This window comes from Spodoptera frugiperda, chromosome 11, assembly GCF_023101765.2.
Source record: "Spodoptera frugiperda isolate SF20-4 chromosome 11, AGI-APGP_CSIRO_Sfru_2.0, whole genome shotgun sequence".
NCBI classification, from domain to species: Eukaryota; Metazoa; Arthropoda; class Insecta; order Lepidoptera; family Noctuidae; genus Spodoptera; species Spodoptera frugiperda.
Genome location: NC_064222.1, coordinates 7,210,028 through 7,353,518, shown reverse-complemented (window position 1 = coordinate 7,353,518; position 143,491 = coordinate 7,210,028). Strand labels below are relative to the sequence as shown.

At 36.2% G+C, this 143,491-nt stretch overlaps 4 protein-coding genes across 5 annotated transcripts in view; 1 reads left to right on the top strand and 3 right to left on the bottom strand.

Annotated features, from left to right (window-relative positions):
• Positions 1 to 9,160: 9,160 nt before the first annotated feature.
• LOC118274842 (uncharacterized) lies at positions 9,161 to 26,999 on the bottom strand. Its single transcript, XM_050696982.1, has 6 exons — positions 26,924 to 26,999; positions 14,106 to 14,348; positions 12,611 to 12,748; positions 11,116 to 11,239; positions 10,461 to 10,689; positions 9,161 to 10,126 (listed from the first exon to the last, which is right to left on the bottom strand). Exons 2-6 carry the CDS (start codon positions 14,339 to 14,341, stop codon positions 9,864 to 9,866), a joined length of 990 nt encoding a protein of 329 aa, XP_050552939.1. The 5' UTR covers positions 14,342 to 14,348; positions 26,924 to 26,999; the 3' UTR covers positions 9,161 to 9,863.
• Positions 27,000 to 33,845: 6,846 nt separating this feature from the next.
• Positions 33,846 to 105,934, top strand: LOC118275105 (ras-like protein family member 10B). 2 transcript variants are annotated; one of them, XM_050696990.1, is made up of 4 exons: positions 33,846 to 34,187; positions 37,109 to 37,186; positions 95,673 to 95,821; positions 102,200 to 105,934. In XM_050696990.1, exons 2-4 carry the CDS (start codon positions 37,117 to 37,119, stop codon positions 102,818 to 102,820), a joined length of 840 nt encoding a protein of 279 aa, XP_050552947.1. In that variant the 5' UTR covers positions 33,846 to 34,187; positions 37,109 to 37,116; the 3' UTR covers positions 102,821 to 105,934. The 2 variants fall into 2 exon arrangements, with proteins under 2 accessions (XP_050552947.1, XP_035448434.1); XM_035592541.2 differs by lacking the exons at positions 33,846 to 34,187; positions 37,109 to 37,186 and adding an exon at positions 81,832 to 82,324.
• LOC118274818 (trypsin 5G1-like) lies at positions 60,121 to 68,654 on the bottom strand. Its single transcript, XM_050696991.1, has 5 exons — positions 68,558 to 68,654; positions 66,563 to 66,728; positions 63,067 to 63,313; positions 60,909 to 61,052; positions 60,121 to 60,378 (listed from the first exon to the last, which is right to left on the bottom strand). The coding sequence occupies exons 1-5, from the start codon at positions 68,622 to 68,624 to the stop codon at positions 60,169 to 60,171; spliced, it is 834 nt and encodes a 277-aa protein (XP_050552948.1). The 5' UTR covers positions 68,625 to 68,654; the 3' UTR covers positions 60,121 to 60,168.
• Positions 105,935 to 143,075: 37,141 nt separating the features above from the next.
• The window catches only part of LOC118275101 (odorant receptor coreceptor), a 19,923-nt gene continuing 19,507 nt past the window's right edge, over positions 143,076 to 143,491 (bottom strand). The window contains exon 11 of the mRNA XM_050696971.1: positions 143,076 to 143,491. This exon is cut by the window's right edge and continues 180 nt beyond it. The gene's annotated coding sequence lies outside the window, so the exon portion shown is untranslated.

Genomic DNA, 143,491 nt, shown 5'->3' with positions numbered 1-143,491 from the left:
ATAATTATTATCATACCAGCCCAGCGGCTTCGTGGGAAAGCCAGCAGCTTACTTTGTGACATAAATCTTACTAATATACTAATGCAAAAATTTTGGAGTGCCTGTGTATGTTTTTTACTCAATCAAATTAAAACAGCTTAAAGGTATCGAGATGAAATTTGTAACATGAAGCAACACAAAGGGTTCTTATTGTAGGTAAGAATGAGAGCTGACACTGAGAGAAGACAGTGATTTGAAAAGTATATTTTAAGCTGTGCCTTTAAAACGCAAAATATTAAAACCTATCCTATAAGTAAACAAAAATTGCAAGTAAAAGTGAATAGTTTATTATTAAAAATGATTATCACAACAGCGTGACGCATTAAAACATTAAAATGGAGAAAGCGCATTTTATTTTTAAATTACCGTCCATGCACATATTGCATAAATATATGAACGTACATATCTACGTTTTTATGTAATAAGTCTGAAATAATCCCAGTTTTGAGATTATTTAATACAGCTCTGTAAAGTCACATAATGGAGTATTGTGAAAACTAAGAATGCCATAATTCCATTGGAGTCATTTTCAGACAATGCGTTTTTCAAACAGCCATCAGACCACCACAGATGAGCCCAGTAGGGTTGATGTCCGACCCGGGCCCGTAGCGACGGACTACCTAGCGGGTTACTGGGGCTCTGGTTTAAAGAGCAGGAGTAGGAACGGGGTGGTTTTTAGTCAGTAACAGCCTGACACTCCCTCTCGGCTCACCCCAGGCGGGAGAAGCTATTGGATGATTTTGCTTCCTCAAAAAAGACTGCGTTAGTTGGTCAGTCTTTATAAGATACTGAACGGATAGTTCGTAGTTGATCAGTGTATATAAGATGCCGTTCTATAAGAAGTCCTGTACTAAGGAGTTGCAATTGTATTTGACTTTTCATCAGTTACGTTAGACAAAGGCTAGTTAAGATTTAATGTTCTTGTTCATTGTTGTCATCGAGAAACTGAGAATCTCTTGATAAATCCTTTTCAAAGTTACACACCGGACAGAAAACAATTTTTGACTAGAATTCGAAACAAGCTGCTTGTACCACTATAATACATACATACAGACAGACATAACCTCACGCATGTCTCCCATAAGGTTAGGCAGAGACAATAGAACGCCAATTGCTACAAATCTTCTTACTTCTTTCGCTTCATCAACAGTCATCAGTCTTTTCATGCATGCTCGTCGATTAAGGGTACTTTTAATTTGGCCCTTCTTTAATATATTGCCAATCTGGTCTCTATATGTCCGTCTGGGACAATACATTAATGTAGAAACTAAATCAAACTGAATAGAAAAGCCATAAACATTGTCCATAGCCTTGGAAACCATCACCACATTCTCGACCACACAGTAATTCATTTTTATCTTAGCGATCAAAAGCCTATATTGTCCGTCATAAAAATGTGTTATATTAAAAAGTATAAGTCATTTTCATTTCGTCATGTTCACAATAAAACGAGTGGCGCATTCCGTAACCGTAATGCGCTGAAAGTGTCTAATCGAGGTGAGTCATAGTGGTGTGATGTACCTCCCCCCCTCCCGCTAGTTGGGAGGGACTGGTTACATTGATACACGAGATCTTTAATATGATGTTGTTGTGTTTGATTATATACAAGCTATTTTTATTTACGGGAAAGGGATATGTTGATTCTAGCAATGCCTCATCTTGTTCTTGTTACAAATAGATTTTTATTTTTTTCTGAAAAAACGTCTTTGCCCCACACCTATAATATATTTTATCTTATTTTTTTTAAAGTTAAAATCGTTGCCCCACTCACACCCCACGGTGTGTTTACAAACGTACAAGTTCACATCCACTTGACACCCAGACCCGAAACAACAATTTGTGGATTACACAAACAGTTGCTCTGTGCGAGAATCGAACACGCTACACTCTGCGTGGCAGCAGGTTGCCCAGCCACCGGGTCAACTGCTAGCCTATTGGTTTACTATTTCCACAAGATACTCTACCCGCAACTAATGACGTAACATTTCTGTGCTCTCCCAAATTAGACATTATTTCAGATCCTTTATCGTCTTTGTAAAAAATCTTAATGATGTTTTGCCGAATTCAAATATCTAACCTGATACTCATAGTAATCATCCGTTAATTTAGTTTATACTCACTTGTACGCAAAACGTATCGGAACAAGTTTTTGAAAAACTGACACTGTGTTTGCCGAAACACAGTATAAGTTCTCAGAGTAGTCCGTTAAGAACCTTATCTAAGAGATTTCATATCATTTTAGAGATTAACGTTTAAAAGTGTTACTTATCTTGTAACCTATCAATTATCATTGGTATTATAATCTTTATAATTATTGTTTCATTTTTTGTATTCTTTTTAATAATAGTGTACAATAAAGATTAATCTATCTATATAAAGAACCTTACTAACGCATTAGGTTATATAATTTACCTGTAATATTAGTTGTAAGAGTTGAAATAAATAAACAAATAAATCATTTACAGCAAAATCTATCTAACGTGTCGTACATCGCAATGCAATGGAAACACTCCACACAAATGATTATATTCATGTCGAAATATCGTTCGCCACTAATGCTGGATTCGCGTTGCGTATGGCTGCCCTGACCGCAGCCGTAGTTTTAGTGTGGGCCACTGTAATTTCCCCAAATTGTCTTTAGTAAGGGATACTATGGGGTCTAAGGGATAGAATGGGGTCTTAGGGATGATAATGGAGTAATGATAGTTATAAAGGGTTGGGATGAGGATGTCTTTGAAAAGCATTTTGGTGAATGGTTAGAACTTGTCGTTTTGGCTGGGTATTTATTGTCTTTGATGGTTTCTATAGGTTCAGGAAAATTGGTTAAATGAGAGTTGGACTTGATGGTCGGTCGAACGCTCATGAAAGATGCAAAACCGTGAAAATGACGTTTTGCCTAAGATAAACTCCCTCAAAGTCAACATTATGATGAATGATCATGTATAGAACTACTGAATGGATTTGAATGAAATGACTGATAGTATACAGACAGGCTATGAGCTGACTTGGGTGATAGAATACTTTTTATCCCACGGGAACGCCGTCGAAGCCGTTGCTACTACTGAAATTTTTCGAAAAACCGAAAAAAGCCCAGCAATAACTTGCCCAACCAGGGTAATCAAACCCGAGATCCCTTGTCAGGCAGTCGCACTTGCGACTCGGCCAAAATGGCAGTATCCAAAAAACCTTTCTTAATAATTACAGTTTTTGCAATAACGCTTTCCAAATTTCGCTACAATCCAAAAATTAATTTAATTTACAACGGCAACGGTACAAAATTACGCTTTACTAATTACTCGGAAGATAATGGTTTATTATTAATTAAGTACTAGGAGTGCAGCAATTAGCAGAAGTATAACATACTTGCTCATTCGCGATTTATAACTTTTGTTTTCAGTTCGTAATTGTTTCCTTATTTTTTTAATTAACTGTTTTTTAAACGATGTAACGTTACGTTTTTTTTTTTTTTTTTTTTAGCCAATTCTTGACAAAAAAAGACAAGTAAAGACGAAGGAGGAAATAAACAAGTGAGACAGTCAAGCAAGAAGAGGTCGAGCAGTGGATTTTAGGCCCGATTGTTAGTTTTGAAAAAAAATTGATGTGTGCTATGGATGGCTTCCCTACTTGCATACTCGATCTACGCATCTTCCTCGCTAGCTAGCTACATAGCTTATTAGTGGAACCGGCCACAAAGTTTCACAGCTTAGCTATTACATCTTCGTAGCAGACGTGCTCCATCGTAGGACGCATCATCACTTACGATCAGGCGAGATAGCGGCGAAACGTCGACCCATCAAATGGTAAAAAAAAAACGACCGATACTTGAATACTTGAAACGATAAAACTAAATGTTTACAAAACGTCTGATTACCAAATTTATTGTTGTAAACAAAAGTTCATATTGCGATTTCTAATGCGTCGGTTTATGAGTACGTGTGTACAAGACGGATGCGCGTGACGTAATCGTTGCTAAATTTGGTGGCGGCGCAATAAACTACAAACTACAGTTTTTCTTTGCGGTGACTGTGAATTTGGTGCAAGTGGGATTTTCCTGACCTGGTTTTTGGAACCACAGGAATCGAAATATCTATAATCGTAATTTTCCTGTGTAATATCATTTTTTGTTAAGTGACGTAACGAATTTAATCTAAGATATCTAACTGCCGTACTTAGAGACATTTAATGATTACTTAAACTATTCCTTAGTATCAATTTTGAATCCAAAAACAAACGCTAAAGGACTGGGTTAAGTAATCATTAAATGACTCTGAGTACGGGGCTAAGTGTGTATTGGTGCATACAGTGTCGTTATCTTTTGAAGCATTAGAGAGCAAATTATATAAAAAACTGCCAAAGAACCAACGTGAACACATTTCTTTAAAGTTTATTATTAGACGCCATACAATGAAAGAAAGTATTGTGAGGAAACCAGGACAGGACAGAAACCAGGACCAGGAATTTGAGTAAACTTAATTTTATTTATCCTCATCATCATCTTACTAGATGTGAGAAAATTCCTTTTCCCAGAATTGGGGCAATATGTTGATAACTCTATAGAGTTGATATTAATTGTAAAACCAAACTGATTCTTTCTAACACCTTGCATATAATTATGTTTTATCATATATTCCTCACATTCCTTTCTTGTGACACTGCATGGTCACCCTACTTCTCTTTATTAGTGCGTGAAGCGTTGCGTGTGCAACATATAGCGATTGGCTACTTGTTTATACTTCTGTTCCTCTACTTACCCTCAAAACTTACCAACCATTGCAATCTCAACCTTACCACCTTACAACAAAGACTATCAAACCCATCACTTTTAATGAACACAACGGAAAATTGCCAAGGGACTTTGTACCTTATGCAATTGGAGTAAGGATGGTAGATTTGGGGTTTGGATGTCATAAATACTAATTTAGTGATTGAATTAGATAATGTTATCTATACGTTTATTATTGAGTAATGATATAGTCACTGAGTAGTAGTTTGGTTAATTAATTTCGTGTGTGAAAATGGAAATTCATTATTTTCATGTTCTGTTGCTAAAACGAATATAAGTTTATTTTTATTAAACCCCAGTTGTGTTAGAGTAGGTACAAATATATGGACGTGGAGTAAGTAAAATAACTGAGAATGTAAATATTTTAATAATTATTGCTATGTGTATTTGCCTTTCACAGTTTTTCGGCGGCAGTTAAGGGGTTAAATATGCTTCCTAAAGTTCTTCCAAGCTTAGTAATTGCGCCAATTGTCCTATAATTGCCTAAAACCTCAAATTTTCAGTCTCCAAGTTATCAAATCAAAGAGGTGTGGGTGTGTGGACGGCGAGCAAGTGTAGCTCGCCGCTCCACCAGAACCAGACCCGTGCGTACGGCGCTTCGCATTCTGTGGGCGCCTCAAAGATACCAAAGATACTCAAGACCACCACACATGGGACCTAGTAGGGCTGATACCCAATCTTGAGTTGGAAACAACGTAACATTTTACTGGGGCTCCGGCTCGAAAAGCAGGAATAGGTACGGAGTGGTTTTTAGTCAGTAAGAGTCTGACACTCCCTTTCGCCTCGCCCAAGGCGGGAGAAGCAACTGGATGATTTTCCTTCTCGAAAAAAAAAAACACGCTACTATCTTGCACATCAAATGCTATTTTAGCAGCATCGCTATTTCTGTTAGAATGATGAAGAATCTCGCCAAATAGCCGTGGTGAATGTTCTAACGAGCCGATGCATCGGCTTATTTATCAGAGAGCGTTGCTACCAGGTCTCTGAAAAATCTGTAAGCCGGCTCGTACGACAACCGCTATAACAATACCCTATACGTTACATCGAAAATGTTCTATTCAACCACCTACTCTGCTACACAGCTTCACAAAATGCAACGAAACACAAAATTACCATTTATCATAACAATCAGTCCCATAAAACAAAAGATAGAAATGAATCCTAAAAAGTCACGATTTTTTTTCCATTTACCTAATTGAGATTCATGTTTCACAACATGACAGCGTATTAAAAATAATTAGCAATAATATTTGCATTAAAATCGCTGTTGGTGGCTGTACTCTTAGTTTAGAAAGTGCGCATGCGCGCTTGGCTCGCGGATCAACGCTCATTACCCCAACAGCTTGGTTTTTCTAAACTATGAATTTGTGGTTGGTGGCATTTATACCATACGACTTTTTTACTAGTAGAGCCTCTTTAGTTAAGTTTTACTGCTCTGGGTACGATTTTTGGATCGTAACGAATGGAGTTTCTTGCTCGTTCTTCTCCATTCGAAGCTACACTTTGGAACAAGCACCTAGCTTCACTGACAGACAGACTCACAAACTATTATTTATTTCTCGATTTGTTGACGTTTCAATTGAAATAAATCATTTGGCTTTGACTGAATGAAAAAAAGTTAATGTGATATTGGACTCGTTTAACAGCAGATGATAATAAAATGTCAGATTTACTGTGTTTTGTCGACTCTTTCAGTATTAAATGGTCTATCCGCTTCGACAAAAAGCAGTTAATGTCTTCTTTTTATAACATTACATACATAACACTTTTATACGTCAACCTCTAAAATAACGAGATGAGGCCGACATTTCCTATAGGACTACTCTGAGAAGAAATGCCGAAACAAACTCAGAGGTCGTTGTCTCTTCAGTCCAAAGTCCAAATCAACCTGAAATCGTGACGTAGTCGTATCGAATCCGCTCCATATAAACATAATCCTCAAACATTTGCAGCACTCACAGCGCTCGCTGCTCGTCCAGTCTCCTTTCACTAAATATAATGAGATGCACTCGTAAAAATTGCAGGCATTTTGCTTTATTTTATACGAGGCGGCTACCATTAGGAAATACTCGTATTTTTATGCAGAAAAAATGGTTCTCTTATGCTATAATAGCTAGGTTTTTGTAGAAATGTTGCTTAGGCTAGCGTTCGGTTCAAAGTGCTGACGGAAAACTGCGAATGCTACTCTTTTTTTATAGAATAGGAGGCAAATGAGCAGACGACGGATCACCTGATGGTAAGCAACCTACGCCGTCTATAGATCCCACCAATGTCTACATACGTGTGTGTAGTATTTCGTTGTGTGAGTGACGTTACTGGAGGTCCAATTAACCCCCTTCCCGATCTTCCCAATCCCCGATTCCCCAATAATCCCTTAAATTTCGTCCTGATTCTCATACTACCGTAAAAAATTGAGGCAGTAAAGAAAATTTTAGGCGATTCCCTTTTTCTATATAAAAAATACATTATGATATACTGTTTTGTTTGTCTAACTGTTACAATATGGTTGAATGAGCGTGAAAAGTCAGTTTAATAGATTTTTAATGGCAAAAATAAGAACAAAAATTCAGTTTACAACAAAATCAACTAACTAACGAGGTAAGCTGAACGAGACAAAATAAAACAAGATGGATGCCATTTTAACTGGAACATGGATTACAGATAGAAGGATGGGTTTATTTCAATAATCTTGGGTAAGTGAACAGACTGAGTGAACTGTGGGGAAAATAATAAACTGAGCCACAAATGTTTTGTTACTCACGCGATTAAAGCTCTAATTCGAGAAGCACACCTATGACCTTTAATCTATCAGGGTTGCTATATACCGGAGCAGGAGCTAGAAAAGAGTGATTGTTTGGAAATAAGTGTGTCCACTCAGGATTCACCATTCATATGATCTTAACGTGGTCTTAACTATACTGCTTTATTTTTGAGGGGAGAAAATCATCCAATCATACGCTACGATCAATGTTTTGCAAGAACAGAAAACACAATTTGACAGAACTGTAGATAATAGGTACTGAAACAGAAAAGCGGTTGGCCAAACGGACGGCTGTAAATTCCGCATATTAGTAATGAGTGGAATGCAATTGTTTGGTTGCACTATAAATTGTTACGTCGTGCGGTTTCTGACCACAATTATACCGACAAACGTTTCTAAAATGTGGTTTTCTGGTCAAATTGAATTTTAAGAGAAGAAATTCAATAGTTCCATAAGAGGTAGTAATGTTGTACGATCGAGTCGGGCAAAGTATTACTGGGCTTTTTTCGGTTTTTTATTTCACAACAAATTCACAACAACAAGCACAACTCCAGTTGTGCACAGTATATGGCAATAGGCTCATCCTCTATTACATGGGACTTATAACACAAATGGTGAAAAGTGGGTGTACATTGTATTATGGAACGTGTCCTAATGTACACCTCTGCCTCTGCTAGGTAATGTTGTACCTATCGTAATCTTACTTTACCAGTAAAAATGCCCATAACACCATTTACAACTCAAACATCAAACTACAAAACCCCCTTTTCGACAACCACCTTACAACCTAACTATCAACGCAGTCCACTCCAGACAAAATGCTCCCAAAACGTGGTTAGAAAATTAAACACTCCTTCATTCCGATTCAAATGGATGCCGGCGAGGAAATGAATTCTAAATTGCTTGTGGCTCTCAGTCGCATGCAGTTTGTGGAGCTAACAACTTCAGCGACGCTTTGAATTGCATTCCCAATTATGATTGTTCTACTTTCAGGTTCGGAGCTAATATTTTTTTTGTAGAATTTTTATGTTATTTCTGAAGAAGGTATGATATATGAATACTTATGTATTTTTTTAACGTTGATAAGTCTGCGTTTGGCCAGCAACCCGCATGAGATATGAGTTTGCTGTCTCATTCTTTACACATTCGGTAAACTTGACTAAAATAAGAAAGAAAAGCCTTTACGTAATAGTGTAGATATAGAAGATAGAAAGAAAATAATAATGTAACATTAAGACGCCTTGAAAGGGCAAACACTTATGAAGGATTGAGGGGGATGAGGACTTATTAATTAGCCATCATTTGCGGTGTAAAATAATCCAGGTATAACTAGAGTTAGTTTTTAAGGTAAAGGTTTTTTTTGGTATAAGCCGGTAAAAGAGCAGACGGATCACCTGCCGGTAATTAAGCAATGGCCACCGCCTATGGACATCCGATACACCAGAGGCATTAGAAGTCTTTGCCTGCCTTTTGCGAGTTAGGAATTTAAAAGTCGTTGGGGAATAGGGAATTTGGAAGATTGGGAAGGGGGGATAATTGGGCCTCAGATAACCTCACTCACACAACGAAACACAACGCAAGGTTTGATAAAAGCTATAATATTAAAGAGAATTAATAGAAATGTTGTAAAAAAATAATGTAGACAAGGTATAAATTAGAATTGCATGACAAGGTACAAAAGTATGGTTTTATTATTAACATTAAGAAATCTCAGTATCTAGGTATATCAGAAATATGTTTTCAAACATAAAATGTAAACAATAAAATAATCTCGTATTATACCAAAAACATAATATACAAGGCAGTAGGCGAATAGAAAAGGTATGTACATGAAGCTTTTGCTTTTGTTTGTCAGAAGTCAAATTTATGAGAATAGGTGTGCTTTTCCACCAGATATGTGATATTCTACGTTGCTGTGGATGCGTTTGACTTCCACCAATGATATTTATTCATTAGTAGCATTGGTGGAAACAGACTCAGCTAAGTTATGTTTTTTATATGGAAATATGCGTGCTATAGATGGTTTTGCGGTTCGTTATCGATACATCGCATACTCGAGCATCGTATCTTCCTCGCTCTGCTACATAGCTTAGCAGCATCAGTGGAAACGGTCACATAGTTTCACAGCTCAGTTATTACATCTTCGTAGCATAGCTACATAGTATATCTCTGTTGGAAAAACACCATAATAGTTGTTACAAGACAATTATAGTATTTAGCACAATAAACACTTAAAAACCTATCACATCACACCAGGATCTCAGGATCTTCAAACAAAAATCACACAACCCTATCACTAGTAACTTTCAATGTCCTATAGGCACCATGGGTCCCCTCATCAAGGTCGTCATGTCGGTGCAAAGATCTGCACGAGTGTGTGCGCGTGACCATGTCATAGGATCCATTGCTCCCGCGCAGCGTTCGCACTGCGCTTCGATGTCGGGTGCGCGCGCGCCCCTCAGGCTTGAGATCTGTGTCGTAGAATTTGCGTTCTTCTTTCTGCAGCCATTTTGAATTTGATAGTAGTTTCTTTGTCCATTCGTCTGTGGAGGGGAGATGGGTTTTGTTGAGTTATGTGAGTGAAATTGCCATTGAAAATTATATTTCTAAATCATATTTTAAATGTATTTAAATAACGTTCATATTACGATATCCGAATGTCAGAGCAAATACACGTTGGATAAATAAACCCCTGCTACTTTGGAACATAATTAAGTCGCAATTTGTCTCAGCTTAATTTATATACCTCATCAAGTAGTCTGTTTAGCATCTTGGACCAGTATCCATAAGCTATATTCAGAAAAGTCATAATAATATTCCAAATGCCAGGATAATAATATTCCACTAAATATAAAGGATACTGCAATAAACACATACCATTCAAATCCTTCATAAGTCCAGCCCTCCCACCATATTCATACGGTAGAGATTCAACCGCCAACCGGTCTGAACCCAAGGCGTCCTCAATGCTATCCGAACTACCATGGAGCTGCACCACTTTACGTCTCCAAGGGTATAACCCTATGTGAAGTAAGAGAAGAGACATGGTCTTCAAACGCTGAGTATTGATGACGTGGACCTCTGCGATGCGGAGCGGGTAAGCAGTCTGGAAAATGAAAATTGGAATTCAAAGTAGGTGGAATGTTTGTTGAGAACAGCGCCATCTATGTTTTAGTGATGGAACTTAAACCTACTATCCAATACTCTACTATAATAGGTACTTAATGAAAGTGTTTTTCTATATTTACTTAGTTCTTCATGCACATAAGTGTGTATATAAGGCAGGCTATATTTATATGTTGTGTAGGTAAGATTCTTCTGTGTTATATTTCCTGGCCTCTGTCTAGTATATGCTATACCTTATAGGGTTGAACACAATGCACTTATTATTTTGCAAAAAGTACTATGTCGCAGTTAAAGGTAAGTTATTGGAATTCGCCAACACATTTTGAACTCTGCTCACTACATATTACGATAGAATTTATTTCGTTAAAGTATTTGTTGTCATTACTATTATTGTGATGTAATTTACCTTCATACACCATACGAAGTCTTTCCAGTATGTGCCTCTGAAGTGGCTCTTGATGTGTGCCGGCTGGAGATCAGCTACGTCGATGAAGATCACCTCCTCGCCAGGAGTTGGATCTTCACGGAGTCTGAAACAGAAATTGAAATTATGTTATAATCAGTAAATAAATAAAAGCAAGCGACAATAATGGTTGATGTTAATTCTAGAAACCGTGTGATTTAAAAAAAAAAAATACTCCTAGGAACTTAGACCATAACAATTTGATGGTTATAATGAGTATTCTTCTTCGTATTTTAAATCAAATTTTCTATTCTCTTTGTACATATATTCTTTCTTTTCATCAGATGTCATCATACAACACTTATTTCTTTCATACCAATCCTCTCATAGTTTTATAGTGATCCCATGCTAAAGAAAAAAATACCGACTTTCCCTGTTTAGGGAATCATCCAATGACTTCTCCCACCTTGAGCGAAATGATAGGGAGCGTCAGACTCTTACTGACTAAAAAACACCCTGTTCCTAGTTCTGCTTTTCGAGCCCCGATAACTAGGCAGGCTACAAATCGACCGATTACCCCTAGATTTTATATCTGTACATACAGCCACGCCAACGTTCCATTGGACACCAAACATAATTATAAAGAAACCACAAACATAACAAAATTTGCTAACAAAGAATAACTTCAGAAGATATACTTGAGCATCAATGTTGTTGATGACGAGTAGTAACGATATGCAAACAGTTTGGCCCCACAATACACCCTTGTGGCACTCCTTGTTTGTTCATACTGACACTGGTTCTTTGTTTCCACAATCAGGCTGTCGAGTCTGTTTGCTTAGTTGAGTTAGCGATAATGTAAAGCAAGGCTGTCTTGTATATGTATAAATGGTTCTTTTGTTTTGAAGATTTTCAAGAGGCGTTTGTTGGTTGGTAGTTTTGTGAATATATTAGTTTCTGTATATCGACACGCCTTTTATCCCCGAAGGGGTAGGCAGAGGTTCACATTATAGCACTGTATAATGTACACCCACTATTCACAATTTATGTTGTAAGTCCCATGTAATAGAGGGTGAGCCTATTGCCATATATTATATTGGTTTCTGTTTTATAATTTTTAAAATAAAATATGATGGAACACAGTGGTTAGTATCTATAAGTAGTATAAGTTATATCTGTGTACTATGTCCTTGAATGGACGCAATGGTGCGTGAATTGTTTTAAAGCATGGACTAGAGTCACATTATTAGTATTGTTGAATGGCTCTTTAGGTACTTATTTACTTATATTTATAGCACTAAACAAGTAAGATTCAGCGATTTTCCCAAATATGAATTATGAATAACTCAATAACTTTTTTAAAAAGACATCAAGCTACAATAACTTAAAATCACTTTGAGGTTTACTCACGCACATTAGTGAAGAAAAGCTCTTCTAGTCAAACTACATTTTTTCAATAAATGTCATTATAAGAAAATAATCATGAAATAAGGACTACCTGATATCCAATATCATGAGCCATCTGGACAGCAACGCCTTGGCTGAGATCGGTCTGTCCAAAGCTGTGTGTGCTGGCAATCTGACCAGGGTGACTCGTCTTCCTCCCAGGCTACGAGATCGCAGTGGAACTATGTATCTGAAACAGTGAAAGAAGTTATTATAGACTTTGTAAGGGAATAATCATGGTGTGATATACTTTGTGAATTAGTAAATATAATGATTAGTATTATGTAATTCTGCTGAGTAAGGTGTTCTGGATTTGATTTCTGAGTCGGGTGAGATATTATAGGATATTTAAAAAAGGAAAGTTATTAAAGTTTTATATTTAGTTTCGTTTTAAAATAAATCGTTGTCCCACACATGACACCCAGACCCAAAACAACAATTTGTGAATCACGCAGAGTTGCCCCGTGCGGGAATCGGACCCGCTACACATTGCCCGGCAGCCGAATGCCTAGCCACCGCACCAACCGAGCAGTCAAAATAACGTAGAGTCTGGGATGGTAGCCGGAGTATGTGTCTATGAGTTTCCGATATTTTGGCAATGTTGCAAGCGCCATGATTACGGATGAACTCATAGACATAAATAAACGTGGTAAATATTCCCTCTTACGTTCTAATGTTAGTGTTAGTGACCATGTCAGGTGTATATAACCCCTTATTTTTTATATTTAATTGATGATTGAAGACAATCATCCACCATTTAACATCTGTCTACTCAATCAAATAATTAAAAGTATACATTTTATTCTAGTTGAACGTGACCTTAAGATAATTAGACAATTACTACTACACAAAGACAATTTAGTATCTAAGTAGCAATAAATCAATCTATAAAGATTTTCCTGTACATCAACGTCATGTGGTATGTCTCCTAAAGAATACAAATTAGAGGCGGAAGCTATATTTGTTAATGTTAGCCTGCTTGTCATAACATTCTTATACGTTCATGATTTCCTGGTATCAGGATGAAAATTTTAAACAGAACTAGCAAACCCGGCGAACTCCGTTTCGCCACCAATGACTCTCCCTGTTTTCCTGCTTTTCTCTTGATATTTTTGTTGAATTTTCTTAGCTATAAACCTCATGGGGCTAAAAATCGACATATTTCTGAGTACTAGAAATAAGAAAGATTTTTTTTTTATTGGTAATCTAGAAGACAGATCACCTGATGGTAAGCAATCGCCGTCAGATGCCAAGCCAAGTTGTAGTAACGCCAGAGGCGTTACAAATGCGTTGCCAACCTTTTGGGGATTAGGAATTTAGGGGTTGTTGGGGAAACGGGGATTTGGACGGGGGTAATCGGGCGTCCGATAACCTCACTCATACAACGAAACACAACGCAAGCGTTGTTTTACGTCGGTTTTCACAGAAAACCTCCGGTCGAACCGGCCCATTCGTGCCGAAGTATGGCTCTCCCAGAGTTAAATTTATAAGTACTATTATATCTACCCGTATGCTCGTATGTTTGATACCAAATCCTTTTTACTCACACATCTTGACAGCTAGACAGAATCTCTTCATCATCAGGGTGCCTCTTGTGCCACAACTCTGTCAGTCCTCCAGGTCCTCTAGCAGTGTAGTACCTCCTCGCCCTCTTCGCAGCTTCAGCCTCATTTCCCTCACAGGTAATGGGGAAGAGGCCCAGGACTACCAGCTCTTCCGGAGACGCCTCTCTGGTCAGGTTGTCACGAGCCCATCGTTGAGCGAACGACGCTGCTGGTGACATCCTTGAACTGGAATGAGGAGTTAAAGGTCATTAACACATTGAACGCCGTGGTGTTCACCGGTGACCGACGACGTTAGCGGAGGATTTGCCTTCAACAGTTTTCTATTGGCAGTCAAAGACTTAAGCATCTTGTATATGTGGTTTGTATGTTAGACAGGTGAAATGATAGAAGATTTATGAAAAAGTTTTAATGGGAGTCTTGAAATACAGATCGTTATTTTTATTCAGCTCCATTAGTTTCAAGTCTTCGAGTCGAATCCTACTTTGTGACCGATCTCGAGGACATTAGAGATAGTTAAGGATAGGTTAATAATAAATCTAAAAGTTTGTTTGTTTGCATGATTCGATGTTGGTCCGTCAATCACGCTGATATCATTGAACGGATTCTGTTGAAACTTGGTATACAGGCAAGTATAAGCTGACCTGGGTGATACTCGTAGAATACTTTTTATCCCACGCGATTAGGGCGAAGCCACTGGCAGAAGGTAGTAGGTTTAATATATTTTAGTTTTAGGGTACTTTTTATCATTAACCTTTCTATATTTACGCGCAATCAATCTCCTAATATATGTTTTTGGGTGAACTAAGGCGTCATCACATGACTACTTTTTTAAAAAAACTTCACAAATCATATACAATAAGATCACTCGACCAAAATAATTAACAGTGTTAAGTAACGTACAGTATTAAATTACTTTTTTTACTAAAATTATCTCATTATAATGAAAAATGGTGACAAAATTTATGTCACACTATTGCCCACGGTTTTGTCCTCGCATTGTTGTGAATAAAACAATATGCGACCACCAGAAGTCTTGGCCAAGGGCAGGCTTTTAACCTTAGTAAATGGTATCACAAAAAACATGGTTGGCTCACTCGGTACGCATTAGATTGCATGCTCCGGTGATTTAAAGGTAAACCGTTTTAATTTTGTGTGAATTAGAGGGTTTTTACAGTGACTCAGTGTTGGTTTCGGTGTAAGGAAAGGTCTTATATTAATAATAGTAAACATGATGTGTAAAATGGACAGTCCCTGGCGATATTGTTAGACGCACCCAAATTTTGGAATGGTTGAAGGTTTAGATTGGGCGTAGCGTTATGTTTTATATGTAACTGATTCGCCCATATTGTTAGACGCATCTAAAATTTTGGAATGGTTGAAGGTTTAGATTGGGCGTAGCGTACTATTTTATATGTTACTATAGCGACCCGCCTTAGCTTCGCAGGGGTGCAATGGTGATATTTTATGAATGTATTATACATATAAACGTTCTTATGATCGAGAAACGTACTATCTATTAAAAAAACCGCATCATCAACCATTGCGTAGTTTTAAAGATTTAAGCATACAAAGGGTCATAGGGACAAAGAAAATGACTTTGTTTTATACTAGGTATGTATGTATGTAGTGTAGATAGTAAACACGGTGTGAATGTACAGTCCCTAGCCATATTGTTAGATGCACCCAGATTTTTGTAGATAATTATTTAGATGTTTAGAGATTTCTTTATTTAATGTTTTATAGATAAAAGGTTATGAGATCATAACCTTCCTTTACATTGGACTAACCTCCTCAATTCTTTTTTCCATCTAGCGGTCCCATACTGCAAACATGATGCCAATTATTGTCCACATTTTAATGTCTCTGAGCGGTTATAACCCACAGTGTCACAGTGCACAATCACATTATGGCATCTTCTCTTTGTACTTGCTTTATGGTAATAATATATACTTCTAGTACGGACAATCTATTTACCGTTCTATGTATACATAATTAGGTATATTTTGTAGGCACGTTGACCTTTCTGACTCAGATGGGCTGAGAAAATTATTTTGTTCTACAAGACAATAGTGACATTTTGAGAACACGTCCATCGCGGGCTTTGTTCAAAACTTGACAAATTTTTGCCTATAAATTATTCAATGTATTGTAAAGTTTACTGTTTTGTATTAAGATAACGGAAGACTGTCCTTTTTGCTATTTTTGTTTCTGTGATTTCGACTGATGTGTGTTTTGTTGCGTAAAATATGTAAGTATACGATTTATCGGGTCAGAGCCCATTCGTCCCCTAAGATTCGCACCCTGTGCCCACTGGTCCCCTGCAACTTTTGAGGGGCCCATTCGTCCCCTGAAATTTTTTTTTTGGAGAGTAAGTACTTACCAATTTTAAACACCTTATCTATTCGTAACCCGTTATTTTAACAAGCCATTGGTAGTGAGACAATTTTACATCGTAAGCCTATCGACAGGTTATATATTATTATCATGACGGATTATCATAGCTCTTTTTTGAATAATCTGTTATGATTTATTAAATTAATTCCGTTAATAAACTGTTCACAAGTGTACTATGTTAACCGTTTCTTATGTAAAATATAGCTAATTTTATCTCAGGGTACCAATAGGCACCTGAATAGGAGCCGAATCTTTAACTTATATTGTATATATATTAGAGGGGACGAATGGGTACCTTAAAAATAATATTTTTTATTAAAATATTAATTGGTCCCCTACCAGGAGACCAATGGGCACCTATATAGGGGCCGAATCTACAACTTTTATGCTGGGGGACGAATTTTAGGGGACGAATGGGCTCTGACCCGATTTATCAAGCTCAAATCCTAGTTAAACTTTTGTTTAAAAATATTTTTGACATAATACGTAACATTTTTTTTTGAGAGCGGTTCATTATTCAATGTCTTGTCCCGCTTTGGGCGAGGCAAGAGGGATCAGACTGTGCATTATGTTGTGGGTTCGATTCCCGCGCCAGCCAAAAATGTGATAATGGGTATTTACTAAGTAAAATTTAATGACAGCAACAACTGAGGCATAAGTAGGTTCGTTTCCTCACACGCCCTGTCTCCTTCTTAGCTAACATAAAAATATGCTTAGTATGGTCTTTGGTATGTTAATAGTATATAAGTAGGAACACTACCTAGTAGGTAAGCATTATTACGATATGGTTGCAACACATAGGAAACTATGACCTTTTTAAGCGGATACTGCGCTATGTACGAATTATGTTATTCACCTTATTACATATATGTATACGTTATCTAAAGTATGTATCGTGATTACCATGATTTGCATAACAATATAGCTGTTACATTATAACACTTTATATATATTTGGTATCTTATCAATAGTTGATGTTGGCTGCTGGCCGAGTGGTTGCAAGTTCGATTGCTGAGCAAGGAGTGTTGGGTTCGATTCCAGGGTCGATCTTATATATTTTATACGTTGCCCTACACGTGAATTTCCTCCTGTATCGTGGTTGCGTCTACAAACGTACAATTCCACAAGGATTAATGTAATTTAGTTATTGAATGGAGTTATGAATTTTGAGCTTAGTATACTTATACTATCCCCATAATATACTTATGGGAATAGTATTATAATTTCTATAAGTAATTCTATATTGTGGGACTTTGAATATTTGATACCTCTGCCTTAAAGAATTAAAATGTGTTATTTTCTTTTATCCATTAACACTTAGTCCATTTCGTGTCTAAACCAAACTATCCACAAACTTTTACCAAGCAATAAACGACCGTGAACGTAATCGAATAACAATCAAATTCCAATAAAAGTCAGCACGAGAATTTCAAAATCTGTGCAGTATATGTAACATTTGCAGACAAAACTATTGTACTGGTAAATGCCTTGCGGTATCCTATCACGGAGTTTCCTTGACATTACACGAGGAACTCTGCCCGTCTCCCTAATGTCAAATTGGTACGACATTGTTTCTATGACATTTGTGAATTTTTGAATAAGAATTATTTTTTATAATAAATGGTTTTTATCAATAGCTACAAAGGAATGAAAAAAATACATTAGAATTTATTACAGTGCCCCATCTAGACATACGATATTTATTTGATAAATCAATAGAAAAATGTATCTATTTATTGATTGGTTTTGACACTGAAATTCAACAAATGTGAAGAAATATGTAAAAACTTTTATTCCTAGTATGAATTTGAGTTCAAATACCATTTTGTTTTAAATGAATTATATTTCAATTTCGTCAATCATAAGCTGAGAAAACAATGTTTTTTTTTTTAATATTACTGACACTAATGTATATTTACTGAATCTTCAAGAACAGCTAGGTACTGTCTCTCTATATTCGTACAAACATACCTACTTAGATACACGTAAACAGCACGTTAACCCATTTATAAACGCGTGTCAAATTTTATTCTCGTTACAATAAGTACGTGTGAATGACTCTTCGACAATTCATTCACTCGTTCGAAGAGTAATGAGCAGTAATCGCTCAATTGTAAATTACTGTGAAGTAATTTCGTGGAAATGAATAAACCCGTTTTATAGGAAACCAACGAACGGATGGAAATGTTTTTTTTTAAGCGGGGAAAATCATCCAATGACCTCTCTCGTCTTGGGTCTTGGGTCCTGGGCGAGACGAGATCCCTCTCGGTCACAGTCAGTAAGAGTCTGACACTACTCCTGCCCTTCGAGCCGGTGCCCCGGTAAACCCGTAGTGGTTTTAGAGAGCTTGTTCACCAGAGTTGTGCTATGTAACTATGCTACGTGGCCGTTTCCATTGATACTAAACTATATAGTTGTGGGAGGAAGATGCGTAGTTCGAGTATGCAATGTATCGATAGTAGGGAAGCCATTCATAGCACGCGTCCATAGCACGCATCTTTCCCTATAAAAACTTCGTTTAGCTCCGTTTGCATCAGTGTTAAGCTGTGTTTAGCAATGAATATGATTGCTGGAAGCATCCACAGCAATAAGTTGCTCTGGATTCGTTTGGCTTCCACCTATGTTACGGCATAGCACCTCTCTTGTGGAATAGTAGCCATATTCGGAGTTCAATCTTAACACTCAATGTCAGTAGAAAACTTCAGCACAACAAAGGTTTCAAATTGAACGTACAGATTGCAAAAGCGAATGGTCTTGTATTGTAAGATCAAATGTTTTAAAGCACTTTACTGCTATTTGAAGTTAGGCAATATATAATTTATTTTGTCACGTATAAGTCACATTTTCCCACAGAACATAATGTGCTGCTTTAACGATGTTGATGCAATCTGTTGCAGTAGTAGCGAGGTGTAACTGTTGATGACTGACAACAAAGGCCCTTGTTAAGTATATTAAATGTCAAATATCAATGACAATTTTTGTGTGGTAGAGCCATGCTTCGTCATCTTCCTCGCACAGCTACATAGCTCAGTATCGGTGAAAATACGGCCACAGAGTTTCACAGCTTAGCTATTCCATCTTTGTAGCGTAACTACATAGCTATGCTACAAAGATGCACATCTCTGGTGGAAAATCACCCTTAAGGATTTTTATCAACATCGACTGCCCATATCCTAGCAGGCAAGGGCAGTCGATGTTGATAAAAAGAGATAGGTAGATCGAGATCATAGATAGGTACTAGTTGTAACAAAACATATTATGTATGTTTATCCTTGTATAAAATATAAGCCTTAAAGCTTCGTGTTAAGAGGTTTAATAATTAAGTAGCTAGGTAAAGAGGTTTATGCATAAAATGTGAGATAATAAATACATTATCTGCCGAAGGCTTCTCACGCCGACGCCCACGGTGGTACTTGGCGGTATTAAAATAATTAGGGTGCGGACTTAGTAACGTTCAAATAGCGATTTATTAATATTTGGTTACCGTACAAATTGTATTGGTATTGCTTAATAGCGACTAGAGACTAACTATAGTTCTATGTAATAAGTTTTCTGTGATTTTAAATGATTCATATTTTAGTGATTTGCCTTTTAAGTCCTAATAGTATCTAGATTTATTTACGAATATGTGAAAGTGTAACAGTTTTTGTACCGAATCTTTTTTTGTTGTTGGTATCTGGACAATGCAGCTTTCCCCGGGAATAAATAGCACTTGACTAATATTTTAAGTGAGTACATACTTAGTATAAAATATTTTTTTTATGAGACACATTTGGAAGTTCAGTCCGCTGTGATTCATTACATAATCGCTCGCTTATGTAATGAATCCAAACCTTTAATTTAAGTCACGGAACTTCCCGTACCGCTGATAAAAGGTCATAGTAAAACGATGCAAATCTATTTATATGTATGTATGGACTCTTCAACAATATCTATGAGATATTGTTATTTAGTTAATTCCAAAAATAGTTATTAATTCGAAAATGTAAGGCGGAATTCCAGATAGAAAAAAAATTGAAACACCAATTTTCCTTAAAGCTATAAATAGAAATGCCTCAATAAATGTAAGTTAATAAAGTTTAAATAATTAATTTTACCGCCGCGCCTTTTATCCCCAAAGGGATGGGCAGAGGTGCACATTATGGCACGTAATGCCACTGTACAAAGTACACCTACTTTTCACAGTTTGTGTTATAAGTCCCATATAGTAGCGGGTGACTCTATTGCCATATACCGGGCACAGTTTCAGACTCAGTGCTACAACTGAGAAGCTTTCAAGATACCGAAAACCGCCCAGCAATACTTAGCCCGACCCAGGAATAGAACCCGAGACCCCTTGCCTGGCGGTCGCACTTGCAACCACTCGTTGGCTAAATGGTTGTAAGTGCAATAATTAATTTAACTATATCAAATTTTTTATTAATTGGTTCATTATGATTAAATAATTACACATGTTTTTAAAATAACAATGTAAAACGTATGTAACTGATGCAACATAACAATGTCTAAACAGAAATGTGTAACATACAAGTGTAAAAGATTTTACAAGCTGTGAAGCAATGGAGTAATTATTTTAATTTCTCTTGGTAATGTTAGACGAATGGCTTGTTAACATATAATTGCTAATTAAAAAGATTTTATGTATCTCTTATCCTAGGTAGTAGACGTTTCGTAATTTTTTTGTGAATTTGGGGGCTAAAGAGTAAATCTATTATATACTTAGAAAACGATAAGCGCCACCAATGGACATCCTCAACATGATTATGGGTACCTTTTTTTAAGGAGGGATAATCATCCAATGTAGTTTTTCCCGCCTTGGACAAAGCGAGAGGAAGTATCAGACTTTTGCTGATTAAAAACCACCCCGTTCCTACTCCTGCTTTTCCGCAATCCAATCAATCCGCCTGATGCCTGCTCTGCGGATGCTACGCAACTGCGGATCAGGCATCAGCCTTACTGGGCCCCATTTGTGGTGATCTGGTGGTTCTTTGAAAAGCGCATAGAACGCGACGCGCCGTACGCTCGGGTCTGGTCCGCAGACCCGCACTCCCTGGAGTAGCTGGATATTACTCAAGCAACCTTGTGTTACAGTAACATGAGTAGGCCGTGTAATGTTATTAATCTCTCATGCGAGATATAATACAAAAATAAAATGTCTGTTTAATTTGTTAAGCTCGGTAACTTTATTTTATTTATTAACTAGCTTTTGCCCGCGACTTCGTTCGCGTGGAATAGTGACTTCCGGCAAATTTTTGGTTTTAACCACATAGTGCCCGATCTCGCGGGATCTCTTCAAAAATGAGATGTGGAAGATATTCCAGGGAACTCTTCAAAAATCAACATAATGAGCTCTGCGTTTGAATTTAATAGATGTATACTCACTTAGGGCATTGAAAAAATAGTTTAAAAACGGACTTAAACTAACTTAAAACTAAAGAAAGCTACGAATTACGAATTTATAACAATTAAAAAAGAAACTATATTACAACCTATCCTCTATGCTATAATAACCAAGCTTAAACTAAATAATTTAAAAGAAACGACTTAAATCTAATCTAATTAATTTATAAATTAGACTTACAATTTTATTAAAAAAACTAACTACAGTAACTACTAATAATCGATATCAAACTAAACCTACGTTAAATAGTTTAACCAAAAAACCAGGAAAACCCAACAAATAAACTTATTAATTGACAAATACAATGAAACCAATTTAGAATATACGAAAGAGCAGGACCACTACAGACAAATAATCATACGACTGATAATACACTTTTTCTACGATAGTACCGAAGCGCTCGGCCGATACCCAACCAAATGAATGTAACGAAACCATAGCGCGATCTATTTCGATCCCAACGCCATCTATCGAGGATAAAGACAACTTGGATTATTTATTTATACTCCGTTCGGGCATTTACTTTGTACTAAAAGTTTAATTATATTGATATTTTTTTTTCATACCTTTTTACCATTTATTTACTTTTTTTCGATGAATTAAAACAATAACATGAACCGAAGTCGTGTAACGATCGACATAGAATTATCTATACTCCGTTAGAGCATTTTCTTAGTACTAAATGTTTTATTATATTGATATTATTTTTTTCATACCTTTTTACTATTTATTTACTTTTTTTCGATGAATTAAAACAATAACATGAACCGAAGTCGTGTAACGATCGACATAGAATTATTTATAAATAATTTATTTCTTATTTTTATTTTTTGATTTTTGAATTAAAAATATATCTATGTCCTTTCTAAGGTTCTAAACTATATCTGTACCAAATTTCAACCAAATCCGTCAAATAGTTGCGGTCTGCGGAGATTAATGGTATAAGCATAGAATGTTCGACGTGATTCTTTAATTTGACATAACTTTTTTATTTATAAACCGATTGACATGAAACAAACACTAAATGTAAATTTAAGCATCCCACAATATATTCGTGAAAACCGCATCCAACTCGGATCAGCCGTTTCTGAGATTAGCGCGCACAGACGAACAGACAAACAGACAAACAGACAAACAGACAAACAGACAAACAGACAAACAGACAAACAGACAAACAGACAAACAGACAAACAGACAAAAAAAAAGTTAATTACATTTTTGGGTTCGACATCGACATTACAATAACCCCTGCTATTTTTTTTATTTTTATTTTCAATGTACAGACAGCACTTTTCTACGATTTTATTATATGTATAGATAGATTAATGTAATCTTCAATGTACACTACACACAATGAACTTAATGCCATGTGGCATTATTAGTCAACTTTGGGTCATTAAGCCGTGGTTTCCTTGATAGAAAATCTATTTTTAATGCACGTAATCTTTTTGGATATAAGATGATGACTAATATCTAACATGGATGATGTGTAGGATTATAATATTAGCTGATCTAAATCTTTTTGATCAGCTAATCTTTATTAATATGGTTTTATGCTTTTAGATTACCTATTAAATATGATGTTAGGTCATCTTACTATAATTAATATTATAAATGCAAATGTTTGTGTATTGATGTTTTTGTATTTGTATTTAAGAATTTGGATATTTTTCGACGCTAGAAGAAGATATCAAAGATATCGCCTGTTGTGGGTTAGGAATTTAAGGGTTGTTGGGGAATCGGGGATTGGGAAGATTGGGAAGGGGGGAATTGCCTATAATTTAAATTTTTACCTTGTAAATATTTTTGTCATAGTTATTATTATTATTTAGTTAAATAAATCTTAAAGTTTAAATAGTTTTAGTATATTTTTTATACTTCAGTACAGCATCATGCAACATGTAATAAATCAAAGTTAACTCTTATGACCTTATAAATCTATATATCATACACATAGCTATACATATGTATATAAAAACGTCATCAACTCCTGCGCAGAACAAGTCTCACCAATTCGTAAGTCATTTTGTTGAGGAAGTCAGTTACGAGGTAACTTCCCGTTGTTAGTGCGGGGAAAATATTATATCGATATTATCAAATGTGTATGTTGAATTATATCGATCGTTTGAATCACTAACTGATAAGTGATAAGAATTTTGGAGTAAAGGGATTGTACGTATTGCATCACTAAGCTGCGATATTACTGCTTTTCTATATGATGAGACATATATGGTGTAATAGATCAGAATAAGCAGGTTACACTGATTGATTTGTTAATATGACAGGACCTGTCATACGTCAATATCATTGGTGATCTGTGGCCCGGAAGCAGAGATTAAGACATTGTACCAGTAATAATAAAAGATTTTATTTACTAAAATACTTAATCGGAGTTTATTTTAAACATCTCAATATTACATATGGGGTATGTCTTAATGTTATAACTGAGTTCAAGCAATACATTTTTAAAATGATCAAGCGTATCTGTCCTCCACAGTACATACGTACGCAATGATAACGTGACTTTCTTTAGCAGTTGGGTAGTTAGAAACATTTATATTATTTACCAATTATATACAGTCAATAAAACTATTTTTATTAGGCATATCCAATTATTACGTCACAGTGCATTGTTACCGTTCTCTCCAACAATAAATAGCCTTGATATTTTTGGTTTTCAAATTGATATACCAACTATCGAATAAGACATTTGTAGACGCACGAAATTGACATTTGTGTACAATTGAATTAAGTTCAGTTTAGATTTGTGTATGGATTGGAATGTGTCGAAAATTGAGCATAGATTTCTAATTTTATTGTTTTGTTATTCAGTGGTTTTCTAAAATAAAAGGATACGGCAACAAAGTCTAAAACAACCGAATGCTACGTAACGTGTAGCGGGTTCGATACCCGCACGGAGCAACTCTTTGTGTAAACTACAAATTGTCGTTTCGGGTCTGGGTGTCATGTGTATGTGAACTTGTATGTTTGTAAATGCACCTACGACACAGGAGAAAATTCAAGTGTGGGGTAACGTTTTGGGTAGTTACAGGTAGATTACATTTGTTACTACCCCTCTTCGTCTTGGGGTGTCATAGGCCAACTAGGAGATTACACACTTGACAGAGATCAAACAGCAACGCTCTCTGATCTGCGGACTACCTTTTTTAGGGTTCCGTAGCCAAATGGCAAAAAACGGAACCCTTATAGATTCGTCATGTCTGTCTGTCCGTCCGTCCGTCCGTCCGTCCGTCCGTCCGTATGTCACAGCCGTTTATTTCCGAAACTGTTGGGCCTACATAGTTGAAACTTTGTAGGATAGTGTATTTCGATAACCGCTATTCGAATTTTAAATAAAAATTAATAAATTTAAAAATTAAAGGGGGGCACTCCATACATGGAACTGATTAAAAAAAAATTTTTTTCAGCTAACATATCCGTGATGGGTGTCTATGGATAGGTCTTTAAAAAAGACATTAAGGTTCCTAAAACCATTTTTCGTCAAAATCAACCGTTTGAAAGTTAGACGCTTCCAAAGTGGAAAAATGAGTGTCCCCCCCCCTCTAACTTTTAAAATAAGAGAGTGAGAAAACTAAAAAAAATATATACTGTAGATTTCAATAGAAACTAACAACGAAAATTGGTTTGAACGAGATATCATTATTAGTTTTTAAGAAATAAAACATTTTCAAAAACCGCAAATATAACTTTGTCGTTCATACAAACACTATGTAAAACCAAGTTATTTTATAACTTTGATATTATGTCATCTACTTATGGAACCCTTCATGGGCGAGTCAGACTCGCACTTGGCCGGTTTTAACGTGTAGAAATCGTCATGGATTCTTTTTGTCTTACGATGTATGTCAGAAAGCAGATTATGTCGATGACTCTTACCGATTAAAACCACACACACACACACTCCTTCTCTGAAAACAAGAGGGAAAATAATCTGCGGGCTACCTAACGGGTTACCGGGGCTCTGGCTCGAAAAGCAGGAGTAAGAATGGGGTGGTTTTTAGTCAGTAAGAGTCTGATATTCCCTCTCGCCTCGCTCAAGGCGGGAAAAGTCATTGGATGATTATCCCCTCAAAAAAAAATCGCTATGTAATAAACCTGGACCTTTTAAACCATGATCAGTTGAAGCTCTCAGAACTCAGAGATTATGACAAATTGTCTTAAGTAGAGTAGTAATCGAAGGGTGAACTATCATGAACTGATAAATGCTTATGTTTTAAATGTATGTATGAAATGATACACTCAAAAGTATCAGACACGTAACATTTGGCGAATTTTCCATCAATATAACTTGCTAAATTCGGCATCAATTAGCAAAACAATCATTTTCTAATTACATTAGTATCGATTACACGGAAAACTCGTGATTGCGTTGTGTAACAACACTATTTTGACACATATTATAACGTAACATAGTCTTATTTCTCGAAGGGGTAGACAGAGGAGAGACATGTATATTCATTGAACTGGTGCTCTGGTTATTATTATGGTCTCTATTCTGGAATATAATGATAACTTTGTTTAAGTAACTTAAAAATATATCTTTAAAATTTATGACCGACACTATGATTGTGTATATGAAATTGTATGTTTTTAAACGAAACTACGACACAGGAAAAATACCTAGTAATGGGCAAGGTTTAAAAATAGTTCCTGAACAAATTTTAACTAAATTGTACTACACTTGTAAAAAAAAATTAATTAAACCTATCATTACCAAATCTGCCTAAACCAAAAACAAAAACCTAATAAAACAAACCACATTTCGCAAAAACAAACAACCCAATCAAATCTAGTCAATTTAAACAAAATCAAAACAATAGACGGCAAACACTAAATAAAAAGTCTTTAACAATTTGACTCACAACAAACAAACAATCACTTGTAACAAAAAAAAAGAACAGCTGTCATTCACCGACTCAAAAAAAAAAAACAAGCAAGGTTGACAGTTGTCGTAAAAAATAATTAAAATTAAAAAATAACGTACCCAGTGTCAGTCAGCAATGGCCGTTGGCACTATACTGACTGAGTCAGACGCGGTCTTCCTTGCAGATACCTTGACCTCACGATTGAATGTAAAGGTGTATCAGTAGACAGGTAAATCAGAAGGTTCACTGTTTGTATTGGTAGTTGAATTGTAGTAAGACACAGTAAAGATGATTAGCAATAGTTTAAGTTACATTCTATTTGTCTAAAATAAATAACAGAAATAAAAAATATTACTTTTGCGTCAAGTAGTGTATTTTTATAAATTGACTAGAAACATACGAAAAAAAGTTTATATTTAATGAAATTAATTTTATTAATCAAAATCTATATTTTTTTGGTATAAGCCGGTAAACGAGCAGACGGATCACCCGATGGCAAGCAACCGCCACCGCCCGCGGACACCCGAAACACCAGAGGCGTTACATGTATGTTGCCGGCCTTATGGGCATTTAAGAGTTGTTGGGGAATCGGGGATTAGAAAGGGGTTGTAATTGGGTCTAGGAACAAGTATTTTTTTAATTGCTAATGTACAAATACATTAATTTTACTTTAAAATGATCATACTTAAGAGTCGAATATAAAAATGATTTATGTTTAATTTATTTATGCATTGTCTGGTTTTTATTACGACAATTTATTTTGTATGAATACAGGCCTAATTAGGCAACTCTATTGTATAAGACTATCATGTGTTGTATATTTAATTAATCTATAATTTATTATTTTAATACGTGTATTGAATATCTTCTAGGCTATTGTTAGTGTGGAAAACTGTGTTATGTAATGTGGAAAGCAAGAATGTGATCATAGCTAAGCAAGTCAATGAACTATTTTAGTACGGTAGATGATATTTATTTTAATGCCCATCTTGTAGATTATTTCAAAATATTAGACACGTGTTTTTCATTTTCTTTGAAATATCCCGTGTCGTCACTTCTAGGTACAATTTATACGTAGAAATGTATTTGCTCACACTCCTAAACTTTGATTTGTTTTATCTAAGTTTTTGTTGTTTATGTTACAAAACAAAAAAATATGTGTCGAATATTTTTCACGGTTAAATTATTTAAAAATAAAACCAAAAATAAAACTTAATCAAACTTTATCGGAGTATTATTAGAACTTATGCAACTGGCACTGTTGCAAGCGCCATGATCACGGATTAACTGAAATATCGGAAACTCACCAAAGTGAATAAACATGGTAAATATCCCGTCATAAGTTCTAATAATAGTGTTAGTGACCATGTCAGTTTAAAAACTTGATCGGAGTAAGTATCATTAATTTTGTAAACTCAAATAAATTCATAAATAGAGAAATTATATGTTTGCCCGAGTCAAATAAAATCGTTTTGTGCAATGTAGGTACATTAACCAATATGGTTAAGAGTTGACCTTCTGTCATTATTTTCCTATTGTTGTTAAATCAGCTGGTATCATTGAGGTATTATGTTTTTGTGAAAAATTGTTTATAATCATTGTCATTATTATTTTTAACAATATGTTATTATTAGAAAATAATGTTCTATTTTGTCCTAATTTAAATAATTGTATGAGTTGCAGAAAAATCTAATAATGTTAGATTTTTTCTACATAGTATGCAGGTGAATACCAGATTCAATTTCAGAACAGTTTCGAATTTAATTTGATATACTTTTTTATTTTATTTAGTTTAATACTTATGATCACTGACAACGATGGCGGGTTTTGAAATCAATATAAAAACAAAGACATTGACCGTGTTTAGCAATTAGACTGCTTGGAATATTCCTTATTTAACTGCCGATAATTATATTAAAGTTTAGCGCCAGGTACAACTAAATAGTTCGTCCCGTATGACACCAAAATCAAAACTTTAAATATGAGATTTATTTCAATATTAAATAACTGTAGGGCTACTCCGGTTCTCGAATGCGAAGTTTCGTTTAATCTTCGGCCGTAGGTTTTATTGATTTACTAATAAAATTACTTAAAATAACGTTTTATTTTTAATTTCAAATCAAAACCTATTTATTTATCTTCATTTTTGTTCATGAAAGTTCGCAAGAAATGGAATTATAGTACGAAATCTGCGAAGTTTCGGACGAAACTTTGTTATTCGTTGAAATACAGTAGCCCTCCTGAAAATAAAAATAGGTGTTAGTGGAGACTGTCTCGTTGGCGGAGTGGTTGCAAGTGCGACTGCCGGGCAAGGGGTCTCGGGTTCGATTCCCAGGTCGGGACTATTACTAAGCATTTTCGGTTTTTCGAAAAATTTTCAGTAGTAGCACAGAGTCAGGAAATGTACTTGGTATATGGCAATAGGCTCACCACCTATTAACATGGGACTTACAACATAAATTGTGAAAAGTGGGTGTACATTGTACAGTGGCATTACGTGCCATAATGTGTACCTCTGCCAACCCCTACGGGGATTAAAGGCGTGACGATATGCATGTATGTATGTATGTGTTAGTGGAGAATATCAAACCTTCTCCGTTTGAGACCTCTTCTCACTTTGTCTGCAGTTCCTTCTTATATTATGTTGATGTATTATGTGTATGATATGTGGGGAATATCATACATTCTACCTGTTTGGGATATGAATGACATATCATTACGGGGTGTAAAGGGAAAGCTCCCGAAAAACACATTTTTTTTTTAATAAAGCTCGTTTTTCACCATTACCTGTTTGTGGCATTTGCGAGGGTTCCGTTTATTTTTTATTTATTTTTTTAACACACATTAGGATTTTCTCCCGTGTCGTGGGTGCGTTTACAAACATACAATTTCACATACACAAGACACCTAGACCCGAAACAACAATTTGTGGATCACACAAAGAGTTGCTCTGTGCGGGAATTGAACCCGCTACACGTTGCACGGCAGCCAGTTGCCCAGCCACCGCGCCAACCGTACAGTCATACGTTTTTTTTTTTTTGAGGGTGGAAAAACATCCAATGACTTCTCCCGCCTTGGGCGAGGCGAGAGGGAGTGTCAGACTCTTACTGACTAAAAACCATCCCGTTCCTACTCCTGCCCGTCGAGCCGGAGCCCCGGTAAACCCGCTAGGTAGTCCGCAGCTCCGGATTAGGCATCAGCCCTACTGGGCCCCATCTGTGGTGGTCTGATGGCTCTTTGAGGTGCGCGCAGAACGCGACGCGCCGCACGCACGGGTCTGGTTCTGGTCGGGCGGCGAGCTACCCTTGCTCGCCGTCCGCAGACCCGCACTTACGGTGGCCGGAGATCGTCGCGCGACAGTCATACGTTTACACTCTGTATGTTGTATAAAATTTTATCTTTGTTGTGAAAAACCCCAAACAAGGCCCTCCTATGTTTACAAAGTCATTCAATGAAAGAAACTCTTTGTTCTCTAACTCGGCGACTAGAGGTCATTGTGTCGTTGACTGCTGTGTCAATCGAGACGGTTTAATTATCATTGTATTGATTACATTCAGTAAATACATCTGTATTATCTGGGGGCACGGTAGTGCCCCGCCAAGACGAGCCAAGCGAAGCGCAAGCCCAAGGGCACTACCTACCTTTTCTCGAAGCGCTTCGTCGTATTTTTGAACCTTCATAACTTGAGTTTGGGTTATACCAGATAAACAAAATATTCAGGATATAATGTCAGTGGTAGACTTAATAAACCTCTAAAGTTTCAATTGCATAGCTCTTATACTTTAGATTTTATTGATATCTAAAATACCCCGATTTCGTCACTCACTCACTCACTCACTGATGATCAACAAAATTCTTAAGGTACTTCCTGAAGTCCTAGAAAACTGAAATTTGGTATGTAAGCTAGTATTAGTACCCAAACAACAATATCATACTGCTACGCGCTACGAACTACGCAGTACGAGCTATGGCTGTAGAATTTCCCCGTAACTTGAGTGTGAAATTAGGGCTTATCGATTTAGGTCTGGGCATGTAGGGTTAGAAACTTGGCTCTACACGGGATCTGATTACTTTTTGACAGTGCGAGCTATATGGTCTCGTCTTGGCAACATTTATCATGAAATGTTTTTGTGGGATGTTTGTTTTTAAAGTATAAGCCGGTACGAGCAGACGGATCACCTGTTGGTAAGCAATCGCCGCCGCCCATGGATACCTGAAACAGAATCGTTGGATGATAGATAGATGCGTTGCTGGTCTTTTGGGGGTTAGGAATTTAAGGGTTGTTGGGGAATCAGGAATTGAGAAGATTGGGAAGCGGGGTAATTGGGCCTCCGGCAAACTCACTCACACATACTCTAACGTAACGCAAGCGTTGTTTCGCGGTTCTCGGTGAGGCCGTGGTCTCTCTCCGGCCGAGCCGGCCCATTCGTGCCAAAGCATAGCTCTCCCGCACTTAAATTGAGCAGTTACAAAATATTTTCATAGAGATTTTTTTCTAAAACACTCGTTAAATGTAAAACAAACTCCGACTAAGCGCTCTGATTGGTTAGTTCATTCGACCGGCCAATCAGAGCGTCGAACATGGTAACGTTTCGATCTCGTTTAAACGTAAAGCAAATTCATACTAAGTTTCTGGTCGTAATCAGTTAACAATAAGATTATCTTTACAGTAATTATGTACTTATAATGCAATACTCCTTTGATCTCTTTATTGACTCGCTTCCTCATATTTTTTGCAATACCTATTATTACCTAAGTTCAATGAATGTCTATGACAAATGGGCCTAACTAGCAAGTAATTGTGATTGTTAATTAGCTAATAATACCTAGACTTCGTATCGTCATGCCTTTTATCCCTGAAGGTGTAGGCAGAGGTGCACATTATGGCACGTAATGCCACTGTACAATGTATACCCACTTTTCACCGTATGTGTTGTAAGTCCTATGTAATAGGGGTGAGCCTATTGCCATATACTGGGCACAATTCCAGAGTCAGTGCTACTACTAAGAAATTATAGTTTTTTGAATTGAGAAGAAGATTTTAGGTACATTACCCGACTTAATAAATGAGGTTTTTACAAAAAAAATGTTCGAAACTAAAGCTAGTCTTAATACTAACTAAAACCTAGTTAGTCTGGCTTTTTCCACTATCCAGACGATTTAACACTTCCCAACTTTGTAAGTTCCAAAATAGTTTAAAGGGGTCGAGTTACTACTTTGGAAGGCCTATCGTCGTTTACTTAGGCATCATCAATCTTGAATGTCGTTGTAATTAAAAGGGTTGGAAAGGGATGGGTGATAATGATTTATAGTTGTTTGTACTGAAAGTGTGCTGTAGTGAATTTTAAAACATAAGAGGTGATAGTGTTGTTACCTATTGCCGGATAATGCCTTTGCGGGGCCCGTAGTAGATGTGGAGCCCAGTCCTTGAGTTAACTGCGGACTACGTATCGGGCTTACTGAGGCTCCGGCTCGAAAAGCAGGAGTAGGAACGGGGTGTTTTTTAGTCAGTAAGTGTCTGATACTCCCTCTCGCCTCGCCCAAGGCGGGAGAAGTCATAGTCTTAAAAAAGAGCTCGTAACAAGAGTGAACATGGGGTCCTTGAGTTACAATGACATTCACGATACTTTGTAGATTTTCACATCAATTATTTGAGCATTTCTGGACGGATTTGCATGTATTTTTTTTGTTCGGTAGGGTATACTTTCTTAATTAATAACTCAGTGCGCGTCGGTCGATAGGGACTCAGGAAAATCGAGGAAAACCTTCAGACTCTAAGCATTTTCTTCGTTTTATTTGTTTATTCTGACAATTTCATAAAGTTCTAAACTATCAGTGGGCACTGTTGAGGCGGTGAAGAAAATTGTAGACTGTTCTTTGTTTTAAAAAAAGGTTATTATTTTTCTACAGACTGGTAGGTAAAATGAAATAAGCTGAATGTAGGTCGCTTCTAGCCGATCGAACTGGAAGTCATTAGGGGAGGCTTATGCTCAGTAGGTGGTGGACGTCTTGTAAATGGTATTATGGTTATGAAATCAAATCATTTATTTGTTAACATAGGTTAGGAAAATGCACCAATCGTGTATAGTTTGATAAACACTTTCATTATATATTTTGATTAAATCTCTAGATTGCTCATGCAATGGTTCACAGTGTATAAATTATAATAAAACTATCCTGTATTTAGACTTGATCATATTACAAAAGGGTTTTCTATGGAGTAGGGGGCAAACAACCAGACGGATCACCTAATGGTAAGCAATCAACGCCGCCCATGGACACCCGCAACACCAGAGGCTTCACAAGTGCGTTGCTATCGGGTGCCAGGTTTCTAATTGGCTTTAAATTGACGTTGTATTATCCTAACATATATGTATAGTACATAGACAGTCCTCAACATAAGGTAAACAAACGACACACATAAATAGACTCGACCTAATTCCAAATTCAAATCTAGTCTCCCCTGTTGCTAGACACTATCCAGCCAGTCTAAATTAAAGTTTCGAGGCCAAACGTCCAAGGCATGGATAGGGGGAGATCTATTACGATACTGGGGTCAATCTATCATAGGTAATGATGCTCGCATTACCAGGCTACGCAGATCAATAAAACTACCAAAACTCTGAGAACATCTGGCGCGAACCCGGGCATTTTGTACGCATGCGTGGGTCTATGTTGCCAGGTTTGGGAAATTTTTTGGTCCTTGTTTTTAGGGAGGGGTGTTGGAGGTGTTTTGGTGTTTTGTTTTTAGAATTGAAATGACGTAGTGGTGTTTGTTGTTGTAGAAGTTAGGATTATAACGCTAGTAAACTATTGTTATTTGTTTCTGTAGAAATTTAAATAATAAACCAGTCTGTGGAATTACACTAGGAACACAGAGAAAAGAAGAAGCAAGGGTTGAGTAACTTTGTCAGTTAATGACGATAAAATATTAAAAGTTACATCAGAATAGACTTCATAATGTGTTTATTACAAATCATGAGATTGATAAACATGGTAAAATAAAACCGCACATTGGCAACCCCTACACGAAACGTCAAAACCAAAAAATCTGGAGCGAAACTATAGTCAAATTAACATTTTTACCTAAAATAATGAATGAAAATGTGAAAATTATAAATTAAAAACGTTTTTTAAATGCATATTAGTAGTTTGTATTGCATTTTTCGTGTTGATTATTTAGTTTTTAAGTGATAGTTAAATTATGAGTGTAGTTCGTACGTGTTGTATGTGTATGTGTTCAAATAATAATAGTATTATAATGTTGTTGTTGTAGTTTGTTTGACACAGTCTTCCCGTTTATATAGTACATATCGTTAATACATAGAATTGTGGAAAAGGTTGTGCTACATAAGATTGAAGGGATCGCTGCTACAGTGAAAGGTGAGGTTACTTTATATTATTATGTACATACACGCCTACAGATTACAAAACTCTATATACATATATATAGGGTTCATTTTCATGTGTTCAGCAGTGGACGTGTCTCGGCTGATGATTATGATGATGATATATATATATAGGGTTTTGTAATTATTTACCATATATAAAAAAATACAAAATATATTTATTTACTATAACGCACCCTTAAAATGAAAGTGACTTAACTCGAAATTTCTGTTTTTTTTTTCAAATTTCTCAAATGTATTTACTTAATACTATAATTTTCTGAGACTTTCTGACTCATTTGCCCACAATTTGCAGATTTTTGGATTTGGTCACTTTCATTCTAAGGGTGCGATAAAATGACTTCACCTGCTGATATGCTTTTGTTTTTTAAATGGATATTAGAAATGAGTGGATTAAAAATAGATAGGTATCTATTTATAGATATTTTGATTGATCACGCGTTTCATTTTTTTATATTATAAGACTAAAGATATAATACTTATTAGAATGGAATATTACAATTTATTGTCCATTTCAAATGCCTTATAAAGAAAGATATGCTATCGTTTTTCCTCATGATATTAGAGAGTCGTGTATCAGTTCAGTTACACCCACTTTTTCGCTACTTATGTTATGAGTACCATGTAGTACTCGTAGGGGCGAGTTATGGATCGTCTTTTATTTGCAATGCGAATAAAATTGGAGTGTCAGTTTGACACATACATCATAATTTTTTTTTTCAATTTTTGACTTTAATTTGTCTGTCTATCAGGCTGTCCGTTTACCTATTTGTTCTTTTTAATCTCTGAAATAGCTGGAACTTTTATTGGCAGGTCAAAGTCGAAACAAGTAATACATAAAAATATGTTGATATTATGTTAAACGGTTTTAACAGGTTATGGTATATGGTTATCAAGATTAAGAGTGTGTACCAAATATCAGATCGATTGGACGTTAGGAAAGGGGTTAATTGCCAATTACTAAATGTAACCCAAACAAACAAATAGGTCAAGCTAAATAAACCGGTATCCTACTTAATTAAACTGTAAAAATAGTTTACGTTTTAACAAAAATAATGTGTCTATGGAAAAAAATATATAAATACGAATATCTACGCATAAAATCGATTAACATAACAATCAATTATTTAAAAAAAACATTTCACTTGCAAACAGAATTCCATACATTTATACCTCTCCTTAACTTTGAGACATGTAATATCTAAAGTAACCTTTAACAACGGTGGTTGCCATGGCAACATCTTGTTATAACTTGGAACATCTTTCAAAAGTCGCTGCCTTTGACAGTTGTCACTTTGTAGGTATTATCAAAGTGTTTGATTTGATAACCGTGGCAGGATTGTCAACGAGTTTTGTTAACTTTACATAATATATTTAATGTGGCCTTGATAATTTCTAACTCGATTTTTAATTAGTATTGGTATTGTTTGGTATATTCGTATGCATCTTGTTATGGTCGGAAACGGGTTGCAATTAACCCGTTTCCGACCACTACTGGATACTGTGATGTGACTAATAATCCCAACTAATAAACTGGGATTTACAACGTCACGCCTTTTATCCCCAAAGGGTCAGAGTCAGTCAGAGATGCTCATAGCGGCACATAATGCCGCAATGTACACCCACACTTCACCATTTGTGTTATAAATCTTATAAGTCCCATGTGGGACATGTGGGGTGAGCCTATTGCCATAATATACTGGGCACAATTCCAGACTCCGTGCTACTACTGAGAAATTTTTGAAAAACCGAAAAACCCAGTAATTCTTTGCCCGACCCAGGAATCGAACTCTAGACCACTTGTTCGGCAGTTCCACTTGTGACCACTACTCGACCAACGAGGCAGTCATAATAACGGGATAACATAATTGGTGAAACGTGGAAGTTTTATAGTAGGTATATTCACCTCTGCTTACCCCTTTCGTAAATAAAATAACGTAACATTAAGTTGAAACCGAAAATTTACATAAAAATAATAAAGTATCTAGTATAACAAATAATGTTCTAAACGTCAAAAATACGTTTGGAAATGGTACACGAAATTCTACTATGTGATATCAACTCACTACATTTTATTAAAATACTTTGCAATATCAACTCACTACATTTTATTAAAATACTATGTAATATCAAACTCACGACATTTTATTAAAATACCACTCCTCCGTTTCTAAAACTGGTACATTTTAGACAACACTGAACTCACGAAACGTTGAAAGTGAATAAAATTTTACAAGAAAAGAGATCGAATAACAGAAATCCGTGAAATTGAATTCACACAGATAACATTACGTTTTAGTTTAGTTAAATGTTTATTATATGAATCGTTGAAGTTGGTAACACTAGAGTTGAGAATGAATTTAAATCTGGTAACATTTGAAGACATTGAGTCTTTAGATTGTTTCTTTTATTTACTGTTTTATTTTAATTTTTTATATTTTAGGACTGAGTTCATGAATGGTACGGTATATCAGCATCTTCTTTCAACGTCACACCTTTTATCCCCGAAAGGGTAGGCAAAGGCGCACATTATGGCACGTAATGCCACTGTACAATGTACACTCACTTTTTATAATTTATGTTGTAAGTCCCATGTGGTGGTGAGCCTATTGCCATATACTGGGCACAATTCCAGACTCTGTGCTGCTACTGAGAATTTTTTTGAAAAGCCGAAAAAAGCCCAGTAATACTTTGCTCGACCCGGGAATCGAAACCGAAACCCCTTATCGCACTTGCAACCACTCGCCCAATTACAGTATGGGGGCAGTTCATGAATAGTAATAGCAGCATCTTAATAAGTACTTTTCTCAAACCAGTATGTCGAACGTGAAGATTAATGGCTAACTCTTTCTTTTTTTGAAGGAAGTTACTTATCATAGTCTTTATCTTCCACAGACTTCATAATGCGTTACAAGAGGCGTACGTCACAGACCACCAGGACTACTAGACATTCCGACAAGAAATATACTATACGTGAGTACCTATTAATAAGTTTTCTTTAATTATTTTTACTATTTATTCACGATTCTTCTTTTGACCGTAATCCTAAATTAAATAACGTAAGGTGTTATTTTGGGCGTTACCAGTATATTTCTACATTACTAAAACGTACCTAAAAGTGACGTCACGAGTTATTTCAAATCGATATAACTTCGAAAGTATTCAATTTTGTTTCCGTAAGAAAATAAATAATACACGCCTAATGTTTTAAAATAATCTACCAGACGGACATTAAAATTAAAATTAGTCATCTACATGACACATTTAAACACACATAAAATAAGGAAGACCACCAATGAAGACACGAGTGCATAAGGCAGTGCAATGGTTTTAAACTTCATACATTGTCAACGTCTGTATGGAGTTTCGAACTCTTGACCTGCTCTGTGTAAACCATCGGCCTGAAGGAAAAGGCGAAGAGAAGAAAATGAAATTAACGAAAGGGTGCCGCTGGTCACTTACCATCAGGTGACCAGTCTACTTATTTGCCTCCTATTACATAAAAAAAAGAAGGAAAGGAAATCAGTCGTAAAAATCTAATAGAAGATTTGTAAAGTCCGAACAACAGAAGATACAAAATATGTAATGATAAAAATCTATTATCTACACGTCTTTTTTTATGTATTTAATTTTAGGGGCTTTTAACTAATAGTCTACGTCAGCCCTACCCGTTCTTATTGCCTGTGTAAACTGGCCACATTAAAATTGTTGCATGAAGTTTTCTTGATATGTACCAATTTTAGACATATCTTTTAAATACTTTAATTAATATTTGACTGCACGGTTGGTGCGGTGGCTGGGCAACTGGCTGCCGCGCAACGGGTAGCGGGTTCGATTCCCGCACGGAGCAACTCTTTGTGTGATCCACAAATTGTTGTTTCGGGTCTGGGTGTCATGTGCATGTGAACTTGTATGTTTGTAAACGCACCCACGACACAGGAGAAAATCCTAGTGTGGGGCAACGTTTTTAAAAAAAAAAGAACAAAAAAAAAAAAAGAAATATTAATAACTTAAGCGATAAGGATATCTATATTGGTCAGAAGAGACTAAATTGATCATCTAAAATCAATTGAAAAACGTTATCAAACTCAAGATTTTTCAAATAAAATATTAAACAAATACCCTTTGTTTTAAAAAATAAAAGGTTGACGAGCAGTCTTCAATGAAATCAGTTGTAGAACGTAAAACTTCGAGGAAGTTACGTAGAATGAACGATGCAAACTCGAGTAGAACTAAGACTTTGGAAAGTCAGAGAAACTTTCTACCTTACCAATGTTTCCTGAATGTACCTCCCCCCCCCTTTACTTTTTGTATAGAATCGGAAGGATTTGTGTAGAACTTTCGCATTTATTTGAAACTCCAAAGAGCAATGTCACCAGTTTTCAATTGAGAAGAGTTTTGGTAGTTATGGAGTAAAGATTATTTGACACAATGTTTGGTTTGTTTAGGAACCTTGCTATTATGTAAGTATTCTCAGAATTCACCTTATGTAATATGTAGTAAATGTAAGAATGTCGTGCTTCAGCACGAATGGGTTGGCTCGACCGGAGTGATACCACGGCCTCACAGAAAACCGACGTGAAACAACGCTTGCCTTGTATTTCGTTGTGTGAGTGAGGTTACTGGAGAGCCCAATTACCCCCTTCCCAATCCCCAACAACCCTAAAATCCTAACCCCCAAAAGGCAACGCACTTGTAACCGCTGGTGTTCAAGTGTCCCTGTTCGGCGGCGATTGCTTACCATCAGGTAATGCGTCTGCTCTCTGCTCCGGAGGCGTTACTCCGGTGTTCCGGGTGTCTATGGGCGGCGGCGATTGCTTACCATCAGGTGTTTCGTCTCCTCGTTTGTCGGCTTATACCATACCTTAGAATGAAAAAAATAACATAGCATATAAGTCACATCACTCACTCAATATTCTTAATCAACCGAAAGAACGCAAAAACTGAATAGTTCTCACTGCACAACCCCAGAGAGATATTAATTCAAAAGTAATCCAGAAAATGTACTTACTTATCGTTCCAAACGAAAATTCGTATAATCTCTTGGGAAATCAGAAAAAACTTTTATTACCTACTTCCTTTGGGCGATTTCTATGAATTATTACGTAGTCAATAAATCTATCGGCGGCTGCCTGGAAACGATTTTATTTATGAACCAGAGGACCGAGAGTTTTTGGAAAATTGTAAAAGGAAAAATATCATATTTGGGGTGCTTTTCTTCCAGAGATTTGGTATGTAGGTATACTGAGACGGTGTAATAGCCAAGCTGTGAAACTAATGTGACTATTTTCACTGATACTTAGCTATAAATCTGTGAGAGGAAGATGCGCAGTTTGAGTATGCCATGTATCGACAGTAGCGTAGTCATTCATAGCACGAATCTTTCCATATATAAACATTGCTTAGCTGAGCCCGTTTCCACCAGTGTCAAGCTAGCCATAGCACGTATCCATAGGGCGCATCTTTCGATATAAAAAACATAGGTTAGCCGAGTCCGTTACCACCAGTGCTAAGCTATGTGTACCAATGAATATGATTGGTGGAAGCCTAACGCATAAACAGCAAGGTAGCATAGCACGTCTCTGGTGGAAAAGAATAAAAAAGCTTTTTTTGTGATATTACTATATATTACTAAACTTGTAAAATATAATATAATTTGCTTTGTGGCTTTTATGTGTACAATAACGAAGATTAATTAATTAGCAATTGGGATCAATTATTTTTCTTCTTTTCATCTTTGAATGTCACAAACACATAATAAGTTTATAAAGTTTTCGCAGTTGCTCTGTCCTTTACTGTGTCAAAGTTTCCCAAGTGTTTCCCAGTTCGGCGATTTATTCCTCTCTCCCATGATATGGGATTAGATGATTAAGTGAGGAAGTGCGGGGATGCGGAAGAATCCGGATTCCCATGGTCCGTATTTGTGGGAAACTGGTTTTTAATTCAGTAAGAGTTTCACACGTCATTCTTTTAGAGTGAGTGATGCCAATTTTGAACTCTTTATTGTTTTTGAAATTGGTTGACGTCTATAGTTTAAGGATATGTGTATTATTACGACAGGTAGTGGGAAATTGTTACATGCATACATAGCCTCATGCGTGTCTCCCATGGAGGTAGGCAAAGACAACGGAACGCCAATAACTACGAATCTTACATCGTTTTGCTTCATCAACAGTCATCAGTCTTTTCATGCATGCTCGTCGGTTAAGGGTATTGATGATTGATGAGAATTTAATGAGAAATTGTTCTTAACAATAATTCACCGCTTTCACAGTCCTTCTGGGTTTCCCCTAAGTGTTGGTGGGATTCCATAGTGTCAATATTTAAAACTTGGTTTATTTTACTTTCTTGGTAAGACCTATTGTCAGTATTTGGATAGAAGTTTCACCTCATAGAAGAATTTACTTAGCAGTACAAGACAGAAGATTTACTTTAAACTTGAAACTAAGTTTGTTTAAAGTCTTTAAAGTGTGTGCTTAAATATAAAGCGTTCGTTTTAACTGCTGGCAATAAAACGGTCGGCATTCGGTAGCCTTTGATGTAACGCCCGCCATTGCGCGAATTTATAGCACTTTAAAATTTTATACGCGCTATAGTTACAAAAGAAGAATATTACAAAACAAACTTGTGTTAGAAATACATTGTTTTAAATAATAATAAAAAAGAATAATCATGTAAGTTAATCGTGTAATAGAACATTTTGTGGTGCACTCCGTGTTTTCTAGAAATTCTCTAAGAAAATGCACACGACGATAGTTGTATTTTCAACGCGTTATAATAGAATTGAATCGTTCTGAACTGCTGAACATAAGCATAAGCAGCCAATAATAACTTCCAGATCGGTCGATTGGAAGCGATCTACATCCAGAGGCTTCGATGACTTATATTAGGTCATCTGTCCGCTTTAGGGTGTTTTTCCACCAGAGATGCATCTATGTAGCTATGTTACGAAGATGCGCAGCTCGAGTATGCGATGTATCGATAGTAGGAAAGCCATCCATAGCACGCATCCATAACACGCATCTTTCCATATAAAAAACATAGCTTAGCTGATTCCGTTTCCATCAGTGCTAAGCTATGTGTACCAATAAATATGATTGGTAGAAGCCAAACGCATCCACAGTAACGTAGCATAGCACATCTCTGTTGGCAAAGCACCATAACGACTAGCCTACTGCTAACTCTTTAAAAAATATCAGGAAAATTATATCATGTCACTCTTTACATAGTAAAGGACATGTCACTACATAAAACTATCAAAAAAGAAAGGAAAAATCTACCAAAAAAAGAGACAGATTAACATCCTTCCTTTGACTTTGATTTATAGTCAATTTTTTTTCCTAATGACTTCGATCATTAGACCACAGTGGACCTCCAACTACATAGAAAAGGCGGGAGTGTCCTTTTTAAGTCGTGTTCCATCAAAAACCTGTCATCGACAGACCCTGATTTAAATATAATGGTAATTCCGATATAAAAAGGTTGTTGCTTCATTTTTGCGGATGGAAAATACCGTTGTTAGGGTGTTTTTACCAGAGATGTGCCACGTAGCTATACTGAGAGCATATAATAGCTAAGCTGTGAAACTACGTAACTGTTTCCACTGATGCTAAGCTATGTAGAGGTGTGAGTATGACATACACTTTTGACGTTTCAAAAGTGCCTAACTTAGGATTAATTGAAATAAATGCTTCAACTTTTTACATACGAGTAAGAGGACTAGCCGTAATCAAACTTGTGTTGTGATTCGTCGTATGAGTGAGTTTACTGTTTATCAATTCATTCTCAGAAACTCTACAGGTATAACATATGTATATCCAAAGGTGGTGCCGATTTCTTTCTACCTTCAGAAGATCCGTCTGCTCGTTTGCTACCCTATCCTATACCACAGATTAGAAAATGCATTTCAAAAGCTAACTATACGTGAAAAAATAAAGATTTTAATATTCCTACCAGCGCCTAGCTTCACTGACAAACTGACTGACGGATAATTCAATTTGACGTTTCAAAAGTGCCTAATTTAGGATCAATTTAAGTAAATGCTTTGACTTGACTTGACCACTTATTGAATACCAAATATAATTTATTTACATAGCTAAAATGTCAAATCAAACTAATGAGATCCCGTTACAAATGTGAGAAGGATCACAGCACAGTCTCCTAAGTCTCTTTGTAATTAATCAACAGGCGTGGCTCAGCTCTTCCATATTTAAGACCCTGATTTATAGCCATACGAGCACCTGTGAGCTCTCCTGTAATTCAGATTTTCAGTCAATATTAATCTAAGTAATTTGTTAGCTGATTTATTTGTGTGATTTGTTTAATTGTCACTGTAAAATAGTAGTAGCAGTGCAAATAAATTTATTACAATTAGTAGTAGAGCAAATTAATTTATCAGTTTGTAACAATATGCAGACTTTGAAATAAATATGTACATAGGATACCTACAATTTGATGAAAATTTTAAGCTAACATTCACTAGTCATTTTATAAATAAAAAACCGGATAATTAAATACTTCATACATCTTTCTTGTTTAGCTAATTAAATTAATTTAGATCATGTTCTGATCTAAAACAACAATATTGTAATTAAAATACACTTAATACTTTATTGATTCCCATTTAAGACATCAATGCCCTGACATAGAGCCGAAATCATTAGAAAACTTTTCTGCTTACAATAATACCATTTCTGTGATTAACCAAAATTTCAAGGTCACGGCCCAATTTACATAAGTAAAGAATAACCATATTTGTGTGTAACAATTCTAGACAAATGACTAATTTCAAGAATCTGCTGGACAGCATCCAAACTGCCATCGGCAGACAATCAGGCGCCGACTTTTTATCTTTAAAGATATTGTAACTGGGATTATTTATTGTTATTAGTTTGTTATCGTTGGCAGGAAGGCTCATAATGGCTTGTATAGTGTAGAGATTGGAGATAAAAGAATATAAGTGATTTGTTTTGGGCTGTACCAAATTAGTTCATGTAGCAAAAGGGAATAGTGCTACGCTCCTGCTACGAAACCGCTACGAAATTGCTACGACAGGTAACATCGCTGCTACGTATGTAACTGTTATGACAGTTCCAAACTTTTATAGTATGACATTGACCTATATTGCCATTGTATGTAACAGATCTGTATACATAAAATGACATAATATATTTTATATCCAATTGCTACGAAACTGCTACGCCACTACTACGCTACTACTACGCCGCTATGCTAGCAATTGTTCTTATAAATACCTTACTTTGAATAAATAACAAAGGACGAAAAGTATGTGCTGCATGCTTTATTCGTCAAAATACACGCGCAGTATTTTGACGAATTAGGCATGTACTGTTGATGTCAATATATCTATTTCTTATCAAGTGATTCTTGATTGCATAGGTCAACTCGAGTTAATAAGGTTAAAGGAAAGTTTGACTCCTCAGATTCTGTTACATAACTACTAAGTAACATAAATATTATCAACTAGCTTTTGCAAGCGGCTTCGTTCGCCTTCCAGTAGGATAAAACCACTCAAGTCAGCTCATACGCTGTCTGTATATCAAATTTCATCAAAATTCGTTCAGTAGTTTCAGCGTGATTGACGAACAAACATCCAAACAAACTTTCACATTTATATTATTAGTGTGATAACGTTATATTCAAATACAGTCAATTTTAGCCCATAGTTTCAGAGCGCAACCATTTCAGACACTTTCAGGCTTAATTAAGTAAATGTCTCGATGTCACAAGCCTCGCTTCAGGAAACTGAAAGTTAATTAAAGAAGCCATCTTGTTTTCATTTGCATTCCATTGTTTTGAAATAAATATGGGACAAAAGGACGGCTCTAATATTGGTCGTTTGTTGGCCAATGGTGGGGGGTGTGCTTTTGTGTGCACTGACGTAAAGTATGGAGTTAATCTTAATTGTGTTGTTGTATGTTTTAGTACTTATTTACCTTTTATGGTATAAGCAGTTAAACGAACAGACGAATCATCTGATGGTAAGCAATCGCCGCCGCCCATTGACACCTGGAACACCAGAGGCGTTAGAAGAGCGTTGTCGGCGTTTTGGGAGTTTAAGGAAAATTTAAGGGTTGTTGGGGAATTCTGGTATTGGGAAGGGTGTAACTGTAACCTTCGATAACCTCGCTCACACGACGCAAGCGTTGTTTCGCGTTGGTTTTCTGTGAGGCTATGGTATCACTTCGGTCGTGCCATTCGTGCCGAAACATGGATCTCCCACACTTAAATAATGATTGTCTAATATAATACACAGCCAGTCAGTACCATCATCCCATAGATGAACCTGAGAGCCTTCACAGGAACACCTAAATAACAAAGCCTAGTAACAAAAGCAACAAAGTGCTACAAACTACATAGTACCAGTGGCATAGTGAACCATAATATATAACCATACATAGCCAGTTATACGAAACATCTCGAACCTACAGAGCCCACGTTATAACAGCGTTAACTGCGCGTTTAACTTTTACGAGAGCGTTTACGTATTCATTCTAGTAATGGTGTAGGTAGAGACAGAAGTCTTATCTATTTTTAAATGACTTCAAAAAAGAAGGTTGTTAGTTTGACCTTGTATGTAGGTTTGTTTGAGCGAGATTATCTGGCGATTGGCTGAAGCGATTTAGATGCGGTTTTTAGCATAGTATTTTTCAAACTAAGGAAAAGGGTTTAGACATAATACCCAATTGAAAAAAAATGAGAGGTTCACACTTTAACATATGTTTTTAGTTTAGTTTCATACTGCAAACATACTAGCAATATACTAACATCGGTTTAAAAAAACCGAGAAAATTGCTGTATGACAAACTATGTTTGATAGATAGACGCTTATTTGTTAGCTACAATTCATTAATTGATATTAACCCAGAACAATAAAATAAAAAATAAAAACAAAATGCATACTGACAGACTAGTAAACTGTTCAATATGTAAATTGAAACTACGAATATCGTGAACAGACCTTCTGAAGCTTTGCATCTCATGATTCTGTGCGACAATAGTCTGAACGAGTATTGGGGGAATTTCGTGAGTATTATATCTATTGGATGCGCGCCAGAACGGACTAGTCTCGCTGGCGCCTGAGGGTAACGTTTGAGCAATGTTATGTAGTGGCGATACGTTGCTCTGCGAATTCAAGTAGGAGCTGGTTACACAATTTCGACGGTTGATATCTTATTTTTGTGGGTAATGCACTGGGAGATTGTGTTAGAACTAAATTATATTGTGTTTGTATTGAAGATCTTTTGAGTGTAACTTTTTAAGTTAATAAATTTTATTATGTATAATAAATGATGAAATGATGCAAGACAATATTTAAAAAGACATGGTTTCCTGAATGTCATAAAGAAAATACACAGATTTTTTTTTTATAATTATGTAACCTTTTTTCTCCGAAGGGGTAGGCAGAGGTGCACCTGCATATTACGATACGTAATGCCACTGTGCGCCCACATTTCGCCATTTGTGTAATAAGTCTCATGTAAAAGGGAGTGAGCCTATTGCCATATACTGGACACATTTCCAGACTCCGTGGTACTACTATGAAATTTTCGAAAATCGAAAAATCTCTAGTAATACTTAGACTTTGATACCCCATGCCCAGCAGTCGCACTTGCGACCACTCGACCAACGAGGCAATGAATAAAGTTTTATAACCTAAAATATCTTAAAGTTTGATCAACTTATGTTTAACGTAGGTACATAAGTAGTACATAAGTTTCAGCTCCAGACTAGGGTAACAGAATTTCGAAGGACCTAACACGAGATGACGAGAATTCAATAAAAAAGTTTTTAATAAAAAAGTTCCAACCACTTCTTTGCTTTTTAACGAACAAGTGTCAACAACGCCAGTACCGTACCTAAGTATTTAGTAGTGTAAGTTCAACATATAAATTTTTATTTATCTTTTTTTTCATAACGTAAGACGGATAGTCAAAATTATGAGATTGTCTCTTCTTATGTAAAGAAGTCCACACGCTGTTGACGATCTTAACCATAAGCATAAAGATCAAAAGGGCGCTTTTTCACCAGATATATGCTATGTAGCTATGTTGCGATAATGTAATAGCTAAGCTGTGAAACTATGTGACCGTTTTCACTGATACTAAGCGGTGTATCGATAGTAGGGAAACCCATCCATAGCACGCATCTTTCCATGTAAAAAACACAGCTTAGCTGAGTCCGTTTCCACCAGGGCTAAGCTATGTGTACTAATGAATACGATTGGTAGAAGCCAAACGTATCTACAGCAACGTAGCATAGCACATCTGATGGAAAAGCACTATAACAGTCAAGAAATGGACTGTCACGTGCTCTCATTGATTATATCAAAAACGTCACCAGATTCCATAATCGTATATTATTTCTTTCAAACAAAATCTTTCTTCAAATAAATAATTTATTTTTAAACTTCTTCGCCGAGTACAGAAGCGTGTCGTCGGAATCGTACGAACGTTGGATTTAAAGAGCAAAGCTTTGTAACGCAACTGTTGAAAATAAACTTACATTCGATACTCTTTCTAAAAGAAACTTGAACTGAAAGCTCCTGTTTACTTCTGTTCGCCTGGTAGCCTGGTACTTGCGTTTGAGATTTGAAATGTTTAGTATTTATATTTTTTCTTTGTGTTTTGTTGAAAGGAAACTTATTGGATTATTTTAAATTGAAATTGAATCAAATAATAAATAGGATTAAAAAAATGTACTTTACTCAGTTTATAGCCTGACTATGAGAAAAAAAATGTCGTAATGACCCAGAGGTTTAAGACACTCGCATCTTAAGCTTGGAAACCTACAAACGGTAAGTACCAATGTAACTTTTTTCTTTTTTTAGACACCTCTGATAAATGGTTAAGGAAAACTTCGTGAGGAAACTTGGTCTTAAAATTTCTGTTCATACGTTTGAAATCGCCAACCCGCATTAGGCAAATTTGGTGATTAATGCTCAAACTTTCTCCGTGTGAGAAGAGGTCTTTGGTCAGCAGTGGCCAACTTATAGGCTGATGATGTGATGAGAAAATAATACTGCTCGTTTACAGCATCAGTATCTCATCTGTAGATCTAATTATTAAGCATGAGAACTCATAATCGAGCTGCAAGAGTTTGATGTTTCCATGTTTTATAGCATTGACTGACTTTGTTTTGTACTCATGTTTTATACAATACAATAACGTGCAACGTCACGTCTTAATACAATAGGAATTACACCGCCTACCAAAATTATATCTCCCTATCTTGCCTTGGGAATACAGCCCTGTTTGCTCTCAAAACTTAACAAGAAACATCAATCTTGTCCTTTAACTTTAACGAAACTCATCTATCTACAAAACTTCCATACCTACCACCGTTGTTTAGTTGATCAAAAGTTTTCCATTTTCGTTGTTTTCCACCAAAATGTGACAAATAAACTGTACTTAGTACATGTTCTTGTCAAGTTTGTGCAATTAATTTCCAATTGTTTTGTTAGCTAAGTTATTTAGTTAGTAAGAAGTCATTAAACGTTTTCTCTTGTCATCTGAGTCTGTTCTGTTGCTGATAACATGAACTGGCTAGTAGTAGATAAAAAAAAAATGGTTTGTAAATTAAGAATTGAAATTGGTCTCTTCAGAATCATCATCATCGTCAATAGTATTTTTGTTAAGAGGGAAAAATCATCTACTGACATCTACCGCCTTGGACGAGAGGGAGTGTAAGACTCTTACTGACTAAAAACCACCCTGTTCCTACTCCTGCTCTTTTCTCCTCTCTTTCTAAACCACGTGTAGGTTGTATGTAATATGTATTGATCTTAAATAGCGCACACATAAAAGTACTAATAACATACTCTTATAGAAAAAAAAAGAAGACGGGTTTTTTTTCCTGACGCTATAACTTCAGAACGCACAATCCGATTTCCACGGTTTTGCATTCGTTGGAAAATTCTCAGGCTCCGTGAGGTTTATAGCAAAGTAAATTTAGGAAAAATTCAAGAGAAAAGTAGGAAATCACGGAAAATCATTGGTGGCGAAACGGGTTTGCTAGTACTCTTATAGAAAACGGACCAATCACTTCAAAACACAATCTTTCACCTTTATCTACCAACATCAATTTCGCAAAATCTTGCTTCGAACAAAACTTTTCAAACTTGTTATTTTAAAGTTATTTTAAAGGTGAAACTGTTGAACAGCGCTAGCCATCTTTCTAGAGTTCGCAACTAACTCGTTTGAAACTTGATGCCATGGCTTCAAAGCAGAGGCTGACTGCTTCAAGTTCTTCCAACCTAATAATTACTTCACGTCATTATGCTACCCTGGTAACAATGTTGTTAGAAAATCAGTGTAGATAATATTAGACGCGAACTTCATTGTAGTTGCCTTCCATTGGCTTCATTCATTCCATACGACTGCATGACGGCACGGTTGCCGTGCAACTGTAGCGCGTTTGATTCCCTCGCGGAGCAATTCTGTGTGTGACCCATAAATTATTGTTGCGGATCTGGGTGTGATGTGTATGTGAACTTGTATGTTTGTAAACGCACCCACGATACAAGAGAAAATCTTAGTATGGGGCAATGTTTTAGAAATATACACTAGCTGGCCGGACAAACTTCGTACCGCCTCAAACATTTTTTTCTCACCTTTTAAACCTTCCCTGGACTTCCACAAATAATTCAAGACCAAAATTAGCCAAATCGGTCCAGCCGTTACAAGTTTTAGCGAGACTAACGAACAGCAATTGATTTTTATATATAGAGATTGGACTAAGAAGAGTCTAGTATATTTCAATATCATAGGTAGGTCTACCTTAGGGGTGTGCCGCATGCATTGCACCGTGGGAGCTCCTGACCGAGTCTAGTTAGAAGACTCGGTGCCCTATACAGGTGTTGAGGGTGGCCACCGGTGTGGTTTTAGTGAGGTAAAAATCCCACACTCTCTAGTCTTTTATCTCCAAAAAACTAGGCACCTTTTCAAGATTTCCCCCTACATAAATGAAAAGGTATGTTTTTATCCAATACTTTAATAACAAGAAAACTATCAGACGGTTAAACTACATCAATATGTATGTATTTGCATATGTATCTTTTTCGTCGAAAGCTTACACTCAAGTTTAAGTTACGAGGCAATGCATCGGCCAATTTAGGAGAGTGCCCCGAAAATTTCGGATACGATGCCAACTTTTAAATTCGGCAAATTGAAATTTCTTGCCAGCGAGCGATGTCTTTTTAATTTTTCCTCGTTTCGAAACAAACTTTTTATTCGTAAATAAATAAAATATGAGAAGGTTTTTCTTTAATTAAAACTTTGTTCGGAGTTTGTCGTACGACGCGACACGACGCGACGGACTGTGATGACTTTTTTAAGATTTAAAAGTCAAGTGGAAATAGAAAAATTGTGAGATTGTACGATTAATTTAACAGGCGTATTCGTGTTGTATATTTTATCATAATACATAATTTGCTGCTCATAATATATATTATTTTGTAAAAATTTATTTTACAGAGGTTATAATATCATAAGTAAAAGATATTTATTGTTTATGAAAATATTTTGAAACAGCTCATGTGATTTTATAAAAGTATCACAATGATTAGGATGCTTTTCCACGAGAGATTTGAGAGATGTGCTATGTAACTATGCTAAGAGGATGTAATAGCTAAATTGTGAAACTATGTGACCTTTTCCATTGATACTAAGCTATGTAAAACTGTTTTAATTATAATTACGCTAGTTTAGAAATACGTTTACAAGAAGTAGCGTAAGTACAACAGCTACAAACGACTTAATAAAAATAACAAACCTCATTTCTATTTCATTTCTCATTAACGACCAACTTCATAAGAAACCAAACCCTTTACAAATAGATTTTCCGTGAAAATGTTCTTATTTAATCGTTTTTAAATAGAAAAAGGAAATTGCATTTTTTTTCTTTTCTCTAAGAAACGCTCCAATTTTCGCAAAAGCTTTAGTGGGATGCTAGAAATAGAGGCTTTTTGTTGAGTATTTTATTATGAGTGTTGCTATTTTTGGCCTTCAAACGCTTTGATATTTCAATTTGAGGAGTGTGTGAGTATTTTTAGTGTATTGGCTTTAGTTTTTGGGTGTTCTGAGAGTATTGATGAAATAGTAATAGTTATATTTGAGTGGAACAATTGCCATAATCTTATCTTAATTGTTTTGAATTACACTTGTTCGCTACAGTACAAAAACTATAGCACTTCATCTGCTTAACCTATGTAGAATTTTATCAAAGCTTTTGTAAATACGACTCTCACGTTAAAAAATAAGATTAGTATTTGTTTACTAAAGATATGGGACTTGAATTAATTAATTAATTTAGTAAATATAATTAATATAAGGGTAATTAAAATTGGTTTCTTTCATAGGAATCATAAACAGCCATTGTACCGATACGAAAAAACTTGGAATAAAGGAAATAAAATATAGAGCTAATCACAGTAACATTTCGATTGCCTTACTTAATGTAAAAAAAGCTATAGGCCCTCTGAACTATTCGTAAAAACCATTCATATTTTACCCAAATTGATTGAACGTTTCCCCCCAATTTGTAGCATTCGGTGGCCATTTTGTTACAATTGAATATCTGTCGGTTGTTTCACTTTTATTCGAATGTTTGGTCTAAAAACTGTTCGTTGTTAGAGCCATGTCAATAGTAGGTTTTGTTAACAGTGTTATTTTTTGGTAGTTGTTAGCGGGTAAAAGTGGAGTGTTGTGTATTTTTGCGGGAATAAAATTAACATTTTTTAGGGTTCCGTAGCCAAATGGCAAAAAACGGAACCCTTATGTAACATATGTGTACCTATGAATGGTAACAGCCAACGCATCTACAGCAACGTAGTATAGCATATTTCTGGTGGAAAAGCACCCTAGGCAATAATCTCCACTATTATTAGCACACGTGTTAGAGAATTAAAGTTTATATTTATAAAACAAAATATATTTTATAAAACAAATCAATATATTGTTTAATTGCAAAAAAATCTGGTTTTTATAAACCTTATCCTGAATTTTGAAATTGAAATTTTTCAAAAAGTCAACAAACAGCTTAATTGACTTGACACCCACCTGAAGACAAATGGTGGTGATAAATCATTATTCTACCCTGATACCACCACACGACACGATTCTAAAAATATCGTTTTCCATACATACAAAATTTAATCAAAGTTCTCATCAATTCCCTTCAAGCGAGGTTACATTTTAATAAAACGTGAAAAAGCAAGGGCATTGTACCAGGGTATCATAAGTTAGTAGAAGCTAGATTGGCCATTCGTACACCTGGCGTTCGGGAGAAAAAAAGGTATATTTTGTGGGCACCCTTCTCCGTAAAATGTTACCTGATATCAAGTTGGATAATATATTGAAAGGTTGGCATTTTTATTTCTAGAAACTTTTTTTTTAGAAAATTTATTTTGTGCAATTTAATTGAGAAATGGTGGTAATAATATTTTGGGCGATGTATTTTTTGTAGACGCATCGTCACGCCTTTTATCGCCAAAGGGGTAGGCAGATGTGTACATTACGGCACGTAATGTCGCTGTACAATATACACCCACTTTTCACCAATAGTGTTTTAAGTCCCAGCCTCTAAGTAATAGCATTTATGTCAATTAATCAAAGTCAAATCATTTATTTCAATTAATCCTCAATTAGGCATTTTTGAAACATGAAATTGAATTGTCCGTCAGTCTGTTCGTCAGTGAAGATAGGTGCTCGTTCGAAAGTGTAGCTTTGAATGGACAAAAACGAGCAGGAAACTTCATATAGCAATCATTGTCCCATGTAGCATATAGCCAGTCCAATATAGCAAACAACAATTATATACTACCTACCTTATGCTGAAGTCCTAGTAAGTTCCGGTCTTATTTCTCTATTTTCACGAACATTTAATACTACACTGAAAAATAGACTGTATTATCTGAATTTCACATTTCTGCTGTAGATTTCAGTCGTCTCTTAATGTCTGAAATATACTGCCTGAAATTCTGTTTAGAATTTCAGCTGTGAATTTTCACTCCGAGTAGAAATGGCGCTGAAATTTCAGTATGTTTAATTTAATTAACTTACGCGTGGAACTAGAAATACGAGTATTTATTTGAGTGTAAATAATTGTGTTATTTTTTATTTATTTTATTTAGCTTTTACTTGTATAATATGAAGCTAATGCTGAAATATTATAATGGCTATTAGTCTCAGAGTAGCGCAATTTTTAGGACTATTTTAGAACTTTTTCGATCATAATCTTTTGCCTATTAACTTATTTTATTACAATGCTGCTTTTTTAATGCATAACAAAATATTACGTTAAAACGTAACGTCACGTTAAGTTTCAAAACATACAGGTTGTACAAATGGTACCATATCAAAAGCAATATATATTATTAGGAAAATATAAGTCATATATTTTTTTAAATTACAGTGACTTTTGTGTTATCAACGAAAAATGTACACCCTGTGCTAGTCTTCTAACTCTTGTTGCTATAAACAGCTAAATAAAATTTAGCCGGCCTCAACATAAATTTTGGTATTTCAGCAATTTCATACATCACCAGTTCAATGCGATATTTATAGCAAAAGCTTAGTTTATGGTCAAATATATTTTGCTATTTCAGACCATAAAACTGCGTTAGAATTGGTATAAATTGCAACCATAAAATATTGGCACTGGACTCAAAAATCGACTGTGTGGTACAACAGAAAAATTGTGAATTCAAAACTAAATATATTTTCGTTGTCCGTTGCGATGACGCGATGCAACGCAGCGCGATGGACAAATAAATGGGGTTTCGTCCTGTATCATATTTGTGTTTTAAACTAAAATATAGTTTTTATTTTTGCTTTGTATGCCTAAAAAAAGCAATGAAAATTAAATGAAACATTGCATTACAAACAAACAATATGTCAATTTATCAGTCATCAGCAATTTTATTATTTACCTTCTGTTATTTATTAATCTTATAAAATACTTTTTCATTTGTTATTTCGGAATTCTGACAAACATATTTTTGTCTGGACCCATTTCTAGTCGCCCTAGAAACTTGGAGGTCACTGCGGTGCTAATAAAACCTCAATTCACAAAACTTTATTAGGCCGCAAACAAAATAAAATTACATTTTCATACAGACACAGCAGAAATACCTCACAAATACCACGTACAGGCTTCTATTCATAAAAATAGGTTTTATGTAATAAAACCTCCTTTCACTCGAAACTTTTTACGTAGCGAACTTTGCTGTGAATGATTCTTTTTTATCTGTGGGCGCACACTAGCGCCCCTGTCGGATGAATACTTAATTGTCTGCGCGGTAATTATGCCGTTGGATTTTTACTCTATTTTCATGCTTCACTTGCAAAATTGTTGGTAATTACGTTTTTAAAATGTGGTCGGTTCCCTGGGCTGCATTTTATTATACTTTTCACTGCTGCTTTTAATACTCGTTCGTTTTTATGCGCGTGTGTTTTTAGCCCGTGAATATTTTATGTGCAGGAGTTTTGTATTGTTGTTGCAGATGTAGGATGTTTTATAACATTTTTGGGTTACAATGGAACAAAACACATTGCATAATATTACTTTAATTATACATATACACAAACTTTACGTGAACTTAAATACGGATGAGTTGTTCAAAGTCGAAGTCAAAGCATTTATTTCCATTAATCCTTAGCACTTTAGAAACGTCAAACAGATGAGGGGGCTCCATGAGCATTTTCCACTTTTGGCTCAAAAAAGATATACTTTATTATGTACAAAGCAAATAGTTTGGCAGCTTGTAAATACTAATCACAATAATAAACAAATTATCTAAAACCACACACAAATTATACAAATCTCACTCTAATTCCTTTTGAAATAAAGCGGTTTATTCTGTATTCACGTCTCTTGGTTGTCATAGCAACGACCTTTAGCTGATAGTAACGCTCACGTGATTGGCTTGTTAATTAGGGTTGCAACTGAGCCGTTCGGACGTGACAAACGTTTGATAAGCACGTGCCAACCCTTATGTCACTTTTGTCACGTCGCGAAAAATATGACGGCTTTTTGTTTTGTTACGTGGCCAGTGTGCTGAAAGCTGAAAAAAATGTATACTTTTTTTGTTACATTTTATACAATGTTTATTGTTCTTTTTCAGTAGCTTTTTTCAGCAATACTGCAGTCCAACTGTGCAGTCAAATAGTGCTTGTGCACTCTTTGTGTCTACAGATTGTTGTTTCGTGTCTGGGTGTTGTGTGTATGTGAACTTGTATGTTTGTAAACGCACCTACGACACAGGTTCTGGCAGTATTAGTACCTAATAATAAATTATGTTACTTAATTGATGTCAACCAAACAATCAAACCAGTAGTTTTTGATGTGATCTTTTGGCAGTTAGCTCGGGATTTTTGACCAAAATTAAAAATGTTAATTATCTCAGAAACTAGAACACTGAATCGTAGGGAGGCCTTTGCCCTACAGTGGGACGACCATAGGTGAAAATAAATAAATAATCGCAGAAACTAGCCACTTTCGGATCTTAAGGCTTATGATCTTAAGGGACTTTAAGGCTAATTTTGTAGGAGTTAAATTGTAATATCACCTTCCTAGAGAAATATGTCGAGTTACAAGTCACACTTTATGCATAGTCCCTTAATCATCTCTAATGACTCCCACAAAAAGAGTACAGATGGCGACAATGCCTTCTACTGCTTCCATTATCACAAACCTAGCATGATTCATCTTTTTTCCTAACTTTTCTTAAATCCTTGCTACGTCATGTCAGCACACGGCCCAGTTAGCTGCCATATTTCATCATCCAATAAAAAACAGACGTCCATTGTCAACCATTTTATTCACGAACCATTACCCTCGCTCCCAATATACATTAAAATAGTCCAAAAAAGATAGATCATAAAAAATCCACTGAGATACTAAGAGTGCTTTTTCACTAGCGATGTGCTATGTAGCTATGCTACGAAGATGTAATAGGTAAGCCGTGAAACTATGTGATATTTTTCACCGATACTAAGCTATAGCTGTAGCTGTGCATAGAAGATGCGCCGCTCGAGTAGGTACGCGATATATCGATAGTAGGGAAGCCATCCATAGCACACATCCATAGCACGCATCTATAGTACGCATCCATAGCACGTATCCATAGCACGCATCCAGAATACGCATATTTCCATAAAAACATAGCTTAGCTGAGTCTATTTTCACCAGTGCCTATGAATGTTATTAGTGGAAGCCAAACACATCCACAACAACATAGCATAGCACATCTCTGGTGGAAAAGCAACCTTACCCTCACTCCCAATATACATTAAAACACTCCAAAAAAAGATAAATCATAAAAATTCAACTGAGTTACTAACAGTCGTATAAAGCTATCATTTAAAGGTAAGTGCTGGTATAAAGATTTCAAACGATAATAAAATATGGCTACTCGAATCTCAAATGGCGAGAATTCGACGAGGTTATGTCGTTAAAATGAAAAACTGCGTGATTCTATTGCCAAGTTCGTTTTTTTTTGGTATAAATATGTATAAAGTTATTGGTAGTTACGTCCGTTCGGTGACTTTTTTGAGAGTTATAGTATGTTTGAACTGACTGTGTTGGTAAAATAACAGTTGGTTTTGTCGAAGTTTATTTGAAAGTTATTTTAAAAAGACTATTCTGTTTTTCGGAATAGTTTATATTTTATATGAAACAGAATCTAAATCGAAATCCAAAAACTTTGTGCAGTTATTTTCGAGTCTGTTTTCTAACTTTTTATAATTTGCATAGAATTTTTACAAAAGTCAGATGAGCTTGAGGAAGTAATATATAAATAATTTTATGTTTTGTGTCCGGCTCGGAGGTTTAGACGCATCCTCATGCATGAGTATGATTCGAAGCAGCAGTCATGCATAAGGGGTTCGAAACCTACCACTTTTTTTACTTATATGAACAGCTTTCCAAGATTATTTAGATACCACTGATAAACGGTGAAGGAAAACATCGTGAGGAAACCTGGGCTTATAAAACTGCCTGTTATAATTGAAAATTGAGATAACAATCAAAATTACTATCATAAATTCTTATTTTATTATCATTATCCCATACCAATATCTTTAAAACCCTCCTTCATTAACAAACACGTGATATAAAAACAGCATTTCAAGCTACACCAAACTGAACAACTTCTTAAACAAAAACCCAACTTTAATACTCTTGTAATAAAGACGAAAATTTACAAAACATTTCACACAGCACGTCAAGCTACCCCAAACTGAACAACTTCTACAACAGAAAAACAACTTTATTTTCCCGTAATAAAGTCGAAAATTGAGATTACAAACAAAAATGTATTACCATAATCTTGGCAAGGGATCTAAATTAGGCGTGCCTTCGAGAAACTTCGAGACACGTACAAGTTTACGTGTTGAAGTAAAAAAGACATTAAGCTGGTGACGAGTTACTTACATCAAGTTATGTATCTGCGTATTGTGTACCAGGGACTTAGAGTTTACTAGAAGATGCATAATTTTTAACATTGACATAATCTAACTTTAAACCTCGACTATGTATCTGGAGCTGTGGGTTTAGCGGGGATCCAATTCCCGACCGGAACGCGATGGTTTTTAGTCAGTAAGAGTCTGACACTCCAGAGCTGCGTACTACCTAGCGCGTTACCGAGGCTCCGGGTCGGAAAGCAGGAGTAGGAACGGGGTGGTTTTTAGTAATTAAGAGTCTGACACTCCGTCTCGCCTTGCCCAAGGCGAGAGAAGTGATTCGATGATTTTCTCCCTTTAAAAAATCTTCAACTAGGTAGACAGAGATCCACTTAAATGGATATTGCAAAACCCACTTTTCACCTGAACTGTAAAATTTTCGAAAACCACGTTCTTTTTTTGCCCGGCCAGATTACAGACGATAGATTTTTTTTTAAATTATTCTTCTAAGTTGAAACGCTGCTAGATAAATCAATGTGTAGAACACACATTGATCGTCTTAGAAAATCCCGAAAACACAAAAAATGTCCCTTAATAAATTAAACCACGTCCCTGTTCCTTCAGAGGTTTACTACTTCAGGACTTCATACGAGTTAGATTTATTTTCTACAAGACCGAAACGAGAGAACGCGGTCAGCGCTCTGATTGGTTGTTTCATTCGAGCCGGCCAATCAGAGCACCGAACGCGCTCTCGTTTCGATTTCGTAAGGAACATTCGTACCAAGGGTACAGATACCTCAGATAACTCAGATAGAATTTGTAAAGAATGAAATATCTAGTCATCTTTATATCTGTGTTAAACACGAAGGAACGTCTTGAAAACGGAACCCTGTTTTATAGCATTCTGAACTTTGAGATGTTAAATTATACGGTTTATTATGCTTTACGATTTTTATTTTTCGAGGATTATTCAGTTTGTTGAGTTTTCGTTCAGGAAATCTTCCTGAGTTTTCGGATGAAGTTAAGATATTTTAATGGAAGAATGGATTCACCACGAATACCTCAGGACAGTCTATTGTTGGACTATGGGTATACTCTACATAAGAGTTGGTTGGATATTGTCCAATGTTTAAGTGTGTGTCACGAATGGACCGGTTCGATCAGAGTGATACCATGGCCTCACAGAAAACCTACGTGAAACAACGCTTGCATTATCTTTCGTTGTGTGAGTGATGTAACCGGAGGCCCAACTACTTCCAATTACCCTTAAATTCCTAGCCCCAAAAGGCCGGCAATGCACTTGTAACGACTCAGATGTTTCGGGTGTCCATGGGCGGCGGCTATTGCTTACCATTAGGAAATGAGTCTGCTCATTTATTGCAAATTGAAAGAGTATCACTCCGGTTACAAATGTAATTTCTACTTTACTATCACCACCTAGCCTTAATTACCTAACAGAAAGTAACTAATTGACGCTTTCAATTCAGCTTCAAAGTAAACCAGGGCATAATGAGATGTATTGATTTATTCACACATTTTCAGAATGAAAGAATCTTATTACGAGCCTCAAACACGTCTACCTAGGTATTATACTATGTACTATATATGTGTATGAAGAAATATGTAATTACGGTAGACAGAAAAGCTGTGAGATGTAAGGCTGCTGATATAGTGTTGAGCGGAGAGGTAGCGATTTTGTGGAGAGTCTTCATAAGTGGATGGACTGCGTTTTCAGTATAGGCTTTGTCGATTATAGAAGAATAGTAGTATTCTGTTTTTGGAAACTTGACTTTATAACCCTCATTAAATTCGTAAATCCTTTAGAAGTAGGTGCCTACACATAAAAATATGTTTTTAGGATATATCTCAAAGATTTTACCTTTAACGTATAATCTATAATTATTCTTCCAGGTCTGGGTGTCATGTGTATATGAACTTATATGTTTGTAAATGCACCCACGATACAGAAAAAATGTTCAGATGAGCAACGCATTTAAAAAAAATGACATTTAGAGCGATTTCATGGATTTACTGATAACATAACCTATTATTGTGTTATCCAGTTTTGTGTAGCGAAAAAGTGTCCTGTTCATTTTTATAAAGGCCAAAATATCCCACACTCGCTACCTTATACCCCCCAAACCGCAACCTAAAGCCTCCTTTCATCACGCCAATTTGCGGAAAAAAAAGATTTATAGCGAGAAAAGAATTTCCCAGTTAATAAAGTTCTTTCTTGTAAATTACATGGATTTCTTTACATTTTATGTAGATAGCGTGTTGATGTTGAGTTATATTTTTCAATGGATTGAGTGAGTTCTTCGTATCTTTTTGACTGGATTATAATTAAGTGTGGGAAAGTCATGCTTGAGCGAATGGGCCAGCTGGACTGGAGTGATTCCATAGCCTCACAGAAAACAGACGTGAAGCAACGCTTGCGTTGTATGAGTGAGGTTACCGGAGGCCCAATTACTCTCCTCTGGTATATCGATATTCTGGGCCATGGGCGGTGCCGATTGCTTACCATCAAGTGATCCATCTGCTCATTTCAGTAAATGAGCAGACGAGTGTTAAGCCAGTGCTTATACCATAAAAAATAGAACTAGTTTTCTAACTAGCCAGCGGTTTCGCCCGCATTCCCTTTGCACAAAAAGTAACCTACGTATAATTCCAAACAACAATTTACTCCTTTTCTAAATTTCACCCCGATCTCTTCAGACGTCTTGACGTGATTGAGTAACAAACATACAAATATACACACGAACTTTCGTATTTATAACATTAATAATAGTAAGATGGATGGAGTGAGTACTAAGGATCTTTTTGAGTGGATTATGAAAGGAATGAAAGGGTTTGTCCATTCACAAGTGCATGAGGGAGTAAGGATGAGCATGAAAGGGGTTTGTGGATGATAATGTGCAGGCGTGGAGTGAATGGTGGTCCATTTCTATAGCCGACTTCATTAGAATAACTCTAGTTGAGTTTAAATGGATTATGGGTAGATAATCTATTTAAAGCTGATCTGTTAAAGCTGATATGGCCTGCCGTGGTGGCATGGAGGTTTACAACGCTCGCTTCTCATGCATGCAAGTGTGGGTTCGCAACTTACCAACGGCAAATATCAATGTGACCTTTACCGAGTTATATGTACTTTCTAAAATTAAATATTAAGACACTACTAATTAACGCTGAAAAAAAACATAGTGAGGAAACCTGGGATTATAATTTCTAATTATAAGTTTGAAATTACCAACCCACATTGAGCAAATGTGGCGATTAATACTCAAACCTTCCCTGTGTGAGAAGAGGTCTTTGGTCAGCCATGATTTGTGTGATGTGATGGGTAGATAAAATAGACTTCATAAAAACCAAAGTCTGATTTCAAATACTTACTTCTGCTTATACTTTCGTAATCAAGAAAACATGAAATATAATTGTTATGCTATTATAACCTCTATGGAAAAACTGAATAAGTCATACAAAACAAACTTTGTACAATATAAAGTAAACTTTATTGACTCTCATTAAATTCGAAAATCACTTCTGAGCGCGTTTTAAAAGTCTTTTCTTAAGCTTCTTTTCCTTCTTAATATTCTTCTCTTTGTGATTACTTTCAACCGTGTCCTTGATCCACTGCTGCATCACGGAGATCTTGGTGTAGACTCCTGGTACGACACCGCAACCAGCTCCGAAGGAGGTGATTCCAACTTGCACATCATTCCAAGTTAATGGACCACCGCTGTCGCCCTGTGGACATTTGAATAGTTAGGTTTGGTCATAGGGGATGACTCATGATGGTTGTGAATTGGTTCACAACTAACGATAGTATTAAAGTATATGCTTTGGTAGTGAATAATTAAGAACAGAATGAATATCATCAATTGCAGTATATTATACTTTTATTATATAAATCTAAAGTGCTTGCTTGTTTGATTGAGCGCGCTAATCTTCAGAACTGCTGGTCTGAATTGAATAATTATTTTTGTGTTGGATAGTCAATTTGTTAGGAAAAGTCTATAAATCATCACGCTACGATTAAACCTCCAAACTAACTGTCATGGCAGCATGAATTATTCTAAGACTAAGTAAACAATTAACAATGCTATTAACAACATATGATCAACTGACTACACAGAACAATAGGTTTTAGAGGGGAATAATAATTGTGATATTATAAAATTCATCGGCCTCATCTATTTATTTTAGAGATTGACGTGTAAAAGTGTTATCTTGTAAACAATTTGCAAAAATAAATGTCATTTTACACTTATCCTTACCGAGCAAGAATCCGTGCCTCGTCCACCAGCACACAGCATCCTCCTGGTGATACGTCTCATCTTACCGTACGACAGCTGACAACTCAGCCACGGTACTACTGGTACTGAAGCCTGCTGCAGATTCTCTGATATCTTGCCTTCGGGCTGAAATGTGTGAAACATTAAATGGAAAGAGATTTAAAGCAAAGAAATGTTCATGAGAGTAAAATGACAAGCTAGAATGTTTAAAATAAATGTTTGCTGCTTAAAGTAATAACAAAGTAATAATAACAACCATCGATTTGAATATTAGGAAAAGCGTAACGATTTTCTGCATACTTATTAAAAGAATATTAAGTAAAGTCCTGAATCATTTGTGACTCAACATAAGGATCTTAATTTTAAATGAAAACAAAATCGTTATTGTTACCTTCTTAAAAAAAGTATAATTAATTTATTATTTAAACTTTTTAACTTTTCTATAAAGATTCTTAATCTTTTAACCGCCTGTATCGTGGTCCTGCTGCTCAAGTCGTAGTATTACGATAGAGAACATGTATGATTTTATCGTTCTATTCACACGATTCCTCCTCCTTATTTAGACTAGATATAATTACATATTTCGATTTGTAACACGGAGCTAGGAGCACGATAATTGATATTTAACTGGGCTGTTAAAGGGTTAAAAAAATTCCCTTCTTTCTTAACACATTTTCTTATCCTTTCCTCAAAAAAATGTTCCCAATCTTCCAAACCCTTTTACGTACGACCCACACAAATATAATAAGATTTATGTATTAATGCTTATGTATTATTCATCTCCCAATACAGTATAAAAGCTATGACAGTTATAAATATAAATATTTAGGTACCCACCACCATTAAGTACGTCTATTAATTTCTGTCTAGACTCCAGTGTCAATATCAATCTAAATCTAGATTTTGTTATAAGCCTATAATGAGTTTGTTTGGATTTTCTATTTTGTCACTGAAGTCTGACAAATAAGCTTTTGGCAGAATGATAGATGATGCTATTTGATTTATTAGTTGCTTGATAAATAGTAGTTTTTGAGATGTTTCTTTATTTTCTATTCTACAGGTTATTATAGCGTTGTTTCCAACCGGGCAATGTGTTTACCATTGGCAATGTGAGACCATTGGCATTTAATCGGATTTTTACCAAAAGAAACGGACCGAAACGGTGTGAAATAACGCTTGCATTGTGTGAGTGAGGTTACCAGAGACCCAATTACCCCTGTTACCCAATCTTCCCAATTCCCGAATCCCCAACAATCCTCAAATTCCTAACCCCCAAAAGGCCGCCAACGCACTAGTAACGCCTCTGGTATTTCGGGTGTCCATGGGCGGCGGCGAATGCTTACCATCAGGTGATCAGTCTGCTCGTTCACCGGCTTATACCATAAAAAATGAACACAATTTCTTACTCATAAAAAAGGAAGGATATTTTTTATATAGGTACGTGTTTGTATATAAAAGCTAGAAGTCTAGGTATAATGAAATGGCTTATCGTCACGTTTGTAGATATTAAATGTACGTCAGACGCTCCTAATGTAATCTTCGTGTCAGCCTTTTATTTGTGTACCTATCTGTATACATATATGTACAGACAAATATATATAAAAGATAGAATACGTACCTACTAAGGTTATGTATTTAATTAACTAGCTAGCTGTAATTTACGTACACATGGGAATTGAGTGTAATTTTTAGGATGAGAATCTATTTTATTTCAGACTCCAGACATATTTAAGACATAATATTCATTAACTATTTTGCAGAATTGATGTTTAAGGTGGCTCTAGTCGTTCTTTCACAAAAAGTTTCCCTAACTGTGTAGTGTATGGCAAGTTGGATGATGATTATCACATGCTGGTGGAATATAAAATTAAATTTAAGAAGGCGACGGACTCACTGATGCAGCAGTTTAAATATAGGATCCTTATATTATATTTTCAGTCTTTAAGCAATGCAGCATAATTTATTGTTATGATGTTACAACAGTGATGACCCGCAGTTATTTAATATTTTTATTCAAAATTTAGTTAATTTAAAATGTTTTTAGATAGAAAAGTTTAGGGTATTATGGGGCTGACGTAGCCTAGTTAAAAGCCCCTAAAATTAAATAGATTAAAAGAATATTTTCCATAATCAATCTCACCTGCGTGTACCCCCATCCAGTAGCATTCAGCGACAATCCTTTCTTCAGCTTCACGATATTCCCAGTCAATGCAACCTTATTTACTTTCGGTCCAAAAGTCAAGCTTTCATTCAATTTTAATATGCAAATGTCATAGTCCTCGGTCACATTCGAATACTTTTCGTGTATTATAATTTTTTCCACATCATACAATTTTCCCCCTTCATCAACCTTGTCTGTGCCAACCAGGACTTTGAACTCTCTGTTCCTGAAAATAGAAGTGAAATTTCTTTGTGTAGAACCTGCAAATGATGTAATACGGACATAAATACCGAAGGGTGTATATTGAAAGCCTTTTCGAGGAAATTGAATATTCGATGTTGTTTGTATTCAGATCTTTTTTGAATTAGTGAATTTGGAGCTTGAAATTATGTGTGTTAGGGTGGATTTTCGTCTGGACTGTCTTGTTTGAGTAGTCGGTAGTATGATTATTGAGTAAGAGGTCTTTGTTGGTGAAATAGACCAAAGTTTAATTAAACTTTAATACCATACAGGAAAGTCCAGATTTCATTGTGATGAAAAACGTTTTCACTGAGAAGCTCTGTTTAAAAAGTTGTCACTGAGAAATTAACTCTTTGCATCTAATGAATAAAGTTCATTTTCAAGCGCTAGTAACCAGCTATCTCTTTTTAAAAAGTTGTCACTGGGAAATTAACTTTTATAAGCTATGAATAAAGTTCATTTTCTAGTGCTACTAACAGCTTTATCCGGTCTAATTTTGTGTCGATGGCCAGATTTAAAATTATATCAGATCAGCTAAGGCTATCGATTGTATGCTGCCCTCAATTCCAATACCAAGAAAGATTTGTATCGATAGTGTTAATTAGCTATGTTAGTTACATTGAAAAAACCTAAATTAAACTGTCTTTTTATCTAAATGCATTATTTGTAGCCCGGGTCGAAAAGCAGGAGTAGGAACGGGATGGTTTTTAGTCAATAAGAGTCTGACAGTTCTTCTCGCCTAGCCCAAGACGTGAGAAATCATCGGATGATTTTCAACCTCAAAAAAAAAAACTAAACATCAGCTCAGAATAAAGTGGATAAGTGTAAAATAAAACTAATCACAAATTCTTCACTACACACAAAGCATCTCAGCTAAAAACTATTTCTTAAAAGAAAATAAAAATTGTAAAAAATACCAAAGTCTAGAAAATCATTCAAAAATACGTGATAGACATTTTCAAAGACGACCTTTTAAAGAAAAAAGTTTTATTGACTCCTTTCAAAGCTACGTCTAACGAAAGGTGAATCAGACTAGATTTTGAGCCTAGTCAGCCTACAATCAGTACATTGAAGAAAGGCTTTTTTACATCTAAAACCTTTGCTCCTATAAATCAATTCGCAATATATTTGCTTCTAGTTTCACGAAGACGAAGGTTGAATTATTTAGAACTGATTTATGTAGATTTTTTTAGTAAAAACTTTCTTTGTAAGATGTCAATTCAGTACTGTACAGTAAGTTTGCCTCATTTTAACTTAAAGTATATCTTCTTTTTTAAAAATGGACTCGCTGTATAGTTGGGCCATTATAAACGTGCGAACTGTCACGTCAAAGGAATGACTCTCCCGCACATCTCACATAAGTGTGAGTGAGAGATCTGATAAAAATGACTTATGAAGTTCGCACATTTGTAATGGCCCAATTATAGTATTATCTTCTGTGTCGTAGATGCATGATAATTAAATTACTTATAATTTTAGCACTACTAGAAGTTGGACCACTTGTCGATTGCACTGATACTGCGTCAATAGTACAGTCAAAAGAAAACAAAAATACTTTAAAAAAATCAAAGAAAAATATTTTATTTAATCGACTCCATCACACTGTCACAATAATATTTATTATAAATGTGAACGTTTGTTTGTTTGGATGTTTGTCCGTCAATTACGCTGAAACTACTGAACGAATTTTGATGAATTTTGTATACAGACTTGGGTGATATGATATTTCTTATCCTACCGAAACGTGAGCGAAGCTGCTGGCAGAACCTAATAGAGTCTTAAGTAACCTAACTTACGTATATGTATCAAAATTAATACTTCGATATTGAAAAGACTACAATACAAACATACATAGTATCGTACCTATTCCAATCTTTTGTCAACTAACAACCTACATGGTTCTATCCGGTTTTCATTTCCTCGTCTTTTGATAAATCAGGAGGCATAAATTGGGCCTTCATTAGTTGTTACTGGAGGCTCATAGAGCCTTATATTTCCAGTATAAAACGACCTCTCGTTATGTACGGTTTTACCCAATGATTTATAAGAGAAAAATAACTTTTTTTATAAGTGTTTTTTACATTTATAGTGGTCATGTTATGCTGGTATTAGGTGTCTAGGGTCTATCTATTTTTGTTCTATATGGTAAAAGGTTAACAAAGAGATAGATCGCCTAGGTGAGCAATTAGCATTAAAGATACTCGTTATAACAGAGGAGCTACAAGAGCCTTGTTTCTTTGTTCTTCGGATATTTTTTTGTAAAGCTAATTTTTTCGAAAAAATATTATATTTGAACGATAAAAGATATACCTACCTAGTGTTTTTACCCGCTAATTCGTGGGCGCGGACACGGACGAAATATCAAACATAATACGCGAATTTGTATTTCCCATTAATGTGGGAATTATTTGCCAAATTATTTACCATGTTTGTGTATATGTAAACTGACGTGAAACAACGCTTGTGTAGTGTTTCGTTGTGTAAGTGAGGTTACCGGAGGCCCAATTACTCCCCTTCCCAATCTTCCCAATCACCGATTTCCCAACAACCCTTAAATTACTTTAAACAATATGTGTCAGCTTGTATAAGCACATAATTTTTCTCAATAATACATATTATAAATCTAAATATAAATAGAAATAATAAATACTCGCTCATTTGTATTCTATGACATGTGATATCCTTCAGTCTTTATTTCGCAGTAATATTATTTCTATAATAAATATTATTTTAACTTTAACTGTGAATATTCTTATCATCGTAAGTATTTATTCGAAATAATGATGTATTTCATTACAATACAGTAAGTAATAATATGAATGTTTAATACATTTTGAAATATATACTGATTTCAGATAACGTAATTAATGTGTTAATTAAAAGCTCCTGTTAAAACATTATAATTTTGTAACAATTATAATGACTAACATGCGCGTTCAGCGTTCTAATTGGCCGGTGCGAATTAACCAACCAATTAGAGCGCTGAACGCGCGTTTCGATTCCGTTAGACGTATCCAATCCCCGATTCCCCAACAACCCTTAAAATTCCTAACCCCCAAAAGCCCGGTAACGCACTCGTAACGCCTCTGGTGTTTCAAGTGTCAATCGCCGAACCGTATGCTCGTTTACCGGCTTATTCCATACTAAGCCCTCTGATTAGGTACTTGTTAGGTGATTAAAATTGGTTAATATACTAATAGCTGATTTAATTTTATATTTACTTAGAAATACTTACGGCACAATACAATGAGCTGCAGTGAGGATGAACCGCTCGTGTATGATGGACCCGCCACACCAGTGGAAGGTGCCGTTCAGCCGCAGTGATGCTAGGTACGGCACCGACTCGATGGAGATCTTGTGGCCACCTATGATGCCGACGTTAGGCTGCTTCTTTTCTTGTTCTGGTGATAAAAAATAGTTTTAAACCGGAGGTCCAATTACTCCCCTCCCCAATCTTCCCAACCCTTCGCGTCCTCAACAACCCTTAAAATCCTAACCCTCAAAAGACCGGCCGTACTTGTAATGCCTCTGATGTTTCGAGTGTCCATGGGCGGCGGCGATTACTTACCATCAGATGATCTGTCTGGTCGTTCACTAGCTTAAAAAGCGTTGCAAGTGCGTTGCTGACTTTTTGGGAGCTAAGAATTTAAGGGTTGTTGGGAAATCGGAGATTGGGACGATTGGGATTGGTAATTGGGTGTCCTGTAACCTCACTCACACAACGCAAGCGTTGTTTGACGTCGGTTTTATGTGAGGCCGTGGTATTACTCCGGTTGACTCACGGCCCATTCAAGCCGAAGCATGGCTGTCCTACACTTACATCCTTAACCAGTCCCCATTGACATTTGAATTTTTTAGCCTTTTACTTAAATTTAAAGTAATAAACACACCCTACAAAAAAACAAAACATATCAATTCCCAAATTAAAACAAGATAACATACCTAATAATATCAAAATTACGATCTTAATCCAAAAGCCAGCGATTGCAAAGCATACAAACTCAAATTGCAATATCTTGCGAAGAATTGGCACGAATTCAAAATTCTCTCAGTTTACCTACTTTCAAATAAAGTGGGATGCATGGAGAATGGAGATAGGTCTTCGTAGTTTAACAGTTACGCAATAGTGGACCTTGTTACTTTAAATTAAATGTTAAATTGTAAGAAATGTTGTAATGCGTCGTGGTGGCTCGAGTGTGGGTTCAAAACCGTGATCGCATGTAGTAGGCATTGCCGATGAGTGGTCCGTACAATACGGATCATTAGACGCAGTTGTATGAGTTTCAAAACAAGACAAACTAAAATCCGTTGCGTGCGGTGCGTACGATGCAGACCTGTGGACGCTTACCTTTAATCGAAAACAATAGTCCATCATTCTAAACTTGAAATAGACATGAAATAATAAAATAGGTTTTTTTTTAAATACATCCCTATTTGCGTTCTACTAATCCTCGCTTACAACCCCCTGACCCCCTTACAACTAAAATCCGTTGCGTACGATACGTACGATGCCGACCTGTGGACGCGTAACTTAAAACCTATGCGCTAATATGAAACCTTAGGAATTAAACGAAAAAAAAACAGTACCTATGTATTCTCACGTGGTTTGCGCCAGCCTATTGTCGCGAAGACCGAAAAAGGTTGAAATATAAAACAGCTTCAATACACATACGGTACAATTTTGTAGAATCTTTTTGTACTACCTGTTATTTCCCACAGGGGTAGATGTAGTAGGAGGAAGAGACATTTACTTTAAATTCAACTAGCTGTTGTCTGCGACTTCGTTTTCGTGGAATAATAATAACTTCTGTCAGAATTTGGGCTCTTAAATGTTTTTCTAAAATTAAATATTCTTTCTAAAATAAAAGTCGCCAAAATTATCCTTAGTACTTAAGATATCTGATAAAATAATAAAATTCCCGTCAAAATTAGTCCAGCCGTTTCAGAGATTAGGAACAAACAGACAGACAAACATTTTAAAAATCGTTATTTTGTTGTATGTATCGTAAGTGATGCGAATCGCATAGAATACATACGAATCGCAACGCATCTAAAGCAACGTAGCATAGTACATCTCTGGTGGCAAACCATCCTTAGCTCTCCAGCTAACCAGACCCACAAAAAGAGACCCACAAAAAGAGCGATAATTAATATATTCCATTCTGCTGTCACTATAGCGCATTATCACATCAGTGGTATACCAAATAATTTAGTAAAATTATAAACTTACTTTTAATTCTATGTCCATAAGCACAACTTATTAGCAGAAGCAACAACAGGACCCGTCCAGGCAACATGGCGGTAAATCCAAAATGGCGCCGATGGAATCAAACACACCGTTATTTATTAATTCTGTTATCAATCTGGTAATTGATTGCTATTATTTTGTTAAGAGAAAAGGTTTGGTTTGTTAGTACAGTTAGAATAATAGGTATATAAATTTTATGTATCTACTACTACTAGTTTATGTCATGAAATGTTGTAAGCGCCATATTGTTTTGCATTTTTGTATACATATTGTAGAAGTGTGACAGAACCATGTTTCGGCACGAATGGGCCGGCTCGACCGGAGGGATACCGGCCTTACAAAGAACCGACGTGAAACAACGCTTGCGTTGTGTGAGTGAGGTTACCGGTGGCCCAATTACCTACTCCTCTTTCCAATATTCTTATTTAACAACCCTTAAATTCCTAACCCCCAAAAGGCCGGCAATGCACTTGTAACGCCTCTGGTGTTTCGGGTGTCCATGGGCGGTGGCGATTGCTTACCATCAGGTGATCCGTCCGCTCATTTACCGGCTTATACCATAAAAAAAGTCTGCATATAAGCTGTTGATGCTGAATTTTATTACTTAAAACCTTAATTAGCAATTCAAAACAGATAATGCAAATAAATATGGACATTTAGAGCCACATTTCAGTTCAAATAACAATGAAAATTTACCGACCGTACCATTACCGACAATACAATTAACATAATATATTTCGTTAATGAGGTTATTTGAATAACTAAAACGATAAACGGTTTAATGAAATAATGAACAATTAACAATGTGTGGTCTATCATTAGCTACTTATGTGAAGCTAATCATTTCGCTGTAATAATATTATTTTAGGTTTGTAGGAGATTTTAATGTCATCGTTGTGTCATGGCGAAGGGCAAGGTCACTCTCTTCTTCTCACTCTTCTCTCTTTTTTCACCAGAGATGTGTTATGTAGCTATGCTACGAAGATGTAATAGCTATCCATATCACACATCCATGGCACATAAAAGCATATCTTAGTTGAACTTCAAATAATGTAATGTACTAAGTTGATAATATTGAGTACAAGAAATTGCTGTAGGTACTAGGATAGCATAAAATTACACCGATCTTTCACAAAAAGGTTGACAAAGACAGTAATTGTAGCAAACTATATTTTCTTACTTACTTTTTTGTTTGTTAGAATTTTATACGCATTATTAGCAGCTGATGGAGGATAAAAATAGCTTTAGCTTTTTTTTCATTAACTGAAAGAAAATTTGCTTTAGACGATTCAAAAGTGGATAATCAATATAAATTTAATCTTTAAGCTACCGAATTATGATTTGTATAGACATTCCTATTCATCAACGTAGATAAAAGATAGACTCCAAGCCTAAAGGGATGATTTCCTGATAATATTCTCAAAGGAACTTTGAGAACCGTTTTGTAAGCAAAAGGGTCATGTTTTGAAGTACTTTCTAAAGTACATTATACCACAAATAGGATATGACATTTCGCTAAAAGGCTAAGTAGAATTCTATAAGATATACCGGATTCGTCTCTCGTAATCTTCAGGAAATTAAGGACTAAAAATAGAAATCTGTACATGCCTGGACGGACATATTAGCAATATATCAAAGAAGGGCTAAATTAAAAGTCACTTACACACACAACTTATGGAGTTTCTTGCTCGATCTTCTCCATGGAAATCTACACTTTGTATAAACGAGCAAATAGCTTCACTAGAGGACTGACCGACAGACTGACGTTATTAATATTATTATATTTGCTTTGACGTTCAAAAGTGCCTTCCTGGTCTATTTGAAATAAATAATTTTGACTTTGACTTTGACCTTGGAGACAGGCATGAGGTTATGTAATGTACATTGAAACTAGGTATGTCAAGTTATAAGTTGTGTGTTTATCCGGCTAAGTGAATCTGTGTTCTTTATTAAGACTGTCACTGCCAAGAAAAAATAACTAAAAAGTGATTTGTAATTCAATAAAACGAAATATTAAAAAATACGTGCTTTTTCTGAACTGGAAAATATATCAAGTATCCCATTTTTATCCGTCACTTAGACGTTCCTATCCAAAAAAATTAATACGCGATGAATATTAAAAACGACTACAGACTACACAAAGTAAATATCAACCTTCAAACAAGGTCAGCAGAACACAAAATACCTTGTCGTACATGTAAAGAATATACACGAGAATTTTTGCGACAAACACACTTTTATTTATTTTTCTTCCTAAAACAGTGGTTCTCAACCGTTGGTTTGCAGAAGACAAACTGTGATCCTTAAATTAAAAAAATACAGAAGACAACAGCACATAAAATACCAGGTACTGAATTAAACTTATGTCATAAGATATGGAATTACTGATTTGACGATGGAACCCCACGATTCTGTAGGACATCTTTTCTCTGCCCCACCTAATATTTTCTTCTGCGACAACGACTCGCATTTACAAAAATACAATTTCACATGCACATGACACCTAGACCCGAAACAACAATTTGTGGATCACACAAAGAGTTGCTCCGTGCGGGAAACAACCCGCTACACGTGACAGCCAGTTGCCCAATAATAGTGATAGTGGTCCCTATCCTAAAAAAAAGTATTATAAAAGTCATCCCAAGAAAAGGTTGAGAACCGCTGTCCTAGAGAATGTCGACTACATATTGCCTGGGGAATTTATGTAAAAACAGGACAAGAAAAGTTTTGTCTATTTTCCATATACGAGTATACCTATATATAGGTACTGTTTGTATATGTATCGAGTCTTTCTAGACGGGAATAGTATTCCTGCTCGGCTATGTTACTTTGTGTATATGTATGCTGTAGTCTTAGTATATTATAGGTAGGTATAGTGTGAATTGGTACTGATATATTATAGATATTATATTTTACTTGATGTGTTTTAACAGTTTGTTCCTGTTTTGAGAGGATGGTTGGATCATCCAATTACTTCTCCCGCCTTGGGCGAAACGAGAGGGAGTGTAAGGCCGGGACTCCACCAAAGCAGAGATGTGTGCGGTGTGCTGTGTGCTGTGCGAGAAGAGATGTTTTTCAGCTCGCGGGACTCCACCAAAGCGGAGATGTGTGCGGTGTGCTGTGTGCTGTGCGAGAAGAGATGTTTTTCAGCTCGGGTGCGTTGAAAAATACAAACTGCTCGCGCGCACGGTACTAGCAAGATGGCCGGCCGGCGCGCGCGCGGGGTTCTGCGGGTTGCTAGCGAGCGAGAGGGGGGAGGGTGACATCGCTCACTGCACGCCGCTCACATCTCTCGTCTCCACTGCGCGTCGTCCGCGCACAGCTCACATCTCCGCTTCCATCGCGACATACAAATATTACACATCTCCGCACAGCGATCTCCACTGAAGCTGAGCGGAGAGGAGACGTGTCAATAACTCAATTCTATTGGTTGTTTAAAAAACATCTCCTCTCCGCTCGTCTCGTCTCCGCTTTGGTGGAGTCCCGGCCTCAGACTCTTACTGACTAAAAAACCATCCCATAGGAGTAGGGACTCCTGGTTTTCGAGCCGGAGCTCCGGTAACCTACGAGGTAGTCCACAGCTCAAAGGAGCAGCAGGAGTAGGACCAGGATGGTAATTAGTCAGTAAGAGTCTAACATTTCCCGCTTCGCCCAAGGTGGAAAAAGTGATTGGATGATTTTCCCCCTAAAAAAATAGAATAATTAAACTATTTTACAAGATGTTACTTATACGATCACAAATTAATTGACGGTTTCCTGGCCTAAACAGGGGTGCGATTTATTATAGTTAACATATATCCAAAATAAGACACTTTTTGCTATACTTTTACGATATTTCTATTAGCGCAAGAAAATCAATTGTCTCACCGGACCATTTAGTATCAGTCCAATTAACCGCTTCTATCGCCGCGGGGTATAGAATGTTCCAGATTACTTTGTGACAAATCGATGTCGCCATTTTGTGGATCTGTAAATATTTCTGGATGAAAAAAAACGAAACGAAACGAAATATAATGTATCAATCGAATGTATCGAAACATCTGAAATTATTATAAATGTAGGATTCATGAAATTTTTGTTATTTTATAATTGGCATTATTTCAAACTAGGATTTTAACCTGTGTTGTGGGTGCGTAAACAAACATACAAGTTCACAATCACATGACACACAGACCCGAACCACAAATAATTCAAGACCAAAATTAGCCAAATCGGTCAAACCATTTTCGAATTTCAGCGAGACTAACGAACAAAAAATATTTTTTAGATATAAAAATAGAATTCAACTAAGTACTTCATAGTACTGATCTCAAATACCAAAGAACCTTTGACTCTTGAAACACCATTAGCGTTCATGAAATGAAGTTTTGCAATAACGCGAATGCTTTCATGTCTACCAAAGGCACCGCTAGTTCCATTATTTTCTCATCTAGTCCACAAAGGGTTGCATTAAAAGTAGATTAGATAACCACAGCATCCCTAGTTCTTTCGTTCATGTAATGAAATGTTAGTTTGAAAAGAAACATTTTTGTTTTAAGATAAAATTCTTTGAGAAAAAGTAGAGGAGAGTTTTCGAAGAATGTTCTTGTGTAATTTTTTTGGAAAATATTGGCAAAAATAACACTTTTTTTGAGAGCGACGTTGGAATCAATACCATTTTTTTAGATATTATTGTAACACTTTCTTTCTTTCTTTTTCACCGACTTAAAAAAAGGAGGATCTCTGTTTGACATACAAACATACATACAGATGTATGATTGTATGTTTGTGCGCGATTATCTCACAATTGGCCGACCGATTTTTATGTGGTTTTCAGAAAAGAGTACGTTGCACTTTTTTTGTTGAGAGGGGGAATCATCCAATGACTTCTACCACCTTGAGCCGAGAGAGAGTATCGGACTCTTACTGACTAAAAACCATCCGTTCCTACTTTTACTTTTCGAGCCGGAGCCACGGTAACCCGCTAGGCAGTCCGCAATTCCAAAGTCATTAGATGATTTTTCTCCTTTAAAAAACCATAAGAAACTACTAGGCTTTCCTTAGTAACTTTCAGATTGTATCTCGCTTTCACAACTTCACCACTAAAACAATGAATCTTCATAAACATAATAATATTATGACGCAATAACTACATATAACCTAACATAGTCTACGCGTCTATTGTATTATATCCTGCCTACATATAATATGATGTAAGTAATCATATATGGCTCATTATGTACTTCCATTAATCTTAGCCTCCCCTTTGGTGCCTGTAATGGGACGATGTTAGCTGCGTCGGTATATACGTATAGTATCTAACTAACTTATAGTAGTTAGGTATGTAGATGGTAGTACAATGTGGGTGCTTTGATATCGTGTCCTGTGTTAATAGTTTTGGAGATTTTATATTAGAGTTTTAGAGTGATTGCTGTATTTGTTTTTAGGACTGCCTAGTGACTGAAGACTATAATTTCATTATAACTTTCGTGAGACGTACTAAATTAATTATTGTGTTATCAGCTGTTAACGTAACTGTTCGACGATGAACTCGAATAGTTTCAAGCATGCTAGGGGCTCATATTCAGCGACGTGATAGGCGCCGCGTCTTGTTGCGGAATACTGTTTAAGAATATGAGTGAAACACTAACGTGAGTTCCTTGTAAAATTATTCATACATCACCTTTTTTTTAAGTCAGTTAAAATTCGTAGATATTGTTGAAAAATTTTCAAACGTTTTCTAAAAAACCTTAAAAATGTGATTCTCTTAAAACATAACTTATTAATATGTAACTCAAATTATCAAAGAACTATGTAACTGTCAATTCGAATAGCGAGCGAGAATATAGTGCGAACTACTTTTATGCAAACCTTTTTGTCTCACTTCGCGTCGCTTTTCATACGACACGACGCGATGCGACGGTGAGGGCACTTTAACTGCTATTCCGTTTTATTCTACATTCGCCATTTTATGTACTCCTGGTAGCTGTAGTAGAAATGCATTGTTCATTTTGAATATCTAGTTTTAAATATAATTGGTGTGACGTAGTAATGTTGTGAATGGGAGTCATTTTCGGTGCATATTGAGTTTTTTATCTAATTATAAATCGATAGATGTAATACTGTTATTGATGTTGTAAATCTAATCGAATTCCTTCGTCTAACAGTTAGGTAAATATGTAAACATAATTATACTTACTAATTATTGTAGTATACTTGTTATTTCTTACACGATACGATGTAAAGTCACTGGTGTCCACCATAATAGGTAAGCTGTGAAACCATTTGACTGTTTCCACTGATACTAAGTTTTGTAGCTGTGCAAGTTCTAACTTGCAACTCGAGTATGCAATGTATCGATAGTAGGGAAGCCATCACACACAGAACACATCCATAACACGCATCTTTCTATATAAAACAGCTTGCTTCGTTTTCACCAGTGCTAAGTTACGTGAAGCAATGAATATGATTGCTGGAAGTCAAACGCATCCACAGTAACGGAGCATACATCTCTGGTGGAAAACCCCTAAAGTATCTAATGAAATATGAAAAGCCAAGAAAATCTATTACAATTCTGCCAAAAGAAATAAACTAAAAAATATATCTCTTAAAATAATAAAAGCAAAAGCTAGATTAAAACTACAAACTTCAGTTGAATTTTAACTCAGACAAAATGTTAGTATCTGATAAAATTAAGATAACTATTTATTTACATTAAACTCTCCCTAAAATTTAAAACACTAGAACTTGTATTATTATTCTAATGATGTATTTATTTTTGTTAAATACTAAATAATATGCTTTTGTAATTTAATTAATAACAATAACTTATATCTAGTCTAGACTTCTAGACTAATAAATAAAATTGGAGTGTCTGTTTGTAATATTGAAATAATATTATTATATTTAACTTTTCACTATGTATATTTTTAGAGTAGGCTAACACATTATAATATAACTGGTCAAAACGTCTAACCCACTCCTACAAAAATAAAAAAAAATGTGACGTTATAAGTTTTGTTTTTCTATATTATATTATTAGTTTTCCACAGACTCTTGGGTCGTGCCCGAATCATAATTTTTTTTTTAATATGTCAATGGCACAAAATACCGTTTAGAACGTCATATTTTTGTTCAATAAATCTAATCATTATTTAAAGTATTTATGTTACACACTACAACTAATCACATTACTACAAAGATACTTTACGCGATATACTATCTTAGTATATACGAGTAACTAGAATGAAGTCACACACAGAAACAAGGCTCTAGATGAAAAATCCCTGACGAAGAATCGTTTCAGGTTCTTGGCGCGGCTCCAAAATATCGCGTTCGCACAATACTGACCTGATTTGCTCGCTGACACAGCGTTTTTCTTACAACTTAACTATGAAAACAACAGAGGCTGAATGTACGTCTTGATTACTGGTTTTCTTTGAAATAATTAAAGAATAAATGTTGTGATTTTTTTTATAAAATATAATAAACGCGTACGGTAAACGAGTAGACGGATCACCTGATGGTAAACAATCGCCGCCGCTCGTGGACACCGAAAACACTAGAGGCGTTATAAATGCGTTGCCTTTGGGGGTTAGAAATTAAAGGGTTGTTAGGGTATTGGGGATTGGGAAGAGGTGATTGGGCCTCCAGCAGAGGTTGCTGGACCAACACAACGAAACACAATGCAAGCGTCGTTTCACGACGGTTTTCTGTGAGGCCGTGGTATCATTCGAGTCGATCCGGCTCATTCGTGCCGAAGCATGGCTCTCCCACACCTAAACTTGTTTTGTACAAACCCGCTATCTGTTGTGCGGCAGCCGGTTACCCAGCCATTGCACCAACCGTGCAGGTGCAGGTTTATCAGAGAGCCCTGCTGCTTGGTCTCTGGAAAAACTGCAGATACTCATAGACTACAATAACCAGTTTCCAAATTGTCCTTTAACTAGTTATTTAACTCAACAAAAGCCCAAATTAAACTAATGGACAAGACTACTTCAATATTGACTCAATAACAACTGGGAAACGCAAATACTTACTTGAGGACCGAAAGGGATAATTAGTAGATGTCCAAAAAGGTACAGTTGTCTGTTGTACCTTTTAGGCTTATTACAAGCGAAGGAGACGATGGGTCCAACATTTTCGTTTACTAACTTAATTAAAATGGAGGTGCAGACTTGTATTTTGTTGGCTTAAGATGTAATTGTTTTGGGCTCGCTGTCATCGCAGCGGTAAGTCCCCTCTTTGAGGAGTGGCTAGAGAGGCGCCACGGCATCCTCACCTACCGCCTGACGCAGGTGCTTGCCGGACATGGGAGTTTCGGTAGGTTCCTGTTCATTATTGGGCGGGGGGAAACGCCCGGGTGTCATCACTGCGAGGAGCGCCCAGACACGGTAGAACATACGGTGGCGGTGTGCCCTGCGTGGGCTGAGCACCGCCAAGTCCTCAGGGATGTGGTCGGCGACGGCGACCTCTCGCGCCCGGCACTGGTTCAGGCCATGGTGCGGAGTGAGTGGGACTGGGATGCCGTCTCCTCCTTCTGCGAAGCAGTCATGCTAGCTAAGGAGGAGGCGGGGCGCGTGAGAGAACGAACCTCCTCACGCCCCAGCCGTCGCGAGAGACACTCCGGGCGTCGGGAATCGCGCGACGATCTCCGGCCACCGTAAGTGCGGGTCTGCGGACGGCGAGTAAGGGTAGCTCACCGCCCGAACAGAACCAGACCCGTGCGTACGGCGCGTAGCGTTCCGCGCGCGCCTCCAAGAGCCATCAGACCACCACAGATGGGGCCCAGTAGGGCTGATGCCTGATCCGGCGCTGCGGACTACCTAGCGGGTTTACCGGGGCTCCGGCTCGAAAAGCAGGAGAAGGAACGGGGTGGTTTTTAGTCAGTAAGAGTCTGACACTCCCTCTCGCCTCGCCCAAGGTGGGAGAAGTCATTGGATGAATTTCCCCACTCAAAAAAAAAAAAAAGATGTAATTGTTTTGTAGCAGAAGTTGAATTTATAATGTTTCTTTTTTTTCAATACTAAGAGCGTTTTGATAATCATATTTTTGACTAGCTGATGCCTGCGGCTTTGCTCGCGTGGATTACTGACTTTGTGACTAATAAAAGTACCTTAAATTACTCATTAGTACAGCAGCTACCTGATAATGAAAGTCCTATCAAAATTGGTCCAGCCATAATTATACGAAATTAGCCAGCACAAACAAAAAAAAACAGACAAACAATTTTCGTGTATATATCGAATGTATATTCATATACAGGAAGTTAAAAGTGGTTATTTCAATATTACAATCAGACACTATTTTTTTTAATGGCTCAAGCCCTGCTACGAGCTTCAATTCCTGTAAGTCAGGTTCTATACTAGATACAACCATGAAAACATCAGAACATTGAAGTTCGGCGCATCCCAGGGACATGAATAAGTCTTGGATCCTACAACGAAATAAATCAGAGGATATTATTAGAGGAGAAAAAAAAATGAGTTTGCACATTTCTTGGTGAATTTAATTTGTAGACTGCCTCTACCTACCCCTTCGGGGATAAAAGGCGTGACGTTGCAACATAAAAAAATATTATACTTGGGATGCATACATAATGTATATGTAGGTAAGTACCTCATTCAACTAACGAGGGAATCACGACCTTATATCACATGTAAATAAGATCCGGATTTTGATCTCATTACATCTTTGAGCAATTCCTTGAGAACGAAAGAGCAAATTTCCATCAGATTAGTCGGAAATCAAAGCGTTTCTAAGGAAAATATAAGCACGGGTACCATTTCCTTTAATTTTATATGACGGTATAATTAATTTACTTCAGATATTCGTTTGATCTAATTTTCCTTTAATTTTGTCCACTTATGAGTTCATGTTACTACGAAATTGAAGAAAAATTATATTACTCCTATTTTTGTGTAGAGGGCCACTCCCTCCTACTCCTGCCTTCGAGCTGAAGCCGTGGTAACACGCCAGCCAGTCCGCAGAGATGGAGCCCAGTAGGGCTGATGCCTGATACGGAGCTGCGGACTACCTAGCGGGATTACCGGGGCTCCGGTTCGAAAAGCAGGAGTAGGAACGGGGTGGTTTTTAGTTAGTAACAGTTTGACACTCCCTCTCACCTCGCCCAAGGCGGGAGATGTCATTGGATGATAAAAAAAGCAGTCCGCAGCTCCGGTTCAAGCCATGCTAGAGGCTCATATTCAAGAGCGGCATTCCGCGACACACGACGCGACTACTACGCTGCTAGTGGCAGCCTGACATTCGCCACGTTGTGTTGTGTCGCCGAAAAACATAATAATTAAGATAGTAGATTCAACAATCATTGTCCGGAAATTCCTCTCTTGAGCCTTGACCAGATTATAGCTTGGATTTATCCCGTTACTGGTGGGCTACTTCTTTATCTCTAATTAAATATTTAAAAAATGTAATCAACAAGTAAGGTAAATAAATAAATGAGACGGTAATAGAATAGAATTAATAAAAAGACCAACAAATAAAACTACAACTCTTTAATTACAACCAAGACCTACAAACTCGTATAAAAAAGGTAAAACTATAAGAATTAAAATGATTTGTCGGTCCGTTCTAAGCTAGAACAAAAGGTTTCCTGTATTTTCTTCAGACAATAGCCCACAATTAGTGGTGAAAGGGTTAGAAATTTATTGCGATGTAGGTTTTTTTTTAATTTCTTTAGTCTTTTATCTAAGGTTACTAGACAGATATTAATGGATGTTAAATGTAGTGTGTAAAATTGTAGTGGGTACCTATTATAATATCTCTTTTATGGAATAAGCCGGTAAACGAGCAGACGGACCACCTAATGGTAAGTATTCGCCGCCGCTCATGGACACCCAAAACACCAGAGGCGTTACAAGTGCGGTGCGAGCCTTTTAGATGTGTTAGAGGATTTGGGGATGGTGGAGATTGGGCACGGGACTTATTGGGCCTCCGGTAACTTTGAAGCATAGATCTCTGTGATAGTTTATTTTCGCCGTCTATAAAAATACCAATAAAGATAGTTTTATAGAGTGGTTGATGGGTATCAACCACTCGTATAATAAACGAACAAATCTTCCATAGATAGAAATAACAAGAAAAAATGCTGATCTCTAAGAACTGCAAATATCAAAGACATAAAATAAGTTCTTTTTTCTCCTGACATCATAACTATAAGGTCCCCGTCTGTTACACACATAAAAAATATCTATTAAATCTGCCAAAAAATATTGTCAACAGCACGTCAAGATAACCCAATTTTGTTCATCGGATTTTGAACTTTATAAGAAGGACTTAAAGCTGAAATTTTATTAAAGATATTTTCCAATACATATATGATTTCTTTAAACGTTTTCTGGCCATCTTAAAATTTAAATAAATAGAAAAAAAAACACATTACGGGCGTCATCAAGGCAAAAACTGTAATTATTATGTTATCGGCCTACTCAAGTAAGTGTTTGACGAGGAACTCGACATGTTTCAAGCTCTAGAGGCTCATATTGCGATTGTTGCACTGCTAATGGTCAGTAGTAGTATATCTCACGAAAGTCGATATATCAACTTTAAATCAACAGACAAAATTATATTTGCATTTTTATTTTAACAAATCCTATCCAAACTCAAGATGTAAATTAACTAACAAGAATTTTACGTTTCATCCAAAAATATAAATCGCATTTGTAACTTAATATTTTACGAAATAAATTCATCCTCCCTCCTCGACATTTTAAGTGTAGAAGAGCCATGCTTCGGCACGAATGGGCCGGCTCGACCGGAATTATACCACAGCCTCACAGAAAACCGACGTGAAAAAATGCTTGCGATGTATTTTGCCGGGTAAGAAGGTCTAATTCCTCCTATCTTGAATCCCAATCCCTTAACGCCCAAAAGATTGACATCGCACTTGTAACGGCTCTGATATTGCGGGTATCCATGGGCGACGCTGATTGCTTACCATCAGGTGATCTGTCAGCTCTATTCATTTGCTACGTCATACCATAAAAAAAATGGTAGTTAAACATCAGACAAGAGACTACCTAGCGGATTACCGCGATGCTCCGGCTCGAAAAGCAGGAGTAGGAACATGGTGGTTTTTAGTCAGTAAGAGTCTGACACTCCCTTTCACCTCACCCAAGGCAGGAAAAGTCATTTGATGATTTTCCTCCATCAAAAAAAAGCATCAGTTCAACGTATACTTTTCCAATCTAAAATGAGCTCCCACCATAAAGAATTTTCACACTCAAAAAGATCAACATATTTTAGACTTGTCCATTATACAGATATAAATTCTACGTTCGTTAATCCTACAAAACAGAAGAGCATTTCAAACAATGCTCGCTCGAATTGCAGTTTTAATCCATGCGGCATAGAGTCAAGTTTCGAATTAAAGCCATCTTTGACTAAGCTTTTGAGGCTACAGAACACAAAGGGTTTAATGTTTCTCACTCAAACGTAGAACTGAAATCTCCTTTGAATCTAAAGGTCTTGAGAATCTGCTAAGAGCCTTTGAAATCTAATCCTGAGCAAGTATCTGTGCCAAAATGTAAATAAGGAAGCTTCGAAATTGATTAACTTTTTTTTGAGTGACGTTTTTTTATTTTCGCGAAGATTTTCTTCTTTCGCGGAAGTAATTAAGCGGGCCATGATTATGAATATTTATAATGATTATGGTGCTTTATACTTTGGTTTTTGGTGTCAAAAGAGAATGTTTGGTATTAAAATATCAAACTTCGCTTGATAAATATTTAACTTAAATTCATAAAGTAATCACGAAAAACTACATCGTTGGCCAAGTGGTCGTAAGAGCGACAGCCGGGTAAAGGGTCTCAGATTCGATTTCCGGGTCAGGCAAAAAATTACTGGGCTATTTTAGATTTTTCACAAATTTCTAGCACGGAATTGTGCCCAATATATGGCAATAGGCTCACCTCCTATCCTATTTTTCTAGTTCTAGTGAAAATGTCCCGTAATGTGTACTCTGCCTACCCCTTCAGGGACAAAAGGCGTGACGATAAAATCATGAAAAACATAATAATTACCTAAAATAATCTCCATTAGTCCTTTAAGAAGTTTAAACCCGCTCAATTTAAAACCCGCAACAGACAACTATTCAAAATTCAAAAACAGAATCTTTATGAAGAAAATATTCGGCCAGTACCTATAAGATAAAAAATAAAAATTCAGCCAGCAACAAAAGAACCTGGGGATGACATAAACCGTGTAATGAACGACTCTCGCCTTCACGTTCGCGAGGTTTGCGAATACGAAGCCATTTTAGTAGATCCCCGAACGTCAGAGGGGGCGGTCGCGTCGCTCTGCGCAGATTTTGCCGCCAATTTTACGATAATTGTGAATTACGTCGTGGAATTTGGTGGAATTTGAGTTAAAGCTTAATAATTATTGAGTTTATTAATAGTTAGTGATTCTGTGTGTGTTTCGATGTGTTGTAAATAAATCGACGTTTCGTTCTCAAAAAAAATGTCGTAAAATAAGAATATAATTAAACACATATAATAGTGTATTTGATGTGTAGTGTTTAAGTACTAAAGAAAATATGATAACTAGATTATGAAAATAGAAAAAAACAATGATAATTAAGAAGAAAAACATGTTATAAAGTGACCAAAATATCGAATGATGTTAAAAGTTAGAAATGTGAGGGACTCGAGTGTGATACTGAAATGAATAGGTTTGACAATTCGTCGAAACAAGATAAGAACGATGACCATGACACCAGAGGGAATTGTACGAAGCAGAACAAAGTATTGGGTGAGTTTCGAAGAAAAAATTTGCAAACAAATAACAATAATACTACTAACTTAAAAATTTGTGTCCGACAGAGTACGTGATAGGGATGATAATAGGGTTTGAAAAATAAAAATCTATTTAGTTAGGTACGTTACTGAAAATATATTAGACACGTATTTTTTTATTTTGCCATATACGATAATAGGACTTAGATATTATAACGAATTAAAGTTTAGGAGTGGGGGCGTATACGTCATTTACAAAAAAAAAGTTAAAATCGTTCAAGGTTGCATTTTTTAAAGTTGAGATCTGTCATATCCTACTATAAGTGATAATCATGGTGTTTTAAGAGGATTACCTCGTTATAAAAAACCTCTTAGTTTCTATCAGAAATGTTTCACCTAAGAGGCTGATAAAGTATCGGGTTTTCGTAACATAATAAAAGTTTTTCTTTTACTACATTTCGTTCTTTTAAATATTTTTGAGGTATTTTTTAATTTATGCTAATAACATTACAGTGGGTTTAAAATTACTGTCAAAGAGAATTACTAGATACCTATTATATAAGCTTCACAACGATAAACGCACGCAAGCTCTAAACTGCATTAAACATTTTATTGTGATGTGTATAAAAAATCAGAGTATAATCACATACCTACCAAAATACCCAAATCCAAAAAACAACACCCATCACAGCTAGAATTAATTGCTTCCCAATCTGAACCACTAATTCCGAGCCCAATACATATGTTCCTGGATTACATTTGACCAGAATCCCTCTTAATTATTTAGAGATTACACCAACTATCCTGATTCAGGAAGATTTAGCCACGGTATACAGAATGTGGACGTATAAAGGGCATTATATGGTGCCCTAATTATGTAATGTCATGGTAATGTAGTCTTTTGTTTGATTTCCAAAAAGGACTGCTTACTAATGAGGTATGGTTGTTGAGCATGTAATCTTGGGATGGGTTAGAAATTGGTGTTTTTGGTTTATAAAGTTCAGAGTGTTTGAGTTTTGTTTCGGCATTTCTTCTCAGAGTCCGATAGTAAATGCCAGACTCATCTTGTTATTTTAGAGATTGACGTGTAAAACTTTTATCTTATAACCTATTTACATAAATAAATATAATTTATCATTTTATACAATTTTGTGTTATTCTTGTCCCAAAGTTGTTGGTCAAGTGCAACATATAATAGTCCACTCTTCTTTCCACTCCAGATTTTATTATATACACTCTAATGGCATTTTAAATTGTAATTAAACCGATATTCTCAAACCAATTTCTAAACTGTGTAAGCTCAAACCCAACACCTTACAATTTGTCCCAAAAACACACATCAAAAACTCCGCACTTCTTAAAATAGATGTTTTTTATCACTTTACCGTGCAGGCCAAATCTAACTTACTTTTGATGAACGAGTAAATAGAAATCGATATCACCAAAAACTATTTGATCTTCAATCTTATTTCTAGTTATACCATTGTTCGATCCTCCACGCCTTTCTCATTATATACAATAATGGAGAAATAGTTCACGGTCTAAAGGAAAATTGGTAAGAAAATAGCTATAGCAATTATAGGTATGCTTTTCGACTCTTCGGCTATACGAGTAATTGCTCGAATCGTGTGAGAAGGGTTATCGTTCTTATTAACCTAAGAAAGTGAGTAACGAAGGTTTAAGGAAAAAATATGGACCGTAATTATAGAAAAGCAGTCAGTATTACTATATATATCACTAATATAATAGCAAAAGTATAATATATATAATAGTGAAAAAAGTAGTAATAAGTTAATTTACACAGATTTTAGTAGCTTGGAAAAATTACCTACTCGTACTAAAGGGAAAAAAACTCAAGATTTGCCAGCGGGCCATGGAGCGCAGTATATTAGGAGTTCGACTTTCGAACACAACACCACGACTAAAACTACCAACAACAAGTACCAAACTGACTTTTTTCCGAGTTATACTTACTAATACTATTAAGAAACCACGTACGAATGGTGAAGGAAAACATCTTAAGGAAACCTGAGATTACAATTTCTAATTTACGAGTAGTAGTATAAGTTTGTAATCGTCAACCCGTATTGAGCAAGTGTAGTGAAAAGCTTAAACCTTCTCTGTACGAGGAGAGGCCTTTAGTCAGCAGTAGCCCCTTATAGGCTGTTGATGCTACTCCTTGTAGTACTACTATAATATGTTCTCTTTTCACTCCCATTTAAAGTCCTGCAGACCATTTTCTCCATTTCTACCATTTTCGCCTTTGATGGCTACTAAGTGAATTATTATGTGCACTTTACTGCATTCAGACTATTGTCCTGCTTCTACAGTTAAGTAGCTGATATTCTTTTGAAGATTGCTGTGATTAAAGTAAAATGGATCTGTGGTCCATTCGAAAGTAACATAATCAGCTGGTTTTTGAAATGAGATATTTTTTATTTTATTTTCTTTATTAACTCTAAAGAGAATGGAGTTTCCTCTAACTTTCAAGAAAATTAGATAATAAACTTTTTTTTCTCTAGTTTTAATCGCAATCTGGCTTACTTTCTCAGTATTAGTTTTGTCTAGGTATGCAATAATAATTTTCACTAACACAAATCAAGGTAAACTGTTCACTTGTGCAACATTTAGTGTGCACAATTTAGTGTAACAAACCACTATTCACACACGTTATTCAAGCATCGTGGTAGCTTATTATCATCCAACCTTATTTTTAATGCATTGGTTAAGAGGAGTGACACGGCTCAATTTATTGTAACCAAATTTTGTTCCAATCGCCAGAATTATTAACTTTTGGTTGAGGATAATGATGCTGTTAACATTTTGTGTATTTTTTTTTAAGATTCGCCCAGGTTCTATTCTACTCTATTCTTACTGAAATAGCTTTAATCATTACCAACAATTCGTTTTTTTATTCATACATCCATTTTATTCCTTAATCCATACATCGAAGGCTTTAACTTTCTCAAGTATTATAAAGTCCTCAAAAACTTCCAGCTCTTCAAATTGTATCCTACTTGAGACGCACAGAAACGCGTAACAAGGGGGAAGGAATAAAACTTTTGATGTAATGGCGCTCAGAGTGTAATGGGGTATCCCATATGTTAAAATTTAAAGCTATAAGCTATAAGTTAACGTATGAAGAGAGGACTGCTTTTTGTGGTATCAGAGGTATGTTAAACATCATACAGGGTTTTTGTATGTCACTTACAAGATTTTTGATGTTGATATTTTTTCTTATTTATAATGTGTAATCATAATTAGAAAGTATCATAATTAGAACGGGTGAGTAAGCGTGCTTTTTCACCATAGATGTGCTATGTAGCAATGATTCGAAGATGTTAATAGCTAAGCTTTGTAACTAAATGACCGTTTCCACTGATACTAAGCTATGTACCTAGTTATACGAGGAAGTAGCGCAGCTCGAGTATGCGCTTATTCACTAATAGGGAAACCATCTATAGCACACATCCATTTTCCATATAAAAATATCTATCTTAACCTATTTCCACCAGAGCTAAGCTAAGTGTATGTTTGGTGGAAGCCAAATGCATCCAGCAACGTAACATAGCACAGCTCTGATGGAAAAGCATTCTTACATGTTAATCTACTTCTTTTAAACATTACAATTGAAAACTCAAATATAGAGTGGAAATTTTATCTCAAGTGCCGAGAAAATGCGTAAACACAAACGGAATGGATTCAAAGTGAACAGCATGTTCTGTCGTAATGGCGTACTATGCCGCCATTCTGGATTATTACCAGTGTAGTGCTTCTCAGCTCTTTCTGTCAAACGAAGTACTGGGAAATGGTTGCTTTGTTTCTTAATGTTGTTGCTTTGTTTTGGTATTTAATTTGTTTAATAGCGGCTTATGGTTTAATTAGAAATTGACTTTAAGATGGTTTTATCTTTTATAGTTGTCTAATTTATTCTGCCTCGTAATAAAAATCGATTTATTGATTTTTAACTTAAAGAATGTCAATTAGTAAATTGTAGTGGTTTGCCAGCACTGGGTAACCAGAAATGTTAGTGTCTAAATAATATAGAAATTATTCCATCGAACGACTTAAAACTTACTTTTGCGGTGTCCGAAAGGGTCTATAGTTAAAAACGTATTATTGTATTAAAATTGTAGGTCACACTGTACACTATAGATGCATTGTAGATTATATAATTAAATTTAAATGTATTTTTCCATAATTTAAATCTTAAAATGAGTCAAGACATTTGTGTATACAATGTAATATAACTCTCCAGACTTTAACTTACGCATTTTAAACAAATGTAGATACTTAAACTCCAGAATAATCCCGGTATAATTCCTCAACACATTGTCGCGACATGGCAAGGTAAAAAATCGTATATCCGAGATTTAAAGCCCAAAACATCCCTGATTTATACCAAGCTCTCCCCCTAATATCCTCACATTTTTATTTCTTACGCTTAATATATATCTCACAACACAATTTTAAATATTTGCCAACATTTTCGCATGAAGTTCACTGAATTTGGTTTACTGTTGCCAATAAATTTCTGTAAAATTGAATTTATTGCGAATATTTTCGGATATTGAACGAAGGATGTGTTTGTGTATCGTTAATGGTTGAAATATGGGTGCTGGTTGCAGTTTACTTGTTTGTGAAGTATTTTTGTTTGAGCAGTAAATCTGGTGTAAAGGGAGATGTTCTTTTTGATGTTTGGAATATGAAATGGTATATTTTGGTTAGCAGAATTGTTCTGAGATATTTATCTGATAGCATTTAGGAGTTACTTTACGTATTATAAGACAACTAATTGGGCATTCCCATTAAGCTAATATTATTTTGGCTTAATCTGATTTGTATTTCAATGAGATTCTAGGAGAATTAAATAAACCTGACTCTCAATCAATCATTTAGTATAGTTAGTTTATAAAGGGTGTCCCAACAAGAACGCAAGATTTGAATTTTAAATAAAACGCAGATATCTTTAAAAAAATCGTGAAAGCTTTATAATATCGTAAAATAGAGAAGATGAGGTTATCTATGGAACAATACATCGGGCAGATGGCTGCCGCTGGTTTGCTGAAACATACACGATCTTTTAATGAATTTTTCAATGACCGTTTTGCATAAATGCTGCGGTATTTCATTAATACAGCATCCAATTTCCTTTTTAAGACTTGAGTCGTCGTCGGCTTATTCGCATAAACCATCGACTTTAAGAAACCCCAAAGAAAAAGTCTAATGTTGATAAATCACATGATCTAGGCGGTCAATTCTGGTCTCCAAAACGTGAAATAACACGACCGGGACTTACTGATGCAGCAATTAAATTGTTTCTCTGGTTGTATGACATGTGGCGCCATCTTGTTGAAACCACATGTCCTCCAAATCCATTTCTTCAATTCGAGGTACGGTTAAACTGGTTATCATTTTACGATACCGAACACCATGATTGACTATTTGCGCTTGACCTGCCTCATTTTCAATCGTGTAGCGCTCCATTTTTACTAACCTCATACCTTATACTAACAAACAATAACACTTGTTCAAATGGCAAACAATAATACTTCGAATGCCGCCAAATTTAAATCTTGCGTTCTTGTTGGGACACCCGTTAGTTCAATCAATGTACATGTGAAAAAAACACTGTTATTTCAATACCCCTCAGTTTTGAGCAGGGAACTAGTCTATAAATAGGAATAATAGTAACTAGGTTATAATAGGAACAATAGCCCTGTAATATAAAATAATGGCATATAATAATATAGCAATAGTCCCTACTCCTACCATAAACTTGTCTACATTTTACTGTCCGAAAATCAGTTCATTTAGAACTTTTAGCTTTTAATTCTCATCTCCAGATCCCGCTAACGAGCAATTAGGTTCTAGTTTTATTGTGCCTTCTCTAAGAAGACCTGTTTCTCTGCCTCATGAATATTTAATCTCAGCCATTACTGTCTAGTACTCGTTTTCTAACCCTAGTCTAGAATTTATGAGGCCTTTTAAGACCTCTTGTTGGTTTAAGTTTACAGACGTTCTGAATATTTTGGGATTTTATTGGGACTTGCAAATTCTTTTTAGTTTCAAAGATATTCATGAATTCTCTTAGCTTTTGATGTATCTGTTTTTAGTGTTTCTGTTTCGAATTCAAGATTTGAATTTGAATTTGAGTTAAGTGACTTTTTTTATTTTATATTTTTCTTTACATTTTCTGCTTGCTTATTTTGTAATTCTGTTTGGTCGTCACTGACCATTTTCAAATGAAAGTTTTCGTCTAACGCGACGTCTTGCGTGAGCGATCTAGAAGCGGTACGCCGCGGCGTGAAAACAACAAACTATTTAAATCTATTGACGTGGCCAACGTCACCAATCAGACGTAGGATGCGGTGAGCGATATCAATATGAATTAGCTTGGTCACACCGCATCGCGTTGAATTCGCGTGTCACCACACCGCTTTGCGTTCGCTGCTATATCACTCACGCAAGACTAAGTGTCGTGTAGTTTCAAATGCGTTCCCAAATTCCTTTCCTAGCTAAAATTCCTCAAATTAGAAAGCCCTTCTTTACCCAAAACACGAATTCCAAACCTTCGCAATCGCAGTTTGCAACTTAGCCAATGAAACAACCGAAAACTACAAGTAAACAACTTAACTACATTTATTAGTTAGCGAAAAGGAAACTAGCAGTTGGTAAACTTAGTTTCTTTAGTCGAAAGAAGTAAATCAGAGTATTTGTGAGACTTATCACGGAACACGAATAAAAACATTTGCGAAACTTCTACTGAATCAAAGTGACAGAAACATTCTTCCATCTTGGTTTTTGTTTAACAAACCAATGCAGTGTTGGACAGATTTTTTGATTTAGAAATTCTTTTAAGTTGATATTCATCTAGTTTTCTTGTTTTTGTTTTGTGTGTTGCGATTGATGGTTGTTAAGGAACAAGTTTATTTTAAGTATTTTAGTTATTTTTTTTTTTTGTATTTGGTCCTGTTTCACTTAATAACATATTAAATACATTATGGGGAGAATTCACTTATGTACGATAGGTACTTAATTGGTCCAAAAACATGGCTACTTTAGTGATAAACCGCTAATCCTTAATCAAGCTGTTCACTGATTTCGACTGCACAATCGTTGCGGGAGCTGGACATTTGGACAAGCAGCTGCCGCGTAACGTACAGCGGATTCGATTCCCGCACGAAGCAACTCTTTGTGTGATCCACAAATTGTTGTTTCGGGTCTGAATGTCATGTGTATGTGAACTTGTATGTTTGTAAACGCACCCACGACACAGAAGAAAATTCTAGTGATAACATTATTTTAAAACTAGTAATGTCTTTAAAGGAGTACCGAGATATAGGTTCCATTAAACGCCTTAAGCCTAAATCAGCAAACAAAAGCCTTTCAAAGGAAAAATGTAGCTTTTTAAAGGATATAAAGGAACAGGTTCACGTAGAACCTTAAGCAAAAAACCTAGATTACCTAAGGGAATATTCATTTTATACTTATTACCGTTTTCAAAGATTGCTTTTGAAATGGGATCTCAATTAATATTGGATTATCTTCACTCTGTTGAATACAAATCATTTGCTTTAACGATCATATTGTTATTAAACTTTATATCTTGGACTAATTCTGTTTCATGGTTTTGCTTGTCTTCTACATGCTGTTTTTGTGCCATGGTTTTGCTTGTGTGTTCCGTAGTAAGTGTTGTTGGATTAACTTTGTTCTCTTCTGTGGTGTTATAAATTATAATTTGCGAATTTATCGTGCCTTTGATTTTCACAATTAACCTCACTCATTACCGGATGCTCAATTAGCTATTTCTAATATTCTCAATCCCCAAAAACCCCCAAATTCCTAACACTCAAAAGGCCGGCGACGCATTTATAACGCCTCTGGTGTTTTGGGTTTCCATGAAAGGCGGCGATTGCTTACCATCATGTGATCCGTCTCCTCGTTTACTGGTTTATTCCATAAAAAAGAACATGGCACTTAAATAACATACTCGTTGCCACTAAAATTAATAAGATATTCTTAAACATAAAATAAATAAATATGCAAATATTTCATTTACAACATCGCATTTCTTTAAGTCAAAAAGATATAAAAGAATTTATATTAAAGCTAAAATAATATGAATGCTTATAATAAATTGATAATTTTCATTTTAAAATCTTATTTTCATCTCGAGACTTTTATTAAAATCGTGAAAGTTTTCATAAAATACCTCTAGGTACCTTTTTTTTATTAATATTACCTTTTAACTTAACTATAAAATATGAGAATGAAAATATAATATATTTTTTTTCTTTTTGTAATATCTTATAGTTTTTTTTTCTACGTCTTTGTAAGAATATTTTAATGAAAACCTCCTTTGATGTTTCTAATTTGTCTTCAAAGTTATTGGAGTGCTCTTATACACGTATCGTCACGCCTTTTATCCCCGAAGGGGTAGGCAGAGGTGCACATTACGGCACTTAATTCCACTGTACAATGTACATCCAGTTTTCACCATTTGTCTTATAAGTCCCATGTAATAGGGGGTGAGGCTTTTGCCATATACATATACTAGCGGACCCGACAGACGTTGTCCTGTCTACACGTCTTTAATTTGAAAATTTTAAACTTTTTTTAATAAGCTAAAACATTCTGGACCATTTTGATGAAAAATATTATTCAAATGTTATGACAATATCTAACGTCATTCATATTTGACACTGCGATGGTAGCGCCGTCTGTCAGATCCAATGTAAAACATTCCAAAATCAACAACTACTAATAAATTAAAAACTAATTATAAAAACATTGTCCAGCGGACAAAATTGTGAATCTAAACCATTCTCAGATCCTCTTGAACACACACAAAAAGTTTCATCAAAATCCGTCTAATCGTTTAAGAGGAGTTCAGTGACATACACACGTACAGAAGAATTATATATATAAAGATAGGTATATATTGTATGTTTCAATTGAAATTACAATTTTGTATGCCTTTATAAACATGTTTTGTTTTGTCGAAAAGGTATTTAATTATACATGGAAGGGTAACATAATCTTTTTGTAAATAAAACGTAATAATGAGTAGGTAGGCACGTGTTTGTTTTTCGCATTTCGTGTAATTTGAGTCGATTTTTCCTACACCGTTAATATGTATAACAACTGGGCACTGCTGAACTGGGTTTTATTTTCGTTTTTTCGGAAATTTCTCAATAGTGGCACGGATCTACTGTAAATCCTGGTTTAGTTGTGGTTTAGAGTTTCAGTGGTTTTGGGAAGTTGTAGTGGGCTTGTCCAATAAAAAAATAGTGACACGGAGTCAATTGTGCCCAGTAATACAGGATTAGGCTCACCCCCTATTATACGGGACTTATAACATAAGTTGTAAAATGTGGATGTACATTATACAGTGGCATCACGTGCTGTAACGTACACCTCTGCCTACACCTTCGGGGATAAAAGGCATAACGATACGTCGGCAATGAACCATTCAATGCTTAATGAGTCGTTATTCTAGAAAAATCTTTTATATTTTGCCCAAAAAGAGTAAAAAACAAATATAATGGGGGATGAATCAATATTACGAGTAATTTATCACAGGGGCTGATCTCTTTGTTGCTTTGTTTATACATTGTACACGCTTCACATTAACCTATACATAACCAGTTTATCATGACCTCGCACTGTATGGTCTTGCCACACATTCAACGGTCAGCTTACACTGGATATGTATAGCTTTACGTGTAGTCGTGTATATATTGATGGTAGATGCGCCATTATTCATGGGCTCTTGATTTTATTGATGTTGTAAAGTGTAGCGTGTTTTTGTGTGACATTTTTTGAAGATAATTTAGATAGCTTTCTTTGTGTGATTCATGATAAATATATTGATGTTTAAAGAGAGTCATGCGTGTGGGAGAGCCATGCTTCGGCACGAATTGGCCGGTTCGACCGGAGTGATGCCACGGCCTTAAAGAAAACCGATGTGAAGCAACGCTTGCGTTGTTTCGTTGCGTGAGTCAAGTTACCGCAGGCCCAATAAAATTATCTCCATCCCCGGTCTTCCCAACCCTGATTCCTGAACAACCCTTAGATAAATTCCTAACCCCCAAAAGGCCAGCAACGCATTTGTAACGCCTCTAGTGTCACAAGTGTTCACAAGCGGCAGCGATTGCTTACCCAAAAACCCTTAAATTCCTAACCCCGAAAAGGCTGACAACGCACTTGTAACGCCTCTAGTATTACGGGTGTTCATGGAAGGTGATCCGTCGCCGGTACACGAGCAGACAGACCATAAAAAGTTAATAACCTCTATTGATATAATATATTAAATTGTACCCTGTAAAAGTCTACTTTCTTACAAAAATCCCTCCATTTTCCTAATTCTAGGTAACACTCTGTTTACTTTGGTACTTCCAAGAGGGAACTAATGCGCGGAAAGTAGACTTTAATGGAATTCTTCGAAAATATAGCGTAGAACCCTATAGAGGAAAATGTATTGAAATATCAAATGAAATAATATTTCTCGAGTCCTTTTATTGTAATGATATAAAATAATATGATACTGTTTCTGTTCGTTACTAAGGGAGAATATTTTTTACAAGTGCGTTGCCGGCCTTTTGGGGTTTAGGAATTTGAGGGTTGTTGGGGAATCGGGAATTGGGAAGATTGGGAAAGGGAGGTAATTGGGCCTCCGGTAACCTCACTTACATAACGAAACACAATGCAAGCGTTGTTTCACGTCAAATTTCTGTGAGGTCGTGGTATCACTTCGGTCGAGCCGGCCCATTTCAACCTCCGGGCCACCACGACATTAACTTGTCATGGACGAAAAAATCACATACAAAAGTTTAATACTATCTATAGACAAAATTTCTGGTGTCCTGTCCCGTAATTGTATAAAATGTAATAATACCACAGTTTCCATTCGCTAGGTACATACCTAACTAAGGAAAATTCTCAATAAAATATACTACAAAGAGTTTCATTAAATTATAATTTGGTTTCCATGTACTAATTTTCTCTGATTTTTGTGTGTATTTTAAATTAAGCTGTTGCTACCTTCTTTTCTATAAATTACTGTAAAGAAATATTTATACAGTACTAGCGGACCCGACAGACGTTGTCCTGTCTACACGTTAATTTGAAAATTTTAAACTTTTTTAATAAGCTAAAACATTCTGGACCTTGTGTGTGACCTTGTGTGTGACCTGAAAATTATTATTCAAATGTTATGACAATATCTAACGTCATTAATATTTGACACTGCGATGGTAGCGCCGTCCGTCGGATCCGATGTAAAACATTCCAAAATCAACAACTATTAATAAATTAAAAATTAATTAAAAAAACATTGTCCAGCGGACAAAATTGTGAATCTAAACCATTCTCAGATCCTCTTGAACACACACAAAAAGTTTCATCAAAATCCGTCTAGTCGTTTAAGAGGAGTTCAGTGACATACACACGTACAGAAGAATTATATACAATGTGATAGGGGTGGGACTTCTAACCCGTTAAGGCTGAATACTACATCTAATTTTATCGACAAAAGTCGGGGGTCGAAGGGGTCGAATCCCCTCCCCTAAAAATTATGGCTATTTTAATATTTTTTTTACTTTTTTTGATATCAAAGGTTGTATGCGTCGTAGAAACAAAAAAAAACGACAAACGGTAGCTAATAACCTTGGCTAACTAATTCATTACTTTTTTCATATGTTTGATAATGTTTTGGTGAGAAAAAAAAATCATTTGTGAATTATTTTTACCAATCAAATCAATATTTTCAATTAGGGTTTCAACCCCCCATATAATTTTTTTTGTCGATAAAATTAGATGTAGTACTCAGCCTTAACGGGTTAGAAGTCCCAAGCCTATCACATTGTATACATATAAAGATTAGCTTCTGTGAGCGGCTTTGTCCGCGTTCGCGTGGGATAAAAAAATAGCCTGTTTTATGGCAGACCATAATCTACCCTTATTTCACCTTTCATCACAATCCCTTCAGCTGTTTTGAAGTGAAGGGGTAATAACAAACAAACATACACACTTTCACAATTGTAATAGTTGTAGAATTTGGTTCCCATTTACCACAAAGGGTGATGAGATGATGAGAAATTCTTGACTAAAATCTCTGTCTGTAGTTTATGTCTAAGTATGGTCTGAAACAGAATTCATGTCTAAACGTTTCGAATTCACGTCCGCTCAAATAACTACATAGGTATGTTAAACCAAGTTTAAATGGTGGGTGAAGCATCTAAGTATCATAAGATGTAACTATGATATAAGGTCCATAATACCTACCTACATATTTGGCTTTTGCTGCAAATTCTTACCATTAACCTTGCAACCACTAAAACTCCTCTAAGTAAGAAAAGTCTCTACTTCAAATTGAGGCTTGCTTGCTTGTCTTTTTTCTGATTGACCAGAAATGTGTTTACACATACTTATACATAGATGAAATTACCGATACGTACTTCAAGAAAAACATGCATTCCTTTTTAAAATACCGACAACGCTTTTGTCTTTTCCCTGATGTTGCGAGTCTCCATGGTCTCTTGAAATCAAGTGTAGCTCTGGAGCGCTTTTCTACTCATTTGCTCTGGGACAAGCCCGCCGCAATCTCTCAACCGCTGCAACTCATGTAACCCAGGATTTAAAGTAGATACAAGTAAGAAAGTACCAGAACACTGAAGTCCGGCGCGTCCCAGAGACATTAATAACTGTCTTGGATCCCGCAACAAAATAAATCTCTCTAACCTGTATCGCATAAAAACGAAAATACCAGTGTTTTGGCTGACATAAAAATAATGACTTAACCGACAACCACCTTAGGAGGCTAGGGTTGGGCGGATGGATCAAGGGCCTGATGCAGAAGGCAGTACTCCTTGAAACGGCACGTATTGTGAGGAGGTTTCTGTCTCTGGAGCCCTAACCACCGGTAGCTTAGACCATGCTCCCGCTACTGGTCGGCTCCTATTTTTATATTTTATTTTATTTTATAAGTAGTATTTAAAAATGTGACTGCCTCGTTGGCCGAATGGTTGCAAGTGCAACTGCCGGGCAAGGGGTCTTGGGTTCGATTCCCGGGTCGGGTAAAATATTTCTGGGCTTTTTTCGGTTTTTCGAAAATTTCTCAGTAGTAGCACGGAGTCTGGAATTGTGCCCGGTATATAGCAATAGGCTCACCACCTATTACATGGGACTTACAACATAAATTGTGAAATGTGGGTGTACATTAGCATTATGTGCCACAATGTGCACCTCTGCCTACCCCTTCGGGGATTAAGGCCGTGACGTTATAAAAAAAAATGTTATTTTAGAGAATTTTGAATAAATATACTTATGTATGACTTATATGTATTTTCTATTTGTTCTAGAATTGGACCTGGACTATCTGGAGCGAGGTGGTGGGGGTACCCTGACAGTGGGGGGGGCTCCCAGTCTGGAGCCCAGTCCCGACAGCCTCGACCTCGTCAAAGTGGTGCTGCTTGGAGCACCTGCTGTTGGGAAAACTAGTATTATACAGGTAAATAGGATTTTTTCGTTGTTTATTTATGTACACCACACATTTTAAGCATATAAGAAAAGATTCGCTATAAAACTAAGGCTTAAACAATCTTATAAAGCTATAGGTCATGCAGGTAAGAGTGTAAATATGAAATTAGAACCGACACCATATTAAAAAAAAAAACAATTTAAATCACTGTATATTTACAATAAATTTATTTCCTTACCTAGTAAATAAAATAAAATAGAAAAAGTTTATTTCAATTCCAATCGGTATTGGATACGAATTATTGGAGATCACTTTTTAAACAAGGAATTGCTTGTGCTAATTTCTGAATTACCCGCTAGATGCCCTAAAAATAAATAAAAATTAAATGTTAGTAACAATACGAATCAGACCAAAATAACCATAGCGTAGTATAAATTTAAACAATAGGTACACATCATTCTAAATTTAAAATAGACACGTAATACAATAATAAAAGAGGATTGTTTAAAAACCACATTTTCACTTAAAACCCCTATAAGAAAAACACCTCAAAGAAAATTCATTCTTCACTCAACAACAATAAGGTACAAAATAAAGCCATCAAGATTTCACCAGTACAATGTATTGAGAATAAAAGATTATACCACCGTCAATGTAGTTCACATGCGGATGACTCGACATATTTTCCGATTCATTAACTATGCGTACGATTTTAGGCTTTGAGGCGTGAAAAATGGAGCCCACATTTCCATGTAGCTTTTTAATATAAATATCGGTATTCAGAAACGTTGGTAGGCTTTAGTCTTTTTGTTGTGGAGATATTTTAATTATAGGCTGCCTCGTTGGTTGAGTGGTCGCAAGTGGGTCGCGGGCAAAGGGTATCGGGTTGGATTCCTGGGTCGGGTAAACGATTACTCTCAGTAGTAGCACGGAGTCTGAACACTGAGTAAAATTTCAGAATTGTGCCCAGTATGTGGCAGTATGGTGAGAGTATTTTTTTACATTAATTGATTACCGCAATCTCGCCTGATGGTAAGTGATGATGCGGCCTTCAATGGACCATAAGCATTTTTAAGGTTTTCCATGCCAACTTTCATCATTCTAAAACCAACATTGTGGAACTTGTATGAAAATAATAAAAACTTATTCTTCATTCTTTTGATTAAATAAACCTATTTCATATTTGCCTTCGGTTCGACCTGTAGGTACTTTTTCGGAAGCAAATCCATCTTTCAAGGTTAGTTTGTATTTGCTCACTTTTTCACGATCCACTAGAGAAAATGCCTCGGGATACAATATTTGATCCGTCTCAACCAAATAGAGATATAGACAGAAGAGGTTTAAATAGACCTTTATACATAAGTATGTATGTAGAACAGTCCAAAAGAGGCTATTCGCCTTCTTTACATAAGAAAATATGATATAATGCCATATTCTCTAAACAGCACTACTGGCTTTTTTATGGAATAAGCTTAACGAGCAGATGGATCACCTGATGGTAAGCAATCGCCGCCGCCCATGGACACTTGAAACACCAGAGGCGTTACAAATGCATTGCCTTTTGGGGATTAGGAATTAAAGTGTTGTTGAGGAATCGGGGATTGGGAAGATTTGGAAGGGGTAATTGGGCCTCCGGTAAACCTACTCACACAACGAAACCCCAACAGTACCCCGCTAAAATAACTCATAGAAATAATCCGCCCATTTTAACCTGTCAAATAAATGACAGCTCAACTAAAAAATGGCCGATGACATATGACGTCTATATAACAATGTCAACTGTCATAAAGGTAGGGGTAATAGCCATAATCTCTCGACACTCGATCCTAGGAGGTTCACTCAAAGCTTGAGTAGGGTTATATTACACCATATTATGAGAATTCGGATCGTTAACTATCTAGGGCACAGGTGTAAGTCGTTGGAAATGGAATGTGTAATTAGATTATTTCGCATTTGAGTAGACTTAGTGTGGTGTTAAGATTTCTAGTAGCGTGAGTTGTGATGGTCGAATTGTGGTTTTGTGTTTCGTGTTATGTGTATAATTAGTTAGGCCATTTGACATTTGATTTTATAAAATTTATAAAGAAAGGTTGATTATCTTAAAGATTTTCATATTATTGTGTCCATTTTCTCCATTTTTTTCAACATCATCATGATGTTTATAATAATTGATGTGAGACATATAAGTGTTGGAGCCATGCTTTGGCACGAATAGGCTGACTCGACCGGAGTGATACCACGGCCTCACATAAAATACGCTTGCGTTGTGTGAGTGTGATTTCCGGAGGCCCAATTGCTCCCCTCCCCAATGCTGAATTCCCCAACAACCAATTCTTAACCCCCAAAAGGCCGGCAACACACTTGTAACGCCTCTGGTGTTTCGAGTGTCCATGGGCGGCAGCGATTGCTTACCATCAGGTGACCCATCTGTTCGTTTATCGGCTTATACCACACAAAAAAATTACTAAAAATAACGATTTCTCACGTTGCTCATCTCTTACTATTTTTAGATAATTATCATATTTATAGCCATTTTTTTCTAATTTTCTTCCGAAAAAAACATCTACACTAACAATATTTTTCAGGTTATTCATAAATATTCGAATCAACTGATAGAACTAAATCGATTCTGAGAATATCTATTTAGAGCTTATATTTTTCTAGCGGATTTAGTTTATCCAAATTCAATTTTAATCTAATAAATAAACATTTATTTTACACCGCCACTGACATACGCAGACAAATCTGATAGAATTTAAATTCAATTTGAAACAACACTTCAAAATCCATTTAAATTTTATTTCTTTTCAACTTGATAGACAGATAAATAAATAGCTTTCACATTTACTAGTACATTTCTAATATATTTTCACTTTCTTATTTCGTCATTGTTTTTATGAAACAAGTATATATATGTATATAACACATGGGCCTACGCAACAGGGCCACCGAAAACAATACGTCAAAATGATTGATTGTCTGTCTATTCAACATTATTTTTCTCAAGCATGTACGCTGTTATCATACCGTTGTTATTATTTCTCAGTTCCATTACTTTTGATTATATTATTTTGTCATGTTTTCCCTGTGCGTAATGTTTTTCGTGTTTCCTCAATATTACATTAGCATTATTAGCTAAAATATCTTTCCTTAATACGTAAAAAGGAATATAATTGTACTAGATGACGTACCCCCGCAGCTTCGTGTCGCAATATTTTGTGATGTTTTCTCATATGGCCATACTAAATTATTTATCTATCTAGATTTGGGAATGTGTCTACGTTGAAACGTAGCACATTCTAATCTTCACAAGCAAAAAGCGTTTTAGGATTATCTTTAGAAGCCTATTAACATAAGATAAGTTATTAAAACCGATTGATGTGTATAAGCTTAGAAACATTACCTATATATCTGCTAAAAGTCTAGGTAGCCTAAGTTTTAGTCAGCAGAACTCTGGCTCTCTCGTGTCACCCAAGACAAGAGAAGTAATTGAATTATTTGTCTCCTCAAAAAAGCGTTCTTTGATAAACTTGATCCGTTTTAAACTGCAATCTCCAACACGTTTGCCAAGGTTGGAAATTATAGCAAACTTCTATTTTGTATAGGAGACCGATAGTTTAACAGTCTCACACAGGTTTTTGATCAAAATGAAATCAAATTATTATTAAACCAATGAACAATTTTCCTTTCAAAACGTTAGACTAGGTACCAGGAGCATATAAGTATGATAGAACGTACACTCAACACGTGCTGAAAGGCCCGGTTACTTGAGAAGCGATGAGTTAAATTTTTCCGATATTGCACCGGCTGCTCTGCGATAACAAGCACTGTTAACCTCGCTTTAATATGAAAGTGGTTAGAAAATATTTTTAGAATGGAGGAATAGTTAAAAGGATTTTGAAATTAATTCTATGATTTTTTTTTCAAAAGTAAATCAATGGAAATGTTCTTTAATAGGTATCCACCACCCCATATTTTGCTTTAAAAACGCTAGTTGAGGTACCAGGAGTATATAAATATTATAGGAGATTACTACACGTACACTCAACAAGTATTGAAAAGCTGCTTGAAATATGATGACTAGATGAAACATTAAAAAGAAACTATCCCTCAAAAAGCTTTCCTTCTACAACTATATTCGAACTATCAAAGTACCAGGAGCATATAAGTATGATAGAGCTTTACTACACGTGCTGAGAGGCTTGAGAAGTGATGAGTTATATTTTTCCGATATTTTTAACCTCGCTTCAGTGTGAAAGTGGTTAGAAAATGACCCGGGATGTGGGACGGTTAGTAAAGAGGTTTATTATAACCGATCGACTGGCAATAACGTTATATCGAGTGAAATAATGTGTGTAACTTTTAGTTTAGCTCGCTTTAGTTTAGTTTTATTTTGGTTTCACGGCGTGTGTGAACTGTGTAAAGAGTATTGAGTGAAATGTTAGCTGTTGGAAATTGATTTGTAAACTGTGGGTTTCTTTAGAATTAGTTCTTGAAAAATAGCTAGCTTTTAATTTGAACTCTCTTACTGCTAAACTCACAGACATTTAATAACTACTTAAACTATTTCATTAATTGATGATTTTGTTCCGAAAACAATTGCTAAGGACTGGGTTAAGTAACCATTAAATGAATTTGAGTTCGGTGGTTAATTTAATGAAACACATTTGAGGCACATACTTTATAATGGGCAGAAAGTATTACTGATAGAAAATACATAACAACATTGCGTAGTTTTACACGCAACGCCACGCCGTTTATCCCCGAAGGGATAAGCAGAGGTGTACCAATTTACCAAAAAATAGAAAAAACCCAGTAATACTTTACCCGACACGAAAATCGAACCCCAGACCCCTTGCCCAGCAGTCGCACTTGCGACCACTGGTCAACCGACCAACAAGGCCGATTAAGTTTTTCAGTATAAGTAAAACAAATAGAAAAATTACAGACAAACAAAATTATAGTTAAAATATATTCCAAAAGAATATCATAGATACATATGTTCAAAAACTTTTCTCCATCTTGTTTCTGAATCCTACCTCGCGTAATGCAATATGACATAATCAGATATGTACATGTGTAACTAGCTGATCAAATATTCTATGAATATTTTACTAAACCATATACTTGAGGCTGCCTTAACATACATAATGTATCGGTAGTTTTAAATAACACCCTTACCAATACAGACAGATTTGCCTTATGATTTTTAGTTAGAATTTGACAGTGCTTTATATGGCCTTTTGTCTATTTGAAACGTTATTCACAAATGCATTAATCAAAAACTATAGGCGGTTTTAACGTTACCCCTTGGTAAATATGTTTCATTGTTTCTAAGCAAGATGAAAGCATTTGTCATTTGTAGGCCTCCTAGTATTTCTGAAATATGCATGCATTCGTCAATTTCTTTTTTATGGAGTACGCCGGCAGGCATTCCATGGCCGTTAAACAAGCAGACGTATCACCTGATGGTAAGCAATCGCCGCCGCCCATTGACACTTGAAACACTAGGCGTTACAAGTGCGTCAATTGACGCAACGTGGCTTATTTGTGCTCTCGCGTATATTATGACGTGATTAGTAGAGTATTAGTATTATCACGTGACAGTAGAGGCAATGACCATCAGCCCAGTCACCTGCAATCCTGCGTTTACCATCGTTTTGAGGGATTCATTCACCATTTTTTATAATTATATGAGCAAGCACTATTTCAAATAGAAACACAAATTGAACACACACAAACATTCGAAGCTTCACCTACAGTTGTTCAGAAAGTTCAAAAACAACTGCAATTCCATTTACCTCAGAACACCTGGGCGCTAGTTTTGTACTGTTTGTTGGTTTGTCATGAATAAACTTTGTTTGTTCTGTTACAAAGTCAAATTTTGTGATCGCAATGTGTGGAGTGAGTAAGATTTGCATTTAGAGGATTTTTGTTTTGTTGAAACATCGGTTCTGTGAATATGATGTTGTATAGAGTTTGACGTTGTATCTCTATTTTTCTGAACAATGTAGTTTTGAATACCCAAAAGTAAATTAATACATTAATATATATTTCAACACAACGAACATTTTCTTGCTGTTACTTTAAATCATAACACACCCACATAATGCCTCTCTATTTTTAAGCAAATGCAAACACATATGCAATACCTTAAAGGTAAACAAAAACAGGCCACAAAAGAGTACCGAATCAACCCCCCTAGGACCAAAGACAAAGTTACTCGAGCCTAACTGTCAGAGTCACCGCCCGTGTCGCACACTTGATGCCGGGTCGTCAGCCCGATAACGACACATCCGGGCGAGGTGAGGCTCAGCTTATACGGTGATTAATGAATCCAACCCAAATCCATCTTAGTCACTTTACAAAACCCCTTTTAAAAACCGTTTTCCTTTTCCTTGTTCGCAGCAATTCGTGTGGAGCGATTTCTCGGAGGAGTACGTGCCAACCGACCGTAAACATACCTTCTACCCTTCGGTGATCATCAACGAGCATTTATACGAAGTCAAAATTACGGACGTACCAGTTATACCGTACTTCCCAATAAATTCCTACTACGAGTGGGCTCACTACCGTTTTTATGGACTTAGAAGCGCTACAGCTTACATCCTAGTCTTCGATTTATCTAACGTTGAAACTTTCCAGTACATACGAACTTTGAGAGACCAAATGGTGGAAAGTCGGGACATGAGAAACGTGCCAGTGTTAGTTGTCGGCAATAAACAGGATCTACTATGTAGTAACACTCCGTCAGCAGCGAGTGGACTCCAGCAGCTTGCGATAGCTGAGAGCGCCTGCGGAGACTCAAGAGAGAAGAGAAGAAATATCGTAAACTTAGTTCGTAAGCACTGGAAGTGTGGCTACGTGGAGTGTTCAGCTAAATATAATTGGAGAGTCATAGCTGTGTTCAAAGAGCTCATGGAAATGATAGATGCTCTCGAGTGGAGTGGTGGAGGACGAAGCTCGGAGCCACCTCCCGACTCCTCGGCTGGTGGGAGTACACATGAGACTCGGTGCGTGATTGCTTAGCACAGTTAATTACTTTGACCCTTCCCTTGATTATTTTAATAGAACCATAAACTGGGCTCCTAAGAAGTCTTTACAAGATTACTTTGTCCCATAAATCTTTGTTTATCTAATCCAATTTAATTAAGTGACGGAAGCTGTGTAATCCCAAAGGGGTGTTTATCTATTTTAAGGTTTTATAATTGACCGTTCACTGCTCGTGTGGGCAGCAATTTTGCTGATTCATCAATTTAGAAAGTTGCAGTTGTAAACTTTCGATGGGCTTCGTTTGTGCAAAATCCAATCTAACCCTCATAAAATTGGTTCATAATTCACATAACTTCGAACCAATTTGAAAGTTGGTCTTCTACTAAGAGTTCCTTGATTTGTGTAATTCTTGTTAATATCTCTCTCTTATTCTGTTACACTTAAAATGAGTTAAGTAGAACCATTTTGAAAAGATTTTGATTAAACTAAATACCTAGTTACCAGCCATTTTTGGTTCTATTGAAACAATCAAGTCCACTTCACGTCTAAACGCACACAATTTAGAAATAATGAATGCTGTTAATAATGCGAATGTTTAATGTTTCGAAACGGTTGTATGAGTAGTAAATATTGTTACATAATTTCGTATTCCCATCACAGTTATTGGGTCAATAACCAATTCAGCTGACGCAATTCATGGAACTATACGACAATTGTGGAATAATGATCGTACAAACATAAATAATGGATTGATCACACTTTGATCCCTTTGGAACCCATAATGAAACCGTAATAATTCATTGTATTAGAGGACAGCGGTTTCCACGAACGATTTGTGCCAAAACCAATCCCAATTATGACATACGAAAAGAAATATTACGTTTTTTGCCTGAATATAGCTTTGGACACAATTTATTGCCGTTGTTATAACGTTATTAATATTTTATTTCTTCCTTGAATTTACTTCAAATTTGATACTTTTTCAAGCGTCACAATGATAGGATTTATCCTTTAGAATAACGTTTTTGCCAAAAGCCACAATGACTTCAATGAATTTCGATTTCCAACGCTTGTTGGTATTATTTAAATTACTGATTAAATACCGGAGAATTCAATTTATTTTGGGCTTTGTAGAAAGTGGGTTCGCAAATGATGTTATAACACGAAATGAATATAAAATGAAATTGATATTGGTTGAACAGTTTAAACAAAAGCTCAATTATTTCTGTTGCCTGTGTATTTGTGTTTATTGAAATGAGTTGATATTCATTATCATTACTGCCAATTTTATTAATTGCATTCTGTTTATATGCTATTTCATCAATACTATCTGCGTTTTTAAGCCTTGTGTTCATCTCACTCTTCGTAGTAAGGAAAAAATATGCTTCAATTTCAACAAAATGGTTGTCTAGAGTCCCAAAATTTTCTTCATAGTTGATATTTTTGTAATCAAATTTCATGATCCCACCATAGTAATACGCCCTTCTAACAATATGTAAGCTTTAACTTATTCGTGTATTAAATTTATTTCAGGGTACTTTTACACTTTTCTACTAAGTCTTCGATATCTAGATACTGTTTAGAATCTCGACATACCTGATAAGTTGTGAATAATTGTGTGTACAATTTTATAGATTAAATAACGTGTAACTGACACATTAAGATCTGGGGACTTACTCTTGAATCCAATTCCGATCGATGGACAATTGGTATTGTGAAATTTCGTACTCTTGAGTTGCAATACTAGCGCACATTGCGTCCGTGCTGTGTGGATATTGAATAAACTAAATGGTATTGAGTTTAGCTTTATATTCCATACTTTGAAAGCTAGTTTAACAGCTACGATTGTGGACTTGTGGTTGTTTGTTGAGATTATATTGGATTGAAATTGCATTGACATTAAGATTGGTTTCAAGAGTAAGAGCCCTATATACGAGAGATTATTCTTATCATCATTATTTTTCATATTACTTCTTTTCATTTCTTCAACTAATGTTTTAAAACCATTAGTTACTATTTCATTTCTATCTTCTTTATAAAGGATGATGTTTTTAAATTTCTTTTTGTTATGTTTCTCAATGAATAGTAGATATTATATACCGAATTCTTCTAGTCCTATAATGACTCTGTGTTGTGCTTTTTATGAATGTGCTTCCTCTATCACATGTTGTTTGTAAACAATTTCTTTACTAGCATTAGGTACAACCCTTACGATGTAAAATAATGATATATTTACAATTTGTTGCATTTTTATAGTTATTAGAATATTTTTTACAATGTTTATCGCAGTGTTTGAACGAGTTTTGGTGAAAGTGAGTAATGTTATCTCGACTTTGGAAAAAGTTTAGAAAATGCGCCTTTTTTGATGGGGGAAAATCCATCCAATGAATTCTCTCGCCTTGGGCGAGGCGGGAGGGAGTGTCAAACTTTTACTGACGAATAATCACCCCGTTCCTACTCCTGCTTTTCGAGCCGGAGCCCCGGTAAGCCTGCTGCGCTAAGATGTGATTTGATTGAAATTATAATATGAAGATGTAAGAAATGGGTCAGAGATAACATTTCTCAGTTTGACACGAACTTAAAAAATATCATTTTTAACAATAAATATTGTATAAATTGCTGTGTGAAGTTAGAATTGATAGGTAATAGTTATTTACAGTTAAATATTATTATAATTATTAGAAAAGTGAGGATTTAGGTAACATGTGAGTTAAATAATTGCCCAATAATGCAATCAGTTAGTTTACAATGTCAATGTCATTGTCATTTTGACGTAATTGTCTAATTTGACAGTTAAATATTTTGACACTTATGACGTTTGAGAACATTTTGAATGTTTGGCGGTAAGAGAGATTTGAGTTACGTTACGTCATGTTACCTGTCAGATGTTTTTAAATTTGGAATTAACATGATTTGAATTTCTTTTTTTATTTATTTGTCATAAAATATTTACTAGTGACCAAAATTGTTAATATTAATGAACCTATGTTTGAGAACGTTTCTGTTTGAAATCTTATGTTTTCTGTATTTTCATGAAGCCAAATACTTGTATATTATTGCTGTGTGACTAGAAAAACAAATGTAAGTAAGTTTAGGTATCGTTATACAAATGTTACACGGTGCAATAAAAACGTTGTGAACGATTTTAAATTGTAGTTTGTTTTCCGAAATTACCTTACCTACGTTCTTTTCACCCCATATAAATGGAAATTATCACGAACCTTGGCTGAAACTTAACGTAAGTATACTGTTTTTGATAGAATTTCCGATAAACCAAAAACTCTCAAAAGGGAAGATGACTCATTTTTATTTTAATGTCCGTCTTGTATATTATTTTAAAATATTAAACACGTATTTTTTGTTTTCTTCCAAAAAAAAATGCTTTCGAAGATTTATCGAACACGAGACCTCTTGGACAGAAATCACAATTACCTCTACTTTACCAACAAAATTATCTGTTAAAAGAACGAAAATCTCTGAAAATCGAAAATACCTAATTTTATTTTAGCATTCAGTCCTTACACTCAGTAGAATAGATCATAAACATCTAACAATGAGCAATTTTCAACAACTGTTTTCGACCCTTATCGCTGGGCGCCAGGTAGAATAAATTTAGGGTAATAAACGAGTTACCCTTACCCCATTTTTTACGGGGACAACTAAATAAATGTCCGTGGGCCTACTTGTCTAGCTTTTTGCCTACATATTCATTAATTTGAGTAAGCGGTTTGGTGTCAACGTTTTTTTTTTGTTTGTTTGTTTTTTTTTTACATGAAAAATAACTTCTGTTTCCTTACGTTGTCTTGTGGTGTTAATTAATTTGGTTTTATTTATTGCTGTAGTGTTTCTTTTGTAATGGAAATGTTTTAAGGAAAATGATAAATGTTAGAAAATGTAATGAAAATGGAATAACATATTAATAGAAAAAAAAACAACGAATGGAAAGAAATGGTAGATGGTAGAAGAAAAGGTAACAATATACTTGGATTGATTTTCAATGTGTTTTTTTTTATTAAAATGTTTTAGGGAACAGAGCAGAGAGTAAACCTTCCTAAGGTCGGAAAAAGAGGATCTTGTGTCAAGGTGAGTTGATCATGCCTGGAGGGGTTTCTGCCCAACTGTTGTTTCTTGGTAGTTTCCATCCATGTTTATTCACATGTAAACTCCATATTCTTCATTCTTCGTGTGTTGAAGGATTTAAGACGTCCCACATCGTTCGTTGATTTGCTCGTCGATCATCTATGTGCGACTTCTGTCATCTATCACTTGTCATATGTCACCATAATGACTACCTACGGTACCTATTTGAATATATCCCCATGTTAATACTATTTGAGAATATCCTACGGATAAAAATGAAAAGCACAGTAATTTTCCTTGTCACGTGGTTACAATGAAACCATTAAGAACTTTGTCATAATTATTTTTATTATACACAACTTAGACCGACGGAGTTTGTATGTTAGTGACATTTCAATTAAAATGTTCGCAAAACTTCCTTAACGTATTAGAAGCAGTTAGAAATTACTTTGAAGTAACAATAGCTTAGAGGAAATAAAACATTAAAATTAATACATTAAGGAAAAAATAGCTCATAGCTTCATACTTTGTGTTTCCTGAAGGTTAAGCAGGCACGCCTACTTTCCTACCACAGATGGAGCCCAGTAAGGCTATTCACGACTCGGAACTGCGGACCAGGACCAGGACAAAGACCACAAGTGGAAACAGGGTGGTTTTTAGTCAGTAAGAGACTCACACTCGCCTCACCCAAGACGTGAGAAGTCATTGCAAACCAAACCTACCTTACTATTTTTTATAACAATATCAACTATAGTGCGCGCGGAACTGGTTGGCCGCTCCTTAGGTGGCGAACAGGGGTAAGGGACGGTTTGCCTACTGCTTGCAACGCATATGAGATTAGACAATGATGATTGATGACCAATTTCAAGAGAAATGAACTTTCAGAAGCTTAATGCGCGCACCCAACTAGCTCCGCACGCACTATAATATTGTAGTAGGTATGGGTTAATAAAGAACAACCAATGAAGTGTTATTCCATACTATCCGTTTAAAGTAACCGAAACACATTCGGTGCTCTAATTGACCGGCTCGAATAAACCAACATTAAACGTAAAGCAAACTCATACTTAGGGTACTTTTTCGAGCACAAGTATTAAGCTAAGGTATCAAAGTACAGACTTATTTTAGCAGTTATATTAGGTACCATTTGACCAACGGATTAGTCCACTAACTGCACTCACACTATGTCCAATAAAACATAAAAAATGAAGCCCAACAGACATAGGTTTATTCAGTTCCGAAACTTGTATCATGGCTGCTCAAAATTTTACTACATTTTTGAGAGCTTACTTTGTGTGAGCATGAAGTTTCTATTCAGCCGCAGCCGCAGCCAATTAGAAGCATCGTGTGACGCTGCACTAATTAAGACTAATTAAATTTAATTAACAAGTTACCGTTGTAGTTTGTTACCGAGATAACATGTTACTGGATTATGGGGCAACTTAGAGTAAAATTTGATAATAGAACTAATCTGGTATTATTATCCAAAGGGGTAACTTAAGTGACGTTTTGGGTTAATTTCGTTATTTACACATAGTTATAGGTTTAAAAAATGTCGTAGCGGCCTGGAGGTTTAAGAAAATAAAATTAATGTTTTTTTATGGAATATGGTGGCAAACGAGCAGACGGATCACCTGATGGTAAGCGATCAGTGCCGCTCATGGACATCCACAACACCAAGAAGCCACAGGTGTGTTGCCGGCCTTTTAAAAAGGAGTACGCTCTTTTCTTGAAGGTTTGAAGGTCGTATCGGTAACATAATAATCTGCTTTCTATGTTATATGTCCCATGTAATAAAGGGGAACGTAGTGCTACATATCTAATTCAATCCAAACTGTCAAAAAGCCTACAATACTTTGCTCAGAACTATGTAGATACAAATGTCACTAGGAATTTGCCATAAAAATCCTGCAATACTGTATCTGAAATTAAGTCTGGAGTTGGCAACTATTAACTTGATATTTCCTATTAAAGGCATTTTCCATATAAAACCCACTGTTTGATGTACAAACAAAATAATAATAATACCTATCAACTTTTCCTACTGGAAAGTGGAACGCCGATGTTCCAATAAAACTTTTTATTTATGTTTCCAAGTTACATGGGTAAAACCTCTTCGCAGCTTATGAACTACTAGTACCAGGGATCGGAAAATCAGTTGTTTGCTGTTTATAAGCAAGCGTGGTTAAAGTATTATTGAATGTTTTGATATTAGAAACCCTCATTAGTTAATTATTATGTTATCGGCTTACTCACGTAATGTTTTGACGAGGAACTCGACTAGTTTCAAGCCATGCTAGAGGCTCATATTCATGAACAGCATTCCGCGACACACGACGCGACCCTCATTAGTGTTGTCGTGCAGAGTAAAATAAATTTATCGCCACCCCTACTCTTGCCGTGGGTTTTATATGAGACGACTAAAGAACATAGGGTAAATTCGCCTATTCGCGTCCACCTACCAGTTCGCGTACATGACTACTACTAATGTGGTGGTAATTTTTAAAAGGCGTTCCGTAACATGGACCCGAACTGTTGGATAGATGCAAAATTTGCCTGTTCGTGTCTACCCAATGGTCACGAACAGGCAAATTTACCCTATTTGATAAAAAAATTGCAATAGTGATCCCCATCTCGTTTCCAAGCTTGGTGATTATGGGAGTAAGCCTTTTTGAGAGTATGGACTTTTTTCGAGAGTCCGCGAGAGTCGAATATTGTACCCTATTCTTCTAGGCCAATGAAACTGGGAGTTTACAGCGAGTTCGATACATTATTTTCGTATCAAACTCACTGTTTTCATGTAATGTTTGCAGATCAACCAAAGGGTAACATTATCAGTCACTCTCCCTGTTTATCTTACTCTTCGAAAGTACACAAAGGCATCGAATGGTTACCAGGAAACTTGACAGTCTGTTTATGAAAATATTAGCCTTGTTTATTCTGCGTATCTTTCAAGTTTCGTGTACTTTATGAACTCCTGGTACCTAAGAAGACTATTTTGTTATTTGAGTGATATTTTTTTTGTGTTGTGAGTATGATTTTTTTTTTTCATTATTACATTTATTTTAGATGATATTAAACCAAAAAAAAATCTGTTTATTCTCCAAAACTAATTTAGATACATGCTTTTGTAATTTTCCACTGTTGAACACAGAGTTTTCTTTGAAATCTTTCTTATTTTGTAATTTAGATATTTTTTTACAAAACATGTCTAACGTTGCCTAAAAGTACACCTAGTACGAGTTTGCTTTATGTTGAACGAAAATCAGATCGCACCAGCAGCAGCATCAAACCGGCCGTCTGATTGGCCGGCGTGAACCAACCAACCAATCAAAGCGTCGAACGCGCTCTAATTTCAATCTCGTTAAACGTAAAACAAACTCGTACTAAGCCCTCAAGTATTCATAAGTAGGTGACATCTCAAAGCCATTCCGAATAGCTATTCATTCCCATTCTATCCCCATACCTACTGTGTACGGACTTCTAGTAGTTACTCAAAGGAAACAATGGCAGTAGGAGGCCCACTTCCTGCACAGAACAACGCAATATCCGGAGCTCGCTCCAACACCTTTACTGGTGAGCATACCGTAACCCCGTCTTTGTTTACACGAGTCAATCGATACCTCCTGTGCTTTCTGCGCTCCTGGTACCGGAAAGTTTGTTATTATTGGAAATTGTACTCTTTTCTATCAGAGTTTCAATGTGATGCCAAACAATACATATATTTTTTGAAACATTCTGTTGTCTATCTAGTACTAAAAATATAATACACTAGCTACTTCCGCGCGGTTTCACCCGCTCTGCTTGGCTCCTATTGGTCATAGCGTGATGTTTTATAGCCTATAGCCTTCCTCGATAAATGCACTATTCAACACAAAAAAAATTATTCAAATCGGACCAGTAGTTCTGGAGATTAGCGCGTTCAAACAAACAAACAAACAAACAAACTCTTCAGCTTTATAATATTAGTATAGATTATATAGTATAGAAGTATAGATTAGGATGTTCACATAATCAAATTAATGGTTTTATGTTGCCAAATCCATATTATGTTTCTTTATTTTTTTAATTAACTCGACTTATGTTGAGTATATTTTATATAGAAAACGTATTTTCTATGTGTATGTATGTATGTCAATGTAATAAATAACAAGTTTCCTTTAATTCCTCAACTTACAGTGCGGGTGAGGTCAGAAAGGTCTAAGTGTAAGTAATTCCGGTTACAACTTCAGCGCTGTTGCGTGTGATAAGAGGGATTTCCATGTTTGTGTGTGTGTACTTCAAATGTAGGGAAAGGGAACGATAGGTTCTGCTTGCTTATGTGTGATGACATTTTTATGGGAAAGAGAAGTCGAATGTTTTGGAGGTTTGTATTATACCAGGAACGGTGGCAAAAAGCTCACGGCCTACCTGATGGTAAGTGGTTATCATGGCCTACTCGTAGGAACTCTTGCAACACATGGAGCATTTCATACGCTTTGCCAACCCTTAAGAAACCTATTTACCAGGAAGCCCAATGGCCCAATTCCCAACTTCCCAATCTTCCCCATCCCCGATTCCCGAACAACAACCCTTAAATTCCTAACTCCCAAAAAGCCGGCAACGCACTTGTAACGCCTCTGGTGTTTCAAGTGTCCATGGGCGGCGGCGATTGCTTACCATCAGGTAATACGTCTGCTCGATTACCGGCTTGTTTCATAAAAAAAGGAAGGATCCTGAAGTACCCCATATTGTAGCCTACTGGAAAAACCTCGGCAGGAATTTTCAGAGTTCATTCCACAATCGGAGGGTCCGTGGAAGGAAATGCCTCTGAAACTGAACTGTACAGTTACTATCTAGGTAAATGGTGGAATTTTGGTAGGAGTAGTCATAATGTGATTGTGCACTGTGACGAAACAAATGGGCTTGCCCAATGACATTGTAGTAATAATGATAAGAACGATGATGAAAACATACAATTTATCATAAGTTATTTTATGAATCCAATGTACCTAATAGAATTTTCAAATTCCATGAAAAGCCCAATATAAATCAGACCAGCCTGGGACTGGAAACAATTAATTCAATATTATACCAAGAATAATGGCTAGCTTCATTAGTTTCACAAACAAAATCACACTCAAAGCCCTTCAAATAATAGCAATTCAGACCCTATTTCTCAATACTCAGCACTAAAACTTTGGACAATGGACCTCGCACAATAGTGGACGTGAGGTCCTGCTAATGGATCTCACGGGAGCTTGGACCTCACATTATTTATCTAGAGGTAAATACACCCCTGACACTAGTGTCCGACTGAGTAATGTCTCGTGACTCGACACGCGATTTGAATTTGGAATAAGGTTTTGTTTTTTTTGTCTGTCATTGTTTTGAGCTAAGGCAAAGTCAACATGAAATATTAACTATGGAGGACTAGGAGATCAACAGTTTGAAGGAGTCAAGAAATGGCTGGTGGGAGTTGGATATGAAGAGCTGAAGATTGAACTCTGTGATGTTCAGCAGTTAATGAAGACAAGTCGATGATGAAGATTACTTTTAAGAATGTGGTTAGTATTCTGTTCTGTGTACCTTCTGTTATAGTTATATTTGACTGCACGGTTAGTGCGGTGGCTTGGCAACCGGCTGCCGCGCAACGTGTAACGGGTTCGATCCCGTAAGAAACAGCTGTAATATACATATTGTTGTTTCGGGTCTGAGTATCATGTGTATGTGAACTTTTATAGTGTAATATAAAACCCATTATAAAATAGAACAAAAGTAAGATTTCAGAAAAGTACGAATCTAGAAATTTTATAAACCGCTACTGGTATACAAAAATCTCGTCATTTACTACGTTAAATTAAGGTCATATAAAAACTACTCATTTTTTATGAAAGACGACACATTTTTAACTAAAAAGTCAATCTAAAATGAAACTAATCACCAACATAAAATAGTTTAATTTACAAACACGCTTCCTCCCGCACTGTGGAGGAACCCTCCAATTAATTACAGGTCCCGCTGGTCTCTTGTTTTGTTAGAGACCCGAAACCGTCGCCTTAATCATTATAATTGAAGGAACTACATAGGCAAAATAGCCTGTATATGTATTATATTTAGGTAGAAAACATATAAATACATATTTTTTTTTATTTATAAGAAATAACGATTTGTCTAATGTAATCAGCGATGAGACACCAAATGTTAAATTGCGTTTTAATTATTATGCTATTAGTTTATTTACATAACTTTTTGACGAGGAATTCGACTAGTTTCAAGCCATGCTAGAGGCTCATATTCATGAATAGCGTTCTGCGACACATGACACTAGTTGAATTTCTTGTTAATAAGTTCAGTGAGTTAGCCGATAACATAATAATTAATTTAGTATGTCTCACGAAAGTTACAATAAAATTGTATTGAAATATTGAAAATACTTTTTTATGGAATAAGGTACTAACAAGCTAATGGATGATATGACATCAGCACCACCTATCTGTCTGTGTTCACGAACATAGACATTCGCAATTCCTACCAATTCTAAGAAGATCTTGGTTAAACATTGCCTAATGTTTTCTATACCAAGTTTCAAAGAAAGCACCCATTTACGACAAACACTTAAACAAACCTAAGATACCTTTTAAGAAAGCAAACGGCAAATAGGCTTGAAGTACACCATCGTTCCTTTAATCAACGACAGCAATATCCTTCGGAAATCGTGCTATTCACAGTCGAGACCACGTGGCGAGATTATCCGATAAATGGATCAGAATAGGCTATTAATTCAAAGGGAATATCTTAGATGGTGTACACCTATAGATACTTGTATACTGACTGTTTGTATCTATAGAGTAATATGATCTTGATAGTGTAATTGGATGGATGGAACAATGGTATCAGGTTAATTATGGTAATGTGCTTTGCTTTGCTAGTTCCCAAATTCAATACTATAGTAGCTGAAGCCTGGGCGCTTACTCTTGAAACCAATCTCAATGTCAATGCAATTTCAATCCAATAATTATTAAATGTCAAAACTGTATAACCCTAATCGTGGGTTGTTTTATTAATTTTGATCACTGACTAAGGTTTGTAATTTGGTGTACTAAAAAGTAGCATAGCTCTACCTATTCTAAAGAATATCAGTCTTAACTAAGTAACAAACTAAAAAACAAAAACACAAGCGAACTAACAATCACACACAAATAAGTAAAATCTTAAAATAATACCTAACACATTACAATAGGATACAAAATTGACTGCTTCAACAACAGAATAAACAACTTCTATTATATAACATGGACTTTGCACAACAAAGTTGGAATTTAAACATCCCGAAGGATTTCCGTAGCGATGCACAATGTTACACAAACATTGCCCGGCTAATGTAAACTCTGACTTCTGTGTAATTAATGTCAATTTACGATGAACAGTTGCACTAACTAGGAATTGGTCTATGAAGTTTCTGAAATAATAGTGGATCATCGCTTGAAGATTATGTTGTTTTCAGAAAAAGTAGCGTGTACTTACATAAGATATATGAAATGGATTATGACAACGGTGTATATTAAAAAAAAATAGTTTTTATATGGTATAAGCCGGTAAACGAGCACACGGATCACCTGATAGTAAGCAATCGCCACCGCCCATGGACGCCTGAAATACCAGAGGCGTTACAAGTGCGTTGCCGGCCTTTTGGAGGTTAGAAAAAGGGTTGTTTTGAAATCTGGGATTGGGATGGGAGGTAATTTTATGCCTCCGGTAACCGCACTCACACAGCGCAAGCGTTGTTTCACGTCGGTTTTCTATGAGGCCGTGGTATCACTCCGGTCGAGCCGGCCTATTCGTGGCGAAGCATGGCTCTCCCACACTTATAAGAATAACGCTTAAATAAACGCTTTTTATTCTACGAAAAGATAACTAGAAAATTACATAGAACAAAATCAAACTATACTGAAACTAAACTCGATCTAGACTCGTATAAAACGGGAACTATTGGACAGCTAGTCCTGTTTGATTAGATCGCTCGGTCCGCGCATACAAACACCTCATTACTCCAGATTAGTTAGATGCCACGATCTGTTGTTCGGGAATCAGGTTGCGTTTGATTAAAGACCTTGTTTTAGCTGAATTTAGCTGATTTTCAGTCTAGATTGATGGTGGAATGAGTGTTGTGTTAATTTTCCTACTTAGGTAGCCTAGTAATAACGTAGCTAAAGTGTAATATTAAAATAGAATTAAAAGTTGTACTAAATAAATAAAAAACAAATTGCATAATTAATCTTTCATGTCTCAGTTCCTAATTTTATGACATTAGCTCCTGCTTCTTATTTAAAAAATATTTATAAGACCTAACTTACTACCATATAAAAATCTGTGTATCTAAGATAGAGGTACCAGGCATACATAAACTATCAGGCGATTCAAAGTCACGTGGGATTCTCGACCTATCACTCGATACTATATTTTATAGAAAACAGGATTGTCCCATTTTCGTAAAATTTGCTCCTCTTTCTTGTTTAAATTTATAAGAGCTAACTTACTACAGTATAAAAATCTGTGTATCTAAGATAGAGGTACCAGGCGCACATAAAAAGACCTAACTTACTACACTATAAAAATCTGTGTATCTAAGATAGAGGTACCAGGCATACATAAACTAACAGACGATTCAAAGCCACGTGGGATTCTCCACCTAACACTCGATACTAAATCTTATAGAAAACAGGATTGTCCCATTTTCGTAAAAGTTGCTCCTTTTTCTTGTTTAAAAAATATTTAAAAGACCTAACTTACTACAGTATAAAAATCTGTGTATCTAAGATAGAGGTACCAGGCGCACATAAACTAACAGGCGATTCAAAGTCACGTGGGATTCTCGATACTCCATCTTATAGAAAACAGGATTGTCCCATTTTCGTAGAAAATACTTTTTCTTCGACTCCTTGACACGTGAAAACGTGTTTCATGAAACGGATAAAAAATCAAGGTGTCGCTCGGGATTGTTATTGTTATGCTGAAAGCCTGAGGGATCACTGTGAGATATAATATGGAAACTATTTTGGATCCATGTTAGAAATTGATTTTTGTATTTGTGGCTGGTGTATAGGTATAGGTCTCACCCTCTATTACATGGGACTTACCATACCATATCTAACTGGCGAATGGTTGGTAGTTCGGTTCATCAAGGGTTTCCAACCTTTTTCTGGTCAAAGACCACTTTTATAATTCCTGTTAAGTTATCTACAGTACTACTACTATAAATTTTCTCATATTTTCTCACTCTCTGATTGTCTCATTCACTCAAAAATAATGAATTTTGAATTATTAAAATCATTTGCTCCTTTCAGTTGTCTTCTTTGATATAAGTTTAATTTGAGCTTTAACCATGGTATTTATTGGACAGAGGTGTAGTTTTTTCTTTTTGTTGACCATTTTTTGTTTTCCGTGGACCACTAGTGGACCACCAGTTAGGAACTATTGCTGTAGATATTACATTCCTTGCAAACCACAGACTTTTGAACACGAGTAAGTACTACAAACAATTTAAAAAGTATCTTCGTTTCATCGGTTTCTAGTACATAAATGCTGATACCATAACCCAACTAGACTATTTCAAAAACTAACTTAACTTTTTCAAAGTCAACTCCAAACCATTGTTCAAACTATAAGTAACTACTTAACAAGCAAATTCACAACTTACTACCTCAATATAAAAGGCTAAAATCCTTTGAATATTAAGATACAAAGTCGTAGCACAAACTAATTTACAACTTACTTCCCGCGGTTAAAGTCTAACTTCCTTTGGCTAAAAAGTTGTAGTTTTGTTACTACTTCATAGGTTAAACTTTGTAGTTTAGTAAAGGTTATAAATGGCAAGCTGTAGTACATTTGATACCGATGCATCGTTCGCTCGATACCAGGTATACTTTCAAATATTTTCTTTTACAAAAGTTGTTCTGCCAACTTCACCTTTTGAGTTTAAGATTTAGGGTGCTTTTCCACCAAAGATGTGCTATGTAGCTACGCTACGAAGATGTAATAGCTAAGCTGTGAAAGTATGTGACCAGTTTCACTGAAGCTAAGTTTTGTAGCTGTCTGAGGAAGATGCGCAGCTCAAGTATGCGATTTATCGATAATAAGGAAGTCATCCATTGCACACATCCATTGCACCCCTTTTTCCATATAAAAAACAGCTTAGCTGAGTCCGTTTCCACCAGTGCCAATAAAGATTGGCCATTTTTTACCATCCGAAAATTCTCAGCAACAATACAGAGCCTGAAATTATGACAAATCCAAAACGAAAATCAGAAAAACTCTAATAACACTTTGCCCAAACCGAGATTCAAACACGAGAACCTAGCAGTCGCACTTGTGGTCATTTCACTAACCCCACCAGGGAATCAGAAACGAGACCCAGTAGTTGTACTTGTGAACACGTGAGTAACAAGCAGTCACAACCCACAAAAGCTAAGTCAAAACCCATAAAATTTTATCCACCATGAAATCCTTTTACAGCACAACATTGATAATCCGTCCGTCAATACGGATCTACACGGAAACTAAGAACGTAAATCCGTGACCGTATTTTGTCAGCTCTTTAAGATATTTTAAAGGTAAAACTTTTGTGTGTTTGTTTGTTATATAGCTTACAACCAGGCTGATGCCGGCCTGAAGCTGCGGACTGCCTTGCGGGTTACCGGGGCTCCGGCTCGAAAAGCAGGAGTAGGAACGGGGTGTTTTTTGGTCAGTAAGTGTCTGACACTCTCTCTCGCCTCGCTTAAAATGAGAGAAGTCATTGGATGATTTTCTCCTCCCAAAAAAAAAGCTTGTATCCAAAGATTGGATTTCTTAAAAAGCATACATTAGTATCACAGGTATATTAAAAACAGAAGGACCAATAACTCTTGTATCGTACCGAATTGATTAACGGCGCATACCAATAACCTACCGATCGGTAGAATTTTGCCTACCAGAGGTAGAATTTTGTATTACCAGGCCACGCATCGACACAATGATCATTTACAGCTTTATACATTATACATGTGTGGGTAATTTCATATATAAAACTTTGACACATTTTGTATGGAGCTTATGTCAAAATTCTACCTCTGGTAGGCAAATCTACCGATCGGTAGGTTATTGGAATGCGCCGTAAGTAGGTATGTAAGTTATTTTTTTATTAATATATGATAAATATACGTAATGGAAACAAGTTTTATATATGAAATTACCCACACATGTATAATGTATAAAGCTGTAAATGATCATTGTGTCGATGCGTGGCCTGGTAACTAAATAATATTGTCGATTATACCTAACTTAAATCGAACATTCCATGAGTGAAGCCATGGGAGGAATATAGTGTAAAATACTAAATCCAGTACAACTTCAAACCCCCAGCGTCACTCTGTCGATCCCGAATAATCCGGCAGGATTAATAATCCGATGTTACCCAACTCGGATCTCGGAATTTCGGATGAAACAAATCTTCAAATTGATGTCTTTTTGAAAATTCGCTATTTATTACGGGCGTTAGACGAGTAATATTAATCTCTGTATAAGGTGTTCTAAATGTATCTGCCACGGCTTTAAAGGGAGGTAGTGTTGTGTTTGAAGATTACAATACTAAATATAAATTATTGATTAAATATGAGTGATACTTTATTCATACAAAAAAAAACTATGTTTGTTATGAAAAAGCTGTCTTTTTCACAGCCTCTGTCGCTTCGTCAATGATAGCAATTGTTTTCATTGACGACACGACGCATCGTGCGTATTTGTGAACCACTTTAAGGTCTCAGCACACATATGGGATCGGAAAGGGATCGTAACCGTAACGCCTTTTGCCTCGCTGTCAACCAGGCGTCAAGCTACCGTATGCACGTAACGAAAGCGTATCAGCAGCGCCTGTACGTCAACTCGGCTACGGCTAGGCGACACCGCGCTTACGCCTCGCCGTCCCGTCGCGGGAAAGGAAAGGGGAAAGGGTGTACGGAGAGACGTAAGCGCGGGTACGGAGAGACGTAAGCGCGGGGACGGAGAAACGTAAGCGCGGGGACGATGAGCCGTAAGCGCGGGAATTCAAGTCGATTACGTTATTATTCCGATTAGTGTGCGTTGCAGTAGGGAGTTTAATACAAACCATTCTGAACGGCTCGAGGCGATACGGTGACGATCCCTTTCCGATCCCATATGTGTGCTGAGACCTTTATGCAGAGTAGAGTCAATATTTATTTAACTTGTTTATGTTATCAAATTGAGTTAACTGGTCCGGTGTACGAAATTTGTTAACTATAGTAATCTTCAAACACAACACTACCTCCCATTAAAACCGTGGCAAATACAGTTAGAACACCTTACGACATGAGAACGACTGGACCGATTCGGCTAATTTTGGCCTTGAATTATTTGTGGAAGTCCGGAGAAGGCTTAAAAGGCGATAATAAAGTGTTTGAGGAGGGACAAAGTTTGCTAGGTTAGCTAGTTTTCAGTAATTATTTAGGTATCACAAGTTGTATGGTGACAGCAGCGTAGAAAACTGTTATCACCACCTCTTCTCTTCTTGCGGGTATTAAAATAGTAAATTACACATTTACCAGAGACCTTTGTAAAGGAGGTCCATTGTGTTAGTAACAGATCACTCCTTCATACAGAGGACACGTTACATAAATTGTGAAAAGTGGGTGTTACATCACACTAATTCTGTTATCCTACTAATATTTGTGAGTTTTTGTGCAAAAGTTTCTGAGTTTGAGTGTTTGTATGTCTGGAATAACACATAGGACACTTTTTATCTCACGGGACCGCGGACGAAGCTGCTGGCAGAAACTAGTATTGTATATAGTTAAGTTAAGTTCGCCTTATGTACTATTATTTAATTGTATTGTGTACATTAAAGATTAAATAAATAAATTAACTAGGTTTAGGACGCGCTTTTTCTTGAATCACGCAACGCCTTTTATCCCAGACGGGGTAGGCAGAGGTGCTCATTACGACACGTAGGAATGCCGCTATACAATGTACACCCACTTTTCACCATTTGTGTTATAAGTCTCATGAACACAATTCTAGACTCCGTGCGTTCGATTTCATTGATCACTATTTACAAAACAAAAACGCATCCAAACCCGTTCATTTGTCTTAAAGATTTAGATTTTGTTTTATTTATACTAAGTAGTGAAGTTACACAATTTATTGGTGATTAAAAACTGTATCTCTCACAAACGACGATTATACAAACAAAAAGGACAATACTACGAAAACAACAAGTTCCTAACTTAGTACAGTTAAGTTGTAATATTGAAATGAAGATAAGGATTACACGGCAACTTAGTCGAGGGTTCCAAGTTGGTCCAAGTTGTTGCTGCTTATACAATACGTCTTATAGTTGAACGCTAAGTTAGTGTAACTTGCATTAAGTATGAGTTAAGTTATCAAGGCAAGGAAAACAGGTGATAACCTAGAAAAACTGCTTCTGACTGACAAGGCGAACGAAAAAAGACCCAGAGGCCAGCTATTCTACGAAGATGTAATAGCTAACATGTGAAACTATGTATTGTGACCGCTTTCACTGATACTAAGTTATGTAGCTGTACGAGGAAGGTGCGCAGCTTGAGTAAGCGATGTATCGATAGTAGGGAAGCCATCCATAAGATGCATCCGTACCACGCATCCATAATATGTATCTTTCCATCTAAGAAACATAGCTTACCTAAGTCCGTTTTTACCAGTGCTATGCTATGTGTACCAATAAATATGATTGATAGAAGCTAAACACATTTACAACAACGTAGCATAGCACATCTCTGGAGGAAAAGCAACCTAAAAACGGACATCGAAATAAACACAGAAATCTCTCTACGTTTTTAATGCTTGCTTACTTACTACCTATAGATGTAATTGACATACAAATCGATTTAATGCTTACTTACTAAATAAACACAGAAATCTCGTCATTTCTCGTCGTCGTCGAAATCACGTTTTTAATGCTTACTTAAAATAAATGTAATTCCTATACAAATCGATGTTTAAATTTGGCACGCAAAACCTTCTATCTCCTATGGGGACACGTAAAGCCGTGCTGTCCGGTTGTCATGCGGCTGTCCGGCAGCCGTTGCGGCTCCGGCCGGGTCTGACAGGATGACAACTCATGGGGACTATCGCGTTCGAGCAAAAAGTTCGACGCTTTTGGTTTGTATTTTATTTTTGTTTTGATGTATATATTTGCGATGGTGCTTTGTTTTTTTTTTTGTGTGTGTATGGTTTGAAAATTTTTGTATGAAAAGGTTCTAAGTTATGTATCTTTAAATAGATTATCTTGATATTTACGTATTATTATGATATTCTTGATACGTACTTTTCTTATGCAAATTTTGGAACATTTCAAGTGTAGTAAAAAAAAATGGTAAAATATTTTATCAATATTTTTAGCAGGTTTTCTTTAAACCTTTCTTCAAAGTATAATCTTCTATTCACCTAAAACGGATAGCTCCAATCATACTGAAAATAAATAACATTTACATTCACAAATGGACAACATAACTCAACCTACGTACCTATTACCTCTACACAAAACGGTACACACAAAAAGTAACTCCACATTAATCATTTCACAGTCTACACATGATAAAAAGCATACCTATTCTATGAAATAGAGCATTTTACCTGTCCATCAACGGATAAAAGATAAAAAACAGCTGATCCAACCACATTGAAATGAGTAAACCCATCAAACCGCCTATACCACATCAAAACGGTCCTAAATGTTTCACTTTATCAAATTGAAAACGTTAACGTTACAATGAGAAATCAACCTTCTAAACTTAGTAATAAGGTTTATTCTACCTTGTGAAGTACTGTCTTTTATTACACTGTTGGCCACGAAAAGGTGCGCAATTGAAAATGTCGGGATTGCAATTTGCAAACGGCGTACTAGGCCGGTCCGTGTGCCAGTGGCCGTCCCAATTCTCTGCGTTTCCGATAGTCAATTTGGCTAATACACTGTCGAGCAACAAATTGACTTGTCTTCATAGGATTTATTGGCAACCTAGTCCAACAACGACAAATTGGTTTCTTCGAGTAAATAGTGGTGAAATTTCCATTTGTTTTACGCGTAAATGTTTGTTTGTTCTTTATTTGTTTGGAATAATGAATGACTGGTATTAAGTGTGTACTTTAGTGTTAAACATAATTAATACGCCATGGTTGATTTTCTATAAAGACACGATCGTGTAATCGTTTTGCCATTTATTTTAAAGATTAACGTAAATTCCAAACAGAATCTTGTATCGTCACTTGATTTGACAGATTTTTAAATAAAACTTTGCAAATATATACTAATTACATAAATATTGAAATACACATAATAGTAACAAGTCACAAAATGGTATTTTGTGTGTGCGTGAATGTGTGTATTAAGTTATTTGTAGTAGTAGAAATGTAATAGAACGTCACGCCTTTTATCCCTTACGGGGTAGGTAAAGGTGCACATTACGGCACGTAATGCCACTGTACAATGTACACTTACTTTTCACCATTTGTGTTATAAGTCCCATGTAATAGGGGTGAGCCTTTTGCCATATGGTTATGGTAAGTTATTGCCTTATGCTATTACCTAATGGTAAGTTATTTGTATTTTATCATAATATTATGTTAATCAGCTAGCTTTTCACAGCAACTATATTAGTCTTACTAAAGTCGCCTTCACCATTTAACACTATCACAGAACTCATCTAAATCACAAGATTACCATTCCTCATAAATAACAGCTTTCAAAGCGATTACAACATAATTTATCAGAGAGAATAATATATTAAAGATAATGAATCAAACATAATTCTTGTTGTCACGAATAAATTATTGGTTTGCGGTTTGATAGCGAGGACTCGCAGGTAATCCCTGTGGGTAGTCGGCGGCCATATTGCCAATAACTGATTTCGCTAGAGGCGTCCGAGATCGTGGCCTCAAGTGTAAAGTTACAGCGAGGTTACCTATGTAATGAGCGGGAAGTTTTGAGTTAATGTTTTTAATATTGAAGGTGAAAGTTGATTAAGGGGCTTGAAATATTATAGAACGGTGTCTGGACATACCTTTTTTTAAGAGGGGAAAATCATCCAATGACTTCTCCCGCCTTGGGCGGGAGGAACCACCCCGTTCCTACTCCTGTTTTTTGAGCCGCAACCCCGGTATACCCGCTCAGTAGTCCGTAGCTCCAAATCACATTGAACTCTGGACCCCATTAAATTTAAGAGACCTGGTGAAGCGAGTGTTACATTTACAATTGGAATTCTGCCATCTTTAGACGGTAAACGGTAATATGAAAATCCCACTAAAACTGTTAAAATATTTTTTTTTTATTATCCAGCTATGGTCGCCCCACTGCAAGGAAAGGCCACACTACCCTCCTTCCGCTAGTCTCTTCGTAGACCTGTGGCCAATCCTTTTCATAGGCATTAAGTTCATTCTGTCATTTCCTTCTGATCCTGGATATGGCATACAAAATCAAAATTACGTTTGAAAATTCCACTAAAACCTTACATAAGGTAGCTTTATTTAATCTCGACACTTGCACCGCGATCTCCAATCTTAGTACGAAATTAGGTCATGTCTTGTCTAAGTATAGTTTGAGCTATAAAAGTGAACGAGCGATACTAGGGTAGCAGACAATCAAAGAGGCTAATGCATACTGAACAAGTAATAAATGGAAGGATTTTATCTGTATTGAAAGTGTTTGAATGGATTAAGGATTGGTTTTTACCTGTGTTTGTTTAGCAAAAAAGCTTTCAATTTCCTTTACTGCCTCCGTTTTTTAAATCGAATAATATTCTTAAGACTTTCTCCTTATTCTGAAGAATACTATGCTGAAAATCGCATTAAAATCGGTTCTGCCAAACGCGAGATAATCGCGCACAAACATACATGTAAACCGATGACGTACTTTTATTGAAGTCAGTTAAAATTTGTTACAAGCCAAGCTATAAATCTCAGCTTCATAATCAAAATATTGACCCTGTTATTTGGGAATAAAGTACCTACTTAATCCTATAACACAAATTATCTGCCTTCCCATAATTATCACGTAGGTAGGGTTTTATGAAAACCAATTTTCCCCCATTTAATTACATTTGAGTATCAAGTAGCCTCATCGCATTACTTCATTACTCGATTTATCCGTACAAAGTAAATAAAGTAAATACATAGCAACAGTAATTGTACAGAATTAATTATAGACCAAAGCGAATCATTTGCGAAACTTAATTTAATTAAAAGTTACTCTGTTGTCGGCCATTTTATTTACATATTGGGATCGTATTTGTTTTTGAGGACATCGGTTTTCGAATTAGTATTTGGGTTTAATTAATGCTTTGTCCTTGGGTGGGTGAAAGGTTAATTTATTATGCTAGTGTACTTTAATTAACTAGAGATAAGAAAGCAGTACGTTTAGTGGTCTTATGTACTTTAAACGAATGAAAAACAACATATTTTCTTATGGAATAAGCCGGTAAACGAGCATATGGAACACCTTATGGTGAGCAATCGGCACCGCCCATTGACACTAAACTTGATACACAGTCAGGAATTTGAGGATTAGGAAGGCGGGTAATTGGGCTTCCAGTAGCCCCACTTACACAACGAAAAACAACGCAACACAAGTTGTTTCACGTCGGTTTTCTGTGAGGCCGTTCTGTCCTACATCCCACGCCTACTTGAAAAAAATATATTTTACTACAATCTTTTCCAAATTCAATAAAATCAGACCAGCAAATTATAGATCCAATAAAACAAAACGATTGAACGTACTCGAGTGACCCACAACGATCCAATCAAGGCAACTTAATATTCTGCTAATAAATGTTCACCCACATTCCGTGTCTGTGTTTGCCATACAATTATGCGGGCCAAGGGACCCTTATAAATAAGTTATGCCTCTAACGTCATAACTATAATCAAGTTTCCTTGTACAATCATCGGCGAAAGTGGGGAAAAATGTTGTGGAAAAATATAGTTGTTTTTTACGTAACATGCATGTAGGTACAGTAAAGAGGCCCAGTAGGGCTGATGCCTGATATGGATCCGCGAAAGACCGCAGCAGTAGGAACGGGGTGGTTTTTAGTCAATCAGAGTCTAATAGTCCGCCATTTCATTATAACTTACATGAGATATACTAGTCGAGTTCCTCGTCAAACAGTTACGTGATTAAGCCGATAACAAAATAATTAATTTGGAAATGTACATGTATTCATCTTACTTCTTACTATATTATTAATATTATAAATGCAAATATTTATGAGTTTGTTTGTTACTCAATCACTTCAATATGGCTGAAGGAATCCGATTGTCTAGAATAACACACAACCTACTTTTTATCCCAGGAGAATGCGAGTAAATCCCAGAAGCTGTTAATACACACATAAACGAACTTCATCAAATTTCTGTACATAACTGTACTTGCCAACTAAGTTGATATGATCGGCACAAAAGTTATGGCATAGTAATTACCGTGTCATCTTAGTTAAGTTCAAGTTACGGCCCCGTCTAACTTAGATTTATTATGGTGGATGATTTTGAAATTTGAAATTTTGTGAAGTTTACAAGTTATGGGCGATCTCGTTTTGTTATTGGTTACTTTATTCTATGAAGATTTTGGTGGCTTTCTCTGTTCAGGAATATTGTATCTCATCAAGAAGGATAAGAAATTATAAGATTGTCACTGCTACTGATAACATTTTTTTTTTTCGTGGGACATACTCTCAGAACTTCCAGTATTACTATTAGGAGTTTTAATATTAGAGAATATACTATTAGGAGGTTTTCATATAAAAAAAAAAACTTAAAAATGTTTTTAATTATATTTAACAATACACATTTTGCATAGTTCGAAAGGGTGGGGGAATAATTTTAAAAATAGATATTTTTATAGACAATTATACTAAAAATCTACCGTCACCGCGACCAATGTGAACAAGCCCTAATGCAACATGGAATGTATGTTAGTAATCCTAGTAGAGTCTGCTCTCCTAGTACATTCCATAAATACCTGGTGTGGTCGGTCGTGGCCACAAAGACGGATAACCTTTGGGGGTAATATTATAGATGTTGGTCTCTATAATAGTGTTCTGTCTCGTCCACTGTCGGAAGAGGCTAGGATGCTTGTTAAAATTATTGTATTAAGCTTGAAGTTGAGGTAGTGTAGATTTTTGTTTATTAATTATTTTGTTTCTTTTAATGTTGTTAGTAAATCACGGTGGTATTCACTTAAAAAAAGTGTCGTCACTTCTTTATCCCCAAAGGAGGATATTTGTGTTATATAGTCCCATGTAATAGGGAGCAAGCGTATTGCCATACACTGGACACTATTCCAGACTTCGTGCTACTACTGAGAAATATTCGATAAACCAACCTTTAAAAAAATTACCTAGCACCAGGGACCGACAGCTACCCGACCCGAGAATTGAACCCGAGACCCCTTGTCCAGCAATGGCACTTGCAACCACTCGACGTATGAGGCAAATTAAAAAGACCCCCTTTTAAAAAATAAAGATTAAAAATACAGATACCTGGTAACTGTACCTCCACGCTTTCCTCTACTGAGATTACAAACACACACATTCCATAGATACCTGGTACCTCTACCTCCACGGTTCAGGTCCACATGATTGCCTCCCGGATCAAAGTACGACGACTAATCGGTGGCTGATTGAATACCTGATGAGCTGTCGACTAGTGTTGTACCCTATACACATACTTGTATTCCCGGATCCCGGAGTTTCATACACAAAATCCCGCTATCGTGGTATTTTATATTTTCATTTCATTTGTGGCGACATATGAAATGATATGCGACAGATGACAGATGTCACACACAGACGATGACGTCATAAATTCTATATCGCACTTATTAAGTTTACATGCGAATAAACATGGATAGAAAATCCCAACGAACAACAGTTGGGCAGAAAGCCCGCCAGACACGATCATCTCGCCTGGTCGGAGGATCCTCCTTTTCTTAGGGAACTTTACTATCTATACCCTAAAAACTTAACACTAGAATTTTCCTGCACCGTGGTTGCGTTTATATGTAAACCTACAAAACAAACATATGACACCTAGACGAGGAATAATATTTGTGGATCATACAAAGAGTTGTTCCATGTTGGAATTGAATTACGAATGTACGATACGTGCACGGCAACCAGTTGCCTAGCCTTTGCACCAACCATTCTCAGACAGACTAACACAATACCTTATACACACATTCCCGGGATCCGAATCCCGGACTCCTTTGTGCTTTGGATGTGTCTGCTTGAATGGGCACGTTCTTGCGCCATGAAGAGGTTCTAATTATGCATACGAGTACGTGAACTTATGTTTAAAGGGGTAAGTAATTCCTTGGGGATGGAGGAAGATAAATTTCTTGGGATAGAACTAATCATAAATTAAGTAAAGCTATATTATTGTTCAATGGGCATAATCGGGTTGGCTATAGAATCGTATTTTTTTTAATAGATTTAAAATAAATACACAACTAAAACTTTAGTTTAAAAAAAAATACCTAATTCTATTTTAAATTATTCATTGGAATTGGATTTTTGGAACGTGTAGACTTCAGGAGCGATGAAAGAGACGTTTTACTCTTAAGAGATACTTTAATTAAGTGACTAATAGTATACTAACTTACGCTACTCCTGAACTTAGGGAGCTCCTAAACTTTGTTTAACGTTTAACGTCAACGTGCATTTCAAATTAATATATTGCCGAAAGCATTTAAATAAAAAATACGTATCTAATGTTTACAATTAAAATTATTCCGTTACCCTATTATAAAAGAAGGTAAACTAAAACCAGTACAAACTACATTTCTCTTCCTACAAGAAAATCATAACCCATAGCACACCCATTAATTTTCCCGCATTTTCTCAAACAAATCTCTGAGCAAACCAACGCTAGCATGCCATTTGAATCCCGGGATTTTCTTGACAGCCCTAGAGTGCGCATCTAATATTTATTGGGTGTGCACTGCAATTCCCGGACGGAATTAACTTCTTTTGCCACCCCTGCGACTAGTGTGAATATTTATATTTTAAAATGGTGTTTGGTCTCTTAATTGAATTTTAAATTTTAGAGTAAAGAGAAACTACATTATTTTCCGTGCTAACTATAATATAAGAATGAATTTCCCCGGAGCTGCGGACTACCTAGCGGGTTTACCGGGGCTCCGGCTCGAAAAGCAGGAGTAGGAACGGGGTGGTTTTTAGTCAGTAAGAGTCTGACACTCACTCTCGCCTCGCTCTGGATGATTTGCCTACCTTGAAAAAGGTGCGTCTCTAGAATAGCTGAACTAATTTTGTTAATTATTTTTTTAGTTGAGTTTGTTATTGTTAGGAGAAAATTGTTATGACAAGATGTGCAGAAAATTTTCTAAGTCGAAAAAAAATTCGTTGTATTTTTGTTATAGAACTGATTTCAAATGGATAACGTAATTACAGTATTTAATAATGTATACAATAGTGGTGTATTTCATCTATCAAACACTTAATCCTACAGTGTCCCAGTACCTCTGAACACAACTTCCCCAAAACACATAATTGTTCCCAATGGGAATGAACCCCACATTAACCCAGTAGTCGATCACCAAACCACAGAACCAACCATGCAATTAATAACTGGGTCCCCTCAATCCGGCCCCTAACGCCGTCAACGATTGTCAATTTCACAGCTATGTGGCGATGATGTACATATTTTAGGCGATATTAAGATGTTTGGAAATATACGGGAACATAATTTAAGACAGGCCCTTCGTTGAAATTATTTTTCTCTTATTTTATGATGCCTGTGCATGCACATATACAAAGATCATCACGCTTCGATAGATTGCAGATAAACAGAAATAAGCCTAATAATGGTAATAATAATCAGACTACTACTCTACTACGCTCGGTATTTTTTAATTTATTTATAAAAAAAACCGACACCCAGATCCCAATATAACAATTTGTGGATCACACATAGAGTTGCTTCGTACGGGAATCGAGCCCGAACATTGCCCATGGTCAGTTGCCTAACCACCACGCCAACCGTGCAGTCGATGGCAGATAGGCAGATAATGGCTCATGCGACCATTTAACCAACGAGGCAGTCAATGTGCAGTCGGTTTTTCCAAAATATCTCAATAGTACCATAGTCTGCAATTAAATTTGCCTATACTATAGAGTAGGTGGTAACTTTAGCCTCCAAACATAATTTTCTTCATGTCAAAATCAGCAGAGGAGTTCAAATTGGAAACCCGTATAGTTTCATCCCTAATTCCAGAATTCCGGGCTCACATTCAGAGATTCTTTAAATGGAATTCCGAGTGCCATTACTTCATATTATTGTCTTCAAAACTATTTCATAAAATTCGATGGAATTTCTCTATAATAAATGGAACATTTGGTTCTGATGCTCGCTGTTACGAATGGGCGCCTCTCGCCATCAAAAGTAACAGTTTGGCGAGTTTAGTATAAGAGTGCTTTTCCACCAGAGATGTGCCATATAGCTATGCTATGAAGGCGTAATAGTTAAAGCTGTGAAACTATGTGACCGTTTCTACTGATACTAAGCTTTATAACTGTGCGAGGAAGATGCACAGCTCGAGTATGCGATGTATCAATAGTAGGGAAGCCATCTACAGCACGCATCTTTCCATATAAAAAACATAGCTAAACTGAGTCCGTTTCCACCAGTGCTAAGCTATGTGTACCAATGAATATGATTGGTGGTAGCCAAACGCATCCACAGCAACATAGCATAGCACATTTCTGGTGGAAAAGCAATCTGGTTCTACCTCCAACTTTAAGCTCTGATCATATTAAATCCAGTTCCAGTACAAATTTGTAAGGCTGCCAATCCGAAGCCCTACCGATGAAGAGGATATACACTCCATTAAATTCAACATGAAACGAATAGGGAATTATCTTACATTGATTTGCGATTTTAATTCATATTGTGTTCATGTTAGAGATGGTTTTTAATATTATAGTAAAATAATTATGATGTGCATTTTTTTTTTGAAACACATCCATTTACGAGCAGCCGTATCACCTGATGGTAAGTAATTGCCGCCGCGCCGGCCATGGACACTTGAAACACCAGAGGCGTTACGATCGGGAATCAGGGATTGGGAAGATTGGGAAGGGGGAAGGGGAAGGTGCATGTAAGATTTTTTTTTCTTTCTCTCAACTACTAAAATTAAATTAGTAAATGAAACTGCCATTCGTTTTAGATGGGTACTTTAATTTAAATGAACACAGATTTATTTTTGGTTGAGGAAACAACACAATCATTTCTTTTATATACATGTACACTTTAAAATATCCAGCGCTTGTGTTCAAAATTACGACGAGTTTCTGTAAAATAGTTTTCCCGTTGAAACTGTTGTCAACAACACTGCACAACTGCATTTTATACGGAGACACGAAAATTTGAAATTAAAAAAGTTTTTAAAATTCTGTACGGAGCAACGTTCTGTTTTTAATTTTATGTGTTGCCAGATTTCGTTGCTTTGTATTTGTTTATTTTCATTGGCAACCCTCCAGTGTTATCTTTTCGTTATCTAACAATAACGTCACGCCTTTTATCCGCAGAACGGTAGGCAGAGTTGCACATTACGACACGTAATGGCGTACAATTTAACCACCCACTTTTCACCATGTGTTATAAGTCCCATGAGTGGATGAGCCTATTGCCATATACTGGTCGCAATTCCAGAATCGGTGCAACTACTGAGGAATACTTTTTATCCAACGAAAACCCGGGCGAAAGCACTGGCAGAAACTAGTTAAAAATAAAGAATAGTCACTCATTCGCTTGGTTAAAAAAGTAACGTTGTTCGATCGATGTTGTAACATTACAGCAGTTTTTCACTGCAAGCTTCAGCAGAGTGCTTTCAATGGCCACTTTTCACCATTTCTCGTTTTGTTCGTAGCCCCATAAGTTAGAGAGAGCCTATCGCTATAAATCGACCAAATGTTCAACCATTTTGGGACTGAAAAGTCCAGAAACGAAAATATTTTGGTAGTAAAATGAAAATATATTTAGTATTCAATTTATTTAGTTGAGTTTATTGCTGTTATGCGGACTATAATATACTTTGAAAAGTTGGTTGGAAATTGTAGTTCAAAAGAGTCCGCTTTATCTAATAACGGTACAGCTTCCCGGTCTACGTCCCTTTAGGTCTATATTTCACCAGACACACTAGACAGTGTCAGAATGGACTTCTATCAGTGTGGTGTAATAGCTCTGGTGTATGTATCGAGTCTAGTTTGGTAGCTTAAGGACGCCACGGTAGAGACGTGGAGGTGGACATGAAGGAGACCGGCGAAATATAGCCCTTAATCAGCAATTACAATAAGTAAGATAGGGTTGGTGACAAATTTAGGTAGCTATTCTATTCTGCCTCAACCTTGTGGTTAGTTGATTTACTTAAATCCCTTTTCCAATTACTTTAAAAAAATACCTGTGGCAAGCCACCATGATTGTGTTTCTAAGAACACATATCAGCTTAACCAGACTCTCTTGATGAGGCAGTAAATGTCCTTGAACAGTTTTGGGACAATATACCACCATTTCTAGGAAAGGATGGCCAACTGTTTGGTGACAGTGTAAGTAAGTTGGTTCCAATATTTGCGTTCATTGGGTCAGTAGCTCGGTTAGTACTTATTTGTTTATAACTCTTTGACTGTGTGTCGTTCAGTTGTTTGTTGGTCACAAAACTAGTTGTCGTTGTTTGAATGGAGTTTGTAACTGATGTGGGCCTGTAATATTGAGTTTAGAGGTTAGATAGAACTTGTTATAAAATTGTGTTGTGTGACTGTTAATTTGTTCTTAAGTTTGGAGCTTTATTTTATCATCCGATGATTTCACCCACCTTGGGCGAAGCGGGAGGGAGTGTCAGACTCTTACGGGCTAAAAACTACCCCGTTCCTATTCCTGCTTTTCGAACCGAGAGCCCGGTAAACTCGCTAGGTAGTCCGAAGCTCCGGATCAGGCATCAGCCCTACTGGGCCCCATCTTTACTGATCAGATGGTTCTTTGAGGCGCGCGCGAAACACGACGCGCCGCTCTGGTTTATTTGGTCTGGTTCTGGTCGGGCAGCGAGCTACCCTTGCTCGCCGTCTGCAGACCCGCACTTACGGTGGCCGGAGATTGTGATGCGATCCCCGAAGTTCGGAGTGTGTCTCGCGTCGGCTGGGGCGCGTAGAAGGTATACAATATATTATGTACATATTATTTGACACTCACCTTTCATTGTTTATTCATTGCTGCTTTGCATTAGGGCTCCATTTAAGGACTCATTGACCCATAAAGCAAGTACAGAGAGGAGATGCCATAATGTGATTGTGCGCTGTGACACAACAAATCGGCCCTGCCCAATATTCTAAGTAAAAAGGTGTAGATAGGTTATAAGTATGGGACTGCTCGTTGGAAAATAGAGAGGGGCGTGATTGTAACGTCCCGTGCTCCCAGTAAAATTTTAATTCAGTTATGACATCTCTTTGTATTTGATTCATGGTAAGATAATGCTAAAATGATTGTATTATTTGACCGCACTGCTGGTGTGATGGCTAAGCAATTGGCTAACCTACAACGTGTAGCGAGTTCAATTCTCGCACGGAGCAACTTTTTGTGTGATCCACAAATTATTGTTTCGGGTGTGGGTGTCATGTGCATGTGAAATTGTATGTTTATAAACGCACCCATGCCAAAGGAGAAAATACTAAGGCGGGGCAACGTATTAAAAAAATATATTTGGAAATTCTAGCATTAGCAAATAACCACGAATGCTGAAGGAGTGTCCAGTATCAACGGATTCGAAAATGAAATGAATACAAATAAAATTTACATATACATAAACCTAATAATCTTATACTCTATACCTCAATTATAATACATTACTTACCAATCTCAATAAATTAACATGATACGCACAACAAATTGACCGCGAATATAACCTAAAGATAAATGGCCCATGATATTTATGGAGACACCGAGACCATTTCAATTGTCACACAAATGGCGCGAAGGGTAAAGGGATTTATTCCCAGTGTTACACTCTCATGTAACCCGTGTGTTCCAGGTAGCCCAGTAATATATTTGGCACGTCTACTATTGTTTGTACTGACTGCCTCGTTGGTCGAGTGGTCGCAAGTGCGACTGCCGAACGAGGCGTCTCGGACTAGATTCCCAGGTCGGGCAAAGTATTGTTGAGCTTTTTTCGGAAAATTTCTCAGTAGTAGCACGGTGTCTGGAATTGTGCCCAGTGTATGGCAATAAGCTCACCCCCTACTACATGGGACTTATAACACAAATGGTGAAAAGTGGGTGTACATTATTGTATACTCTGCCTACCCCTTCGGGGACAAAAAGGCGTGACGTTGAACGAACGAACTATTGTTTGTGTTAAAGAAATATCTGGATTTTGTCTGAAAACTATGAATGAAATGGTTAGTGCGGTGATTTGTAAAAGGGTCTGGAATGTAGGCTTTCCTTTGTAGTCCTAAAACGATGTAATAAGTTAGTCTGCTTGGTGGAATTAAAGATGTCTGCAAAATTAGAGCAGTAACTGTAATGTAAGTGTAGCTTCTGCTAGTGGCTTCACTCGATACTTTTTATCCTCAATAAAAAGTATCCTCTCATCTAAGTCAGCTCATACCCTGGGTGTATACTAAATTTCATCAAAAATTAATTGCGAACGTCAACGTGTCGACAGCATCCAAACATCCAAACAAACAAACTTTCACATCTATAATATTATGTGATGAAATAGAAATAATACGCATGGCTTTTTTGAGGTGGGAAACTCATCCATGGCCTTCTCTCGTCTTAACTGAAGCAAGAGGAACTGTGAACCACCTCGTTCCTAGCCCTGCTCTTCGAGCCAGAGCCCCAGAAAAACGAAATCGTTTCGTATTTAGGTTACAATTGCCTGAGATACTTTGTTCTAGCAATATCGACCTTATTTTGCGTTTCCTAGCATCTTAGAAAGCAAAAAAAAATATACTATCTATATAGTTATGTGGAAATAATGAATCTTCGAACTGTTATAAGTTCTGCTCCAAAGGGTGAGTTCTCACGATACGTACCATTGTTTTTCGTTCAGAAAAGGCCCAAAAATGTACGAAGCCATAATGATCCCATTTATACCTAGACACTAGCAAGGCTATACCTATTCACGTTTTGACTAAGCATCAGGTGTTCCAAGTTTGATGTTAAAGAGCCTAGGTAATTTGAGAGAGCACTCACGCCTGGCCGTTAGCGAAATGAGGGTAAGAATAGAATTAATGTGTTTTACGTTCTTTCAGTACTTTCAGGAGAGCTGAAAGCGACCACTTGTTGAACTGAAGATGTGAATAATATTTACACCGCGGACTACCCTTCTCCATGTTTTCCCTTACTGCTTATCCATCCAAAGGTTGTCTGTAAGAGATCGCTTTTTAGTGATAAGACCGCCCATTGTACTATCAATTTCTGTAAGTATGTTTCTCCTTTAAGTTTGGTGGTGGTGGTGTACAATAAAGAGTTTTCTAATCTAATATTTATGACTGTATGGACACCCGAGCAATTGTATTGTAGTTTGTTGAAGGCTTAATTCTCGTATAGTGCATAATTGATGTTATAATTTGCAAAAAAAAATTGAGAGAAGTCTATGTGTATACTTGTATAGTTATTTACCTACACTTTTCGCCAGATGCATATTCTCATTTACTTTAGGTAAATTCATAATAAATAATCACATCACATCAACAGCCTGTACCACTGGTCACTGCTGACCAAAGACCTTTTCTCGCACGGAGACGGTTTCAACAATATTCACCACGCTTGTTCCAGAAGAGAAGCGAGTGTCTTAAACCGTCCGGACCACCACGACATTTACATGTATGTAAATCATACGCTGTTTATAGTCATACACTATCTCTTTAATGATGAACAGGCGTGATTAAAGGATACTTTAAACCAAATATATATTGGGAACAAACCACATCGGGTGGCTAAAAGCTTTTAACACACTATACGGGATGGTTACCATCCATTAGGCCTGATTTAGTTAAGGCTCGGTTACACCCACCTACGTGTATCTTTACTGATTAACTAGCTATGTGTAATGGATATATTAAATGGATATAATAAAGTGTGGGAGAGCCATGCTTCGGCACGAATGGGCCGACCCGACCGGAGTGATACCACGGCCTCACAGAAAACCGACGTAAAACAATGCTTGCGTTGTGTTTCGTTGTGTGAGTGAGGTTACCGAGCACATGCGTATAATTTTCTGAAATACCTACTAATCTTCCAACAGCTGATCATGCGAAAAAGCACGCGCGCGAAATTTTGTTGTTTCATTATTGTGATAAAAATAAAACTAATTAGTATACACAAAAAGTTTCTTTATCAAAGTTGTTTATAATCAAATGAGTACAATTATATATTGTGTTCAAATATCCTTCACTAATTACCAGTCACCCTATATAATGTAACTTTGACGCCAGAATCAACCATTAATTATTTTTTCCTGACAACAATTACTTTAAGTAGACCAAAGAACAAAGTTTAATAGTGAAAAGTACAACCCCCTTTCAATGGAAACTTCCCACGAACCATTGTTTAAAAGGTTAATAAAAGTTTCTAATACAAAATTAATGAAATAAACTTTAAAACGACTACAATAGGCGGTCCAGAACAAAAGCGTTTATAATAAAATCAAATTCGGTTCATCTCATTTCCAGCGAAAATTGTGAATTAAACTTTTTGGAAGCAATCCATTATGCCTATAAAAGTGGACTGGTCTTTGGGATTTAAGGTTGCTTCACAAAGCCTTTATTCTTATTTTTTAAAGAATATAGTAAATCTATACCCATTGTAGAAAGTAGTAAAAAATCACCAAGTCTTCATATTTAGAATGGGTCCCGATTGCTTCAATTTTACGATGACTTTCTTGTTTTAGGGTTTTTCATTTTCATATTATAAAGAAACGCAGTCGGGTTTTTTAGTTTTTTAAATTACCTTTTTAATTCAATCTTCCTGATCTCCGTTTCCTCAACAACCCTTAAATTCCTAACCCTCAAAAGGCCGGCAATGCACTTGTAACGCCTCTGGTATTTCAGGTGTCCATGAGCGATTGCTTACTATCAGGTGATCCGTCTGCTCGTTTACCGGCTTATACCATAAAACAAAGTTGACGTGATTAGCAAATCCTTTTGGAATATAGCGACAAAGAAAATACGATTAGTTTCCATACATTTCTGTACAGCACCAATGTAACCGCACCCTTACACACAAAAGGAACCAAGACTAAGTTTTAATTAAAACACGAAGTAAGTGAATTTGTTAATTAATCTTAATTTATATTTAAGAATTAAACAGTGCTTGTAATTTTCAGTAGCTTTTTGTAATAAGAAGGTCTGAAAATTTGATTAAAACCCCATTGTTTTATGTTAGCGTTAAATTGTTCATTTCAGTTTTATTGGCCTATAAAAGATAATAAAATTAACATTTCAATGGCTGGTAACGAGTCTTTTATTATTAATTGCTCTGTTAAATTAAAAGTAAAGTTTAAAAAGTTAAGTTTCAATTCATTGTTGGTTGTGATAGCCTTGTTAATTTGCTTGAGTTTTTTGTAATAGGTATCCATCGTTTTAAACTTTAATATCTTTGATGTTTTAAAATTAGCTGTTAACTTTTCAAATTATATTACACTGGACTTTTTCTTTTCGGTTTAACAGTGAATATAATAATTATAATATCTTAAGTACTTATTTGTGTAGGTCTGCCCACGGACCAAAACCAGGCCCGTACGTGTCGCGCTTCACGCGGGTCTCACTTCTAATAGTTAGGAATTTAACGGTTGTTGAATTGAGAAGATTAGGAATTGAGATACGTAATTGGGCCTCCGGGAACCTCAATCACACAATGAAACACAACGCAAGTACACGTTGTTTCACGTCGGTTTTTGAGAGGCCGTGGTATCACCACGGTCGAGCCGGCCCATTAACCGGAGCATGGCTCTCCCACACTTAATCAAATTCACCGCAACGTTCAACTACATATTTATGTAAAGGGAATCCATAAAAAGACACAACATTCTTTAAAATCTGACGTCAGCACGAAATATTTTAAGTTAGTACCAAATTTTCGTCAATACAGTCAAAATGCTGTCGTTTACTCGAAATCGAATCCGATAAGTACTTACCTAGACTAGTGCACCTAGGGACAGACTAGATGCGACGTTGCCAGCTCTCCTAACAACACAGTAAACGACTCTGGCAACGTCGCATCGCAAATCGTGTAGAGTTCCACACGACTAGAGTTTGGGTAAGGGTGCTTTTCCACCTGTAATAGCTAAGCTGTGAAACTATGTGGCCGTTTTTACTGATATTAAGGTATGTAGCAGTGCAAATAAGATGTGTTATGAAAGTGGAAGATGCTCGAGTTTGCGATGCATTGATAGTAGGGAAGTCATCTATAGCACACATCCATAGCACGCATCCATAGCACGCATCTTTCCATATAAAAACCATCAGTTAGTTGAATTCGTTTTCACCATATTGTTGATAGAATTGTTAATATACATAATAATTATAATATATAAAGCTGAGGCAGGAGTGTTCAACCGTATGTATGTATCTGATATCCTTTTTTTTTTTTTTTTTTTTTTTTTTTTTTTTTTTTTTTTGAGGGGGGAAAATCATCCAATGACTTCTCCCGCCTTGGGTGAGGCGGGAGGGAGTGTCAGACTCTTACTGACTAAAAACCACCCCGTTCCTTCTCCTGCTTTGAGCCGGAGCCCCGGTAACCTTTTACGTTGTCCGCAGCTCCGGATCAGGCATCAGCCCTACTGGGCTCTTTGAGGCGCGCGCGGAACGCAACGCGCCGTACGCACGGGTCTGGTTCTGGTCGGGCGGCGAGCTACCCTTGCTCGCCGTCCGCAGACCCGCACTTACGGTGGCCGGAGATCGTCACGCGATCCCCCACGCCCGGAGTGTCTTCTGCGGCGGCTGGGGCGTGAGGAGGATCGTTCCCTCACGCGCTCCGCCTCCTCCTTAGCTAGCATGACTGCTTCGCAGAAGGAGGAGACGGCGTCCCATTCCCTCTCGCTCCGCATCATGGCCTGAACCAAAGCCGGACGCGAGAGGTCACCGTCGCCGATCACATCCCTAAGGACACGGCGGTGCTCAGCCCATGCAGGGCACACCGCTACTGTATGCTCCACCGTGTCCTCTGGGTGATCCACGCAATGCCGACACCCGGGCGTTTCCTCCCGCCGAATCCGAAACAGGAACCTACCGAAACTTCCGTGTCCGGTAAGCACCTGCGTCAGGCGGTAGGTGAGGACGCCGTGACGCCTCTGTAGCCACTCCTCAAAGAGGGGACTTACCTGCTGCTATAAAAGCGAGCCCAGCCCTCGGTTGCGATAGTCGTTGCTTCCATTCCGCCATGAGATCGCGCCGGAGCTCATCCCGCCACGCACTAATCTGGCGCGGCAGTGGACTTTCGCCCCGGCGAACTGATATCCTAGCTGTAGTCATTATTTTTACCGAATTTACATATCGATATTGTTGCAAAAATCGAATAATTGGAGAATTATTACATTACTTAGAGTTCTGTCGTCACCTTAGCTAAGTTTGCCTTATAAGTATTTTTTTAACAATTTTTAGCCGTGGTCGTCCCAGTGTAGGGCAAAGACCTGCCTACCCTCCTTTCCCTCCTCTATGCTTATCGTAGGTGCCAAGATCATATTTTATAAGTAATGGCATACTCAAATATTAATAAATTGTCATAAAGTATCAAAGGTTGAGTACCTCATGTTTAGTTCAGGAAAACATCGGCGCGCAGCGATTCGCAAACTGTTCACCATAATATCGTATCGTTTCGCATAATCCTATGTATTGAGTGCTAACAGTGGAATGTATTGAAGTCGTACCTACATACATACCTTTGGTTTTGTATTTCATCATCATCATCATCAACAGCTACAAGATTTCCACTGCTGGACAAAGGAATGCCCTTAGTCCTCCAAGTCATTTGTATTTGTTACTACAGTACAAACAGGAATTACGGTTTCCGATAATTATGTCGATAACTAGCAACATCAAACAGGTTCTATGTGCTATGTGCTTGATTTCCGTAATAAGTTCGTGTGAAGCCACAGGCAAAAAGCTCGTTAGGTATATAAAACTCATAATCAAATTAAACAATTGACTCGCACTTTCTAAAAAAGAACTCATAACGTAACTGGTAAAAAGTAGATGCCATTGATGCACCTCTTTTTACCTCCTCGGAGCTTAAAATGCGTACTCTTACGTAAATAAAACAACAAAATGTCCGCAATGAATACACAAAACGCCCTCGAAATACTACCGCTATCAAATAGCGGAACAATACGAGATTTAAATAACAAAATATAAATTACCATTTAAATACTAGAGTTGGCCAAATTAAAAGCTGAATTCAGTACTGAATCATTTTCGTTAATTAACTTTAGGAATAAAATTAAGGCTCTGCCCCGAAGCGTTTAAAATATAAGGGTGGGTACATGTGTACCTAGCTAGTTATCTGATTTTGAAATAATATATTGAAATTTGAAGTCGTTTTGTGTATTTATTATTTATTTGTTTCGTCATTTAAAGTTTTCTTATATATTTCTTTTACTTTTTATTTCTAGTGAGTGCTCTTGCTATTATGAAAGTTTCCAAATATTAATCTGCTAGAATGATAGTGCGTAATTTTATTGATCAGTTTTATGAACATCAGACAAAAATTCTAATTTATTACTTGAGTACCAAATGAACGTACGTAATTACGCAAAATTACATTTAATAATACTTACTTAGCACATACAGCTACTACATAATAATATACTCTTCCTTCCTTTCAAATCCATTGATTACAAAAATACATAAATTAACTGAAAGACCAAATCACGTTCTAACTCCAAAAAAATTTAAAAACCACAAGAAAATTCGACGTTCAAAACTGCAAAAGGCTAAAAGCAATTTAGCCAGTATTTTCGTCAGTTCATCCGACCGTTGCTACTGACTCGCCACGCTTCGACAAATCGCATCGGTCGTGTCTGTCGGAGCGTGTCGCACCGTGTGCAGCCAGCCTTAGGCTACGGATATTGAATCGGCCACTCTAAAGTTTCGGATATCGTTTTAAAAGGAAATTGTTAATATTTTGTAGAAATTAATTTCGTTCGTTTATTTGGCGGAAAATTTCCTTTGAAATGCGATTTTAATGGTTCTTTGAAGGTTAATAAGGTTGTTAGTTGTGATTGGGGTGGATTTTTTGGTAATGTTAATGCTCGATAGCTTCTTTATTCATAAATTATTTTTTATGTCAATATATTTGTATACTGGAGGTTACATGGACCTTAGCACGAGTTTGCGCTAGATCGAAACGAGAGCGCGTTCCTGGCTGTGATTGGCCGGCTCCAATAAATCAACCAATCAGAGCGCTGAACGCGGTCTCGTTTTGTGTTTTAATTTGAAACTCAATATTAATGATAATTAGAAAAAGCTCATCTTGTTAAAAAGAAATATGGTTTTGGGGAAAATATCCTATTTTTCTTTCTACTACAATCAAAACTGACTTTATACCATACATAAATATTACATACTTCATCAAAATAAAATAAAGAAATAGTACTTCACTTGCCTTAATAATAATTAGCACTACCACAAAAATACCACCAAAAACATTGGTTTAAACAACAAAATAAACTGAAACTGAAAATGTCACAACCAGGGAAATATGTGGCGACGCCGTTAAAAGCGTTGAAGCAATTACTGCGGAGCCACAGACCGCGAGCCACTCGTAAACTCCGCCACATCAGAATGTCATAACATAATTTAATGGTCTACGGAAATTAAAAACTGTTTCAGTGTTTATTTCATAGGAAATTGCCTAAGGTTTTAAGTGTTAATGTTACGGAACTGGCTTAACCGGAGTGCCTTCAGGCCTTACAGAAAATCGACGTGAAAGAACGCTTGCGGGTTACTAAAAAAAATCGAGTGTACTCGAAAGTGGTTGAGTGTTGCTCGAAAACAATCGAGTGTCTTCTTTGTCGAAACGATCGGGCTTCGGGTTACTCAAAATGAATCAAATCTGCACGAAAACGATCGACTGTCCTCGATTAGTTTTGAGCGTTACTCGAAAACTAATATTAGTAGTAGTTTTTAGGGTTCCGTAGCCAAATGGCAAAAAACGGAACCCTTATAGATTCGTCATGTCTGTCTGTCTGTCTGTCCGTCCGTATGTCACAGCCATTTATTTCCGAAACTGTTGGGCCTACATAGTTGAAACTCTGTAGGTTGATGTATTTTGATAACCGATATTCGAATTTTGAATAAAAATTAATAAATTTTAAAATTAAAGGGGGGCACTCCGTACATGGAACTGATTTAAAATTTTCAAGTAACATATCCGTGATGGGTGTCTATGGATAAGTCTTAAAAAAATAAATTATGTTCCTAAAACAATTTTTCGTCAAAATCAACCGTTTGAAAGTTAGACGCTTCCTGAGTGGAAAAATGAGTGTCCCCTCGCCCTCTAACTTTTAAAATAAGAGAATGAGAAAACTAAAAAAAATATATGCTGTTGATTTCAATAGAAACTAACATCGTAAATTGGTTTGAACGAGATTATTAGTTTTTAAGAAATAAAACATTTTCAAAAACCGCAAATACAACTTTGTCATTCATACAAACACTATGTAAAACCAAGTTATTTTACAACTTTTATATTATGTCATCTACTTGCTGTTACGGAACCCTTCATGGGCGAGTCCGACTCGCACTTGGCCGGTTTTTGTAAACATTCCTTCAACCCCTTAAAGCAGCATGATCGAAGCTGCGTGCAAAAGTTAATTTATAACTAAACCCTTTTTGTAAATCTGACAATTTGTAAATCACAAAAATAATAATGTTTCACTGCCACAATTTTTCCCGTTATTTCTTAAATCGTTGTCTCTTTACATCGTAGCTGTAGATAGCGTAGCGTTGGAACAAAATTAGAGTGATTCTCTGAGGACTGACCTCGTACTGTCCTCCGTTCACTCAGATAGCTGGGTCAATGATGAATAATGGATTTTAAATTAAGGATTAAGCTGGAGGTTCAACAGAAAATTTGAAATGAATTCGCTGTACATTTTTTCATGCTTTTATCACGTATCTATTTGTTTTAATTTGCCTTAGACTTGTAAGTTTATAGACCTGTTTGTGTAATGTATGGGTATGAACATAATGTTGTTTAAACATAAATATATTGTATTATATTCATAGAAATCACTTATTAATATGTTTTTATGGAATAGAAGGCAAAAGAGGCGACGAATCACCTGACGTTAAGCGATTAGCGCCGCCCATGGACACCCGTAACTCTATAAGAGTCAATATTATACATAATTATATTCCAAACCGATCCGGTGTTTTCATGGTAGTATGTACTGTAGATCCTGGTTTACAGGAGTTGCTGCGGTATGGCAGGTTGTGGCGGGCTGGTCCCATAAAAAATATTCGAACCTATTACCACCTTCAAAACTTTGAAAAAAGAGCACACTCCTTTTTAAAAGGCCGACAACGCACCTGTGACTCCTCAGGTGTTGGTGTCCATGGGCGGCGCTGATCGGTTACCATCGGGTGTCTCGTCTAACCGTTTGCCCCTATTCCATAAAAACTATATATATATCTTGTTGTTCATGATAATATAACATTATAAATATAATTTATATTTAACCTCAGATAAGAATTAAACAAAATTATTATTTAATATACTTTATTAGAATAAAATAAACACACCTACATGTACAGGGTGACTTCTAAATGCTCATTAAATATAACACTTCTATAAATAAGATTCATAAAATAAATTATCATTATTTTAAAATAAATTATCCATCTTTCTTTTATATATTAATCTTAATTACTTTCTATAAGTTGTAAATAATTTCTTTTTTAAATTAATAATTTATAATTCTACAAAGAAGAAAATTTTATGTACATAGATTTTAAAGTTTCATTAAAATATTAATTTTACTTGTAAATAAATTGAAAGTTTTATGTGCTTAATATTATAAAATAAAGATTTATTCTTATAAAAAGTTAATACTATCTATATAATAAAATATTTTAAATTTAATTTTGCGTAACTACTTTTTAAGAAGCTCGCTACTAGATTTTTATCACTATTTTTTAAGAAAAAATAAGTTTTGAAACAATGGTCCCTTTAGGCAATACATATTCAATTGCATTAATACTGAAATGTACATATATGTATTATGTATAATAAATAGGAAAATATTTTCAATTTACACATGATAAGGGTCAATAGCACACAGGAATATCTTAATTTCTATTGAATTAGTATAACTTAAAAATTATACAGACAATTTGTGAAAACTGTAAAGGAATTAGGTATTCATATTTTATTTTAACTTTTTAAGTACACAAAATGGAATATAATGGTACATAAAGACGTGGTTAGTGTCATATGGCATTCTTTACGAGCCAACTTTAGGTTCAATTGGAGAAATCATCCAAAGTAGGTACTTAAGTACCATATTTTCAAAAATATATCACTTGCATATCAAATGTGTATCAAGAAACAAATATTATGCAA

What these genes read in the sequence shown, in the direction of transcription:
- LOC118274818 (XM_050696991.1), bottom strand. Translation starts at nt 68,624, where the DNA reads ATGTTGCCTGGACGGGTCCTGTTGTTGCTTCTGCTAATAAGTTGTGCT. An exon ending in TTATGGACATAGAATTAAAA is followed by an intron (nt 66,729 to 68,557) that starts GTAAGTTTATAA and finishes TTTTATCACCAG; the next exon opens with AACAAGAAAAGAAGCAGCCT. An exon ending in GCAGCTCATTGTATTGTGCC is followed by an intron (nt 63,314 to 66,562) that starts GTAAGTATTTCT and finishes TTCTATTTTCAG; the next exon opens with GAACAGAGAGTTCAAAGTCC.
- LOC118274842 (XM_050696982.1), bottom strand. Translation starts at nt 14,341, where the DNA reads ATGTCACCAGCAGCGTCGTTCGCTCAACGATGGGCTCGTGACAACCTG. An exon ending in ACTTCGTATGGTGTATGAAG is followed by an intron (nt 10,690 to 11,115) that starts GTAAATTACATC and finishes TTCATTTTCCAG; the next exon opens with ACTGCTTACCCGCTCCGCAT. An exon ending in ACTTATGAAGGATTTGAATG is followed by an intron (nt 10,127 to 10,460) that starts GTATGTGTTTAT and finishes TCCCCTCCACAG; the next exon opens with ACGAATGGACAAAGAAACTA.
- LOC118275105 (XM_035592541.2), top strand. Translation starts at nt 82,237, where the DNA reads ATGAATAGGTTTGACAATTCGTCGAAACAAGATAAGAACGATGACCAT. An exon ending in GAAGCAGAACAAAGTATTGG is followed by an intron (nt 82,325 to 95,672) that starts GTGAGTTTCGAA and finishes TATTTGTTCTAG; the next exon opens with AATTGGACCTGGACTATCTG. An exon ending in GGAAAACTAGTATTATACAG is followed by an intron (nt 95,822 to 102,199) that starts GTAAATAGGATT and finishes CCTTGTTCGCAG; the next exon opens with CAATTCGTGTGGAGCGATTT.